This window comes from Eumetopias jubatus, unplaced genomic scaffold (assembly GCF_037043125.1).
Source record: "Eumetopias jubatus isolate StellerSeaLion01/CBP00866 unplaced genomic scaffold, mEumJub1_p1.0 scaffold_1, whole genome shotgun sequence".
NCBI classification, from domain to species: Eukaryota; Metazoa; Chordata; class Mammalia; order Carnivora; family Otariidae; genus Eumetopias; species Eumetopias jubatus.
The window spans coordinates 9950756-10094934 of NW_028274807.1; the positions used below are offsets into that span (position 1 = coordinate 9950756).

The following is a 144179-nucleotide window of genomic DNA, read 5'->3' on the forward strand; positions in this document are numbered from 1 at the left end:
TGCCCTTGTTACCAGGACTTTGTCGTCTTTGGGGAGACTATCTGAGAGAAACCCTAGCTAGGAAAACCAAAAGCAAATACTGTCCCTCCCCTCCCATACTTCACAACCTAGGATACAAAGAACAATCTTGAATGACTTCACCAGTTCTCTGTGGGTGCAGAACACATTCCAGAGGCCCGTGTTTGCTCTGTTTTTTGGCATGGAGGGACAAAACGAGAAAGAATGTGACCTTCAGGCCAGAGGCATAGTAGACTGACTCTTCTCTTTTAATCCTTTCTTCAAAAAAGAGTTTTACTGAAATAATTGAGCCACAAAAAAGTTAAGAATCTACAACCACCAGGTGCCCACCACCTTTTTAACCAGGCAATCGGTATCTAGGCCATGTACGTCTCCTCCCACATTCCATGGCTTTTCTTCCCCATTCCCCGAAATTCATAGTCCTGAATTTAAAGGATACGCTCTCTAAAGTGATAAACTGTTGTTCTTCTATTTTCTCTTTAAATTATACCATGCATTTAGTTTGAAAAAGATATTAAAAAAACAGATACTCCTTTAAATATAAAAACTGTCAACAATTACACATGTCAATATAAGTTCATTGCTATAAATGCTAACTATATATATATATGTATTTAAATGTTTTACTTATTTGTTCATGAGAGTCAGAAAGAGAGAGAGAGGCAGAGGCAGAGGGAGAAGCAGGCTCCCCACCGAGCAGGGAGCCCGATGTGGGACTCGATCCCAGGACCCTGGGATCATGACCTGAGCCGAAGGCAGACGCTTAACCCTCTGAGCCACCCAGGTGCCCCAATACTAACTATATTTTCAAAATAGAGGTAGTGAGAACTATGTCAGTGCTTTACACTTCTAGCAGCTTATTGAGACACAATTCACGTATTGTACACTTCACTCATCTCAGATATCCAACTCAGTGGATTTTAGTAGATGGGCCAAGTTGTGGGACCAGCACTGCTTCAAGATCAGCACACTGTCATCAGCCCAGGGAGATCCTGTGACTTAGCTATCAGCCCTCCGTTCCCCCATCCCCCCTGCCCCGAGCACCCACCAATCTACACTCCCCCCTTCATTTCCTCTTCTGGACATCCCATGTATGGAGAAGCATATAATGAGTGGTCTTTTGTGACTGGCTTTTTAATTTTGAATAATGCTCTCCAGGTTCATCCATGTTGTAGCACCAACATCGTTTCTTTTAATAGCGTCCATTTAACAGATTCGTTTTCCACGGCTCCTTTCCATGACCATATTGCCAGGACATTAGTCACTCCTTCTGAGCCAATAAAAACACCAACAAGGAGAAAACCCGCATGCAGTTCAGCCCACTGAGGTGACTTGTTTTTACCTACCTAGAGCACAGTGACAGTCTACCAAACCCGATGCAGTCTGTTTACCTTCAAAAGACCCTCAGTTAAGCGATCAGCTCTTTGTTGTTCAGTAGACACCTATTCATAGAGCACTGCCCAAGTAACCACAAGATCTTCAGATGGTCCCAAAGGGACCAATGAGGAAAAGTGGCTCTCTACTCATGACTACACTGAATGTCTCCTATCACTCTGTTTAGCGTGTTCCTGTAAAAAGCACGTTCTTTTCTTTATGGAGCATCTGGGCACTGCTCAGTCCCATTAGATCATTTCTCTGACATCCTCTGAGACATGATGAGTAAAACAAGGTTCAAGACTGTATCGTGTCCTTCATTTGCAGAGGCAGTCTTCATCGCCACTCATAGCAGACTAGTAATTGTCTCCCAAATGGGAAAAATACCAGCAATTTTGGTATGCATCATCCTCAGGCATGCCATTCTACATGACTGTCTATGTTGTATTTTAGGCAGAGTGGGTGAATGTGTCTAGCGTAATAAGCCTTGTAGCCCTTAAAAAAGTGCAGCCCAGAACTTCAGCAGAAGTTTATGTGAGGCCATCACAGAAGAGGAGCTGGTGGGGCTCATGAACAAGTTCGTGGAAGACACAAAGAAAGGCGTGCACAGGAAGGAGGCTGGTCTGATACAGCCTATGGAGTGACAAAAATCGGTGTCACGGTCCTGTCCAGAATCCATGCGAGGAACCTGAGTGAGCAGAGGAAAGGAGACAAAATACTCCTGAATGCCTGCTGCCCTGGTTGGGTGAGAACAGATCTGAAAGAGCCTAAAGCCATCAAAAGCCCAGAAGGAGCAGAGACCCCTGTCTACTTGGCCCTTTTGCCCTCTGATGCTGAGGAGCCTCATGGGGAGTTTGTTATGGAGAAGAAAGTTGAACAATGGGGACCGCTCTATCAGTTACCTTCATGGCTCCCATCTCAAATCCCACCATGACTGACCAAAAAAACTGTTACACTGTCAACAATATCCTTATCAGACAAACAAACAAACAAACAAAAACTAAAAACAAAAGAACCACTATCCTTACTGCATATTCACATTGAAATGGCCACTAATTCTGTGAAGTTTGTGATTTCTTCTGTGATATAAGAGGAGAAAAAGTGGAATTGATGAAAATAATGAATGGACATCACAGAAGAAATAAACAATTCTAAGTAAATGTCCATGTGTGCAGATTGTTTTATGGCAACCAGCCCAAAAATCACCCTTTAGTACACTAAGTACTAACAACAAACCCTAAGGTAGATCAACAAAAGGGACATTTAACTCAGGGCTTGGTAAACATTAGTGAAAGAGGCAAATAGTAAGTATTTTTGCCTTTGCAAGGCCAATGGTCTCTGTAGGACCTACTCAAATCTGCTGTTGTAGCTTGAAGGTCACCACAGATGATATATTAACCCATGAATGGGGCTGGTTTTCCCCGGCCAGCCTCTGTGCTTTATCAGCCTCTACTATGACATGGGCAACCCATGAAGGATAGACACCCTCTGTGGTCTCGTTAAATATCAAACTCACTGGGGGAAAAACAATTGTGAGTATGAAATGGGAGTGGGTGCTTAAGATACATCCATAAGACAAGCTGAGACAAGGGGAAAAGTGAATGTGGATTGGTATCAATGGATATGAAAGAATGATTGTCAAATCTCCTCAAGGTGAATGTGTTATTGAAGTAGGGATAAAGGGTCACCCAGTTTGTAACATGAACACGGTTCAGAAAAATATCAACAGAAGGTGAACACAAAACGATAGTAAAATATTCGTCATTGTTGAGGCTAGTTTGGTGGATTCATGGGTGTCCACAATACTATTCTTCCCACTGTCCTCTTTGAAAGCTCTCAACACAAACATCTAGAAACTAAAAGGTCCTGGCTCTGCTACCTTACTGGGTGACCTTGAGCAAAATCCTGCATGTTGCTGTATGTCAGTCTCCACAAGTGTACCATGGAGGAAACGACATAGGATTGCTGTGAAGAGTAAGTGAACTGATACAGGTGGACAAGCTAAAAACAATGGCTGCGCAAAGTGTCCTCCATCATGAGTCCCTGTAGTGGGGCCTGACACATCCATAGCCCTGAGGGGAAGTTCTTACTGCCCTGCACCAAGCCTGGCTCCCCGTGGGCTCAGTGAATGCCCACCACCTCCCTCCCCTCACAGAAGCATCCATGTGGTACAGACTCCTCTCCTCTCATGATTATTTCTCACTCTTCACCAGGGGTTTTCAGGCTAAAAGAAATGAAAACTGAAGGCCCATGCAAGCAAGGGGAAGTTTTTTATTTTGAATGTGAGGTTTCCTTTGGGGTACCTGGCTGGCTCAAATGTTTGAGCGTGGGACTCTTCATCTCAGGGTTGTAAGTTTAAGCCCCAAGTGGAATGCAGAGATTCCTGAAAAACTCTTTTAAAAAATAAACTAAAATAAAAAATAAATATCCGGTTTCCTTTAAATTTTCCCTTCAAGAAGCCTGTTAATTTCCTTCTTGTTAGCTTGTATTTCTAAACTGACCCATGTCTAGGTCAAGACCATAGAATCTCGACTGCTAGTTTGGAAATGTAACCTGGTATCACAAAGACCCCCTTTTTTTGATACTTTAAAAATAATCCAAACTATCTATACGACTCATTAACTATGAGGTTGGACTAAAAGCAGGCATTGTAACAAGCATATGCATGTGTACCCATTAAATAAAACATTCCAATCACTGGCCTGGCTCATACTAATTTACACAAACATCCACTTGCACTGGGAGCCCCCTGGATCACACAGACGAAGGAGCCCTGCCCACAGCCAAGTCTCAGCACAGGAATGATTTCTCCCTCTTGATTTTCCCTTAAGAAAGCAAAGGGATCTGTAGCCTGAGAAGCAGTCTCCCTGGACATATAATTTCACTGTGTTTTAGAAGAAAGCAACCATTCTCATTCTGCAGAGGAAGGGCACATTCCCAAGACAATTACTCAGCTCTCTTTTTTTTCTCCCTCTAAGGTTTTTCCCAAAATAGTTCACTTGAATGCTATGAATCTCTAGCACTCTAGTAACCCATACCCACGACCTTTGTTTCGGAGAGCACATCTGTATTCCCCAAACCATTGCTTGGCTCAGAGTTGAGATCCTAAGAGGGAAAAGTTCTGGTTGGGTCGGGGTGCAGCCCCAGGAGGGATGGATCTGGTATAGGCTCGTTAGGAAAACTTCTTACATTTGGTCTCTCCTTTGATGGAGGGATTGAGGCAGGGCCTTGGGCCCAAGGAGGCACAGCCCTGATTCCTAGAACACAGTTCTATTGGCATCTCTGACTGTGGCCTGGCCTCTGCACCACAAGCCCTTGGTGTGGCCCACGACACGATTCTCTCACCAGACAGGGCCTTGCATGACCTGCATGGAGCCATGTCCTCAGCCACCTGCCTGGCACTGGTGACCAGGGACAAGGGCATTGGCTTGGCTGTCCCGAGGGACCTGTGCCAGCAAATCCCCAGGGATGTGGTGCTTATGTCCCAAGACAAGGTGCCGGGCCGGTGGTCATGCAGCAGCTCCTGGTCGGGGGCCTGAGTCCCCACTTCTACCTGCTGGACATCGACACCCTGTAGAGCATCTATGCCCTGTACGACTTCCTGCACAAGGAGTACGGGGCCCTGGCCATGCTGGTCAACAACTCAGGCATCGCCTTCAACAGTAAAAACATGGGAGCATGTAGGGCAGGAAACCTCCCTTAGGGGACCTCCCAGGGTGGGTTGGGGGTGGTGATTGAACCACTACTGTGGGACCCACAGCTCCAACGGGATCTAAAACGGCCTCCCTAGGGAAGGAGGTCAGATTGGAGGTACAGGAGAGCAGAAGCCTCTGGGGGTGCAAGCCTTTCCAGCCAGAGCCTCTTGGCATTGCCATGGATCAGACTTTCAGGTAAATCACTAGATTTTTGCAAGTTTCTCTCTGATTGGATGTGACCATTTGGTGAATGTTTAACCTATTTTGCAATACACAACAAACTGCAAAGAGAGATACACAAATATCTCATTGTGCATCCTTCCCATTGCCTCCAAATTACAAAGCTACACAGCATCAACGCACCCCATAAGTAACATTGGGTTCACGATGAATCATGGAACAGTACATCAAAAACTGATGATGTACGGTATGGTGACTAACATAACATAGTTAAAAACACACACACACACTGGGTTCACTGATCCAGAAATTATAGAGAAGTCACCAGATTACACAGGCAAAAAAATACATATACATGTATATATATTACTGTCACTTCATGGGATCTTCTCAGATGGCTACTACTTTTTTAAAAAAAATTTATTTATTTATTTATTTGACAGAGAGAGAGACACAGCCAGAGAGGGAACACAAGCAGGGGGAGTGGGAGAGGGAGAAGCAGGCTTCCCGCGGAGCAGGGAGCCCGATGCGGGGCTCAATCCCAGGACCCTGGGATCATGACCCGAGCCGAAGGCAGATGCTTAATGACTGAGTGATCCAGGTGCGCCTGGCTACCACTTTTTAATCTATTCTCCTCCTCCCCTAACAGCTGTTGATCCCACACCGTTTCATATTCAAGGAGAAATGACCATGAAAACAAACTTCTCTGGTCCCCGAGATGCGTGCACAGAACTCTTGCCTCTAATGAAACCCCAAGGTGAGCCTGAGCAGGGGCCCAAGCTGTGGTGGTTCTGCCCTGATCTGGCCCCTTGCCTCTCTGACCTCATCTACAGACCCCTGGCCCCTCTCCTCCCGGACAGACAGCCCTCTGCCTCAGGACTCCCACACACTCGTCCTGCAGTCAGCAGTGCCCTCTGCCCCGCCGGTCCTTCACGACTGCCTCGGTCTTATCCTTCAGGTCTCTCCTCAGAGAGGCCTTTTACTCGCTCCATGCCACTCACAGGTGCAGGACCCTGAGGATTCCTTCCTGGACCCTTCTCCCTCTCCCTCCCCCTCTCTCCCAGGAATTTTATTCAGACTAGTAGACTCCTCACTATTCAAACTTAGTCCCGCCCTAAAATCGGGTGACCTGCCTAGAACATTCCCAGAGCTCTAAATACACATAGATATTTTTGCTGCCTCTCCTTTTCCTGATGACCTCCCATGTCTCCCCAAATCCCACCCCTCCACACTCCCACCCTCATCCCCATCCAAACATCTAAGACATTTCCAGGTGACTCATGTACTTTCCCCAAATCATCCTGACCACAGACCCCAATCCACCCACCAGGATGCTGGAGGTCACCATGCTCAGCTCCTGATTATCACTGACCAGGTCCTAGGGTTGTCCTACAAATTGAGTCCCCAGCCCTCTCCTCCATCGCAGCTCTACGACAGACACTTGCCTGTCATTTCTGAATCACTGCAACCTTCCTAAGCGATCCTGCTTCTCTGGCCTCTTCTTTCTCTGTGCTCTCTGAGTACTCATTTACTCCCGAAAGTCCTTCGGGAGCAAAGTGACTTCTAAGGGAGTTGCAATGGCACACCGGCAAGATATTTACCATCTTCATTCTTTAAATAAGAACCATCAGGAAACCATGAAAAATCTGCTTTGCTTAGAGGAGTTTCCTATAAATTGTCATGGGGAGTCAAACGTAACCCGTCAGTAGCTAGTAGTCTTGAGAGGATTCATCAGGCTCCAAATGTAGTCCTCATTGCAAAATCTGATGCCTTAAGTATCTAACCCAGGTCTGGGTAAACGGCAGTTTTTTTTCATTGGAAAACGTATGTCCCCTGATGGCCAAGAGTTTTAACAGGTGGAAGCTGTCCTGTGAACCCTGGACATTACGGTCCAGGTGGATTGCCATCCTTCCCAAGTGAAGGCAAGAAGTTATTGGCTATCCTTATCAACTGGAATACTAAAAAAAAAAAAAAAAAAAATGCACTGCTTAGGGTAATTACAGGGGGAAAAATGTGCTTTCCGTGGGAATGGATGTCAGTAGCATTCCAGGTTTGGGAACAACAGGGTGCTGAGGGATAACGATGTTATCTGTTGCTCGGAGATCCTGGACAAACCTCCATCCTCAGCTGTTGGGGTCCTTTCCCAAGTGATCCTGCTTCTCCGGTCTTTTCTTTCTCTGTACTCTCTGAGTACAGAGGTGAAAACAGGTGTGTTACAGTGACTAGCGCACGGGATGATGAGGACCTGAGTCTTGTAATCCATTATGGGATTGATGCCTTGACGGTCTCCTTTATTCATAGGGTATTAAGTAATTTTGGGGAGAGGTTTTGAGGGATCTATTTGAATCTTGATGGGAGGTACACTGTGGAGTCTGCCAGTATCAGTTGACGATTTTTCCCATGGAAAGACAATGGCAGCTGATCTAATAGGAATGAATGATCAGCACCCTCAGACCCGGTTATGTTGCCATCAGAGACACAGCATAGGAAAGGTGCCCAAGGGCCACTTATTTCCCCTTGTTGGCCGTGTTGGTTCTTATTGTCAAATTCTATAATTTCTTCCTGCTTTGAGGAGTAAGTCTGGTATGATACGTACCTGAGAAATCTCAGCCCAGTAAACGGATAGGGGCAGGGGAACAAGAAGAGAAGGGTGTGTATCTGTCAAAGGGGCTAGACACAAGGGAAGAAGTTCAGAGACAGGAACCTGTTGAGGCTTATTAGAGACCCCTCTATTTGAACTGTTTTCGTACTCTGAGGCAGGGGCTGCTTTATAGCAGGGAGGTTAAGCACCGAGAGTGTAGGTCCTGTGTCAGTAAGGATAGAGAGAGGTTTATTCCCAATCTGGGGAGTGCTTTGCCCTAGTTGATTAAGAGGGAGGATTGGGAAGAGCCCCTGTAGTTCCTCGGAACCCCATCATTGGAGATCAGGGGGACATGGGAGAGGGTGGCTAGTGGGCTGAAGGTGCCTGAAGCACGTGCCTGAAGAGTGTAACAATCTCTTTCCCAGTGTCCTGGTACCTTGCAGTAATAGCAGAAACTAGTCTTTCAGTTTTGTTTAGGGGCCTTCATTTGCCGGAGTTGAACGTTAAAAATTTCAGCAATCCCTCCTCTACGTGACTTATCTAGGGTGCCAGCAAGCTGCTTTGCCAGGTTACTTAAATCTGGAGTGGCCATAGTTCCCTGGTCCATCCTGGTCCTTTTAGCTAAGAGGGAAAGGTCCGAGATCAGCCCAGAAATAAACACAGAGTTAAATGCTACCCAGGTGGATGCAACGCGACAGGACCGGACTCCCTGTCCTGTCTAAGAAAGTTCTACTACTTCCTTTTTTTTTTTTAAGATTTTATTTATTTATTTGAGAGAGAGAGAGAGAAAGAGAGAGACAGACAGAGAGTGCACAAGCAGGGGCAGAGGCCGAGGGAGAAGCAGGCTCCCTGCTGAGCAGGGAGCTTGATGTGGGACTCGATCCCAGGACCCCGGGATCATGACCTGAGCCGAAGGCAGACGCTTAACCGACTGAACCACCCAGGCGCCCCGCCCCAAAGGTTCTACTGCTTCTAAAGGAAGACCATGAACAGACACTTCTCTAAAGAAGACATACAAATGGCTAACAGACACATGAAAAAATGTTCATCATCACTAGCCATCAGGGAAATTCAAATCAAAACCACATTGAGATACCACCTTACACCAGTTAGAATGGCAAAAACTGACAAGGCGAGAAACAACAAATGTTGGAGAGGTTGTGGAGAAAGGGGAACCCTCTTACACTGTTGGTGGGAATGCAAGCTGGTGTAGCCACTATGGAAAACAGTGTGGAGGTGCCGCAAAAGGTTAAAAAGTAGAGCTACCCTATGAGCCAGCAATTGCACTTCTGGGTATTTACTAACATAACATAATAAAATAAAATTAAAAAAACAACAACAACAACTCTCCATGAGGCCTCTCAGCATCCAAGGGCAAAAGGGTCAACTGGATGGGGGTCTCTGCTCCTTCTGGGCTTTTGATGCCTTTTGGTCCACCCATGTCTGTTCTCACCCACCCAAGGCAGCAGGCATTCAGGAGGATCTTGTCTCCTTTCCTCTGCTCAGTTTCCTGGTCTGGACAGGACTGAGAAACTGATTTTTATCACTCCATAACTGGTATCAGGCCAGCCCTCTCCTGTGCACGCCTTTCTTTGTGTCTTCCACATACTTGTAAATGAGCCCTACTAGCTCCTCCTCTGTGATAGTCTTGCTTATAATCTCCTGGTGCAGTTCTGGGCTGCACTTTTTTAAGGGCTACAAAGCTCATTATGTTAGACACAGCTCCTTATGATAGACACATTCACCACTATGCCTAAAATACAACATAGAGAGTCATGTAGAATGGCATGCATGAGGATGATGAATACCAAAATTGCTAGTATTTTGTTCATTTGGGAGACAATTACCAGTTTGCTATGAGTATTAATGAAGACTGCCTCTGTAAGTGAAGGACACGGTACAGTTTTAAAACTTGTTTTACCCATAATGTCTCAGAGTATGTCAGAAAACGATCTAATGGGACTGGGAAGTGTCCAGATGTTCCATAAAGAGAAGAAAGTGCCATATACAGGAACATGCTAAGCAGAATATAAGGAGACACTCTGTGTAATCATGAGTAGAGAGCCACTTTTCCTCATAGGTCCCCTTTGGGATCACCTGAAGATCTTGTGGTCACTAGGTCAGTATGCCATGAACAAGTGTCTGTTAACCAGTAAACAGCTGAGCAGTTTATTGATGGCATTTGAACGAGAACAGACTGCATGGGGTTAGGCTGACACTCTGCTGTAGCAGGTGTAAACAAATCACCTCGATGCGCTGAGTTGCATGCTTTTTTCTCTAGGTTTGGGATTTCATCATCTCAGGAGCAGTGACAAACTGCCTGGCAATATGGTCATGGAAAGGGGGAGTGGAAAAGTGACATGTTAATGAGATGCTATAAAAAGGAATGAAGTCCAGGGGCACCTGGGTGGCTCAGTCGGTTAAGCGTCTGCCTTTGGCTCAGGTCATGATCTCAGGGTCCTGGGGTGGACCCCTTGGGCTCCCTGCTCATCAGGGAGTCTGCTTCTCCCTCTCCCTCTGTCTCTTCCCCCTGCTCATGCTCTCTCTCTGTCTTTCTCTCAAATAAATAAATAAAATCTTTAAAAAAAAAAAAAAGGAATGAAGTCCATGCTACAACATGGATGGACCTTGATAACATTATCTGAAATAAAGAGACCAGTATAAGAGACCATTTATTTTATGATTCTATATATATATGGAATGTCCAGAAAAGGAAATGTAGTGAAAGTAGATTGGTGGTTGCTTGGGGCAGAGAGAATGGGGGAACAGAGGGCTGATAACTAAGGGCACAGGATCTCTCTGGGCTGATGACTGTGCTAATCTTGAAGCGGTGATGGTTCCATAACTCTGCCCATTACTAAAGTCCACTGCGTTCTATACCTGAAATGGGTGAAGTGTATGATATGTGAATTGTATCTCAATAAAGCTGTTAAAAGTGTAAAGCATTGACACATTTCTCACTAACGCTTTTTTGAAAATATAGTTAGTATTTATAACAATGAACTTGTAGTGACGTGTAAATAGTTTACTATTTTTATATTACAATGAATACTTTAAACTTTATGAAAATGTAATACTGCAATTAGATTCAAGAAAATTACAAAACTCTCTTTTCTAACTGTAAATATCCAGGAAAGGCTGTCCTCATCACTGAACTCTGAGCTCCCTCCCACCAAGGATGGCAGTGCCACAAAAAATCAATAAAAAGATAATGCATGGCTGACTCTCATTGGTGATCTTTAGAGATAATTAAAAGGAATTATGGAAACTGTCTTATTAATGTAGGGGTCTTCGAAGTTGAACACCTTTTAGAAACAGGTCAGTTGTTCCAGTTCTTCATTTCGTCTATAACAATGAAAGGATAAAAATAAAAGGAACCTACCTCTGAAATGTTTTAGTAAGCACTTCTGAGAGATTTATGACTTAGCACTACTAGAATTTATTTTATTTTCAAAAATATTATCTGCCTATGTAATACTAAAAATAATACATGTTCATGACTGAAAATTGCAAAACACAGAAGTATATGAAATAAAATAAGATAGGGCAGAGAGACCCATACTGGGTAACTGGTATACCAGAAAGGCAGCTGCCTTTACTCACAGGGGCTTGGGACCATTTTCTTATGTACCTGTAGTGAAGACAGTAGATGGAGAAACTCTACTAACTTTCTGTAGACTGTTAGTAATGAAGTGATGACCTCTTTTCTATTCTGAATTGTCTATCTCAGGAAGTCTAGAATCAGCTGTGGAAATATTGACCTGTTTATATGAGGGAAGCCTGATAGGGAGTAAAAGGTTTTTGTAGGTAAATTCCTAGATGTGGATGCTGCAACCAGCCCCTTTTCTCCAAGCCTGTCCTACCCACTGACCACATCCCCAAGGGGGCAGAGCGGCCACCTGCGGCTTCTCTGTATAACTGAGTGAGACTGTAGACCCTTCGGGACTGATAGCTCAGGACAGGAAACACAGGTGCAGGAAGCATGAACAACTTGTAGAGCTTCCATATCAAAAGACTCTGATCCAAACATTTTGGTTCAAGTGTAGTCATGGCTTTCAAGGGTTATTTCAGAGACTCTGAACTGTAATGTACATGACCTATGTGTTAAGAAGTATATGGGCCATCCTGATGTCCTTGTGCTAAGTGTTTGTGAGTACATGGAAGTGTGTGAGATGTGTGTGAATGTGAGTATGTTGTGTGAGACAGAGACACAGAGACCGTGCTCGTGCATAGTCCTTTAGGTTTCTCAGAGAGGCCCCAGGGGCTCTGTGGTGGGAAGACACTGGCCCCAATCAAGCTGAGTTTTTTTTTTTTTTTTTATTGTTTGTACCTCTAGGCTTCCTGGGTAAGAAATCACATGAGGAACAGGATCCTCAGCATAAAATATTTGAGGACCTTGAGTAGTGGGAAGAACCATTAGTTTGGATGCCACACGACCTCAGTCTCAGGCTGAACATGTGACCTTGAGATCTGTTTTTCCTTCATGTTCTTAGTGGGGACAGTAGATAAATTGCCTAGAACATCAAATCTAGTAACATCCCTACACTGCACCTTTCTAGAACCACAATATGTCAGGGTGTGTGTGAGTGAGCTACCTTTATTCCCCCCACACGCCCCCTAGCTTCCTCTAGTGATTTTTCTAGACTATAGGCAGTTGACAAGCAGTACCGTCTCAAATCAAGGTTGTTAACACCTTCTTCAAGGTTTACATGGTATGTGTGGCCTTAACAAGACTGTATTTCCTCCTAGTACTTTTACACTACTATCTGATGGACAAGAGTGTTCAGACTTCACAGGTACGCCTGATTCCTCAGGATGGTCAGTCCGTAATATATTTTGGAAATAAAGGTATATTATAATTTAAAGAGAGTAAAGAAGAATAACAGCTTATCAGCATTAAAGAGAATATTCTTCAAGTTCAGGAATAGGAATTTGGGGGAATAGGAGGGAGAAGACATGAAATGTGGGAAGAGATTTAAATGGCTCTGATATTGATTGAAGCGTTAAGATTGGTGGTGGGTACCTGGTCACTATAGATTCTTATATTTTCTGTGGCTCAATTATTTCAGGAATACTGTTTTTAGAGAAAGCATTAAAAAAGAAGAATTCCCCATCTGTTATTCCTCAGTATCTGTAATGTCACCCTATTCTTTTGTATTCTCCTTCCAAAGCAAAAAACAAAGTGAACATTGGCCTTTTCAATGTGTTCTGCGTCCACAGAGATCTGGTGAAGTCATTCAAGATTGTTTTTTTGTTTTGTGTTGTTTTTATTCTTTTTAAAATTCAAACAAGTTAGCATATACTGCATTATTAGTTTCAGAGGTAGAATTTAGTGATTCATCATTGCATACAACTCCCAGTGCTCATCTGGTGCCCTCCCTAATGCCCATCACCCAATTGTCCCTTCCTCCTATCCACCTCCCCTCCAGCAATCCTCAGTTTGCTTCCTAGAGTTCAGCTCTCTTATGGTTTGCCTCCCTTTCTATTTTCATCTTATTTTATTTTTCCTTCCCTTCCCCTATGTTCATCTGCTTTGTTTCTTAAATTCCACACATGAGTGAAATCATATGGTATTTGTCTTTCTCTGACTAACTTATTTCATTTAGCAGAGTACCCTCTAGTTCCATCCATGTCATTGCAAATGACAAGATTTCATTCTTTTTGATGCCTGAGTAATATTCCAGTGTGTGTGTGTGTGTGTGTGTGTGTGTACCACATCTTTTTTTTTTAATTTTATTTTGTTACGTTAGTCACCATACAATACATCATTAGTTTTTGATGTAGTGATCCACGCTTCATTGTTTTCGTATAACAGTCAATGCTCCATGCAGTACATGCCCTCCTTAATACCCATCACCAGGCTATCCCATCCCCCACCCCCTCCCCTCTAACACCCTCAGTTTGTTTCTTGGAGTCCATAGTCTCTCATGCTTCATCTCTCCCTCTGGATCTCCCCCTTCATTTTTCCCTTCCTTCTCCTAATGTCCTCCGTGCTATTCCTTATCTTCCACAAATAAGTGAAACCATATGGTAATTGACTTTCTCTGCTTGACTTAGTTCACTTAGCATAATCTCCTCCACTCCCATCCATGTTGACGTAAAAGTTGGGTATTCATCCTTTCCGATGGCTGAGTCATATTCCATTGTATATATGGACCACATCTTCTTTATCCATTCGTCTGTTGAAGGGCATCTCTGCTCTTTCCACGGTTTGGCTATTGCGGACACTGCTGCTATGAACATTGGGGTGCATATGGCCCTTCTTTTCACTACATCTTATATCTCATCTTCTTTATCCATTCATATGTCCATAGACATCTGGCCTTTGCATCATAGGTTCTGATATATGAGAAAGGAGGGACAGTATTTTCTTTTGGTTATCCTAGCTAGAATTTCTCTCAGATAGTCTCCCCAAAGAGGCTAATGACCTGGTAACATGGCCACAGTGGCTGCCATCCCCCCAACTAATGGAAGAAATCTCCTATTTCAGAAGGCAAGAAAACCCTGCTTTCACACTGAGAATATAGCTTGCATTTCCATGTCCATGAAGTCCAGTTTCCACGAGGCAAGATGAATTGTTTGATTAAAGCCTGCCTTAGCAAATGCAGGAGAGCACTCACTCCTCATTCTGGTCCAAGGTCAACACACAGCAAGCACCAACACTGTTCAGTAAGTGAGAAAAAAACTCGGCCAGAAGTCATTTTTGACTTCTAAGGGGAATACCTGTAGGATGTATGGTGGTGGCACAAGGAACTCCATCCCATTCTCAAGTGTTGGGATGAGTAAAGGAGTCAGGTGACATTTGGAAAAGCTGTCCTTCGTCTGAAGCACTAGTGAACTCAGTATTAGGAGTAGTAGAACTACTAGTTCTTAGAGAGGACAGGGAAAGGGGGCAGAGCTGAGAGTAAGTTGTTCCTGCAAGTATGCAATTCCAATCCACAAATCTTAATCCTCTGTGAATGGCAAACATCACTATATGGAGTTGGAAGGCAGGCTGGAAGGAAGCTCTCACACCCTACTACTCCTACTCAGTTGCAGACTCAACATGAAGAGAGGGACTTGATCATACAATGAGCTGACCTTTACATGGATACAACTGTACTCTTCCAGCCGGAATAAAATATGCTTTCTTTACTTCCTGGAGCAACAGCCTAGCCCAGGAAAAGCCACTACACTTCCAACTCCCACTTTACTCCAATGGACTTTTAGTTTAAAGCAGCTCTCCCAACTTACCTCTTTTCTCCTTAAAAAAGTATACCTTTCCTTTTTCCCTATGGTTTTGTTGCAGCCTGTTTTTCCTGGATTGCAATTCTCTTTATTCCCAAATAATAAGTAAAGTAGCTGGCATTTTTTACAAATTTTTAATATATTTTTACAATTAAAATTATTCGGTGATATGTACAAGGATCCAGGGAAGACAAGGACTCTCGGGCTGGTGGACAAGCAGGTGTGAGATCCATGGAGGTGTTTGGGTTCACTGCTTTCTAAGGGACCCTGGGGTTTGAAGGTAAGCTTTTCTCCTGGATTTCTAGCTCCATGCTTTGTGTCTGTGTTCTCTAGGCTCTATTTGGGATCTGTTTCAGGTATTTATTTATTTGTTTCTTAATCTCTGAGAGTATTCATTTGGCTTGTGGTGTGATTCCTTCTGAGAATTAGATTGTTTGTAATGGAACTGTTTTTGGCCTGTGGTCCTATTGCCCTTTGGGATTAGACTGTTCCTGTGGGAATGGCGCCAGTTTGAACTATGTTGGCTCTCGGTCCCATTCTCCTTTGGGATTGGACTCTTTCTGTTGGAAAGGTGCCAGTTGGAATTGCATAGGCCTTTGATCCAGTTTCTTTTTGGGATTGGGCTGTTCTGGTTGGAACTGTGCCAGTTGGAAATGCACTAGCCTTGGGTCCAAGTTCTTTTCGGTACTGGACTGTTCCACTTGTAACTGGCTGGCTTCTGGTCTGATTCCTTCTGGAACTAGGTTGTTTTGTGAAACCTCTAAAAATGAGGTCCTTGTCCTCAAAATGCTGTCAGGGCGCCCCTCCCATTGGGACTGTGGCTGGTTTTATGTTTAAAATCTATGGTCCTTCTGCGTGTACATTGTTAACTAAATGGACTGACTTAACCAAAAGTAATTTAGAACTTGTTAACGTTAAAATGGAACAGCCAGTTATTTTACCAGTAACAGATGGGTATATTCGGGGATAAAAGAGAAGTGTAAGCCAGATTGGAAAAAACAAGCTGCAACAAAACCTTAGGCAAGTCCAGGGAATGAAGGAGAGGCATGCTTTCTAAAGGAGAAAAGGGGTACGTTGGGAAGGCTTTTTTTAAATTTAAATTTAAATTTTTTTATTACGTTACGTTAGTCACCATACAGTACATCATTAGTTTTTGATGTAGTGTTCCATGATTCATTGTTTGTGTATAACACCCAGTGCTCCATGCAATACGTGCCCTCCTTAATCCCCATCACTGGGCTAACCCCCCACTCTCCTCCCCTCTAAAACCCTCAGTTTGTTTCCCAGAGTCCATAGTCTCGCATGGTTCATCAACCCCTCTGGATTCCCCCCATTTCATTTTTCCCTTCCTTCTCCTCATGTCCTCCATGTTATTCCTTATATTCCACAAATAAGTGAAACCGTATGATAGTTGACTTTCTCTGCTTGACTTATTTCACTCAGCATAATCTCCTGCAGTTCCATCCATGTTGATGCAAAAGCTGGGTATTCATCCTTTCTGACGGCTGAGTAATATTCCATTGTATATATGGACCGCATCTTCTTTATCCATTCGTCTGTTGAAGGGCATCTCGGCTCTTTCCACAGTTTGGCTATTGTGGACATTGCTGCTATGAACATTGGGATGCATGTGGCCCTTCTTTTCACTACATCTGTATCTTTGGGGTAGATGCCCAGTAGTGCAACTGCTGGGTCGTAGGGAAGGCTTTGATAAACTAAAAGTCCCTTGGTGTAAATTGGGAGTTGGAAACGCAGTGACTTTTCATTGGCTGAGTGTTGCCCCAGGGGATAAGGAAAGTGTCTCATTTTCTGGCTGGAATAGTAGAGTAGTATCCATGTGCAAGGCCAAGTCTGTCTAAGGTCAAGTTCGGCTCTTCTTGTTGAGTCTGCAATTGAGTAGCTGTGGTAGGGCATGAGAGCTCTCCCTGTGGACACCTCCCAACTCCATTTAGTGAGGCTTCTTGTTACTAAATTTCAGAAACTTTAGTAACCATAATGGGGGACTTTTACTATACCCAAACATGTTTTATTCAAAATTCGGTTATAAAGCCGCGTCTCCTTAAAAGGAAAGGAAAAAAACTCCAACAACCCCGAATGCAATGCCTATTTTAGCTGGTAACTTGAGGCTTCCAGATGTTTTCAGGATTCTAAGTTTGCCTCTTTGAAAAGTACTATTTCTAAATCATCTGAAGCAAAGAATTGAAAGAAGTCAAAATGGCTTCTGAGGCCTCTCTCTCCCTCCCCTCCTTCTGTATCTACAGAGGGGAGGTGGTCATCTTGGCTTGCCAGGCCTAGGCACCACCTTCTTCTGTCTCTCTGCACCCTATTACTCCCCTCCACCCTCTCATTCTGATCCTTTCCTGAACCTCCCTTTTTGTCTGAAGCTTCATTGGCTCCCTCCTCTCCTGAACCTATTCAAACCTGCCCCTTTCAAGCATCTAAATAGACCCCACATTTCTTATGTTCGGTGGACTAAGGCTGAATTGCGAGCCATAATAAGAGAGTTTGCTAAAGCCACTGAGGATCCCCATGGGTTTGCTGAAGAATTTAACATAATTATTCAAACTTACCAACCAGGTTTCTCAGATTTATATCTGTTGGTGCACATGCTTGTTGGTGAAGGTCAGGCCAAACATTGGATGAAGCTAGCCCAGTGGGAACATCCTGAACAGGATTTAGAGAACAGATCCTTAACTTCTGGCAAGGCACTAGCAAATTTGCTGGAAATCTCCACTGAGCAATTTCAGTGGCTTTTCTTAAGCCTGTGGACTGGAACAAAATTCAGTCCTGTCCACAAGAGTCTGATGAATCTGTTCATGGTAACTACTCCAAATTGTCTTTAAAGAAAATTCTGGTCTTCCTTTATTTTTATTATTATTATTTTTAAATTTAATTTAATTTTATTAGGTTATGTTAGTCACCATACAATACATCATTAATTGTTGATGTAGTGATCCACGCTTCATTGTTTTCATATAACACCCAGTGCTCCATGCAGTATGTGGCCTCCTTAATACCCATCACCAGGCTAACCCATCCCCTCACCCCCTCCCCTCTAAAGCCCTCAGTTTGTTTCTCGGAGTCCATAGTCTCTCATGGCTCGGCTCCCCCTCCGATCCCCCCGCCTTCATTTTTCCCTTCCTTCTCCTAATGTCCTCCGTGCTATCCCTTATGTTCCACAAATAAATGAAACCATAGGATAATTGGCTTTCTCTGCTTGACTTATTTCACTTGGCATCATCTCCTCCAGTCCCATCCATGTTGATGTAAAAGTTGGGTATTCATCCTTTCCGATGGCTGAGTCATATTCCATTGTATATATGGACCACATCTTCTTTATCCATTCGTCTGTTGAAGGGCATCTCGGCTCTTTCCACAGTTTGGCTATTGTGGACATTGCTGCTATGAACATTGGGGTGCATATGGTCCTTCTTTTCACTACATCTATGTCTTTGGGGTAAATGCCCAGTAGTGCAATTGCTGGGTCATAGGGTAGCTCTACTTTTTAACTTTTTGCGGCACCTCCACACTGTTTTCCATAGTGGCTACACCAGCTTGCATTCCCACCAACAGTGTAAGAGGGTTCCCCTTTCTCCACAACCTCTCCAACATTTGTTGTTTCTCGCCTTGTCAGTTTTTGCCATTCTAACTGGTGTAAGGTGGTATCTCAATGTGGTTTTGATTTGAATTTCCCTGATGGCTAGTGATGATGAACATTTTTTCATGTGTCTGTTAGCCATTTGTATGTCTTCTTTGGAGAAGTGTCTGTTCATGGTCTTCCTTTAGAAGCAGTAGAACCTTCGGGGCGCCTGGGTGGTTCAGTCGGTTAAGCGTCTGCCTTCGGCTCAGGTCATGATCCCGGGGTCCTGGGATCGAGTCCCACATCAAGCTCCCTGCTCAGCAGGGAGCCTGCTTCTCCCTCGGCCTCTGCCCCTGCTTGTGCACTCTCTGTCTGTCTCTCTCTTTCTCTCTCTCTCTCTCAAATAAATAATAAAATCTTAAAAAAAAAAAAAAGGAAGTAGTAGAACTTTCTTAGACAGGACAGGGAGTCCGGTCCTGTCGCGTTGCATCCACCTGGGTAGCATTTAACTCTGTGTTTATTTCTGGGCTGATCTCGGACCTTTCCCTCTTAGTTAAAAGGACCAGGATGGACCAGGGAACTATGGCCACTCCAGATTTAAGTAACCTGGCAAAGCAGCTTGCTGGCACCCTAGATAAGTCACGTAGAGGAGGGATTGCTGAAATTTTTAACGTTCAACTCCGGCAAATGAAGGCCCCTAAACAAAACTGAAAGACTAGTTTCTGCTATTACTGCAAGGTACCAGGACACTGGGAAAGAGATTGTTACACTCTCCAGGCACGTGCTTCAGGCACCTTCAGCCCACTAGCCACCCTCTCCCATGTCCCCCTGATCTCCAGTGATGGGGTTCCGAGGAACTACAGGGGCTCTTCCCAATCCTCCCTCTTAATCAACTAGGGCAAAGCACTCCCCAGATTGGGAATGAACCTCTCTCTATCCTTACTGACACAGGACCTACACTCTCGGTGCTTAACCTCCCTGCTATAAAGCAGCCCCTGCCTCAGAGTACGAAAACAGTTCAAATAGAGGGGTCTCTAATAAGCCTCAACAGGTTCCTGTCTCTGAACTTCTTCCCTTGTGTCTAGCCCCTTTGACAGATACACACCCTTTTCTTCTTGTTCCCCTGCCCCTATCCGTTTACTGGGCTGAGATTTCTCAGGTACGTATCATACCAGACTTACTCCTCAAAGCAGGAAGAAATTATAGAATTTGACAATAAGAACCAAAACGGCCAACAAGGGGAAATAAGTGGCCCTTGGGCACCTTTCCTATGCTGTGTCTCTGATGGCAACATAACCGGGTCTGAGGGTGCTGATCATTCATTCCTATTAGATCAGCTGCCATTGTCTTTCCATGGGAAAAATCGTCAACTGATATTGGCAGACTCCACAGTGTACCTCCCATCAAGATTCAAATAGATCCCTCAAAACCTCTCCCCAAAATTACTTAATACCCTATGAATAAAGGAGACCGTCAAGGCATCAATCCCATAATGGATTACAAGACTCAGGTCCTCATCATCCCGTGCGCTAGTCACTGTAACACACCTGTTTTCACCTCTGTACTCAGAGAGTACAGAGAAAGAAAAGACCGGAGAAGCAGGATCACTTGGGAAAGGACCCCAACAGCTGAGGATGGAGGTTTGTCCAGGATCTCCGAGCAACAGATAACATCGTTATCCCTCAGCACCCTGTTGTTCCCAAACCTGGAATGCTACTGACATCCATTCCCACGGAAAGCACATTTTTCCCCCTGTAATTACCCTAAGCAGTGCATTTTTTTTTTTTTTTTTTTTAGTATTCCAGTTGATAAGGATAGCCAATAACTTCTTGCCTTCACTTGGGAAGGATGGCAATCCACCTGGACCGTAATGTCCAGGGTTCACAGGACACCTTCCACCTGTTAAAACTCTTGGCCATCAGGGGACATACGTTTTCCAATGAAAAAAAAACTGCCGTTTACCCAGACCTGGGTTAGATACTTAAGGCATCAGATTTTGCAATGAGGACTACATTTGGAGCCTGATGAATCCTCTCAAGACTACTAGCTACTGACGGGTTACGTTTGACTCCCCATGACAATTTATAGGAAACTCCTCTAAGCAAAGCAGATTTTTCATGGTTTCCTGATGGTTCTTATTTAAAGAATGAAGATGGTAAATATCTTGCCGGTGTGCCATTGCAACTCCCTTAGAAGTCACTTTGCTCCCGAAGGACTTTCGGGAGTAAATGAGTACTCAGAGAGCACAGAGAAAGAAAAGGCCGGAGAAGCAGGATCACTTAGGAAGGTTGCAGTGATTCAGAAATGACAGGCAAGTGTCTGTTGTAGATCTGCGATGGAGGAGAGGGCTGGGGACTCAATTTGTAGGACAACCCTAGGACCTGGTCAGTGATAATCAGGAGCTGAGCATGGTGACCTCCAGCATCCTGGTGGGTGGATTGGGGTCTGTGGTCAGGATGATTTGGGGAAAGTACATGAGTCACCTGGAAATGTCTTAGATGTTTGGATGGGGATGAGGGTGGGAGTGTGGAGGGGTGGGATTTGGGGAGACATGGGAGGTCATCAGGAAAAGGAGAGGCAGCAAAAATATCTATGTGTATTTAGAGCTCTGGGAATGTTCTAGGCAGGTCACCCGATTTTAGGGCGGGACTAAGTTTGAATAGTGAGGAGTCTACTAGTCTGAATAAAATTCCTGGGAGAGAGGGGGAGGGAGAGGGAGAAGGGTCCAGGAAGGAATCCTCAGGGTCCTGCACCTGTGAGTGGCATGGAGCGAGTAAAAGGCCTCTCTGAGGAGAGACCTGAAGGATAAGACCGAGGCAGTCGTGAAGGACCGGCGGGGCAGAGGGCACTGCTGACTGCAGGACGAGTGTGTGGGAGTCCTGAGGCAGAGGGCTGTCTGTCCGGGAGGAGAGGGGCCAGGGGTCTGTAGATGAGGTCAGAGAGGCAAGGGGCCAGATCAGGGCAGAACCACCACAGCTTGGGCCCCTGCTCAGGCTCACCTTGGGGTTTCATTAGAGGCAACAGTTCTGTGCATGCATCTCGGGGACCAGAGAAGTTTGTTTTCATGGTCATTTCTCCTTGAATATGAAACGGTGTGGGATCAACAGCTTCCCGGGGAGAAAGAGAGTAGCGTTAATAGTAGTCTTGTGGGAAAATTCCACAGAATGATGTATGTTAAAAAAGTGCATGTGAAGTCTGGTGAATTTTGTGTAAAACTGGCATCTAGTTTACAGTCTTGTGACACTGACAATTTTCTCATTTGATAATGCTGTAGTGCTATAAGATGGCGCCACTGGGGAAGGCTGGGTGAAGGGCTGGTGGCCACATTGGCTTTCTTGTTAACCAATTTGTGCAGTTTTCTTGTTTATTTCAAAATGCAGTAAAAATAACCCAGTTGCCTTAAAATCCAATGAGAGAAACTCAGTGACAATCTGGAAAAAAATCCCCGGGAATCGGAGGAAGCACAAAGGTCCCTCTGGCTGATAAGCACTGCCATTTCTGCTGGACTCTGCCTGAGCCCCACCCCTGGCCTTCCATCCCTCCTCCTGCCCTAAAGAGCCAGTTGGATGCCCCAGGCCTGAGGAGCCGGACCGCATGGATTCCCCAACAGACGGAGCCCGCCCGGGCTGGAGGGGCTCAGGAGGTCCGCCTCCCCTTCTAGCTGCCATCCCCTTAGGCTTGAAGGCGATGCCCGCGTCGTTGACCAGCACGTCCAGGCCCCGGTACTCCTTGCGCAGGAAGTCGCGCAGGGCGCCGAGGCTCTGCAGGTCGTCGATGTCCAGCAGGTGGAAGCGGGGACTCAGGCCCTCGGTCTGGAGCTGCTGCAGGGCCGCGCGGCCCCGCGCCTCGTCCCGCGCCGTGAGCACCACGTCCCCGGAGAACTGCCGGCACAGGTCGCGCGCGATGGCGAAGCCGATGCCCTTGTTGGCCCCGGTCACCAGCGCCACGCGGGTGGCTGAGGACATGGCTGTGTGCGGGACGCCCTACTTATATCCAAGCCCTGTGGTGTACAGGTGGGAGGAGGGTTTTGAAGCCCTTTCTCAAACTTAAAAAAACTCGTCAGGGTCCGTCTTATTTTCCCCACTTTAAAGTGAGGAAATGGATCCTCAGAAATTTCGTAAATTAGTTCAGTGTTAGGAAATGATTTTTCTTCCTCTTATTTCCTATTTACAACAGAGGAATAGGGGACTATAAAATCAAATCTCATTTGTGTACTGTCCCGCATGGGAGCCACAGCCACTAGGGTTAGTTAAACATAAATTTAATAGAAATAATACAATTTAAAATTCAGTCTTTAGTTGCATTAGTTATATTTCAAGCACTCAGTAGTCACATGTGTTAGTGGACACTGTATTGGACAGTGCAGATCTATAGTATTTCTGTCACAATAGAAAGTTACAAGCAATGCTTTAGATAGATTCCAATTATGTTGCAATTTAAGGTGGGTTTCCAAGCAGTTGCAAAAAACAAAACTAACACTCTGGGAAAGACCTTTGCTTTCTTTGACCTAAATTTTTATTGAGATAATTGCAGATTCACATGTAGTAGTTAAAAAAAAAAACCCAAAACCCCAGAGATTCCTTATACTTTACTCAGTTTTCCTCTATGGTAATATTTTGCAACACTATAGTACAATATCATAATGAGGATATTGACATCAAAACAATCCACCAATCATATTCAGATTTCCTCAGTTTTACTAGTACTTATTATTGTTTATATTTGGATTTATACAATTTTACCACATATAGGTTTGTCTGTGCACCACTACAGTCATCAGCACAAGGACCCCCAGTGTTGCTTTTTTATAGCCAAACATATCTCTTTTGCCCCCCACCCCCCATTCCCACTGCCTCGGAACCAGTAATCTGTTCCTCATTTTAAAAATTGTTTTAAAAATGTTACATAGATGGAGTTGTGCAGTGCAACCTTTGGGGACTTTTTTTCCACTCAAGATATAACTAAGATCTTTGTTTTGCATTTTCCTCTTTTATCCAAGTGTATACTTGGTCTGTCATTTGCTGGCCTCTCTCCACACCACTCGCTACTTTCTTCTATAGCTGGGTGAGCTAATGTTATTACATTCACTGAGAGCCATTCACGGATAGCATATGGTGTGCAGGAAATTTTGGGCATGGTGAGGGCCTGCTGTTTCAAAAGGCAAATTCCAAAAGGGCCATGAATTATATTTTCTGCCTGATTTGTTTATCCTTTCAGTACTGATCCCAACACAAGACTTGACAGGTCAATGAGGCAGGACACTCAAGAAAATACAATACATAAAATATCACAGGGAAATAAGAATTTAGCATATGATGAAAGTGGTGTTAACAATTATGGGGGTAAGAAGGAATTATTCCAAAAATGGTACTGAGGAAAGGGAGTGATAATTGCATAATGTCATCAGTTAATATCTAAAAAGAGAAAAAAGTGCTTTCTCACTTTTAAATTTACAGCTTTATAAATGTAACCATAAAACAAGTATAAGAAACTATAACTAAAATTTGTGGGAAAAGGACTTTGTAAGCATAAGAACAGCGAAGAATCACAAAGGAAAGGATAGATTGGAGTATGGGAAATGTTTTGAAACTTTTTTTGAAAAGCATGCTAATTTAAAGCCAGTGAATTAAGCTCTATTTGCATGATTTTTAATTTTTTTTCTCCTGTCAAATTTGGATCTTGACCCTGGCTGTGTGTTTGTGAAGCCCCTACGACTTTCCATACATAGCACCTTGTCTGACCTCTGAACAACTTGAGAAATGAAACAAAAGAGTAAAGATGGAGGCCCCAGATCTCTGCTAGTACTAGCTAGCTTGGAAGATATTGCTTAGCTGTGAGTCAACTCTGAGATCATCCTGGCTGCTAGATGGAGAAAGAATGTTTATCACATCTTTTACCTTGTGGAATAAACTCACATCTTTACTATGCACTGGTTCAAAGCAGTTATTTTATTTGCCTGAGAGGACCCAGTTCTATGGTGTCTATTAACATAAAAGATGTAGGGAAAACAGCACTGTTAAATGACAAGTTATTAAGCTCTCAGGGTCTTTTCTTGCCCATGATTATTTACACTCATAGAGCTCCACTTGGCGCTGGCTTTTCTTCTTACACATTTTGCTTGTTTAGGATGTTCAATAAGCCTTCTTAAAAGGGTGGAGCATGGATTTTGATTCCCAGAATCAAATTGTGGCTGAGATGCTTAGTAGATAGGCAACTCCAAGCAATTTACTTAATTTTGCCAAAGATAAACAACACTGGACACTGTTTAATGTGTTAAGGAGAGATTTTAATCAGCAATATACTACTGAAATAGGGAAGTGGGTCCAGCATGAACTGAACTCAAACTTGGATTTGTACAGAGGTGGCTGATAGTTTTAAAGGGAGAATGAGGGAGTGGGGAGGGGGAATGGAGGGGCTTGAGTAGAGTCGGGGAAATGAGAAATTATAAAGAGTGGGTCAGTGTAAATGTCATTAGGCCAGCTGTGTGGGCTACACAGAGACTGGGAGACAGAGGCCCTATCTTTTCTGATGATTATATTTCAAAGGAATGGCTTTCAAATCCTTGAGAAAGACACTACTGAGTTGTAGGAGGTAGATATATACCTCAATTGGACAGAGGAAGGACTCACAAATTATAAACCCTTTTTAGTAAATGCTCTAACAAAAGGTGGTGAAGGGCTTATTATCAGTTGTTGGCTAAAACAAATAGTAAATTCTTTTTGGCAGCCTTGAGTGTGTTACAGAGGGCGAGGGTCATCTTAGGGTTGCAGCTTTGAGCTATCAGAAACTATGTTAGTGTTCGCTTTTTAAAAAATATAATTTTAATGTGTATGTGTGGGAAGGGAGATGAAATCAGTGTATTGAGTATGTAGATTTTATAGGCCAAGACTGAGGTCTAGTTCAGAGGAAGGCTCAGAAGAGCCTGGCTAGAGTTTGCTCAAGAAGAGACTCTGCCAATTCCCATCTAGAAAATGGGAGTATGCATTATTTTCCTCCCTCATAAAGGAAAATACTTCTCTCTTCAGATCCCTTTCTTCCTGTCTTGAATTCATTTGTGTGAGAACGTGATGCTTGGAGGTGCAGCAACTCTGTCTTGACACTACGAAGAACAAACTAACAGGTGAATAGCTAACTCCCTAAGAATGGCATTGTGGAAAATTAGACAGAGCCTTGATCCTTGATGACAGCCTTGAATCATAGGTCCAAATCTGGAACGAACTATTTCCAGTCCCCCCTTTTCTTTCTTTCCTTATTTTTTTAGAGAGAGAGTGTGCTAGAGTGGTGGGGGTGGGCAGAGGGAGAGGGAGAGAGAGAATCTTAAGCAGGCTCCATGCCCAGTGCAGAGCCCAATGTGGGGCTCAGTCTCATGACCCTGATGTCATGACCTGAGCTGAAATTAAGAGTCAGATGCTTAACTGACTGAGCCACCCAGCGGGCCCCTATACCCCCTTTACTTTTCAATAAACTTAATTTTAGAATATATTTACTAAAAAGTTGCAAATATGGTAGAGAATTCCCTATTATTAACATCTTACTATTATTTGTCACAAGTAAAACAGCAACATGGAATAGTAGTATTCACTAAGCTCCGTGCTTTATATGGATTTTACTAGCTTTCCCCCTAATAGCTTTCTTCTATTCCAGGACGCCCTCCAGAATATCACATTTCATGTAACTGTCATGTCTCCTTAGTTTTTTTTTCTTTTTTTGGTTTATGAGAGATTTTGAGTTTGCTTGTTTTTCATGAACTTTGACAGATTACACGATCGGCTGTTTTTGGGTTTGTCTTATATTCTTCTCTATAAGAATTGGGGTTATGGGTTTTGGGGAGGAATACAATAGAGGTGAAGTACCCTTCTTACATCTGGGGAGCACGCTACTAACATGATTTATCACTATTAATCCTCATCACCTGACCAAGGCGGTATTTGCCAGGTTTCTGCACTGGAGTTAATTTTCTTCCCTCTCCATACTGTACTCTTGGGAAGCAAGTCACTAAGCCTAATGGGGCGTGGGTGGGCAGAAACTGAGCTCCATATCCAGGAAGGATTTGGAATTCTATAACGCCAGGACTTCGGAAGCTAGGCTCAAGCATGTGAGGTGGGGCGAGGCCAGGCCCTGGCCAACCAAGGGACGGGTAGGGAGGGGCGGGGAAGGGTGGGGAGGGGCGGGGAGGGGCGGGGAGGGGCGGGGCGGAGGGAAAGGTTGCCAGGTAGGGCCAGATGCGGGCCCCGGGGCGTGGCGAGGGTCGAAGGACCGAGGGAGGAGGAGGGGAGCTGGCAGCCTTAGGGCCCGGACTGTGCCGGCTCTGCGCCCTAGGAGATCCCTCCCCTCTTCTAGGGAGTCAAAGACTGCAAAGGCGGACGCTACGGAGCGCAGCTTCCCCGCCCGAGTGCCGCGGGGTTTATTTACCCCTGACCCCGGCTGGGTGGGGCGGCCGCGCCGCTTCCGGGAAACTAGGCGCAGGCGCAGGCGCAGGCGCACCCCGGGAGGCGGCGGCCACAGCACACGGAGCCCTCTGCCCGGCGACTGAGGACTTGGGTTGGTGAAGACTCGAGGCGGGCGTGCCTGCGCTCGGCCTCTCCCACTGCTGCTTAGGCCCGCTCCTTAACTCGCGTTCATCTGGGGTGCTCTTCTTTCTGGGTTTCCTCGCGCGCTGGGCCCGCCGCCGCGCCGAGGTGAGCCGGAAGGACTTGCAGGGTGACGGAAGCTGGGGAACGCGGGGTGCCTGGGTCCCGGCGCGGGTAGTGCTGGAGCTTTCCGTATGTTTTCACTTTCTGGTGTGAAAAAACAGCTCGCAGACGCCCACCAGGCCTGGCGTTGCGCTGCGCGCCGCAGTAACCCCCTTCCCCCGTCGTCTGGAGATCCTTCAGCGGATGTCGCCCCAGAAGCCGTGGTTGAGGCGCGCTGGGGGATGCGCAGGAGCCTGCGGCCGAGTTGGTCCCTCCAGGGCCCCAGGCTCAGCCTCAAGTGCGAGTCCGAGGCCGGGGGGGGTTAGCCGTGCTGTCACCGGGCGTCCGGGTGCTGGCGGCGCTCTGGGCCCCGGAGGGGACGAACTGCGGTTGGCTCTGGGACCCGGCTCGCAGGCTTTGTGTGGATCAGGGAGCCTTCCACTGCTGCAGTGGGATGTTAATAGTGCCTGGACTTGTTGTTACTCGTTTCTGTCGGTATTTATTAGTAGTAGATTTTAAAACCAGTTGTATGGTTAACATGTACATATATGCACATAAGTAATACTCATGTCATTTATGTGCTCATACATATATAAATCACAGAATAGGAGGATACAAAAGTAATAGTAAAAGCCCCCTCCTCAGGCACGTTTTTGAATAGTCTTCCTTAAATTCTCTTGTTTTATTGACATACAGAATGTGTCAGAAGCAAATCCAAAAGGGATCATTAAATGTTCTGCAACTTTATTTTTCATTTAATATATCTTGAACATTCGGACACCTTAGCACATACCTTCTTCCTATTAATGGCTGCATAATACTCCATTGTATCACTCTGGTGTGTTTAATGGACTTCATTTTTTATGCTTCCAAAGAAGTAGCATGTAGAAACTACAATAGTAATTTTGGATTTTATGGTCATTTTTTTGCCTGCTTTCTTGGCTCTCATTTCCTCACTAATCTGTTGCAACCCCCCATTTACTTATATTGATTTCAGTATCCTGGTTCTAAGAACAAATCATTATTTCCTTCATATTAAAAGAGGATCTTTTTTTTCTCTAAGACTTCCTAGCTGATGAGAGCTTCATGGCTACCGTTTTTTCAAAGTATGTTAGGTTGGTGCTTAGTAAATGTTGATTAGAATTGAGATATGTAAGTCACCAAAGCACACAGTTGTGCAATCGGTTATGAGGATTTCGATGATTAATCAGCATTTAGTAGGACCTCAAAATAAAACTATTTTAGAAGGACCGGTATAATGAGCATTGCCTTACTGCACAAGGAGTCATGATTTAGCTCACAGTATAAATGTTTTATGTACAAAAACACTTTAGAGAAATGGTTTACCAAATAATGTTTGTGTATTTAAATCCTTGTAGGTTTGAAGAACAGTGATTATCATACAATTGGAAAGAAAGGCAAAGAAAATGCTTTTTGTTCTAGATTGGGCAACTGAACACAAACTGCAATTTTAGGATGAAGAAGGGAAGAGGAAGAACAAGCCGGATCAGAAGACGGAAACTCTTCAGAAGTTCTGTATCAAGAGGAGGTACAGTTTTCATCTTTCGTTGCCAGGGATGAAAAGAAGGAATCCTTTGTTGAGTGGTGTTAACAGATACACATAGGTTTTCTCAAAGGCGGATGGGCAGTGTCCAGAGAGAATATTTCCTTTTTTTTTTTTTTAACTTTCTGTCAAGGTGCTCAAGGAGTATGAGTGTGCTTTATTAATAATACTGATCAGTACTTACTGTAAGCTCTTACATCAAATTTTTTCCCATCCAGGGAAAATTAATTCTGCCATTCAAGACTCATTTCTATTAGGATGCATGTTGAATAACTTATTTGGTAGTAGATAAAAGAGAAAAGAGATAAAAGAGAAACTAATTTTGCTTATCTTCCACTATTTAACAATGCCATTTGAACATAATTTTGAAAGAACATATTCCATTTCAAGTTGTCTGGTTTAGGAAAATTGTTAAGAAAGTAATGCATGTTTTGGAAGATGATAGACCTTCTAATTAATTATCCAGATGCATTTATTTCAACCTGTATCTCATTTGTAATCTCATCTAACTCCAGGTACATTAGGTTTCCTAACACCTCTTTCTTAAAGAATACTCTTTTTAATAGTGTCATTATGTTCTTTTAAACCCTTGTGGGACTGTGAATATATTTCCCATTGCTTCAACTGTGTCTTCTCTAGGGATGACTCCCAGGTTTGTTTCTAGTCCTGACCCTCCTCCTGACCTCCAGCTTCCTGTAGAATATCAGTGTTTGGATAGAGATTCATCGTTTCACGTTCAGTGTAACAGAGTCTGAACAAGACATTGTATGTGGAAGTGCTTGGCCAACTGGAAAGTACGTAAATGCAGTTGTTATTTTTGATAAAAATTAATAAAACACCTCCGAGTTGACCCCAAGCCTGTCAGAAAAATTATTAAAACTCCTAGTTGACCCCAAGCCTGTCCGCACCATCTGGAGCAGTCTTTTTACTATTTCCTTCTTTGCTCTCTGTGGCCAATATCCTACTAAATGTCGTCTAGTTTTTCTTAGGTTAGCTTCCCCCTCTGTTTACTCTTGGAAGATGATTTCAGCGACTCTTCACTGGTTTACCTATACCTTGTTTTTCCTCCCTGCTTGTTATTTCATTTGTTGCCGAGTCTAACTTTCCTAAGGAACTACTCATATGTTGCCTTTTTCATGGATTTTGATTCCCTTTGGCATGATATCTGTGGGCTCCATCCTGCCACTCCTGTACCAGAAGTATGTTCTCTCCATGCTGCTCCCTGGGCACACCCCACACATGTCTACCTCTGCCATTCCTCATAATTCCTTCAGTCTAGAACACCTGTTTTCCTTCTCCCTGCTTATTCAGTTTTTCTCCAGCCTTTAAGACTGAGCTGAGATCTTATATTTTTGGTAATGTCATTTTCAGTTTTCACTAACATCACCCTTTGTTATGATGCTTATTGGGTGTTATTCTTAAGGAGCTATGGTTTTTTAGTTTCTTATGGAAGTCTTATTTCCCAACTAACTTGTCAACTTTTGAAGTTGAAGAACATGTTGAACATTCCCCACTGTGGTTAACATAGTGCTGTGTGTATAGGAGTTGCTCATTAAACGCTCATTGATTAAATGCTGTTACTGTAAAATCTATTCTCTGGTTTATGGTGGTATATTTTGGAAGGCTTATATCCTGGATCTTGGTTTTTTTTAAATCATGTTTTTAAAAAAGTTTTATTGAGGTATAATTGACATACAATGAATGTCAATATTAAAGTGAGATTTTGACATATGTATTCATATACGAAACTATCACCACAATCAAGATAATGAACATATCCACCCATCTCAAGAAGTTTCCTTGTTTGCCCTTGTAATCCTTTCCTTTTGCCCCTCTTTAACTGTACCTCCCCCCCCCATCCAGGCCACCACTGATCTCCTTTGCGTCCCTGTTGATTTATTTGCATTTTATAGTTTTATATGATCACATAGTATATGATATTATAATAACATATAGTATTTGGCTTTTTTTACTTAGCATAGTTATTTTGAGATAATTGTGTGTATCAATAGTTCATTATTTTTTAATTGCTGAATATATTCCGTGATTTGTTTATCCTGTTGATGGACATTTGGGTTGTTTTCATTTTTGTTTTGACTGTTAGAAATAAAGCTGTTATGAACATTTGTGTACAAGTCTTTGCATGGACACGTGATTTCTTTTTTCTTGGGTAACCACCTAGGAGTAGAAAGAGTGGATCATATGGTGGGTATAGGTTTAGCTTTTAAAGAAACTGCCAAACTGTTTAGAGTGGTTCTATAATTTCACATTTCTTTCAGCAGTTTATGAGAATTCCATTTGCTCCACATTTTTGCCAATACTTCTTATTGTCTTGTCTTTTTGATTATAGCAATCCTAAATACTATCTTATTGTGGTTTTGATTTGTATTTTCCTAATGACTGGTGTGCTTATTTTCCATTTATAGAAGCATTCTTTGGTTGACTGTGTAGATCTTTTGCCCATGTTTTTTATTAGCTGGTTTTCTTTTTCTTTTTCTTCTTTTTAAAATTTTGTATTGTGGTTATAGTGAGGCATTACTTTTTAAATTTTTTTTTAAGATTTTATTTTTTTAAAGATTTTATGTATTTATTTGTCAGAGAGGGAGCACAAGCAGGGGGAGTGGCAGACAGAGGGAGAAGCAGACTCCCCACTGAGCAAGGAGCCAGATGCAGGACTCGATCCCAGGACCCTGAGATCATGACCTGAGCTGAAAGCAGACGCTTAACCGACTGAGCCACCCAGGCGTCCCGACATTACTTTCCATTACATCTTCTTGCTGGCTCTTGTTTGTACTTGTGGTGGCTGTTGATTACTACACACTGGTTTTTTACTGCACTATTTTAGTATAAATTCCCTTCTATATATTTTTTTGCACCTTTATTCTTTTATTATTTTTTGAGCTGAAAGTGCTAATTTTTATTTATTTATGACATTCAATTTTTAAAATTTCAGTATAATTAACATACAGTGTTATATTAGTTTCAGGTGTACAATATAGTATACATTACTCAGTGCTCATCAGAGCTCATCAGTACGTATAAATGTACTCTTCGTCACCTTCACATCTTTCACCCATCCCCCCACCCACTTCACCTCTGGCAACCATTGTTTGTTCTCTGAATTTGAGAGTTTGTTTTTTAATTTATCTCTTTTTTCTTCATTTGTTTCTTAAATTACATATATGAGTGAAATCATAGGGTATTTATCGTTCTCTGACGGACTTATTTCACTTAACATTATACCTTCTGGATCCATCCATGTTGTTGTAAATGGCAAGATTTCATTCTTTTTTTGGCTGAGTAAAAATCCATCACCTCTTGATGAACACTTGAGTAGCATTCATATCTTTGTTATTCTAAATAACGCTGCAGTAAACATAGGGGTGTACATACCTTTTGGAATTAGTATTTTTGTATTCTTTGGGTAAACACCCAGTAGTAGAATTACTGGATCATAGGCTAGTTCTATTTTTAATTTTTTTAAGAAACTTCATACCCATGTTCCACAGTGGCTGCACTGGTTTGCATTCCCACCAACAGTGCACAAGGATTTCTTTTTCTCCATGTCCTCACCAACACTTGTTGTTTCTTGTTTTTGATTCTGACAGGTGCGAGGTGACATCTCATTGTGGTTTTGATTTGCATTTCCCTGGTGATGAGTGATGTTGAGCATCTTTTCATGTGTCTATTGGCCATCTGTGTGCTTTCCTTGGAAAAATGTCTTTTTTATTTTTCTTGACTATTTTTCTTGACTACTGAGAGTTCTTTAGATATTGTGGATACAAGTCTTTTATCAGATAGGTGTTTTGCAAATATTTAATCATTCTGTGGCTTTTCTTTTCATGCCCTTAATAGTGTCTTTCTTTTGAAGAACAGAACTTTAAAATTTTGGTAAAATCTTGTTTATCAATTTGTTGTTTTAAGGATCTTCCTTTTGGTGTTGTACCTAAGAAATTTGCATAACCCAAGGTCGCGAAGATTTTCTACTATGTTTTCTTCTAGCAGTTTTATAGTTTTAGATTTTATATTTAAGTCTGAATAATTTTGAATTAACTTTATATATTGTACAAGATAGGACTACATTCTTTTTTTTTTTTTTTCGTTTAGGTAGGTCCAATTGTTCCAGCAACATTTATTGAAAAAACTATCCTTTTTCCATTGAATTGCTTTTGCACCTTTGTAAAAAATCAACTATTCATATATGTCTGGGTCTGTTTTTGGACTTTCTATTCTGTTTCATTGATTTCTTTGTTAGTCTTGATGACAGTGTTATATAATCTTGGTTACTGTAGCTTTATAATAAGTTTTGAAATCAGTATTTCAAGGTGGTTTTGACTATTGTAGGTCCTTTGTATTTCCATATGGATTTTAGAATCATTTTGTCATTTTTTTTTTGCAAAAAATCCTGCTTGAATTTTGATTTGGATCATATTGAATCTATAGATCCCTTTGGGGAGAATCTGCCAACCCATAAAGAAGGTATATTTCTCCATTTATTCAGGTTATTGACTTGAGATCTTTTAAAAATTTTTTTGTTTTAATTGTGGTAAAACACACATAACATAAAATTTACCATTGTAACCATTTTTAAGTGTAGTCCAGTAGTGTTAAGTACATTCACATTGATGTCCAACGAATCTCCAGAACTCTTTTCATCTTGCAGAACTGGGATTCTATATCCATTAAATAGTAACTCCTCATTCCCCTCTTTTCCCTAGCTCCTAGCTGGTACCATTCTATCTTCTGTTTCAGTGAATTTGACTGTTCTAGATTTATACATGGAATGATACAGTATTTGTCTTTTTGTGAGTGGCTTATTTCACTTAGCATGATGCCTTCAAGATTCATCTGTGTTGTAGCATGTGTCAGAATTTCCTTCCTATTTAAGACTGAATAATATTCCATTGTATATATGCCACACTTTCTTTATCCATCTATCGGTTGATATTTAGTTTTTTTCCTACCTCTTGGCCATTTTTGAGTAATGCTGCTATGAACATGGGCAAGTATCTCTTCAAGATCCTGCTTTCTATTCTGGATATATATCCAGAATTGGAATTGCTGGGTCAATTCTATTTTTAATTTTTTGAGGAATCACCATGCTGTTTTCCACAGCAGCTATACCATTTTACAGTCCCATCAACACTGCTCAAAGAGTTCCACTTTTTCCACATCTTTGCCAGCACTTTTTATTTTGTTTTGTTTTGTTTTGTTTTTGATAGTAGCCATCCTGATATCATCCTGGGGTGATACACACTGTAGTTTTTGAATTGTATTTCTCTAGTGATTAATAATGTTGAACTTTCTAAAATACAATTATCAACCGTTTTTATACCGTCATTGGAGAAATGTCTCTTCAAGTCCTTTGCCTGTTTTTTATTTTTTTTATTTTATTTATTTTTTCTTTGCCTGTTTTTTTTATTGGGCCTTCTTTTTTCATATAAGCCTTTACAGCTGTAAATTTCCCTTCTTCACAGTTCTGGAGGCTTGAAGTCCAAAATCAAGGTGTCAGCAGGATTGGTTTCTTCCCAGGGCTGTGAGGGAAGCATCTGTCCCAGATCTCTCTCTTTGGCTTAGTAGATGGCTATCTTCCCCCTGTGTTTCTTCTATCATCTTCCCTCTACACATGCCTATGTCCAAATTTTTCCTTTTTATAATGACACTAGTCATTATGGTATTGGAATAGGGGCCACCCTAATGACTACATTTTAACTTGATTACTTCTATAGAGTCCCTATCTCTGAATAAGGTCATATTCTTAGTTACTGGGGGTTAGGACTTCAATATAGAATTTTGGGGGTACACAATTCAACCCATAATTGATGCCTTTTATTTATTTTTCTTTCATTTATATTGGCTAGAACCACTAGTACAATGTTGGCTGGAAGTGTCTTGTTCCTTGTCTTGTTCCTGATCTTGGGAAAGCACTCAGTTTTTCATCATTATGTCAGCTGTAGGTTTTTTTGTTAGATAGTCATTATCAGGTTGAGGAAATTCTCTTCTATCCTTGCTTGTTCTCATTATTTATCAGGAATGAATATTAGATTTTATCAAATGCTTTTCCTGCATCTTTGAGATCATATGGTTTTTCTCTTTAGTTTACATTATTTAGGTATTATTTATTCTCTTAATGATATGACCACCTGTTTGAGACAGTTACTTTTTATTTATTCATTATTTATTTTTTTTGAGATAGCGTGAGTGGGTTCGGGGGAGGGGCAGAGAGAGAGAGGGAGAGAGAGAATCTTAAGCAGACTTCATGCCCAGCGTGGAGCCTGATGTGGGACTCGATCTCACGACCCTGAGATCATGACCTGAGCTGAAATTAAGAGATGCCTAACTGAGCCACCTATGTGCCCTTGAGACAGTTATTTTTTATAAATGGTGCTCTGATTATATAGTGATTTTAATCACCATTTTTTCTTTCTTCTCTTGATTAGTGAGTGAGAGCTATAAGCCTGAATTTATAGAGCTTAAGAAGTGGCTGAAAGACAGGAAGTTTGAAGATACAAACTTAATACCTGCTTGTTTTCCAGGTAAGCTCTGGCATCAAGTCAGCTCTCAGGACTTGGCTCCCATGAGACATGTGGGCCCAGGTGATGGGAAAGCAGGGGTAGTTCTTGAAGGTGGGCTGTATTCTCTGGGAGCACATTGTGTGTCAGACTTCCTACTTTGTAGCTACAGTATTTATGCTTTGTTCTCAAAATAAATTGAAGCAGCTTTTGGAGAGAAATTCCAAAATGGTAAAATACTATTAAAAATTAAAAAAGGGAAGTGAGAATAGAAAAATAAGGCGAAGGCAGGGATAAGGATAATACATGGAAACCATGATTCTAAAATCTTGTTGTATACCTGTCAGAGATCAGCCACAAATTTGACTTATCATTTAAACAGCCAGCCGATTTAGATGGTCAGTTACCTGAACCTTTGTATTCTGTAAACAAAACTAAGTTGTTTACTCAGCAGAAGCGCAGGTATTCCTGGAACTCAGACCCGAGGGGAATGTCTTCACTGGGTCTTCATAGGGAAGGCATTTATGTAATGCGACCGGTGTCCTTATCATCATACTCCTAGGGGTTTCAAGGGGTATTTCAAACCATGCAGGCTGATGGGATTATCCCATAGCTCAGGTGGGTCAGGAGTTTTCTAAGGGAAGGAGGTGCTTATTCTCTGGTGGTGTGGCGGGCGGAGAGGTGTCCTTAGGGAGGCCTCAGCAGATACTGCTCCCTCAGCCGGTTTGTGGCTATGCTCCCCAGGTGTTAGAAGAGGAGCTCTCTGTGTGGCCCTAGCTTCAACAGTCACCTGAGCAGAGGTAGATTAACAAATTTTCTGGAATTGAGCTTGTCATGCAGTTTGGGTTAGCATTTTCTTCTAGAACATTCTCTCACTGAAGTTGGCAGCTTACTCTGGGTGTGTGCATGCATTCAGCACCACCCAGGTCTGTCCAGAAGTGGGCTTGAGGTCACCATGGGGAGGACCAAGATGCTCTTCAAAAGGATTCCAGGTCTGCTGTAGTATAGAGACAGTTGTGCAATCAGGGCCTTGAAGTTCTACATCACAGGGCAGGCGCAGATCTTTTACAGAAAATTAAATCATATGCTTCTGAGTGCTCCTTTTGGACACTGAAATGATTAAATACCCATTAGGTAATTTAACTTTGAGCAAATTAACTTCCTTATACAAAATCAAGGTAAATGATTTACCACATGTGGCCCTGGTTGAATGAGGTGATGTGTGTAAAGTTGTTCCCTATGCATCATGATGACATTGGGCTAAAATCCTTGCTTTGAGCCATTACCTGTTAAGGCTGCTCCTATTTAAGATGGTAAACTATTTTTGTCACCCTCTAACAGAATGTTTAACTTTCTGTTTATGTGTGTCAAGAAGCACAGAAACAGGAAAAGCCACACTCCTAGATTTTACTGGATGGAGTTCTTCACAAGATGGTCTAGAGAAAATAGTGTCAGGAGTGGACTTGTGCCTTTGGCTGATCTATGCTGCAGGTGTCACTTTGCCTTAAGGATAGGATTAAAATTATCAAGCAGGGATTGGGATATGTTTAAGTGGAATGCCTGAAAAGAAATAATCTGTCTATAATGTGGAGCAGTGAAGAGTTAGCCATTTTTAATGGAACAGCTCTTTCTGGGCCTCCAGATTCATGGTCACAGAGAAGTTAAAGCAAAATGGTTTGGTAGTGATCATAGCTCACTGCTTACAGTTCTGGGGGGAAGGAACCTTCTGTCTTAGTCAGTTTTGGCAGCTATAACAAATTACCACAGACTGGGTGACTTGACCAATTTCTTCCTCACAGGTGGGGGCTGGGAAGGCCAGGTTCATGGTGTGGGCAGATTCAGGGTCTGGTGAGGACTGATTCCAGGTTTGCAAATTGCCATCTTATAGCTGGGTCCTCACAGAGGGTTGGGAGCTGGACAAGATTTCTGGTCTCTTAGTGCTGCAGTAGGCACTGAATCCCATTGATGAGGGCTCTATCCTTATGACCTAATCACTTACCAAACATCCTCACCTCCTAATGCCATTACTTTGTGGATTGGGATTTCAACATATCTTCCCTAAATGCTTTATATACCTTTAGCTCTTATTCTGATAGGAGGGAACTTTTTTTTTTTAAAGATTTTATTTATTTGTCAGAGAGAGAGCACAAGCAGGGGGAGTGGGAGAGGGAGAAGCAGGCTCCCCGCTGAGGAGCTAGCCCGATGCAGGGCTTGATCCCAGGACCCTGAGATCATGACCCGAACGGAAGGCAGACACCTAACTACTGAGCCACCCAGGTGCCCCCCAGGTGGATTTATGATAGCAGAAATTTTCAGGTGCAGGAAAGTCTGTAATAAGCTTTCCTTTTATAAGATCCTAATGGCCACTTCCTGCTTTGCCTTAGTAAATGCAGGTTACTGTGATGTTGTGTTCTGATACTGAACATTATGTTGTAGAAATACAGGTAAAGTGTCTTCCAGATTTATTCCATATGCCACGTTCTGCTCATATATGTATTTGAAGAGAAATTTCCACTTAATTAGCACATGAGTCTTTTAAAGGATGACCCCATAGGAAAAAAAAAATCCTTCCATTAGTAGTTGGTTCCAGGAAGGGTTCTGGCCCACAGGGATGATTAACTCTGCTATGGGAACTCTGCTATGGAAGAAATTAAGTAAGTTTTTGAAACCAAAACCATGTGTCCGAACAGACAGTATGCTTCTGGGTGGGTAGATGAGTTAGGACTCATCAAATCAGACTTGCCAGACACCTGATCCAGGATCAAGGCAGGAGTTCCCTCCATGAACTAGGAACTGCCTGTAATCCTGCAGGGCTTGACCTTTGCTGAATTATATTCCCTCCTAGTTGAGAGAAAAAGAAGAAGATCAAGAACTATGAATTTGAAAAGATGAATATTCTGTAGCCCATATAATAATTATAGGTCACAGGATACCTAGGCCTGCTGGAAAAGCTGCTGACTGTTACAGGGAAGGAGCCTTGGGCTTAGAAGGGTAAATTTCTGGGCAGTAGAGATGTTGACAGTGCAGCTCGTGAAGTTACTTGCTGTGACTGCTCTGGCAGAGGCCTTGGCTCACGGGCAAGGGCTAGTCCTGGATCTCCCCTGTTGAGCCCACCCAGTCAAGGAGAGTCTAATGGCTTTCCTGGCCAGGGAGGGGAGGGTATAGTCTTTAGGCTTTGTGGGAGCTGAGTGGGTTTATTGGTCAGCCAATCAGAGGTCTCAAGATCATCACTGGGAAAGCTGGCTCTGGTAGTGGGTAAAAGTGGCTTGAGGGTCCAGCCTCTCAGGTTGGGTGGGCATTGGGAGTCGGCCCCCAGCACAGCTGCCAGGCCCCAGGGGACCAGGTCCAGCTTGAAGGGTCCTGTAAGACACCCAGTAGCAGATTTGTATAAAGTCGATGATCTTTAGGTCTTGACTCTTTGCCCTTCAAGGGTTATAAACCCAAAAGGAGGTCAGGACATTTTCTAGAACAGCTTCTTGATCCTCTCTTTCCCCTGAGAGTCAAAGAATGAGAGAGATACCTGGCTTCAGCTTTGTGTAATTTTGAGGTTCAATTGCATTTTTTTAAAAAGATTTATTCGGGGGCGCCTGGGTGGCTCAGTCGTTAAGCGTCTGCCTTCGGCTTAGGTCATATTCCCAGGGTCCTGGGATCAAGCCCCGCATTGCGCTCCCTGCTCTGTGGGGAGCCTGCTTCTCCCTCTCCCCCTGCTTGTGTTCCCTCTCTCACTGTGTCTCTCTCTGTCGAATAAATAAAATCTTTAAAAAAAAAAAAGATTTATTTGAGAGAGAGCGAGCCCCAGCAGGCCAGGGGTGGGGGGAGTGTAGAGGGAGAGGATCTTTAAGCAGACTCCCCGCTGAGCACAGAGCCTGACGTGGGACTCAGTCCCACGACTCATGAAATCATGACCTGAGCTGAAACCAAGAGTCGGATGCTTAACTGACTGAGCTACGCAGGCACCTCAGTTCAGTTGCATCTTTTATTCAAAATGATATCCTTAAGATCTTGAAGATACCATAGGTTTTTTTTGTTTTTTTCTTTTTTTGGATATTGTAGGATTTATCCTTTTTTTCTTCTTTGTGTCTTAGGTACAGGAAGAGGGCTGATGAGTAAAACATCCCTGCGGGTGAGAATTTCTCTTATCCTTGAAACGTAATGTAGATTTTGCTGCTTTGTTTTTTGTGGTTCAAATCAAGTAAATTAAAAATATTTCAGATACACAGCCATTTTTTACCTAATGATAGGTTTGAATATAATTGTGTCAGTTAGCTTTAAGTTTGCTGCATAGAGGAGACAAACCCAAAGTAACAGCAGAAGTTTATTTTGCTCTCAAGTAAACAAGCCTAGATGGGCAGACCTGGGCTGGTGTGGTGATCCCATGGCCGTTCGAGGCCCAGACTCCTCCCAGCATTCTGTCCACATCCTAGAGGAAGCCCCACACCCTCAGGTCCAGGGAATAGCTCCTGGAGCTTGAGCAGCAAGATGGAACGAGGGGGTGAGGAAGGGCAGGTCTCTTTTATTTTAAGAAAATTCCAGGCCTGTCACATCTACCAGTGACCGGGTACCCAGCCGCAGCTGGCTGTGAGGGAGGTGAGACATGTCCTTTCCCTGGCATAGTGACCTCTCCATAGGATTGCATTAACGGCAGGAGGAGAGAAGGCCTGTTGGGTTGGCAGCTAGCCATCTCTGCCACAGCAAATTGTATAAAGCAGACCATATTTTAAGTGTGCCAGGGGAGGGAGCGGTTCTCATCTGAGAGCATGTGCTGGGTATGCTAAGTACAAGCCTGAGTAAGCAGCGGGCAGAGCCTCGGAGCCTGTCTCAGGATTGCCTTCACCTGGTGGTGGGAACCCCCCTTGGTTTGTTTTCTCACCTGGAAAACGAGGAGGTAAATGACATAGATGATCTCCAAGGTCCATTTTAGTTCTTTCTATGCTATTTAGAGGATATCTAATGCACAATTTTCTGTGAAGCTAGAAATTAATTCCTTAATTTATTTTTACTTCCTTAATTTTAAAATCCAGCTACGTAAATACACATTTAGCCTAAAGAATGGTACTTTTTAATGTTGTAATTCTCTTATGCCACTTTTATTTTTTTATTTAAAACTTTTTAATTGTAAAATATATATGACAAAATTTATCATCTCAGCCATTTTTAAGTGTACAGTTCAAAAATACTAAGTACAGTGACATCGTACAATATTTTTATTTTTTGAGGGAACATATAATTGTGTTCTGACTATTTTGGGAGGGGAAATATACTTCTCATGTGTATGGCAGTAAATGTAGGTAGTCTTTGTTTAGATTATGAAATGATAATTGCTTCACATCTGCTTTCAAATATGACCTTTGGTTAAACTTTGAAAACTGGGACATATTTTACGCATAGTGAAATGCACAGATTTTAAGCGTCCAGTTTGGTAAGTGTTGAAGATGAAGAGATTTACTCTAGTCAGGATACAGAACATTTTATTAAGTGGCTTTTTTAAAATCAGAAAATTGTGGGATGTTGGAGCAGGAAGGGACTGTAGTGATTGTCTAACTTAATCATGATTTACAGATGAGGAAACCAGAAATTGAACCCAGAAAATTTTTGGCTGAGATTTTTTAACCAACTTAGATGCCAGTTATAATGAAAGCCAGGATCTTAATTAACATCAGGCTTCTTAATGCTTTATTTGTTTCTGGTGTCTGTGACTTGACATCTTAATTTTTCTTCTATGTTTCTATCTCAGTGGGAGGAACTGAAAACTATACTTTTGTAAAATGAGACCCTTGTGCTGGCTGGGCTGCCTTTTCTTAGTCTAGTTGGCACAGGTTATATGGAGGGTAGGCCTTTGCTGGGAATAGTCGCTGGACACATGGATTTCACCAGATAAGAGTTGTTTTGAGTGGTTTCTGCCTGCTTCCCATAGCACTATTTCCTGGTATAAGAAAGTGAAGGAGTGATATGATTTGTCAAGAGTGTTTCCACATTCTTTTCTGGTGAAGGGTTGACTGCTAGTGGATGTTAGTCACATAATTAGCCTTTAATTCATGTTGGCGTTGTAGTACCTGCTGTTGGAGCAGACTTGCCTGCAGCTGCCAACTCAGGGACTTGGGAGCCACACTGTTGGTGGGCTCTTTGGCATCTATGTTTGGGGTATCCTGGGTTCTTAGTGGACGATTGTAGACTCGGGTACGCAGGTCCTTCTCAAAGCATGGGTGTTCTAAACTTTACTTTCTTTCTGGTAAGGAGGGACAGATGATTATTTCGTTGCCTGAGAGTTGCCTGCTCACCACGGACACAGTGATTAGAAGCTACTTAGGGGCGTACATTGCTAAGTAAGTGAACTGCTCGTCGGGTGCAGGTGCTTGTCTTGTAAAGTCTACAGCATTGGCAGATAATGTCCTCTAAGGCATAGTTTGTTAGGACCAGCCCCTTTGTATACCTTATACATATTTGAAATGATTCAGAAGGTTTACTCTGTGCTTGAGTTTGTTCTTAATTCATTTTAAGTTGCATTTTTAAGGGTTTTAATAGGCTGCCTGGGATGTGGGTTTGAATCCTGATCTATCACTTACTAGAAAATGAAGATAAAGTGGGAGAATAGATGTCAATCATTCTGAGTGCCTTGACTCCTCCTAGCCTGTTCTCCATCATAGTAGGTCTCCACAGATGTTACTCTTATTTTCACCCTTATTATATTTGCTTGAATTCTTCAACTACGAAGAGTTCTTGACATTATGAAAGCGTAGTTTTGTTTAGCATAGAAGAGAGAAGGCCAAAATAGGAGAGAACTGTTTTCTGGCTTTTGTTATAGTGGTCCTTTGTTCTGGGGGACTTTCTGAGGACAGAGTGAGTGGGATCCTTAGCAGAAGGGGTTTCTAAATTATGAGGGTTGTAAGGTTGTATTGTTTCTTAACTCAGAGTCTAAGTTCTGGACTTTAACCTCCTTGGCATGTTTTTATGAGGGCAAATGTATCTTTTTATTGGCCTTAGTAGAAGCAGGGATATTCTTCGTATTAACATTTTCTATATCATTCTGAAATTTTGAGCAGGTTATTTGGCAATATAGGAATCTGGACTTTGAGGGATTAATGAAAACTTTTCTAAATATATTCATGCAACATTAGATCTTTTTATTGATCATAAAAATACTGCAGTGTAGCTTTTTCGCAACGGGTTTGCCGCCAGAACACAGGTGTCGTGAAAACCACCGCTCAACCTAAACCAAAATGGGAAAGGAAAAGACTCACATCAACATCGTCGTCATTGGACACGTAGATTCGGGCAAGTCTACCACTACTGGTCATCTGGTCTACAAATGTGGTGGGATCGACAAAAGAACTATCGAAAAATTTGAGAAGGAGGCTGCTGAGATGGGAAAGGGCTCCTTCAAGTATGCCTGGGTCTTGGATAAACTGAAAGCTGAACGTGAACGTGGTATCACCATTGATATCTCCTTGTGGAAATTCGAGACCAGCAAGTATTACGTGACCATCACTGATGCCCCAGGACACAGAGACTTTATCAAAAACATGATTACAGGCACATCTCAGGCTGACTGTGCTGTCCTGATTGCTGCTGCTGGTGTTGGTGAATTTGAAGCCGGTATCTCCAAGAATGGGCAGACGCGTGAGCATGCCCTTCTGGCTTACACACTGGGTGTAAAACAACTGATTGTTGGTGTTAACAAGATGGATTCCACTGAGCCACCCTATAGCCAGAAGAGATACGAGGAAATCGTTAAGGAAGTCAGCACCTACATTAAGAAAATTGGCTACAACCCCGACACAGTAGCATTTGTGCCAATTTCTGGTTGGAACGGTGACAACATGCTGGAGCCAAGTGCTAACATGCCTTGGTTCAAGGGATGGAAAGTCACCCGTAAAGATGGGAATGCTGGTGACACCACACTGCCTGAAGCTCTGGATTGCATCCTGCCACCAACTCGTCCAACTGACAAGCCCTTGCGTCTGCCTCTCCAGGACGTCTACAAAATTGGTGGTATTGGTACTGTCCCTGTGGGCCGAGTTGAGACTGGTGTTCTTAAACCTGGGATGGTGGTCACCTTTGCTCCAGTCAATGTTACAACTGAAGTAAAGTCTGTTGAAATGCACCATGAAGCTTTGAGTGAGGCTCTTCCTGGGGACAGTGTGGACTTTAATGTGAAGCACATATCTGTCAAAGATGTTCGTCGTGGCAATGTGGCTGGTGACAGCAAAAATGACCCACCAATGGAAGCAGCTGGCTTCACGGCTCAGGTGATTATCCGGAACCATCCAGGCCAAATCAGTGCTGGATATGCACCTGTGCTGGATTGTCACACAGCTCACATTGCTTGCAAATTTGCTGAGCTGAAGGAGAAGATAGATCGCCGATCTGGAAAAAAGCTGGAAGATGGTCTCAAGTTCTTGAAATCTGGTGATGGTGCCATTGTTGATATGGTTCCTGGCAAGCCTATGTGTGTTGAGAGCCTCTCTGACTATCCTCCTCTGGGCCGTTTTGCTGTTCGTGACATGAGACAGACGGTTGCTGTGGGTGTCATCAAAGCAGTGGACAAGAAGGCAGCTGGAGCTGGCAAAGTCACCAAGTCTGCCCAGAAAGCTCAGAAGGCTAAATGAATATTATCCCCAATACCTGCTACCCCAGTCTTAATCCATGGTGGCAGAACGGTCTCAGAACTGTTTGTATCAATTGGCCATTTAAGTTTAATAGTAAAAGACTGGTTTTAATGATAACAATGCATCGTAAAACCTTCAGAAGGAAAGGAGAATGTTTTGTGGACCATGTTTTTTGTGTGTGTGTGTGTGGCAGTTTTAAGTTATTAGTTTTTAAAATCAGTACTTTTTAATGAAAACAACTTGACCAAAAATCTGTCACAGAATTTTGAGACCCATTAAAACAAAAGTTTAATGAGAAAAAAAACAATACTGCAGTGTATAGTTTGTAATAGAGTGGGTAAATTTAGGAATTAAAACTTTAGAACTGTAGCAAATATATAATGAGCTGATTCAGTTTTCTGTCTCGGTTACTGTTATACAGTAGAACTTTTTGCAGGAATAGAAATGTTTCACTCTGCTTTTCCAGTATGGTAGCTGTTAGTCACATATGCCTATTGAGCACTTGAAATGTGGCCTACATGACTGAGGAATTGAATTTTAAATATTATTTAATTTTGAATAACTAAAACTGAAATAACTACATGTACCCAGTGGTTACTGTATTGGGTGGGGCAGGTCTAGGTTCTTTCCGCCAGTTTCCCCCACCTCAAGTTTGATACCCTTATCCAAGTGAAATAAGTGAACTTGGAGCAGAAGCTTTAAAACTGGAGAACCAAGTTGGAAGCAAAGAGGTTGTTTATAAAAAGGACTCTCTTGCAAGCAAAGCTGGTACTTGGGTTAGTGAGACAGTCCTTGTCACTCTTTCAGTGTGACTTGTTTAGGGCATTTACATTGGGATGCACTCTGGAGAGGAAAATCTCGAGGAAGCAAAACCCTCTCTTGGGTGCATGGAGTAAACTCGGGAGTGCACTGACAGTTTGGCCACAGTCCCTCTGGGAGTGGAACAAACCACTAGGATATCTGTATCTCTAGCTTATTCCATATTTTAAATAAAAGTAATTCTTTTAATCCGGTTTGTATTTTTTAAAAGGTGGCAGCCTCCTCCATCTCCTCTGCTGGCTCTTTGCACCTTTTTAGTTTCAGAAAAGCATGCTGGGGACCAGTCTCTCTGGAAGCCTTACCTGGAGATTTTACCGAAGGCCTACACCTGCCCTGTATGTTTGGAGCCAGAAGTGGTGAATCTGTTTCCCAAACCTTTGAAGGCAAAGGCTGAAGAGCAGAGAGCCCACGTGCAGGGGTTCTTTTCTTCCTCCAGAGACTTTTTCTCTTCCCTACAGCCTCTGTTTTCTGAGGCTGTTGAGAGCATCTTTAGCTACAGTGCCCTCCTGTGGGCTTGGTGCACGGTCAACACCAGAGCTGTGTACGTGGAACACAGGCAGAGGCAATGCTTGTCCACAGAGCCGAACACCTACGCGCTCGCCCCGTACTTGGATCTGCTCAATCATAGCCCAGATGTCCAGGTGAGAAGTCGACAAGGGTACACATGTTCTGTTCTGATGGGAAGGACTCTGACATGTAGAACCTGACTTTGAAACCATAGAATGAGGTGTTGCTGGCTTCAGGTAAACCTACCTGCCACCAGGTATTTTCCTGTCTTTTCTCCCAGTCCCCCCTTCCCTTTCTGGCATCCCCTGCCTGTGTTTTCCCACTCTGCTTTCCAGGCCAGTAGAGCTCAGTGCTATGTCTCCTGAATGGCCTTGACCAGCAGCATTCCCTCCATCCCCCAGCTTTCGTGCAGAGTCCTCTTTCCTCCTTCAGTATGGGGACTGAAGTCCAGATTGCTTTCCTGTCCATTTCCCTTTGATACCTGGTGCCCTCGTTGTCAGTGTTATTTTTGCTGTGATCCCTGGTTGACTTGCTCTCTCCCTCTCTGAGTTGTGCAAGGATGGGGACCGTGCCTTGTCCCTATAACCCAGCGCAGGGCCAGGCATGTAGTAGGCACTTGATAAACCCTTACTGAATGGATGAATATTTGTGGGGAAAAGGAGTCTGGGAAATATTAAAGAATCCCTCTTTGGGAGATAGTCCTAGATCTCGTCTCCAGCCCTTTTCCCCTTGGGCACGTAAAGGAGACGATTATATGTGTAGGCATGCTGGGGTAGGTGCCTGGCTTTGAGGGCAAAGGTGTTCCTATGTCGGCTCACCTGTAACCTGTTCAGGGTCCAATTAGAGGTGCTGGGTCCTTGCTCGTGTGGTTCTCTTCATACTGCACCCTACCTGGAGAAGATCGGTGGCACCTGGCTAGCCCACGTGCTGGTGTGAGGCAAGCGTAGGGAGACCCGTACTGTGCTTTCTCAGGCGGAGGCAGTCTCTGCCTGTCTGCTTGTTACTGTTGTAGAAGATGCATTTCTGACAGTATTCAGCAAAGGAGATGGAGGTTAGATGGCCATTTCTGTGACTGATGGTGATGAAGAAATGTTGGGAGCATGCCTGTAATAGGGTGCTGGGCACAGGGACCGAGTCAGTCCTCACTTTGGTGACTTTATCTTTATTGGGCTGTTAGTGCAGTTGTGCTCCAAGCCAGTGATTTGACAGCCATCGTAGGGGCCCCACAAACTACAGCCTGTAGGCATGTGGCCCAGGGCTCTGGCAGAGCCTAAAATACTTGCTCACCAGCCCTTTATGGAAAAAAGATTGCTGACCCTTGGTCTAAAGCGTATTGCAGCTGACTTTTGCTGTGTAACTCAAGGCCATGGCCCTAATCTGTTGATGCTGCAAGCTGGGAATTTGAGCCCTGTTCCTTATCCTTGTCCTCGTTGGGGTTTACTGTGTAGTGTGGTGGCCTCAGCGCTTGTACCCACTCCTTAGTATGAAGAGCAGGTGGGTCATCTTGGACCTTTCCTCTGTTACCTGTTAACAGAACTGTCACAAAATCCATATGATGGTGTCAACCAATATCCTGCTGCTCAAAGGTTATGTATTGTGAGACCTGAAATTCATGTGCTGCTTTGACATCTTTGGGCATTACAGGACCCCAGGGGCCTGACTGTGAGTTCCTCTGCTCTCCCTGGATATGCCCCCCACCCAGAGGGAAAGGCCCCATCAGCTGGACTAGCCGCACCCCGCCTGGCCCTCAGCCTGAGGGTTTCCCCTCCCTGCCTGCTTCTTCACATGAGCACTCACATCTCCCTGCGGGAGCCAGGGGGTCACCTCCTGTTACTCCCAAGCCTGCTTCCCGTGGCCCCTGCTGGTCACACAGCTCGCAAGTGTAGCCCCTGCATGCTTGGGGTGTCCTTTCCCTCTAGGCTGTATATGTGACTAGTGAACTGCTCTCCGGCATACCTTTCCATTTTCAGGAGTTGTGCGTTTGGCCATCCTGAGAGCCCTTGGGCAGGACCCCGTCCCTCACTGAGCAGGGACATGGAGGCACACAAGAGCCCCATGTGCAGGGCTGGCATTTTCCCACCTGTGGTTAAATTAACATTGTGATGAGTGTTTGAAAGCTGCATCTGACTGTAATACAATAAACTTTAATATTTTAATATTTTCTGTTTTACGTTTGGCTTTAAAAAAAATAACAATTTTCCTTCCTAGGTAAAAGCAGCATTTAATGAGGAAACTCGCTGTTACGAAATTAGAATGGCTTCAAGCTGCAGGAAACATGAACAGGTGTTCATCTGCTATGGCCCTCACGATAACCAGCGGCTGCTCCTGGAATACGGATTCATTTCCATCCAGAATCCTCACGCTTGTGTTTATGTCTCAGAAGGTCGGAATCAATTTTGTTCTTACTAAGAAGATACAGTTCTTTTTGTTATCCCTATTTGGGGATATGGTTTTTTTAAGTTTTAGAAAAAATGGCAAAACCTTAAAATGTGTATCATTTATTTTCCCCTAGGTAGGGGAAGACATTCACTGACCATGTATTTTGAATGTTGAAGTGAAAAACAAGGCTCTGGTCAGTACTGAGGAAAGGAAGAACTGAGAAAAGTTTTGTTGCATTAGGTCAGACAGAATGGGAGAAAAGGAAGACCCACTAAGGAAATGAATATAATATTAAAAAGATGGGAAGAAATGGAAAATTTTGAACTGAGACATTGTCACTGTCACTAAACACAGGATAGATTAGAGAAAAAAATTAAAAAATGTTAATTTAAGCACCTACTGTGTGAGGCGCTGTGCTAATGACAGGGATAAATATAGTCCTTGTTTTGGGGGTTTAATACCATGATGAAATATTGATTTATGTTTTTCTGTGGCCTACTAATTAGCCATCATCGGTATTACTATTTAAAAAAATAATTTAGCTATTAAATTTATGCTGTGGAAATTCCAAATATTAATAACAGTGCATAGAAAAATGTTTCTTTCCCCCTTCTGAAGCAGCAGAGAAGGTTTTGTAGTCTATGAAGAAATATGGCCAGAGATTTACTGAGTATATAATTTGGGGTAGTTTTAATATACATTGTAGTGGAAATAGAAACTTGTTCAAGGTGAAACTACTCCATCCTATAGGCAGAATAATAACGTTATTTCTGAAAATAGAAATTAAAAAACAGAAACTGGGCCTGGCCAGGTCTCTTAGAAAACTAGCTTTGAGATTATCCTCCTGTTATCAGAATAATATTGATGACCATGAAATACTGATTTGCAACCAGTTTGAGCAAAATCTACATTTTAGTTATTTTTACACTTAAAAAACCAAAGCATAGAAATATAAAAAAGAAATTTTAAAAATAGAAAAATCAGTCATTACCCTGCTACCCCAAAAAGCTTTGTTAATTTTTACATGTTCACTTTGAATTGCTTATGATTGTAATCACTAATACCCAGTTTTGAATTCTGGCTTTTGAAAACTTACTGTTAGAAACAATTCCTCATGTTTGTACAGCTCCTATACTTTTGGTGGGTGTAACTTCCCGCATCCTGCCACTGTCTTAATTACCAGGTTTTGTGGATTAATTTGCTTAGTGGGGACATGTGTTGAGGTTGTGGATGTTTTCTCCCCTGCCCTGGAATTCTGTAGCTTTTCAGGGGCTAAATAAAGATCTCATTGAATTGGACTCACTGGAGCTTTTTGGTGTGAATTAGGTAAAACTGTTTACACATGTCTTGATTGTTGGTGGAAGGGACAGTAATTTTAGAGGGTTCACACTTTGATGACACCCTAAATTTCTTTCCTTTTCTTTTTTTTTGTAGATATACTTGTTAAATATCTTCCATCAACAGATAAACAGATGAACAAGAAGATTTCCATTTTGAAGGATCATGATTTTATAGAGTAAGTGATTTCTCTGTCTCTTAAAATTATTCCTTCAGGAAACTTTGATGAGAAAATTGAGGTAGTGTTTGTGTAGGTACGAGCTACCTCCTGACTTGTACCAGTTGACAGGTAGGTATTTATTGAGCATTTACTATGTGTAGTAAATTGTGCTTGATGTGGGGCACGCAAGGAGTGTAAGATACTTTTCAATAAACTTATTTGGGGACATAAGATACAAACTTGAAGTATTATTGTACTAAAAGCCCTATTTATATTGATTGGTAGCCCAGTGTTTGGGATGGCACTGGGCTCCTGCAGGCCAGGCTGGCCCTCCGTTACCCAGCAACATGGTGCACGCGCTTAGGGCTCAGGGCTGGGGGTGGTGGCAAGGTGATTCCACACCAAGTGGAGGCTCTCTCTTTCAGAATGTCTTCTGTAAATAAAATTAAGTTTTACGTGATCCGGCAGCAGTGTGAAGGCAATCTGGCTGTGGGGGCTAACATTTGTTTGATGCCCAGGGGAACTCTGATTCTTCATCTTTCATCTCACTAGGACCTGTGGCACCGGCCCTCTTCCTCTGGCTTCCTCAACCAGATTCAGCTCCTTACCGAAATTAATTGGAAAGTAGTTTTTTACCCTTTTGTTTTTTTTAAAGACTTATTTATTTATTTGAGCGAGAGAGAGCACGAGTAGGGGAGAGGGAGAAGCAGATTTCCTGCTGATCAGGGAGCCTGTCTCAGGACTTGATCCCAGGACCCTGGGATCGTGACTTGAGCCGAAGGCAGATGCTTAACCGACTGAGACACCAGGGTGCCCCTTTTACATTTTTTTTTTTTAAACAGAATTTTTTTTTTTTTTTTTTACTCTGGCTTTATTTTTAAGTATTTGCAGACTTACTTTTCTCTTTTGCCTTTGTGACCAAGATACAAGTTACATAATGTTTAGCCCCTTCAGAAAATGTTTGGCTCTTCAGTCATTTGCCATGGTGTCCTGAAGTACTGAAATGACAGGTGTGTTGTTATTTGTTTTTATGCTTTAGAAATTTGACATTTGGATGGGATGGACCATCTTGGAGATTACTCACAGCTCTTAAGTTGTTATGTCTGGAAGCCGAAGAATTGTAAGTTTCATATGTGTTGGTCATGAGCTGTAGTTACAACCTGGACATAACCTTGGAGCTTCTCTTTGTTTACATTCAAATACCCAGCCTGGGAGGAGAAAGGAATGCCATTGTACGCCGGGAGGCTTATTCTTTATGGAACTTGACCATGCCCTGAGCATTTTACTTCTAAGTTTTCACCATTTCTGGAATTCTGGTCTTAGAGTCATAATCGGAGTACATGGCCCTGAGAACATTTTATTCTCAGGTATTTTTTCCCTGGTGACCTGCAGCTAGTTGTTTAGAGTAAATTTTTTTTCTTTTGCCATGTCAAACACCAAGATCTGTTTTATTAATACATTTGAAGAAAATATATTTTTTTTAATTTTATTATGTTAGTCACCATACAGTACATCATTAGTTTTTGATGTGGTGATCCACGATCCATTGTTTTCGTACAACCTCCATGCAGTACGTGCCCTCCTTAATACCCATCACCAGGCTAACCCATCCCCCCACCCCCTCCCCTCTAAAACCCTCAGTTAGTCTCTCAGAGTCCATGGTGTCTCATGGTTCATCTCTCCCTCTGATTCCCCCCCCTTCATGTTTCCCTTCCTTCTCCTAATGTCCTCCATGCTGTTCCTTATGTTCCACAAATAAGTGAAACCATATGATAATTGACTTTCTCTGCCTGACTTATTTCTTGGCACAATCTCCTCCAGTCCCATCCATGTTGATGTAAAAGCTGGGTATTCATCCTTTCTGATGGCTGAGTAATATTCCATTGTATATATATGGACCACATCTTCTTTATCCATTCATCTGTTGAAGGGCATCTCGGCTCTTTCCACAGTTTGGCTATTGCAGACATTGCTGCTATGAACACTGGGGTGCATATGGCCCTTGTTTTCACTACATCTGTGTCTTTGGGGTAAATACCCAGTAGTGCAATTGCTGGGTCATAGGATAGCTCTATTTTTAAATTTTTGAGGAACCTCCACACTGTTTTCCAAAGTGGCTGTACCAACTTGCATTCCCACCAACAGTGTAAGAGGGTTCCCCTTTCTCCACAACCTCTCCAACATTTGTCGTTTCTTTCCCTGTCCATTTTTGCCATTCTAACTGGTGTAAGGTGGTATCTCAATGTGGTTTTGATTTGAATTTCCCTGATGGCTAATGATGATGAACATTTTTTCATGTGTCAGCCATTTGTATGTCTTCTTCAGAGAAGTGTCTTTTCATATCTTTTGCCCACTTTTTGACTTGATTATTTGTTTTTTGGGTGTTGAGTTTGAGAAGTTCTTTATAGATCTTGGATACCAGCCCTTTATCTGTAGTGTCATTTGCAAATATCTTCTCCCATTCCGTGGGTTGCCTCTTTGTTTTGTTGACTGTTTCCTTTGCTGTGCAGAAGCTTTTTATCTTGATGAAGTCCCAAAAGTTCATTTTTGCTTTTGTTTCCCTAGCTTTTGGGAGATGTGTCTTGAAAGAAGTTGCTGTGGCCGATGTCAAAGAGGTTATTGCCTATGTTCTCTTCTAGGATTTTGATGGATTCCTGTCTCACATTGAGGTCTTTCATCCACTTTGAGTTTATCTTTGTGAATGGTGTTAGAGAATGGTCGAGTTTCATTCTTCTGCATGTGGCTGTCCAATTTTCCTAGCACCATTTATTGAAGAGACCGTCTTTTCGATTGCATGTTTTTTCCCGCTTTGTCAAAGATTATTTGACCATAGAGTTGAGGGTCCATATCTGGGTTCTCTATTCTGTTCCATTGGTCTATATGTCTGTTTTTGCGCCAGTACCGTGCTGTCTTGGTGATCACGGCTTTGTAATACAGCTTGAAATCGGGCAACGTGATGCCCCCAGCTTTGTTTTTCTTTTTCAACATTTCCTTGGTGATTCGGGGTCTTTTCTGATTCCATACAAATTTTAGGATTGTTTGTTCCAGCACTTTGAAAAATGTCATTGGAATTTTGATCGGGATGGCATTGAAGGTATAGATTGCTCTGGGTAGCATCGACATTTTAACAATGTTTATTCTTCTGATCCATGAGCATGGAATATTTTTCCATCTTTTTGTGTCGTCTTCAATTTCTTTCATGAGTGTTCTGTAGTTCCTAGAGTATAGATCCTTTACCTCTTTGGTTAGGTTTATTCGAGGTATCTTACGGTTTTTGGTGCTATTGTAAATGGAATCGTTTCTCTAATTTCTCTTTCTACAGTTGCGTTGTTGGTGTATAAGAAAGCAACTGATTTCTGTGCATTGATTTTGTATCCTGCCACATTACTGAATTGCTGTATGAGTTGTAGTAATTTGGGGGTGGGGTCTTTTGGGTTTTCCACATAAAGTATGTCATCTGTGAAAAGAGAGAGTTTGACTTCTTCTTTGCCAATTTGAATACCTTTTATTTCTTTTTGTTGTCTGATTGCTGTTGCTAGGACTCCTAGTACTACGTTGAACAATAGTGGCGAGAGTGGGCATCCTTGATGTGTTCCTGATCTTAAGGGAAAGGCTCTCAGCTTTTCCCCATTGAGGATGATATTCGCTGTGCATTTTTCATAGATGGATTTTATGAACTTGAGGAATATTCCCTCTATCCCTATACTCTGAAGAGTTTTAATCAGGAAAGGATGCTGTATTTTGTCAAATGCTTTTTCTGCATCAATTGAGAGGACCATATGGTTCTTCTCCCTCCTCTTCTTAATGTGTTCTGTCACACTGATTGATTTGCGAATGTTGAACCACCCTTGCATCCCGGGGATAAATCCCACTTGGTCATGGTGGATGATCCTTTTAATGTATTGTTGGATCCTATTAGCTAGGATTTTGGAATCCATATTCATCAGGGATATCAGTCTGAAATTCTCCATTTTGATGGGATCTTTACCTGGTTTGGGGATTAAGGTAATGCTGGCCTCATAGAATCAGTTTGGAAGTTTTCCTTCTGTTTCTGTTTTTTGAAACAGCTTCAGTAGAATAGGTATTATTTCTTCTTTGAATGTTTGGTAGAATTCCCCAGGGAATCCATCAGGCCCTGAACTCTTGTTTTTTGGGAGGTTTTTGATCACTGCTTCAATCTCGTTACTGGTTATGGCCCTATTCAGGTTGTCAATTTCTTCCTGTTTCAGTCTTGGCAGTTTATAGGTTTCCAGGAAGGCCTCCATTTCATCCGGATTGCTCAGTTTATTGGCATATAGTTGATAATAATTTTAATAATTGCTTCTATTTCCTTGGTGTTAATCATGATCTCTCCCCTTTCATTCATAATTTTATTAATTTGTGTAATATCCTTTTGGATATATTTGGATATATATTCTTTTGGATAAGTCTGGCCAGTGGTTTATCGATCTTATTAATTCTTTCAAAGAACCAACTTCTAGTTTCGTTGATTTGATCTACTGTGTTTCTGGTTTCTAATTCATTGATCTCTGCTCTGATTTCAATTATTTCTCTTCTAATGCATGGCTTAGGCATCTTTTGTTGCTTTTTCTCTAGTTCTTTAAGGTGTAGAGTTAGTTGGTGAATTCAGGATTTTTCTATTTTTTTTGAGTGAGACTTGGATGGCTATGTATTTCCCCCTTAGGACCGCCTTTGCAGTATCCCATAGGTTTTGGACTGATGTGTTTTCATTCTCATTGATTTCCATGAATTGTTTAAGTTCTTTGATTTCCTAGTTGACCCAAACATTCATGAGCAGAGTGGTCTTTAGCTTCCAAGTGTTTGAATTTCTGCCAAATTTTTTCTTGTGATTGAGTTCCAGTTTTAAAGCACTGTGGTCTGAGAATATGCAGGGAATAATCTCAATCTTTTGGTATCGGTTGAGACCTGATGTGTGACCCAGTATGGTGTATTCTGGAGAAAGTTCCATGTACTCCCGAGAAGAATGAGTATTCTGTTGTTTTAGGGTGGAATGTTCTGTAAATATCTATGAGGTCCATCTGGTCCAGTGTATCATTCAAAGCTCTTGTTTGCTTGTTGATTTACTGCTTAGATGATCTGTCCATTGCGGAGAGTGGAGTATTGAGGTCTCCTACAATCAACGTATTGTTATCAATATGACTCTTTATTTTGGTTAACAGTTGGTTTATGTAGATGGCTGCTCCCATGTTGAGGGCATAGATATTTACAATTGTTAGATCTTCTTGTTGGATAGACCTGTTAAGAATGATACAGTGTCCTTCTGTGTCTCTAATTACAGACTTTAGTTTAAAATCTAATTTGTCTGTTACAAGAATTGCTACCCCAGCTTTCTTTTGAGGTCCGCTGGCATGGAAGACAGATCTCCATCCCTTCACTTTCAGTCTGGATGTATTTTTAGGTTCAAAATGAGTCTCTTGTCGGCAGCATATGGATGGGTCCTGTGTTTTTATCCAATTTGCAACCCTGTGCCATTTTATGGGAGCATTTAGGCCATTCACGTTGAGAGTGATTATTGAAAGATATGAATTGTCATCATGTTGCCTGTGAGGACGTTGTTTTTATAGATTGTCCCTGTAAATTTCTGTTGTATGTGACTCTTGGGGTCTTTCTTCTTTTATAGAACCCCCCTTAATATTTCTTGCAGGGCCGGCTAGTGGTCACATACTCTTTCAGTTTCTGCCGGTCATGGAAGCTCTGCATCTCTCCATCCATTCTAAATGACAGCCTTGCCAGATAAAGTATTCTTGGCTTCATGTTCTTCTCATTCAGTACCCTGAATATGTCTTGCCAGGTCTCTGTGGATAGGTCTGATGTTATTCTGACGTTCCTCCCTTTGTACGTGAGGAATCTCTTCCTCCTAACTGCCCTTAAGATAGTTTCCTTGGTTCTAAGATTTGCAAGTTTTACTATTACATGCCAGGGTGTTGGCCTGTTTTCCTTGATCTTGGGAGGGGTCCTCTCTGCTTCTAGGACGCGAATGTTTGTTTCCTTCCCCAGATTAGGGAAGTTCTCAGCTACGATTTGCTCAAATACATCTTCTAGTCCTCTCTCTCTCTCCACTCCCTCTGGGATTCCAATTATTCTGACATTGGAACACTTCATGGCGTCACTTATTTCTCTGATTCTATTTTCATGGATTCTGAGTTGTTTTTCCCTGGCCGCCTCTTTTCCCTTTTTATCTATTATATTGTCTTCCAGGTCGCTTATTCGTTCTTCTGCCTCAGTTACCCTAGGTGTTAGATTATCTAGATTGGATTGGATCTCATTGATAGCATTTTTAAGTTCTGCCAATTCAGCTTTCATTTCTGCCCTTAGAGACTCTATGTTGCCATTAATTGTGATTTCTCCATTCTAGCTATCATCTTCACAATTGCTAGCTTGAATTCCATCTCCGACATCTTGGTTATATCTGCATCCATTTGTAAGTCTGCAGCGTAAGTCATAATCTCTGAGTCTTTTCTATTTTGGGGGTTCCTTCTCCTAGTCATTCTGTTGATGGGTGTTTAAGGGAATGTATAGAGTCCAAATTATTGACCAGAACCCAAGGAAGATGCACCTGTTTTCTAGGGACCTTAGGGTTGCTGGCCTCTTGTTTTCCCAGCCTGTCTTCTGGGGGCGGGACCTGCCGTGCTGTTACTCAGGCAACCCTGTTTGGGCGGAGTTGCCCTGCCCCCCTGTGGGGGATGGGCTCAGTGGGAATCCGTTTTGGGGGCTTTTGTTCTCAGGTGGCTTTCCCTGGCAGCTTTCCGCGTCTCTTCCGCAAGTCAGAGCAGAAGAGACAGTTTCCAACCCTCTGCCTCAGAGCAGAGAGATCGCAGTCTGTTCTTCAGTGAGCTCTCCAGGACACACCATCTCCGTTTCTGTCCCTGCTTCTATAAACTGCAGCGTCCTGGGTTGTGCACCTCTCCGCAGTGCCCCCAGTCCTGCCTCCAGGTCGGAGCACATCTCTGCCTTTTGTGCTTCTAAAACCGCCAGCTGCTACCGGTCTGCGAGTCTGTGCCCCGTCCCCAGCAAGGGAGGCTGTCACTCACCGGCGGTGTAGGATCCCCATGGCCAGGCTCCCTCCCGCTGCTGTTTATCCTTCGATATCTGCCCATGGAATCAAGGCTCCCCGCTTTGTACCTGGAACCAACCGCCTGCGATATTCTGTTTGTAGAGATCCAGATCTTCCTACATCTCAGGCTGGTGTTGTGGGTGCTCAGAGTGGTCTGGTAGATATCCAGCTCAATTCTGGGGACCAGTTGAAATAGGGTCCTCTACTCCTCCGCCATCTTTCCTTTTCTTTTTTTTTAAAAAGATTTTATTTATTTATTAGAGCTCGTGCACCTGCGCGAGTAGGGGAAGGACAGAAGGAGAGGGAGAGAGAGAATCTCAAGCAGACTCTGTGCTGCCCTGGAGTGCAGATCCAGCCCCCTGCTAAAGGAGAGGCCTGAATATTTCCATGGGGAGGTAGGTAGAGGGGAATCCCTGGTGGAGATAATGCGTCTTGGTTAGGCTCCTTAATTTTACCTTGAGGCTGCCGGTCCCTCTCCCAGCATGGAAAGGACTGTCCGCTGCCCATTGCAGGGACCTCCTTCAGCCTGGGTCCACTGCTTAGCAAAGGATCAGATGAGAGAAACCTTATGAAGAGAGGACTTGGTGAAGATGGTGACCCCATCCTTGAGTGGTTGGGAGGACTAAAGGAGATAATGCATACAGATAGCCCTTGCACGGTGCTGCAAAGTAGTTGGTGCTCATTCAGTAACTCCTGTTGGGATATTGCTGACTTCTTTTTCTATAGGGACTCAGGGAAAAAAAATTACTCCATCTAAACACCAGAAATAATCGTGTTTATTCTCAGCAGATGGTGTGTTTTTATCTTATAGCCACTGTGGATCCTGTATCTGATACATTTCCTTCTCTTTATTGTTTGCTAGAAAACTCAGTGGCAAATTTGTGGCCCGTCCAAATATGCAGGATTTTAAGGCATGCAGTTTATCTTGGTTTATCTCATCCTTCCTCCTTTTACCTTTCCTTTGTCTTGTTTTCACTGTCCGTGCATCTTACTGTTTATTTCGTCTTGCGTGTGCCCACGTAAGCGTCTTTAAGTCCTTCGTGGAAAAAGGTATGAGAAGTCACCCCGAGGCCTCTTTTCTTCCCTTTGTGTTAATGCTAACGGTCTGCCACAGTGCGGCACAACAGGCCCGTGGTGGCGATTCTGCCGGATGTTGTTTGCATGCTGTTTCTACCTCCTTAGCTTTGTCACCTAGGGTGAGTTCTTTACCGTTCCCGATTCTGTTTGTGGTTAACATGGGAATACTAAATGCTTTCTTTGCTAGATAGTTGTGAAGATTAAATTAGATAATTGTTTTCCATGAAACACTATGCCTGACATAGAGTGATTTCCTTCCTTCCTTCCTTTTCTTTCCTGAGAACTTAGCCATTCCTGAGGTTTCCATTGTTGTCTCTAAAGGTGAAGACTTTTAAGACTTTACTCCGTGTGTGGCTTGTCAGCTGTTCTGAATTTCTGAGTGACTTCTGTATACTTCCACTCTGATGTGGCAGTTGTCACCTTACCTTTCCCTTCCTAAGCCATTGCACTTCGGATTCTTGGCATCTAGAATCTTTTCCTCCACCTTCTTCCTCTCTGCTTGGTGCTTCTTGGGAGTGTGTGGATTTGGCTCAGCCGCCTTCTGACTCAGCGCCTTGCTGTGGCTCCCTCTTGCTTACCCTGAAATGTTTCTGCTCCTCTGCCTGCAGAAAGTTGGCTCCACTTCTCCCCTGAGCCCCATTTCCTGCATATTTTCATAGTGTAAAATGGGAATGACCTGCATGCAGAGAAGGACTTCACTGTAGATTCCTCCTTCTGTCTCCAGAGCATTTTACCTTATGAAACGTGTTCTGTTCAGTTTGCCGTAGTTTAGGAAAGACTGTCACTTCTGAAGAGAAGGAAAGTTTACTGTCTTTGCTCCTTAGCCCTGAGTCCTTTTGGCTGGGAGTCACATGTTCTGTCTTCTGCTCTGTAACCATGACTGGTGGACATGACTCCACTTACTTAATTAGCCAGACACAGGATTACAGTGATAATCGCATTCAGTCCCTCCCTGCAAAGAGTGTCAGTTCCCTTGATTCTTATTCTCAGTTGTTCCTCCTCCTTCTGTACCTTGTCTCCTTCAGTGTGGGAGCTGTGTGTGGTGGGAGGTGTTAGGGAATCTGCTAATGGAGTGAGTTTATTATGCTTCTGGAAAAATGGAAGAGTTTGTTGTGTTGAAGTGTAAAAAGTCGCTTTTACTTTTTTGAGAGCCTGCTGACATTATCTTACTGAACAATTTGGTTCTAGTACATGCTGGAAAAAAATACTTCTTGGGGAAATCATTTCAGATGCAAATGAGAAGAGAAGTTTGGTCATAGCCCAGAAAATATGCCAGTATTTCATAGAGGAGACCAATGCTATGCTGCGAAAGGTATGTTTCTAGATTATTGCATTCTTTTGTTAAAGTATTTTGATGAAGAAGTTACTTGTTTGTACATGGTACACCTTATTAGGGCATTGTTTGATGCCTTAAATAGATGAATGTTGATGTAATTTCTGAGTTTTTTTTTTTTTGCTGTTAACGTTGTGCTTATATCTTCAGTAGGTAAAATTATTGGATGAATTTTCAAGTACTCTTTTTTAAATATTTCTATTCAGTAAATGTTTTAATTATGGGAAATCAGCTCATTTTTTAAAAAAGATTTTATTTATTTGAGATGGAGAGAGAGAGACAATGAGCAGGGGGAGGGGTAGAGGGAGAAGCAGACTCCCTGCTGAGCAGGGAGCCCAACACAATGTGGGGCCCCAGGGATCATGACCTGAACCGAAGGCAGGCAGATGTTTAACCAACTGAGCCACCCACGTGCCCCGAGAAATCAGCTCATTTTAATGAAAACATTGCTGGGATTGAAAAATAATTTTAATGAACCTTCAAGACATTATGCTAAGTGAAATAAACCAGAATACAAAAAGACAAATATTGTGTGATTCCACTGTCCAGCATAGGCAAACTCATAGAGACAGAAAGTAGAGTAGAGGTTACCAGGGGCTGGGGGTCGGGGGAATGGGTAGTTTTGTGTAATGGGTGCAGAGTTTCTGTTAGAGACCATGAAGGAATCCTGAGGACGCATAGTGGTGACGGTTACATAACACTCTGAGTGTATTTAATGCCATTTAACTGTACACGGAAAAGTGGTCACAGTGGTAAATTTTATGTTATATGTATTTTACTACAGTAAAAAAAAATTAATTTTAAAATATCTTCCAGGTTTCTCATATGAAAGATGAAGAAGTGGCTTTGATAAACCAACTAACTTTGGTAGAAACATTATGGACAGAAGAGCTAAAGATTCTGCAGGCCTCTGCTGAGATTCTAAACCGTTTGCAAACACCTTTTAGGTAACTTCACCTAATGCATTCAGTCGCCTCCTGTGGTGGGTGTGACTTCTTAAACAGTTTTAAATGAAGGTTTATTTTGTACAGAATCATTTACAGTCACCGAATGGTTTCTATTAAACAATTGTATACTGAATCGTACTCCTTTTGCTTTCTTTGCTTGTGGGATGGAGTGGTGGTTGCTCTCAGACATTGAAGGGTATCTGTGGTGGGCAGGGCGGGCTCTGCGGATTCTGTAAGTGAAGATGGATGTGCCATCCTCACAGCGCCTCTGATATTCTCAAAACAGACCACAGTCCTGCAGGAAGAAGTAGGAGGAAGGCACTGCACGGTAAGGAGAGGGGGCTGTGAGGGGCTCCGTGTGTGGCCTTTGGCTCGCTGTCCTACTTCCCCTCTGACTCAGCACCTGTAAAGGGGTAAGCAGTCGTATGTTTATTATGTTCCGATACCATTGGGTTTAGCTGGTGGTGGGAGGCTTTGGGTGGGGAGTATGGGGGATTGTGGGGCTGGCCTGGATCTCAGCTGGGCTTCACCTGCAGCTGCACTGAGCTGTAGCAGACCACATCACATTTTTTAGTTCTGATTTGCAATCTGGAAAGGAGATTGGTGGGCCGGAATGGGGGTGGACACTCTGTGCATCAGCCCTGAGTCCCCACCCAGCGGAAGGGCCGAGGCGCTGAGACGCATGTCGGGCAGAGGCCCCAGGTGATGCTGCTTCTTCCCCTTCTTGGCCTCACTTCCGAGGGACCAGGGAGTTGGGAGTAGGAGGGGCAGTCGGGGTGCTGTCAGCCTGTAATTTTTACGGAATGGAAGTTCAGTCATTAAATACAGGAGAGAGTGGGGCCTGCCTTAGCAGACTACCCTCTGTTTGCAGTTTTCCAGAATGTGTTTGAATCTCTTAGCAGACATGTTCCTTAGCCATTCTCTTTCTGGTGGGTGTTTAACTCTTTTATTCTGCTTTTCTGTCATTTTAATGGGAGTTTGGGAGGAATGGGAGATGAATTTTTGGGCTCGGTTGGCCATTTTGAATTCAGAGTCTTTACTTTTTTTTTTTTAAATAAAAACATTTTAGGCTATTGACTTCCCTCTAAGAATGGTTTTTTATATAAAGTGTGTACTAGTTAGTACTTTTTAGATCTTGGCTCAGGATTTACACTTTTCATAGCATTCTCATGCCTGTCAGTGAACAGTCAGGACCACTGTGAGGAAGTCAGCAGGTGTTCTATATCACAGAAGCAAATATGTACCTATTATAAAAACTGGACTATGAACCATAAAACAAATAATGTTTATTAAATATTAGCATTGCTGGATGGGAGGCACTGTGCTCAGGCCTTGGTGTGCAGTGTTTTTATTTAAGCCTCATAGTTATCCTGTGTTATAAATTAAAAGGGGAAGAAATTGCCTAAGATGCTATGCCTAGTGTGTGTTAGAGTGAAAATGCCCGCTCCCCCTGCCCTCAGAGGGACCAGGCTCCACAGCTTGGGTGTGTTTGTGTCCTGTACGTACCGTGCTGTCCTGACGTGGGGATGGAGTTCATGGGAATGTTGCCTTCATTTCAGTCAGGGAGCCTGGCACAGCTGATCCTCAGTGGGGGTGTCTGCTTGATTCTGGGGTTCAGTGTAAGTAAACTGCCCCAAAGCCATGGTTATATGTGAACTTCCATCCTTGCTCTTTTCTTCTTCATCATTTTCCGAACCAGGTGGGAAGAAGGGTTGTTTCCTCTTCAGCCCTCGCTAGTCCTTGGCCTCAGGGGATCCTTGGATGAATCTTGCAGGGGGAGGAGTCTTGGAGGGACCACCAGGCTGGACTGGAGCCGGACTGGGGCCACACAGTGCAGGGGCTATCCCAGTCAGACATTGGTGCCCAGAGTCCGGTGTTCCCTCTCCGGTTTGCATTCTTCCCCAGTGCTGGAATTCCTGCCCCTGTGGAATACGCCCCAAACAAACAAATGGGGCCCGCTCACTTCGGAAGGCAGTCAGAGGATCTGGACATCTTTCCCTGTTCATACGTATAGTTGATGTTGACTTTATTTTTAAATAGCTGCAGTGTGTTTCAGGATATGCTATACCAGGGGTCTGCAAACTTTCAAGGGTCAGATAGTAATTACTTTAAGCTTTCTGAGCCATACAGTCTTTGTCCCAACTGTATGGTATAACGTATAGACGGTATGCAAACAGGTTGCATGGCTGTGTTCCAGTAAGACTATTTACAAGACAGGTCATGGGCCATGGTTTGCTGACCCCTGTGCTATACCATACTTATTTTTTCTGTCCCCACTTGTGGGCATTTAGGACCTAATTATCCTAATACATATATAAAATATATATATATTACATGACTCCTACTTGAAGGTGCCTTATACCTTCCGGAAATAAAGCCCCCCCTTAACATGAAAAACTTCACAGACTTGTGTGGTAATAGTTGTGCTTTAGTTGTCCAGTGCTTAGGAAAAAAATAGACAGTGACAAAAGTCATTACACATTTACAAACAAGAAGTGTTTCATCACCCACACCGGATCTATGTGTATTTGAAAAACATCAGAGTAAGACTTTTCCGTTTGTAGACGATGCTTGCGAGAAATCTGTGGCTCTCGTAAGGCAGTCTGGCCCTCAGGGTAACCCACTGTTGACAGTGACGGCATGACCTTCTTTGGCTTATCCTTGAGAATCATGAGGGCCAGCAAAACCGTCTCTACCAAAACAGGAGGGGCAGCCTGTGCTGATCTTTTCCCAGGAGCACCGTTTTCCCCCTTCTTCAGTGTCCCACCCCCTCTTCCCCCAGCACCATTTCCATCTTCCTCCTTTTCTGTTTTCTCCTCACTAGTGCTGTGGGCATGGCTGAGGTTCCTAACACACCAGCCCCTTGCTGCTATCTGGTTACAGAGTTTGAGGGTGGGAAGCCTCCCACAGCGGGGGCTGACTTGGCCTGAGGGGACAGGCACCAAGAGGTTCAGGGCTATTTGAAGCCTACCTCAAGTCTGAACGTGGAGACTGGTAATGACCTAGGAAGTCAGAGCTGTTAATTCTATGAAAGTGGCTTTTAACCGGAGCACCTGGACACCACCCTGAGAGGAGCCATCGAAGTCCAGAAATAGGGAATTTATTTTAGCTCCTCAGTTGGCAGACAGCCACCATGTTCTGTGTGACAGATTAATATTGGGCAATAGGTTTGTCCAGAGGAGTAAAGTATCACGAAACCCAAATCAGTTTGTCAGCTGACATTTGCAGCAATGCCGTGTGCTCTCTCTCATGCTGTTCTGTTCCACCTTTCGGAGGGCATCTTTCTGTCTTTATCCTTATGTTGTAACCTTTCCTAGTGGGGATATTTCCTTGTCTTATTCCCTTCTATTCTATAGCCAAATTATTCCACAGTTTTAACAGGCTGTGAGTAAATTTTTAAAAACTCACAAAAATATAGTAGAATTTAATAAAAATGCAAGGTTACCACTGCACCCCCATGAGGACAGCTGTAATCAAAAACAAAGTGTTGAGGATGTGGAGAAATTGGAATGCTCTTAACGCTGCTGAGGGGGAAATCCAACGGTGCAGCTGCTTGGAACAGTAGTCTGGCAGTTCCTCCAAAGGTTTAGTCCAGAGTTTATGACCCAGCAATTAGCCTCCTAGGTATGTACCCGAGACTTGAGAACATGTCCACACAAAAACTTGAACGTGAATGTTCATAGCAGTTTGTATAGCAGTTGTTCATAACAGCCCCAACCCAAAGGTTCATCTGTGGATGAATGGATACATAAAATGAGATTTTTCCATAAAATGGAATATCATTCAGGCTCAGAAAGGAACAAAATACTCATACATGCTATAACATGGATGAACCTTAAAAACATGCCAAATGAAAGAACCCGGTCACAAAAGACCACATATAATTGTATTTATATGAAATGTGCAGAATTGGGAAATCTAGAGCAATGGGAAGTAGATTAGTGGTTGCCGCAGGGCGGGCTGGGACACTGTCAGGACTGGGGGGCAAGGGCTAGAGTGTAGGGTTTCTCTCTGGGGTGATGGAAGTGCTCTCGAGTTGTGATGGCCACGTGCTCTGCACGAATACTGAGGCCCATCAGATTGTACACTCTAAATGGATCAGTGGTATAGCCTGTGAGTTAAAGGTCAGTAAACCTATTTTTTAAACAAGTAAGGTTAGTGCCTAATTAGTGAGGATTCTACCCCTCTTCTCACTTGGAGCTAACACTTTTTCCAGGAAGGTCCAGAGGCTGTCAGTCTGACAATGTCAGCAAATGCCCTTGCATTGTGTTTATCACCTTGTTAATCCTGATCCATGATCTGATGAGGTAATATCTTCCTGATTTTGTAAAGGTAAAGTTATTGCTGAGGTCACATAGCTGCTGAGGGGTAGAGCTAGGATTCAAACCTCAGTCAATCTTGAGATACTGTGCTTGTAATGTTCATACAGCAAAGACTGTGCTTGTGAAAGGTGCACACAGGCTTAGGGAGGCACCTGATCTCACCTGATCAGAACTCTGTAAAATTAAAGTGTAGCTGGATTGGTCATCCTTGGAAGAACATTTGGAGGGCTGAGATGCTACAGTCTTGCCAGTTTAAATCTGCTCTCTCCTGGCACTTACTTTTGATAAGCAAAGGGACTCCTTAATACACAGACTAGCAGACTCATGGCCCAGGGAACCCATCTTCAAAAATGACAGCCCAGTCCCTGAGAGAGGGTGTTAACTAGCCACATTTTATAGAAGAGCAAATGGGTGCAGAGAAGGGAAGTAATGGGGCCAAAGGTATTCAGCAGATGAACACAGAGTCCCATGGGGTGGGGTGGAGCTACCTTCAGTCACAGGTAGTTGAAGCTCTTATTAAGAGCATGCTTGTCAGGATGTGAGCTCCTGACTGTGGCATCAAACGCTGCTAGGTTCTATGAGCCCATCCCAAACCCATGGGATCAGGATCTCTGGGGCTAGGGCCAGGAATATGTATTTTCACTGAGCCCCCAGGTGATTTCAGCGCCCATTGTTTGTGAACCACTGATCTAGAGATTTTTTTTTTAAAGATTTTATTTAGTTTTTGACAGCGAGAGAGGGAACACAAGCAAGGGGGAGTGGGAGAGGGAGAAGCAGGCTTCCCACCGAGCAGGGAGCCCGATGCGGGGCTCGATTCCAGCACCCTGGGATCATGACCTGAGCCGACGGCAGATGCTTAACGACTGAGCCACCCAGGCGCCCCGATCTAGAGATTCTGATGGAGGAGTGCCCCCTGAGGCGCTGGTCCCTGGGTTTTGGTTGTCTCATGACTTTTTTTTTTTTTAAAGATTTTATTTATTTATTTGAGAGAGAGAATGAGATAAAGCGCGAGAGGGGGGAGGGTCAGAGGGAGAAGCAGACTCCCTGCTGAGCAGGGAGCCTGATGCGGGACTTGATCCCAGGACTCCAGGATCATGACCTGAGCCGAAGGCAGTTGCTTAACCAACTGAGCCACCCAGGCGTCCGGTTGTCTCATGACTCTTGATGTGAAGTGTTAGACTCCAGATTGTGTGACTCTGAGGCCAGGCCTCTAAATACAGGTCCTGTATTCAGACATGTGAAAGAGGGCCTTGAGATGATCCACTCATTTTGTGGTTGAAGCCCTGAGAGATTGAGGAACTTGCTTCGGACCCTGGATTTGGCACATCAGAACCCACATTTTCTTTCTGATTCTAGCAGACATCACACTGGCCTGCATTCTCCTTCTGTAGTGTAAGGTCTAGACATTCTCCCAAATGGACTCCCCAAACTGTATTCTTCTAGGGAAGAATCAGAGTTGGAGCGAGGCAGTTGGAGGAGAAAGGGAATTTAGCCCCAGCCCGGGAAGGGGTGGAGAAGGCACTTACAGGAGCCGAGCCTCTCCTTGCGCTGGCCTTAATGTTCTCATCCGATTTTCCCATCTTATTCCACAGTAGCTCTGTGGGGCAAGTATTCCATGTTTTACCAGAGGTGAAGAAACTGAGGGACAGAGGGGTCACGGGATTCGAACCCAGGAGTCTCTGAATTCAAGCCTATCACTTGCCAGTTATACCTATTTCGGCTTCCGAAGATGGGCAGTGCATCCCCCTAAGGGGATGGACCCCCTTACAGTGGTGGTTTTGTCTCGTTTTCATATTCTAATAGGCCACTTCCTCGACCTCATTGTGCAGACAGGTAACAGGGAACGAGCAGCACCCAGGTGCGAGGAGAAAGAGGGCCTGCCCAGGGGTCCCTGGGGGCCAAGCCCTCTCCCTATGGTTTTCAGTTTTACAACCCCCTCCCTGTCCCTGTGACACCCACATCCCATAAAGGGCAGCAGGGTGAGAAGGGGTGAGTGATCCCGAAAGGCAGCCTTCTCCCATTTCAGAGGAATTTGTCCCGAGGGTGGCAGACTCCCCTTTTGATCTCAAAGGTCCCTGTCTGGTGACGCAGCTCTGGCGATGGACATTTAAAAGCCTTCTGCTGGTGCCTAGAGTCAGAAGATAAGGCAAAAACCAGGACTGGGCAGGGTCTGCCTAGCAATTATTAGGACAGTAACAAATTCCAATTCTAACTTTGACCTTGTCACACAGGGAGACTTCAAAACGTTTATAATAAAAGGGCGTTCAGGATGTTGCTCATGATGGGAATCAAGCGTAAGGGGGTGTTTGTTGCAGGCAGCATATATCTCTGCTTCTCAGGTCCTCCAAAGCCTCAGTAAGGTGGCAGCAGCTGTGCCAAGCCTTAGCTGTTCATGGGAACCACATGTGAAGCATTTTTAAAAACTTTGTTGTGGAATAATTAACAAATATATTTGTTTAGACTTAAAATGTACACATGATGATTTGATATATGTACACATTATAGAATGATTACCGAGATCAAGATAATCTACACATCCATCAGCTCACATAGTTAACATAGTTAACTTTTATTTTCTTTCTGTGGTGGGAATGCGTACGATTTGCTCACAGTGACTTTCAGGTAGACAATACCGTAGCATTAACTAGTCACCATGCTGGACATCAGTCCCTCTGAACTTATTCTTACAACTGAAAAATTGTACCCTTTGATCAATGCTGCTCCATTTTCCCATCCTTCTAGCCGCTGGCAACCACTATTCTGTTCTCCGTTTGTAGGAAACTGGATTTTCTCCTCCCGTTAATATTCCGGGTAGGTGATAGAATACAGTATTTGCTTTCTCAGTCTGGCTTATTTCTCTTAGCAAAATAAGGCCTTCCAGACTGATCCATGTAGTTGCATGTGGCAGGATTTCCTTTTTTATGGCTGAGTAATATTCCATGGTATATATGTACCACATTTTCTTTACCCATTCATCTGATGAAGGACACTTTACGTTGTTTACATTGTTCCTGTATCTTGGCTATTTTGAATAATGCTCTAATGAATGTGGGTGTGCAGGTTATCTCTTTGAGATACTGACTTCAATTCCTTTGGATATATACCCAGAAGTGGGATTGCTGGATCATATGGTAATTCAATTTTAAATTTTTTGAGGAACAGTTAATACCTCTTTCCATAATGGCCATACCAGTATACATTACCACCAACAGTGTCTAAGTGTCCTTTTTCTCCACATCCTCACCAACATTGATATCTCTTGTCTTCTTGATAATAGGCATCTTACTAGATGTTATCTCATTGTGGTTTTGATTTGCATTTTCCTGATGATTAGTAATGTTAAGCATCTTTTCATATATCTTTTGTATGTCTTTTTTTGAAAACTGTCTATTCAGGTCCTATGCCCATTTTTAAATTGTATCATTTGCTTTTCTTGCTATTGAATTGTGTGAGTTCTTTGTATATTTTGGATATTAACCCCTTATCATATATATAGTTTGCAAATATTTTCACCCATCCTATAGGCTGCCTTTTCAATTCATTGTTTCCTTGCTATGCAGAAGCTCTTTAGTTTGATGCAGTCCCACTTGTTTATTTTGGCTTTTGTTACCTGTACTTTTGATGTCTTATCCAATAAATCAGTGTTAAGGCCCCTGTCAAGGATTTTTCCCCTATGTTTTCCTCTAGGAGTGTTATGGTTTCAGGTCTTACATTTAAATCTTTGATCTGTTTTGAGTTAATTTTTGTGAGTGGTGTAAGATAGGGTTCAGTTTTAGTCTTTTGCATGTGAATATCCACTTTCCCCAGCACCATTTATTGAAGAGACTCCATTGTGTGTTCTTAGTGGCCTTGTCAAAATTTAGTTGACCATGTCTGTGTGGGTTTATGTCTGAGCTCTCTATTCTCTTCCATGTGATCGTTTTTATGCCAGTACCATACTGTTCTGATTACTATAGCTTTGTAATTTAGCATGAAATCAGGAAGTGCCATGCCTCTAACTTTGTTCTTTTTTTTTTTTTTTCAGGATCACGTTAGCTATTTGGGGTCTTTTGTGGTTCCATACATTTTTCTATTTCTGTGAAAGATGCCATTAGGATTTTGATAGGGATTGCATTGAATCCGTAGATCACTTTGGGCAGTATGAACATCATCACAATATTAATTCTTTTAATCCATGAACCTGGAATATCTTTACATTTATTTGTGTCTTCTTTAATCTTTTTCATCAGTGTCATAGTTTTCAGTGTACAGATCCTTCATCTCGTTGGTTAAATTTATTCCTATGTATTTTATTTATTTTTTTAAAAGATTTTATTTATTTATTTGAGAGAGAGAGAGAGAGAGCACATGAGAGTGGGGAGGGTCAGAGGGAGAAGCAGACTCCCTGCCGAGCAGGGAGCCCGATGTGGGACCCGATCCCGGGACTCCAGGATCATGACCTGAGCCGAAGGCAGTCCCTTAACCAACTGAGCCACCCAGGCGCCCCTATTCCTATGTATTTTATTGTTTTTGATGCTGTTTAAAGTGGGATTGCTTTCTTAATTTGTCTTTCAGATAGTTTGTTATTAATGTATGGAAATGCAACTGATTTCTGTATGTTGATTTTGTATTTTGCTTCTGAACACCTACGAACCCAACAGGAGACCAAAGAAAAGAAGAGCATCAACTCTCTGAACAGAAAAGCGACCAATTTCTGGAAGAGTCATATTCTATCCCTTCACTGTAGTTAACTTATTTTTGGTATATATATATAAGTTGTTCTCTCTTTAAAATTTTGGGATACAGTTTCTTCTAAGAGACCAAAATATACCCTAAATCTCTAGTGTATGGCTTTGTTCTAGTCTCCTGCCTGATCACATTCTCTCCCTTTTTTTTTCTTTTTTTTTTAAATTTCTCTTCTTTCTTTTTTCAACCAACTTCTTATCAATTCCTTTTATAAAATCTTTTATAATTTTCATCTTTACAGTCATATTCTATCCCTTCATCATATTTACCCTTATTTTTGTACATATTTGTTTTTCTTTCTTTAAAAATTTTTGGAGGTAGTTTCTTCTAACAGACCAAAATATGCCCCAAATCTAGTGTGTGGCACTGATCTATTTGATCATATTTGATCATATTCTTTTTTCTCCCCCCTCCCCCCCGGTTTCGGGTCTCTTCTGATTTGTTTAGTGTATATTTTTCTGGGGTCATTTCTATCCTGTTAGCATTTTATTCTCTCATTCATTTATTCTCCTCTGGACAAAATGACAAGATGGAAAAACTCACCTCAAAAAAAAAGAACAAGAGGCAGTACCAACTGCCAGGGACCTAATCAATATGGACATTAGTAAGATGTTGGAACTAGAGTTCAGAATGACGATTATAAAGATACTAGCTGGGCTTGAAAAAAACATGGAAGATACTAGAGAAACCCTTACTGGAGAAATAAAAGAACTAAAATCTAACCAAGTTGAAATCAAAAAGGCTATTAATGAGGTGCAATAAAAAATGGAGGCTCTAACTGCTAGGATAAATGAGGCAGAAGAGAGAATTAGTGATGTAGAAGACCAAATGATGGAAAATAAAGAAGCTGAGAAAAAGAGAGATAAACAACTACTGGATCACAAGGGCAGAATTTGAGAGATAAGTGATACCATAAGATGAAACAATATTAGAATAATCGGGATCCCAGAAGAAGAAAGAGAGAGGGGCAGAAGGTATATTGGAGAAAACTATAGCAGAGAACTTCCCTAATTTGGGGAAGGAAACAGGCATCAAGATCCAGGAGACACAGAAAACCCCCCTCAAAATCAATAAAAATAGGTCAACACCCCAACATCTAATAGTAACACTTACAAGTCTCAGAGCTAAAGAGAAAATTCTGAAAGCAGCTCGGGACAAGAGGTCTGTAACCTACAATGGTAGAAACATTAGATTGGCAACAGACCTATCCACAGAGACCTGGCAGGCCAGAAAGGACTGGCATGATATATTCAGAGCACTAAATGAGAAAAATATGCAGCCAAGAATATTATATCCAGCTAGGCTGTTGTTGAAAATGGAGAGACAAAAAGCTTCCAGGACAAATAAAAACTAAAAGAATTTGCAAACACGAAACCAGCCCTACAAGAAATATTGAAAGGGGTCCTCTAAGCGAAGAGGGAGCCTAAAAGTAACATAGATCAGAAAGGAACAAAGACAATATACAGTAACAGTCACCTTACAGGCAATACAATGGCACTAAATTATATCTTTCAATAGTTACCCTGAATGTAAATGGGCTAAATGCCCCAATCAAAAGACAGGGTATCAGATTGGATAAAAAAACAAGACCCATCGATATGCTGTCTGCAAGAGACTCATTTTAGACCAAAAGACACCCCCAGATTGAAAGTGAGGGAGTGAAAATCATTTACCATGCTAATGGACACCAAAAGAAAGCTGGGGTGGCAATCCTTATATCAGACAAATTAGATTTTAAACCAAAGACTATAGTAAGAGATGAGGAAGGACCCTATATCGTACTTAATGGGTCTATCCAACAAGAATATGTAACAATTTCAAATATCTATACCCCTAACATGGGAACAGCCAATTATATAAGCCAATTAATAACAAAATCAAAGAAACACATTGAAAACAATCAATAGTAGTAGGGGACTTTAACACCCCCCTGACTGAAATGGACAGATCATCTAAGCAAAAGATCAACAGGGAAATAAAGACTTTCAATGACACACTGCACCAAATGGACTTCACAGGTATATTCAGAACATTCCATCCCAAAGCAACAGATTACACATTCTTTTCTAGTGCCCATGGAACATTCTCCAGAATAGATCACATCCTAGGTCACAAATCAGGTCTCAACCAGTACCAAAAGATTGGGATTATTCCCTGCATATTTTCAGACCACAATGCTTTGAAACCAGAACTCAAACACAAGAGGAAAGTCAGAAAGAACTCAAATACATGGAGGCTAAAGAGCATCCTACTAAAGAATGAATGGGTCAACCAGGAAATTAAAGAAGAATTAAAAAATTCGTGGAAACAAAAATGAAAACACAACTGTTCAGAATCTTTGGGATGCAGCAAAGGCGGTCCTAAGAGGAAAGTATATAACAATATAAGCCTTTCTCAAGAAACAAGAAAGATCTCAAATACACAACCTAACCCTACACCTAAAGGAGCTGGAGAAAGAACAGCAAATAAAGCCTAAACCCAGCAGGAGAAGAGAAATAGTAAAGATCAGAGCAGAAATCAATGAAGTAGAAACCAAAAGAACAGTAGAACAGATCAACGAAACTAGGAGCTTGTTCTTTGAAAGAATTAATAAGATTGATAAACCCCTGGCCAGACTTATCAAAAAGAAAAGAGAAATGACCCAAATAAATAAAATCATGAATGAAAGAGGAGAGATCACAACCAACACCAAAGAAATATAAACAATTATAAGAACATATTATGAGCAACTCTATGCCAGCAAATTAGATACCTGGAAGAAATGGATGCATTCCTAGAGATGTATCAACTACCAAAATTGAACTGGGAAGAAATAGAAAACCTGAACAGACCCATAACCACTAAGGAAATTGAAGTACTAATAAAAAATCTCCCAACAAACAAGAGCCCTGGGCCAGATGGCTTCTCAGGGTTATTCTACCAAACATTCAAAGAAGAACTAATACCTATTCTGAAACTGTTCCAAAAAATAGAAATGGAAGGAAAACTTCCAAACTCATTTTATGAGGCCAGCATTACCTTGATCCCAAAACCAGACAAAGACCCCATCAAAAAGGAGAACTACAGACCAATATCCCTGATGAACATGGGTGCAAAAATTCTCACCAAAATACTAGCCAGTAGGATCCAACAATACATTAAAAGGATTATTCCCCATGAATTTATCCTGGGTTGCAAGGGTGGTTCAACATCCGCAAATAAATCAATGTGATACAATACATTAATAAAAGAAAGAACAAGAACCATATGATCCTCTCAATAGATGCAGAAAAAGCATTTGACAAAGTACAGCATCCTTTCTTGATCAAAACTGTTCAGAGTATAGGGATAGAAGGTACATACCTCAATATCATAAAAACCATCTATGAAAAACCCACAGCGAATATCATTCTCAATGGGGAAAAACTGAGAGCTTTCCCCTTAAGGTCAGGAACACAGCAGGGATGTCCACTGTGACCACTGCTATTCAACTATTCAACATAGCATTAGAAGTCCTAGCCACAGCAATCAGACAACAAAAAGAAATAAAAGGCATCCAAATTGGCAAAGAAGAAGTCAAACTCTCACTGTTTGCAGATGATATGATACTTTATGTGGAAAACCCAAAAGACTCCACCCCAAAACTGCTAGAACTCATACAGGAATTCAGCAAAGTGGCAGGATATAAAATCAATGCACAGAAATCAGTGGCATTCCTATACACCAACAACAAAACAGAAGAAAGAGAAATTAAGGAGTCGATCCCGTTTACAATTGCACCCAAAACCATAAGATACCTAGGAATAAATCTAACCAAGGAGGCAAAGAATCTGTACTTAGAAAACTATAAAATACTCATGAAAGTAATTGAGGAAGACACAAAGAAATGGAAAAACGTTCCATGCTTATGGATTGGGAGAACGAATATTGTGAAGATGTCAATGCTACCTAGAGCAATCTACACATTTAATGTGATCCCTATCAAAATACCATCCACTTTTTTCAAAGAAATGGAACAAATAATCCTAAAATTTGTATGGAACCAGAAAAGACCCCGAGTAGCCAGAGGAATGTTGAAAAAGAAAAGCAAAGCTGGTGGCATCACAATTCTGGACTTCAAGCTCTATTACAAAGCTGTCATCATCAAGACAGTATGGTACTGGCACAAAAACAGACACATAGATCAATGGAACAGAATAGAGAGCCCAGAAGTGGACCCTCAACTCTATGGTCAACTCATCTTCGACATAGGGAAGAATGTCCAATGGGAAAAAGACAGTCTCTTCAACAAATGATGTTGGGAAAATTGGACAGCCACATGCAGAAGAATGAAACTGGACCACTTCCTTACACCACACACAAAAATAGACTCCAAATGTTTGAAAGACCTAAATGTGAGACAGGAGTCCATCAAAATCCTAGAGGAGAACACAGGTAGCAACCTCTTCGACCTTGGTTGCAGCAACTTCTTCCTAGACAAATTGCCAGAGGCAAGGGAAGCAAGGGCAAAAATGAACTATTGGGACTTCATCAAGATAAAAAGCTTTTGCACAGCAAAGGAAACAGTCAACAAAACGAAAAGACAATCGACAAAATGGGAGAAGATATTTGCAAATGATGTATCAGATAAAGGGCTAGTATCCAAAATCTGTAAAGAACTTATCAAACTGAACACCCAAAGAACAAATAATCCAATCAAGAAATGGGCCGAAGACAGGAACAGACATTTTCCAAAGAAGACATCCAAATGGCCAACAGACACATGAAAAAGTGCTCAGCATTGCTCGGCATCAGGGAAATCCAAATCAAAACCTCAATGAGATAACACCTCATACCAGTCAGAATGGCTAATGGCTAAAATTAACAAGTCAGGAAATGAGAGATGTTGGTGAGGATGCAGAGAAAGGGGAACCCTCCTACACTGTTGGTGGGAATGTAAGCTGGTGCAGCCACTCTGGAAAACAGTATGGAGGTTCCTCAAAAAGATGAAAATAGAGCTACCATGTGACCCAGCAATTGCACTACTGGGTATTTACCCCAAAGATACAAATATAGTGATCTGAAGTGGCACCTGCACCCCAATGTTTATAGCAGCAATGTGCACAATAGTAAACTATGGAAAGAGCCAAGATGTCCATCAACAGATGAATGGATAAAGAAGTTGTGGTGTGTATATACACACACACACACACACATACACAATGGAATATTATGCAGCCATCAAGAAAAATGAAATCTTGCCATTTGCAATGACGTGGATGGAACTAGAGGGTATTATGCTAAGTGAAATAAGTCAATCAGAGAAAGATATGTATCATATGATCTCAGTGATATGAGGAATTCTTAATCTTGGGAAACAAACTGAGGGCTGCTGGAGTGGTGGGGGGTGGGAGGGATGGGGAGGCTGGGTGATAGACATGGGGGAGGGTATGTGCTATGGCGAGCACTGTGAATTGTGTAAGACTGATGAATCACAGACCTGTACCTCTGAAACAAATAATATATGTAAAAGAAAAAAAAAGAGAGTAGGAAGGGAAAAATGAAGGGGGGGAAGTCGGAGGGGGAGATGAACCATGAGAGACTGTGGACTCTGAGCAACAGACTGAGGGTTCTAGAGGGGAGGGGGTGGGAGGATGGGTTAGCCTGGTGATGGGTATTAAAGAGGGCACGTATTTAATGGAGCACTGGGTGTTATACGCAAACAATGAATCATGGAACACTACATCAAAAACTAATGATGTAATGTATGGTGATTAACATAACATAATTAAAATAAAAAAAAGTCTTGTCATCTGCAAACAGGTAATTTACATCTTCCTCTCTGATTTGGATGCTTTTATTTATTTTTCTTGCCTAATTGCTGTGGCTGGGACTTGCAGTACTATGTTGAATGGAAATGGTGAGAGTGGGCATCCCTGTCTTATTCCTGATCTTAGAGGAAAGACTTTTAACTTTTCACCATTGTATATGATGTAGCTGTGGGCTTGTCATATTTGACTTCTATTATGCTGAGGAACATTTCTTCTATACCTAATTTGTTGAGAGTTATTATTATGAAAGGATGTTGAATTTTGTCTGATGCTTTTCTGCATCTATTAAAATGATCATATGATTGTTATCCTTTATTTTGTTAATGTGGTGTATCACATTTATTGATTTGCTTATGTTCAACCATCCTTGCATCCCATGGATGAATCCCTCTTGATCATGGTGTGTGATCATTTTAATGTGTTCTTGAATTTTGTTTGCTAGTATTTTGTTGAGAATTTTTGCATTTGGGTTCATCACGGATATTGGCCTGCACTTTGAATATGTTATCTCCTCTTCTGGCCTGCAAGGTTTCTGTTGAGAAATCTGTTGATAACCTTATTGGGATTTCTTTGTATGTGATTAATCCTTTTTCTCTTGCTGTTTTCAAAATTCTCTGCAATTCTCTTTTTGTCTTTGATTTTGAATCTTGGTGATGATCTCTTTGGGTTGTATCTGGGGTCCTTTGAGCTTCATGTACCTGGATGGCCATACTTTTTCCAGATTTAGGAAGTGTTCATCCATTCTTTAAGTAAGTTTTCTGTCTCTCTGTCTCTTCTTTTGGGACACCCATAGTGCAGATATTGTTTCATTGAATGTGTCCCATAAATCACACAGGGTTTCTTCATTCTTTTTCGTTCTAATTTCTTTTTTCTCCTTTGGCTGGATAATTTCAACTTGACCTGTCTTCAAGTTTCCAGATTCTTTTTTTTTTTTTGCCTGATTGAGCCTAATGTTGAAGCTTTCTATTGTACTTTTAGTTTCATTCATTTTATTCTTTCAGCTCAGAGTCTTGGTTAGGTTCTTTTCATGTGATTTATGTCTCTGTTGAACTTCTCATTTTGCTCATGTATTGTTTACCTGAGTTCATTAAATTGTCTGTGTTCTCTTGAATCTCACTGAGCTTCCTTAAAATTCCTTAAAGTGATTATTTTAAATTCTTTTTCAGGTAACTCACAGATCTGCATCTCTTGGGATTGGTTACTGGAAAATCATGTTTCGTTGGTGGTGCCATGTTTGCTTTGTCATGTTTCTGATGGCTTTGTGTTGATGTTTGCACATTTGAGGGTGCATTCACCTCTTCCAGCCATTTGAACTGGCTTTGGCAGGGAAAGACTTCCATCTAAAGGCGGCTGCAAGGCTGCCAACTGGGTGGGATGCAGCGTCTTTCGTTCTTGGAAGGCAAGCAGTGTAGTCTCCATGTGATTGCATCAGCTGAGGTCTGTGTAGGCACAGACTTGTGGGTGTCTTCTGTGGCCAAGACTGTGGGTGGCACGGTGACTAAGGCTGTTGGGATATTCAGAGGTGAAGGTTGCTAGGATCTTCTGTTCTATTTTTGCCTGTGGGAGGAAGTTCTAGCAAAAGGGGATCCCTCTTGGGGATCACTCAGAGCAATAGGAGAGCTGGAGTCCTGGGATCGGGCACTCAGAGCATGTGGTACTACCACAGTGTCTGGGTCCGGGGGCACAGGTGCACTTGCTGTGGGTATATGTAGAACCTTGTTAAACCAGGGTCTGGGTCTCTGGTCTTGTAGCCCTTCTGGCCAGGTAGATGATGCAGCAGTGGCACAGGCCCTGGGACAGCAAGGAATAGTTGTGGCTTGGGCCCAGGGTGCAGGGGGCAGTAGCAGTAGAGCCTGTGGATGGTGGCGGGTCACAGTCCCAACTTTGGCCTCAGGGGCAGTTTCAGGATAGCAGAAGCACATCTCTAGTGATGGCCTGTTAAAGCCCCATGTTAGGATCCAGGGAGCAGGACTCAGGGCAGGAGCAGTCGAGGGCAGGGCTCAGGGCAGTGGCAGCTCCCATCTTGTATATGGTGAGGCACTGTGAAATCTTGATCCTAAAGAGCTGGGCACAGCAGTGACAGGGCTCCTGAGGGCAGATCTTATTGTGGTGACAGCTCAAGCCACGAGGAGGGGACTCAGTGGTGGGAAGTCCGGGCAGCGGGAGCAGCTGGGATCAGCCCTGGTGTAGAACGTGGGAGGCCACGGCAGTAAAGGCTGCAAACATCCAGAGTGGCGTGGCTTGCTGGGGTTCTCCTGCATCCCCTTTACCCCAGCTTCCCTTGAGTGGATCCCCCATGCATCAGGCTGCTCTTGAGAATGGGGAAGTGTGGGTAAAACACTTCCTGTCCTTTTCTGTGTGACCGTGCTTGGGTTTTAAGCTCTGCAGGGTTTTTGCTGCTTTTTTTTTTTTTTAATTGTAGCCTAGAGCTTTCTCTGAGTTATTTTCATTGGTTTATAGTTGTTTATGAACTCTTTTTCTTGTTTTTTGGGGGGTGATGAGCACTGGGACCCCCTAACCCTCCATCTTGCTGATGTCACTTCCCTTGCTGATGTCACTTCCCTTGCACAAGGCAGAGCTTTATAAACTACTGAGCCCGGGTCCCACCCATAGGCTCTGATTTAATTGGTCTGGGGTGTGCCAAGATATTGGGAGCCCTAAAGCTCCCAGGTGACTGATGTATGTCACAGTTCCCTTTCTGAGCCTCTGCACTATAGGAAAAGCTGCATTAACTAGCCCCAGCGGGAGCTGTCTGGTTTTCCAGTAGCTACAATGACACTAGTTTGGGAGGCAGGGTACAGAGTGCCCATTGCTGTGCTACCATACACGGTTATGCTGCTTCAATTAGTCTGCAGTCAATCCATATTGAGTACACATTAATCCCAAACTCAGATACTTTAACATTTAGTTCAGTGAGTACATTTAAGTATGGGTGGCCAGACCACAACAGATGCTCAGTGCATTTTAGTTCTTTTCATGCAACTCTTTTAAAAACAAGTCATACCTGTAAGTGTCCCAAGTGTTTGGCTGGATGCCTGAAATATACAAAGTGGGATCTCTGAATCTTTGTGGGACTTTGCCATGAGCTGAGACACTTCTATTTTCGTACACTAGATGGCACAAGAAGACCGCCGGGCTGAGGCTGCTGACCCAGGTCATTGAGGCTCCTCAAAATGAGCAGCAGAGGAAACCAGAGAGGGAGACAAACCTTAAGAGACTCTTAATCTCAGGAAACAAACTGAGGGTTGCTGGAGTGGTGGGGGGTGGGAGGGATGGGGTGGCTGGGTGATAGACACTGGGGAGGGTATGTGCTATGGTGAGCACTGTGAATTGTGTAAGACTGATGAATCATGGACCTGTACCCTTGAAACAAATAATACATTATATGTTAATAAAAATAAATAAATGACAGAAAACCACCACCACCAAAAAAAAAAAAAAAGAAATATTTGAGTGGTTGTTTGCAATAAGATTGGTTAGCTACTACTCCAAAAAAAAAAAAAATGAGGCAGCAGAGTATCATTTTTTTCATATGTCAGTAGGATCCAGACAAGGCAAAACAACTCTTTGTGTTGCTACTGGGATAAAATGCAGAGATTCATATTCTCTGGGGGGTGTTGGATCTCCTTAGGTGAGAAACACAGGCAGCTAAATAGTTCAAGGTGACAGCTGCCCAACAAGGGGCCAGGTGTGTTGAGCTCAGAGGAAGGGGTTGGGGTGGGGGAGGGGTTTTGAAAAGAGGCAGAAACCGCCTGGGCTCTGCCTACAGACAAGCCATAAGTAAATGTTGATATTTAGCACTTTCTTTTGAGAAAGAAACAATGTCTCGCTGCAGATAGCAGGTTTCCATTTCCAACATCACTGATAGCATGTCCCGACACGCAGGCAGACAGAGGAAGGGTAGCTTTTAAAGGAGTTTGAATTGACCGCCCCCACAGAGAAACGGGTCTAGTCCTGTGACTTCTCTTCTGCGAGAGGCTTCTGGAATTAGAAAATGGTGCATTTTGTGGAGACAGCTGGCAAGGAGCCATTCCTTCTGACTGATGGGAGGGCTGGTGCCTCCGTCGTTAGAAGTATGTGCGTTTGATCTGAAAACTGAGCTTCAAGGTAGAGTGAAAACGCCAGGGTGTTCTTTGATTTCCCTGTCCACAGGCGGCTGACGGCCTCCAGATCCCAAACTGTGGGTGATGTGAAGTGGCCTAGCACGGCGTCACACAGTGCCTAGGCCTGTGGTCCTATTTGAAATGATTTCTTTGGTCGGCTGGGCTCTCTCTGTGCCTCCGTGATCTGTCTTTAGATCAAGACTAACTCACCTGCAGATGGGGGAGCTCCTGTCACATGTGTTTCCTTTTGATTTCTCTGCTCCTTCGACACCTCTTGCTATTGATACACATTCTGGGTTTGCCTTGAGTGGATGCTTGTTTTCTCTTCGACATTTTATCTAAGTGTGCCCTTACTGCAGTATTGGATTTTTTCCCCCTTAATTGAAAGAGTAGAGGAAACTGCAGGTGACTGTTTATGTGATTGGAGTTGCCGTACTGGTGGTGGCTGCCTGTTTGGGAAACAGATCTTGCTGAAGAGTCTTCAGGTTGGGATAACGAGCTTGTTCTGATTGTTGTGGGTCAATATTCAGAGCCGGTAGCCACAGCATAGCCTAGGTTGGGAGCCATGGCTCATATGGACACAAACATCAGGAGAAATTGTGTGAAAGATGAAATATTCAGTTTCTTTATTCAGAAGACAGTGTCTCCGATTCCCAGTAGGACCAAACACTGGCAGTGGGCAACCGTTAGAACGGTTTTCTTTTGTGGCTGGCTAGTGGCAGGAGTCTATAGGGGAGGCCCCTGCCACCAGAAACTGTCCCTCAGCAAGCTGAGTGGTGTCAGCATCTTTTACTGGGGTCACATAGAACCCGGCTCCTCAGAGGCTGAAATGCAGACCAACAGTATCAGCACTCCTGGGAGTTTGTTAGAAATGCAGAGTCTCAGGCCACCCCGGACTTACTGAATCAGAGTCTGTGCCCTCAACAAGGCGTGTGTTCCTGTGAAAGGAAGGAAAGCTGTGTCTCAGGAGCGTGTCTAGCTCTGGGGATTGTGTTTGGTAGAGTCTTACCAGTCCCCGGGGGCCAGCCAGTCTGACCATCAGCAATCAGCATAGCTCAGCCGGGGGGTGCTGCTCCTTGGCAAAAGGCGCCATTGGAGCCAGCTCATTCCAGAGAGTGGGGCGGGGCTGTGGGCTCTGCGGAGAGGCCAGGTTATCAGAGCAGTTAGCATGGTTTTGCCCCTTTCACTTTGGGCCATGGCTGTCCCCCGTCTGCTCCGCAGTACCAGGAGAGGTGGCCCCACAGAAGCAGCCAGCCCCTCACCCACACTCCGTGCCGGGGACCTGCTGGGCGGTCGGCTGTGGGACCCCAGTCTCCCTAACACACATTTCTGAGGTTCACCTTTACCAGGAAAAACTAGATGCCCACACATTGGTGTTGTTATGAAGTCACTGAGGCACTGCAGATACATTAGCACGGGTGGGCCTTGACTGGAAGAGTCCAGGGACTTTTAGACCGGCCAGTGTTTCCTTAGTGTTTCCAGGGACTGCCGAGCTACTAGAGGCCAGCACAGTACCAGATGCCCTGTTCTCTGTCCGATAGATGAAGAAGGCCCAGCTCAGTGGGTCACTCGGTAAAGTCCCTTCCTTGCCCAAGAGGGCAGACTGGGCTGAACACAGCCCTGGGCTGCTGGATGCCGCGTGGGCTTTATACCTATACAGCGTCTTTCGGGTCATTTCTGTGGACCGCTCTCCGACTTCCTGTAACACTGCGATTAAAAGTAGGGAGGAGTTTGCATGGAATCTCAGGGAATGAGGCGGTGGGGATGGGGGCAGCCTTCTTATTCGCTTCCCTTAGGCTGTCCGTGGGTTTCTGGGGGTGGGGGGTGGGGGCAGACAACTGCACTCTGAATCCCGGCTGTGCCTTTCCTTTCTTGTGGCTTTGGTTACCCGCAGCGGGTTCTGCCATGCTCCTAGCTCGCCGATTGAGCCAGGCACAACTGCTGGCCGCCACCGGCGTCCCGGCCCCGCTGATTTGACAGCACTGTTCCCGCGCATCAGCTCATATTTATGCTGAACGATGGGCAACAGTGCCTGGTGTCCCTTCTTTTGTTTATATACATTTATTTTCTTTGCGGCGGGGGGGGGGGGGGGGGGCGGGGCGGGGAAGAGCTGCCTCCCTTTTAAGGGACATGCAAACTGAGTTTTGTCTTCCCTTCCTCCTACTGTCAAACAAAAGTCACCTTAGAACTCAGAATCACCTGGGGTCCGTCCCTGGCAGGAAGCAAGGCCTTTCCTCGTGAATGTATAACTTACAGTAAGCTCTCAGCAGACCAAAAAAAATGCCTTTTATCATGTTCTGGGTTTTCCCTCCCACTGTTTTATTTCACTTACAACATCACTCAGGCCCAAATGGTATTTGTCAGGAGTAATTGGCAAACGCTGGAGGCTGTGTTCAAGGCTGCTTGAATGGAAAATCTCAAAGCAGTCGCCCATGTTGAAAGAAAATATTACATTTGATCTTTTTTTTTATGATTTCTGCAGACATGATGCGTGTCTGCATTCTTTAGCCTCATAACCCCTTTATATTTGAAAGAAAAAAAAATCCCTGCAGGAAGTAGCATTTCACAGTTAATTTACAGTATGCCCGAGAAGTAACCACAACACATGGGAAGTCATTTTAAAAACACCTCCATGATTTATTTTTATTAGCCTTCTAATAAACCTGCGCTGGTTTGCAGGTTGTTATATGTTGAATTATGACTTCGAGCCTCGCGTTTCATGTCTGTTTCTACGAGGCTGTTTATTCTTCTGGACGAACATATGCCTAAGGATGCTGGCAGCCATCCACAAACGTGTAATGCCCTCTCCACTTGGTCTTGTTTATAAGCGGCAAGCTTTCAGATAGAGCACATTAGAATCATCGGATCAAACTGAGGTCGCAAGCAGAGGTGATGTGACAGCAATGCGGTGAACTGGGACTGGGTGCCCTGAACCGCTGGGCTGCTCGCTCTGCCAGACGGTCCCTCTGTGTTTTCTCTCCTAGGCACGCAGCACAGTTAGGTGACAGCTTGGAGGCTTTTTCAAGTCACCCAACCTAATAGAAATCCACCTTCCTCCATGTGTTCCAGATGTGGATACAAATGTCCTAAGAAGGAAGCAACACAGGATCTCAGAGCTCATGGTGAGTCTTTACCACCTTGTAGCTACTACACTGGGGTCGTTCTGGAGGAAGAACGTACACAAAGAGTCCTCTCAGTGTCATAGAAACTCTAGATCACGGGTCAGCAAACTACAGCCGTTCCCTATTTGTGTAAATAAAGCTTTTTTTTTCCTAAATGCAAACTTTACAAAATTATGGTAAAATATGCATAAAATAAAATTTGCCAGCGTAACTGTTTTTAAGCATACAGTTTATCAGCATTGAGTATGATGTTGTGTAAGCATCACCACGGTCTATTTCCAAAACTTCAACACCCCAAACAGAAACTCAGTGTCCATTGATCAGTAACTCCCCCTTCCATTTCCTACCTCCCCCTGAGATGGTAGCCTCTCATCTACTTTCTGTCCCTATAGTTTGCCTATTCTAGATATTTCATAGAGGTGGAATTGCATACTATGTGTCCTTTTTGTCTGGTTTATTTAACTTAGCATCATGTTTTGGAGGGTCATCCATGATGTGGCATGTATTAGGAGGGATTCATTGCTCCTTCTGGCTTTGTTGAGGTTTAACTGAGAATTAAGCCTTGTACGTATTTAAGGTGTACGACTTGATGATTTGACGTATTTTTACATTATGAAATAATCACCACAATCAAGCTAATTAACATATCCATCACCTCACGTAGTTACCATATAATTTTTTTTTCTTTGTGGCGAAGACACTTAAGATCTACCCTCTTAGCAAATTTCGGGTATACAAAATAGTACTATTAATTATAGTCACAGCATTGTATATTAGGTCTCCAGAACTTACTCATCTTGCATTGCTGCTTTCTTTTCTTTATGATAAAAACATAAACATAACATAAATGTTACATAAAATTTGTTATCTTAACCATTTTTAAATGTATAGTTCAGTAGTGTTAACTATATTCACATTGTTGTACGACAGATCTCTAGAACTTTTTCATCTTGCAAAGCTGAAACTCTATACCCATTGAATAATACCTCCTCTTTTCCCTCTCCCCTCTGCCCCTGGGGACTACCGTTCTACTTTTTATTTCTAAGAGTTTGACTCCTTTAGATACCTCCCAGGGCAGGAATCATAGAATATTTGCCCTTGTGAGATTTATTTCACTTAGCATCACGTCCATAAGGGTTATCCATTTTGCAGCATGTGATAGGATTTCCTTTTTTATGGCTGAATCATATCCCCCTGTATGTATATAACATATTTTATTATTTATTCATCAGTTGGTGGACATTTGGGATGTTTCCACCTTTTGGCTATTGTGAATAATGCTGCTATGAACATGGATGTACAAATATCTGTTTGAGTCTTAGCTTTCAGTTTCTTTGGGTGTATACCCAGAAGTGTGTAAATAAACTTTTATTGTAACATAGCCATGTCTGTTTGTTTACCAGTTGTCTAAGGCTGTTTCCCCTTACAACAGGAGCGTTGAGCAGTTGTGACAGAGACCATATGGCTCACAAACCTGGAAATATTTACTAGCTGGCCCTTTCCAGAAAAAATTTGCTGACTCCTGCTCTAGATCTAATAGAATATGTACTTTCTACATTTGGTGGCTCTGTTGGAGAGTTACTTCTCTTGGTGACTGGCTTTGAATCAGGCCTAGTTATTTACCTGGTGTTTGGTATACACAGAACAGTCACAGACAGCATGCTCCAATCATAGACAGACTCTTTTGGCCCTAATACATCTGCTCACCTCCCAGGGGCTTGACTGACAATGATGAAGTACAAGATCTGTACTGAGGCAACATTTTTTTTTTCCTGCCACAATACATATGTATTAGTTTCCTAGGGCTGCTATAACAGATAACCACAAACCTGGTGGCTTAAAACAATAGCATTTTAGGGGCAGCAGGGGGGCCCAGTCGGTTGAGCATCTGACTCTTGGTTTCAGCTCAGGTCATGATCTCAGGGTCGTAAGATCGAGTCCCATGTCAGGCTCATGCTCAGTGTGGAGTCTGCTGGAGATTCTCTCTCTCCATCCCCTGCTGCCCCCCCTCCCTGCTCTCTCTCTCCCTCTAAAAGAAATATATTAGTTTCAGGTGCATGACATATTGATTTGGAAATTCTGTCCTTTGCTCAGTGCTCACCTCAGTAAATGCAGTCACCCTTTTATTCTTGTCTTGATCCTGCTATTAGGGGGAAAACTTTTGGTCTTTCACCTTAAGTATAATGTTAGCTATGGGTTTTTGCAGATGTCCTTTATCAGGTTGAGAAAGTTCCCTTCTATTCGTACTTTATTGAATTTTTTTTTTAATCATAGAAGGGTATTAGAGTTTGCCAAATGCATTTTCTGTGTCTGATCATGTGGTTTTTGTCCTTTATTTTCTTTATAAAGTGTATTACACTGATTGATTTTCATATCAACCAACCTTGCATTCCTGGAACAAATCCCATTCGGTCATGGAACATGATCCTTTTTATACGTTGCTGGATTGGGTTTCTTAATATGTTGTTGATTTTTATATCTATATTCATAAAGGATATTGGTCTGTGGTTTTCTTGTAATACTTTGGTTTTGGTATCAGGGCAATCAGGTAATCTCACTTCATGAAATAAGTTTGGAAGTATTTCCTCTTCTTTTCTTTGGAAGAATTTGTTAAGTATTGGTGTTTTTTTACTGTATTTTGTAGTATAACGTAGGTCTTCTCATGTTCCATTCTGTAATGTAAAAAGAGACAAGTGAGGAGGAATAGTACCTTTGTGCTTCTAGATGTTGTCATCTCTGTGTGATGCCTGGACCTACGGCAGCCTCTTCGGGACTATGAGGGGAGTCATCCCAAGTCAGTACCCTGAAGATGACAGAGTAGAAAGAAGGAAAGAAGAAAAAGGGAAAGTTCTTTGTGAGCAGCTGAGTAATCAACCCTGGAGTCTTCCTCTCTCTCTCTCTCTTTCTCTCTCTCTTTCTCTCTCTCTCCCTCCCTCTTCCCCCTCTTCCCCATCCTGGATCTCTTGCTATGTGAAGTAACTCATGTCTTTATTATTGTTTAAGCTCCTTTTTGTTAGGTTTTCAGTTATGTGCAGCTGAAAATATCTGAGAGTGATTATTGCATCCTATGCAATAGGAGTATTCCTTGTTTTCTTTATTGTCTCCCTCTTTCTATGTCATCGGGCTAAGAGAACACAAATTGTGCCTGTAGAAAAAGTAGCATCAAAGGGACCAGACGGTCACTGGCTTTTGTGTAAAGCAGACCAAGTACAGCCTCAAGGTTACATGGAATATAACTTTGCTGGGATCCTTTAGGCTGCCCTGAACATTAAAAAATCCTTAAATCCTTAAGGGGTTTACCATTTTTGTCCCTTGCATGAAAGTGGGTAAAATAAAGGACAGATTGGATTTGGAGAGACATACAGTGGAGCCTGAATTGTTACTCACAGAATGACCATGTATATTCATCAGGGTTCCCCAGAGAAACCGGGCCAATAGAATTGGTCCCACATTTCTGCCCCCTGGCACACACCCTATGTAATTCCCCTTCCTTAAGTGTGGATGGGACTGCAAACACAATGATTAGGGTATGTTATGTGACATAAGTGAAGGGGTTTTTCAGATAAAGTTTCCAAATCAGTTGACTTTGAGCTAATCAAAAGAGAGGTTATCTTAAGTGGGCCTGACCTAATCAGGTGGGCCCTTAAAGGGGACTGAGTGCCTTCTGAGAGATAGATTTGAAGTATGAGGGGGCCTCCACGGGGGGTGGGGTTCATGGCAAGGGCTTGAGAGCATCCTCTAGTAGGTAGAGTGGTCCCCAGCTGACAACTAGCAAGAAAATGGGGACCTCAGTCATACATCCCCAAGGAAATCAGTTCTGTCTACAACTTGAAGCTGCTTGGAAGTGGATTTTTCCCTCATTGAGCCTCCGAATGACTATGTACCTGGCAAACAAGTTGATTTCAGCCTCGTGAGACTGTCTTAGTCTGCTTGGGCTGCTGTAACAAAAATACCATAGACTGAGCGGCTTAACCAACTGACGTTTATTTCTCATTGTCTGAGATCTTGGAAGTCCAAGATCAGCATGCTGGCAGATTGTGTGTCTGGTGAGGGCCCTCTTCCTGGTATGCAGATGGCTGGTTTTGCAGTTGTCTTCACAAGGCAGAGAGAGCGAGCGAGCTCCAGTCTCTTCATTTTCTTATTTCTTCTCATCATGGGGGCTCACCCTCATGACTTCATCAAAGGCTAATTAATTCCCAAAGTTTCCAGCACATTGATGATTAGGGCTTCAACATATGAGTTTGGAGTGATATAAACATTTAGTGCAAACTGAGAGCAAAGAACCCAGTTAAAATATGCTGGAGTCCTAGCCTACAGAAACTGTGAAATTAATAAAATGGTGTTGCCTGAAGCCACTAAGTTTGTGGTAATTTGTTAGGCAGCAATAAAAAATTAATATAGGTAACATTTCAAATATCATTCCTTTATATTGGAAAAAATAAGTTAATGGTTAACATAGAATAAATTGTGAAAAGTAATGTTTGACAAATCAGAAAATTACATAGATCAATTCCCCAGGAAATTGCCTTTTCTTTTTTTTCTATTAAATTTTGTCACTTCTGATGGGACCCATAGACAAGGAGCAGGTTTGGGGAGAGTGTAGGGAATACTTTTCTATCTTCCCCCAAAGAGTTGGCTAGGTGTGTTCAGCTGTTGGGAGGCCGGTGCCCCTGAGGGGCCCTCGTCCTGGCCCTGGGATGGCCTTGGCCCTGGGAGGCCATAATCAACCCTACCTTGTACACACTCTGGGGTTCCTTGTGTGCAGAGGAAATCTATTCCAGGCAAGTGCGTCCAAGTTAAGAAGAACCATGGCATTGGGAAAGATGGCTTCAAATACACAGGGCCAGTATCTGGTTGAGTATTGTTTCTCTATGGCATGAGGTGTAGTCATTTCTTGAAACCTTCTTACTCAGTAAAAATTGTTCAGGCAAATCTAGTTTGCTTGGTAGCTGTCCTTGTCCTGTTCTCAGCTTGGGCATCAGTCATAGTTCTTAGGTATAGCACTAAGATCATGTCTGACTCCATGTTATTAAACTGACAACAAAGTGATTTCTTAAAGATAAATGATGATCAAAACTACTGACCTTTTATTAATCTTACTTAAGTTCTTGGGATTATTTCTTAATGTTACAAGTTAATACAGAACAATTTTCTTTTCTCTCTTTGGCTTTGATGGGATCACTGGTAGTCGTGTGCATTTCTAGCTTTCTAGAAGTACCTTTTCTCTTGTTTTGGATTGGCAACGAAAATGTGAATTAGATGGAGTTTTTTTTTTTTTTAGCAAATTTAAAAAAATGTCCAGTCATTTGTACAAATGGTTTAAAAGCCTTGAGATTTTAGGAACGTGTATTTGCAATTATTCTCCTTTAATAATTAATCACTAATATGTTTTAATAACTGAGAACATTGTTTTGATCATTAAGAATTTACAATGTAAAGATTATTTCAAGGTCAAATTTCAAATGTTAATTATTGTAACCTAATGCATGTAAATCTCTACTGAATTCAGTTTAAAAATAAAAAGTAAATCATTAATTCGAGCTAGCATACTTACTGGAAATTGTCTTTTATTATTCTCTGCTGTGGGTCAAGGTCATTCTTTAATCAAACCTCAGTTTGATCCAGAGTCGTGGGAAGAAAAATCAGTCTTCTCCTGTCTTTCTTTCCCTAAAAGTACAGCTCTCACAGGGAGGCTCTTCCAACTTCCCTTTCTCTTAACTCTCATCTGTAATTATTGCTGCTGCTGTTTTGCTTTTTTTTTTAATTTTTAAATTTTTTTAGTTTTGAGCGCAGATTGTGTCACCGGCCACAAGACACTAAGAAGTCATGTGGCTTTGCCAGCTGGTAGGGTATTTTTGCTTGATGCTTTGATATGAAAGCTTTATATGGTATCTTCCTTTTGCTTGAATGGGCATTCTGATTACTGAGGACCTCTGCTTAACTGTCTAATGATCAGGGGCTGTAGGGTATGGGTTACCAGCATGGGTTGTAGATGGAGCCTCATCTGGGTTTGGGTCCTGATACACACTATTCATTAGTTCTGGGACCATGGAAAGTTTTTATCATCCATCCCGTGCCTCTCCCTCTTCATCTGTGGATGGGGACAAGCAGAATACTGATTTCCAGGGACTGTTTTGAGGATGAAATGTACCTTAGCACATAACCAAGGCTGGCAATTGTGCAGGGCCATCAATTTAACTCATACTACAGAGAAAAATGTAATGCCTTCATTGTGGCTGCATGATCCAATTTCCCCCTGAGCCCACCCCACAGGTTACTGGGTAAAATCTGGCTTTTAGTCCCATCCGGTTTAAATTTTATCTTATCCAATTTGATTTAAAAGCCTCAATTGAATTTAAATAGCTTCTTTAGGCAATTGCCTGAAGAGAAACATGGTCTAGTAGCCTCCCTGTTTCCTTCCCTAAAATGGCACTGGGTGGGAGGAAGGGTTTTATGTTTACAGTTCTACCCTCCCCATGCTGGTTTTTCTGTCTCTAACTAATGAACTTGCAGCATGTCCCAGGCACTGCCTTTGGGACACATCTATCTCTCCCCTACTGGCTTTTGCTACTTGCAGACCTCTGAGCCCAATTCTCTATCTGGCCCCAGGCCAGGAATCCATGTGGCCCATCCTCTAGAATGACCATGCTTTTTGGTGCTGCCAAATTTTGCAGGATGTGTCTGGTCCCTGAATTGGAATGTGGGACGGCCTGTGAGCTGGTTCCTTTATATCTGCCATATGTAGTATGGATATCCTCACTTGAAAAATAGTCCATCTGTTGGCTTGTAGTTACGGACTGCATGTTTCTGTCTTCCCCCACCCCCCATTCATATGTTGAAACCTTAACCTCCAGTGTGATGTTTTTGGGGCCTTTAAGAAGTGGTTAGGTTTAGACGAGGTCATTGAGAGTATAGACCCCGTAATGGGATCAGTGCTCTTATAAGAAGAGAAGGAGCCCAGAGCTCCTGGTCTCCCTTTGCCATGTGAGGACACATACCAAGAAGAGGGATGTCTACACAGCAGGAAGAGAGCTCTGACCAGAACCTCACTATGCTGGCACCCTGATATCAGACCTCCCAGCCTCCTGAACTATAAAAGAGAAATGTTCGTTGTCTAAGCCACCCCAATCTATGGTATTTTTTTTTTAAGATTTTATTTATTTATTTGACAGAGAGAGAGACAGAGAGAGAGGGAACACAAGCAGGGGGAGTGGGAGAGGGAGAAGCAGGCTTCCCACTGAACAGAGAGCCTGATGTGGGGCTCAATCCCAGGACCCTGGGATCATGACCCGAGCCGAAGGCAGGTGCTTAATGACTGAGCCACCCAGGTGCCCCTATGGTATTTTTTTATAGCTGCCAGAGTGGAGGAAGGCGATTGTCTTGCTCTCCTGCCTCTGGGCTCCCTTCTCCTCACCACAGTTCACCCAGGGCCCAAATAGAGCAGGTTCTGTCCAGGCCCCCAGTATAAAGACCCCATGGCTTAGTCCTCCAAGCCTGGCTGTTGATATACTATTGGGGGGATAAGGAAAGCTGGACGCCCTTTCTCAGGACAACAGCCCAGACTGAAGGGCCATCTCCTGCTGCAAAGTCATCATTTTGCCCGAAGGTGAACATTATGTAAGTCTGTCCCTTTGCATGTCTTCTATAATCCTCATTCTCCCCCTAAACAGAGGGATGTCTCAAAGGTCAGAGCAAAGAGAAAGGCAAAAGAGAAAAAAGAAAAGCACATTAATGCTTTCCAAACTGCCACCCTTGTAATACTGATCCTGGACTGAAGTTTCTTGCCGGCTGAGACTGGGTCTGCATGCTTGCCAGTGTCTACCCAGGACCAAGCACAACTTTTGGTCAAAACCCAATAAATAAATAAATAAATAAATATTGTTGAATGAATGATGATAATGATGAATATCTTTAGAGTTCCCTATGAACAAATGTGGATGGATTTCTCAGACAGCTTGTCAGCAATTAACAGCAGAAGTCTCATAGACATTTTACCATGAAGAAATAATGGATCCCTTGCTAATCGTGAAGAGAGTAACTCTTTGAAGCTGAGAGAAAAGGAGTTTTTCCTTTTTCTCCATGAAGAGCAGACTTATAGGAATGATAAACTCTTGTCAAAGAAAAAATTGCAATGGACAAAGTTAAACAGTCAAGGATGACCTTATTCAAGACTGTTACATGATGGGGGAGAGACTAGAATGGAATATGAACTCAACTCTACTGAAACAAAGGGCAGGAGGGCTTCTAAAGGCTGGAATGGGCTAGTGGAGGATGTTAGCGGGAGGTTGATCGATGTGATGTGTAGAGCACATTGGGTTATTTCCTGAGTTCCCAAATGTTTCTCTGTGATTAGGCCACCAAATGAGGCTCCTGCCTTCCCACAGAGACTGGGAGGTAAGGGTGCTATCTCCCTTGATGATTACATTTTAAAGCAATGGCTCCCGGGTCCTCGAGAAAGACATCCCTGAACTGTGAAACTGGCAAGACGCTTTAAAAAAAATTTACATATATCTCAAAGTGGCAGAGAAAGAATATACAATTACAAGTTTTCTAGACAAAATGCTCGAGGGAAAGGGAGGTCGGGGCCTAGGGTTGGGAATAAACTTGTCTAAAGTTTAATCAAGCTGAGGAAAATGTTAAGGCCATGTTGGTCACTCTGAACCAAGGGAACAGATGGTTTCCCCTTGGGAATTTAATGTGAATGTAATGTTTTATATTGTTCACTCTAAATATTCCTTCCTGAAGTAAAATACGATTTACCGTAGAATAGTAACAGGACAATGTAGCTACCATTCCTATGCTATTTTTGGGTTCATAATTTGGGAACAGTAATCGGAGAAGAAATTAGGCAGAGTAGGTCCTGTCTGTGGAAGTTCTTCAGAGCTTGAGTGCCACTGACAGAAAAAACTTGGCCATGGTTCTTCCCACTTTAGAGTAAGTGTTAGCAGTGTTTTCCCAGTTCTGATGCCATTACCAGCCATATATGTACTGAATCAGACACTTTAAGATAAAATATGTCATATACATACAGATTTCTTTACTACAAAGAAAAGTCTGTTCTATGGGCTACTTGTTCTTGTGTACCCCCCACAATTCTGTATTTCCCCCCTACCATCCTGCTTTGCTAATAATTATTAGTAAGTCTTCATCGCTGTAACTCTCCAGCATTAGTGAAGTTAAATAGAAAATGTTCATGGGAGGTCAGACACACTGGACACAGACACGGGCATCTAAAGTAGCATGGATTTGGGGCTGAAAAGAAAAGAACCCAAATGCTGGAAACAAGGAGAAAATGATAAAGAACATAAAGATAAATGGGAAATTTTAGCTAACAGTATTGGTTAGGCCAAGAAGGCACCAGCACATTTTCACTTAGATGATGTCAGGTGTGGGGCAGCTGATAGAAAGGTCATAAGCTGCCAGAAAAGGTTGGACACTCTGAGGTTCGGAAATATCTATCTGTAGGTCTTGGTTACATCTGTTTGAAGATGCCATTTTAATATACGCCAGGGCTGTTTCCAGGACCTTACCCGTCCTTTAAATGCTCCCATGTTATAAACTGCTCCTTGGCCACGCTGTGCTGTGTGTACAACATATAATCTGTCAGGGCTCAGAGAATTGTAGAGCCATGCATCTTTTTTTAAAAACATTTTTTATTGTTATGTTAATCACCATACATTACATTATTAGTTTTTTTTAAAGATTTTATTTATTTATTTGACAGAAAGAGACACAGCGAGAGAGGGAACACAAGCAGGGGGAGTGGGAGAGGGAGAAGCAGCCTTCTGTGGAACAGGGAGCCCTATGTGGGGCTCAATCCCAGGACCCTGATATCATGACCTGAGCCAAAGGCAGATGCTTAATGACTGAGCCACCCAGGCACCCCACATCATTAGTTTGTGATGTAGTGTTCCATGATTCATTGTTTGTGTATAACACCCAGTGCTCCACGCAGAATGTGCCCTCTTTAATACCCATCACCAGGCTAACCCATCCTCCCACCCCCCTCCCCTCTAGAACCCTCAGTTTGTTTTTCAGCATCCATCATCTCTCATGGTTCGTCTCCCCCTCTAATTTCCCCCCCTTCATTCTTCCCCTCCTGCTATCTTCTTCTTCTTTTTTTAACATATGTTGCATTATTTGTTTCAGAGGTACACATCCATGATTCATCAGTCTTGTACAATTCACAGTGCTCACCATAGCACATACCTTCCCCAATGTCTATCACCCAGCCACCCCAACCCTCCCACCCCCCACCACTCCAGCAACCCTCAGTTTGTTTCCTGAGATTAAGAATTCCTCATATCAGTGAGGTCATATGATACATGTCTTTCTCTGATTGGTTTATTTCACTCAGCATAACACCCTCCAGTTCCATCCACGTCATTGCAAATGGCAAGATCTCATTCCTTTTGATGTAGAGCCGTGCATCTTTTTTTTAATAATTTTTTATTGTTATGTTAATCACCATACATTACATCATTAGTTTTTGATGTATTGTTCCATGATTCATTGTTCGTGTATAACACCCAGTGCTCCATGCAGAATGTGCCCTCTTTAATACTATTCACCAGGCTAACCCATCCCCCCACTCCCTCCCCTCTAGAACCCTCAGTTTGTTTTTCAGAGTCCATCGTCTCTCATGGTTCGTCTCCCCCTCTGACTTACTCCCCTTCATTCTTCCCCTCCTGCTATCTTCTTCTTTTTTTTTCCCCTTAACATATGTTGCATTATTTGTTTCAGAAGTACAGATCTGTGATTCAACAGTCTTGCACAATTCACAGCGCTCACCATAGCACATACCCTCCCCAATGTCTATTACCCAGCCACCCCATCCCTCCCACCCCCCACCAGTCCAGCAACCCTCAGTTTGTTTCCTGATATGAAGAATTCCTCATATCGGTGAGGTCATATGATACATGTCTTTCTCTGATTGACTTATTTCACTCAGCATAACACCCTCCAGTTCCATCCATGTCATTGCAAATGGCAAGATCTCATTCCTTTTGATGGCTGCATAATATTCCATTGTGTATATATACCACATCTTCTTTATCCATTCATCTGTCGATGGACATCTTGAGAGCCGTGCCTCTTGATGAAGGAGAAGAACACGTACCAGGGGCCGGTAGTAAATTAGTGCCAGAAACTCAACTCCCCCATTGGCTGCTCATATGTGATGATTTGCATAGATTTTATACATTTTGGATTAAGTGCCTTCTGGGTTGTGCTCACTGTTTATTGAAATAGTAATGGCTATTAAATTTAACAGTAGCAGTTTCTCAGATCCTAAGGATATTGAGTGAAAAGCCCTCCTCTCTTATTCATTAAATGCTATATCCACAATATTTTTCCCCTATCAGAAGCTAGAAATAAGTGGTTTCCAAGATATATATTTTGACATACTTTATTCATTTGGATCTGAAATGAATGTCTAAGTGTTTCTGGTTGAGTAGAAGCCCCTTTTAATTATATTAAAAGGTAGAAATTAGCAGCAGGACCAATCCCTTCCCATAAATACAGTGCTTTTATTCTATAGATAGTTGATTTATTTCAGGAGGATGGTTTAACTCATAGTATTTGTACACTGATGGTGTTATGAGTCGAGTTAAAATAGAGTAATAGCTTAAACTTCTCCACTGTTCTATAGGGTTTTTATATTTCCTTCTGCTAATGTGTCTGGTATATACTCTGTTAAGGCCTGCATTGTGTTCCTCCAAATTCTTATGTTGAAGCTCTAACCTTCAATATGACTGTATTTGCAGACAGGCCCTTTGAGGAGATAATTAGGGTTAAATGAGAGTGATAGTTAATTTTATGTCAACTTTACTGGGCTAAAGGATGCCCAGATAGGTGGTAAAACATTATTTCTATGTTTGAAAGTGTTTCTGGAAGAGATTAGCATTTGAATTGGTGAACTGTCTAAAGCAGATGGCCCTCTCCAGTGTGGGTGGTCATCATCCAATCTGTTGAGGGCCCCAATAGAACAAAAGGGCAGATGAGGGTGAATTTACCCTCTGCTAGAGCTGAGACATCCATCTCCAGCCCTCGGACATTGACAGACCTGGTCCTTGGGCTTTTGGACTCAATTTGGGACTTAGATCATCAGCCCCTGTTTCTCAGGCCTTTAAACTTGAACTGTATTCCACCACTGGCTTTCCTGGTTCTCCAGCTTGCAGACAGCAAACTCTGGGACTTCCTGGCCTCCACAACCACATGAATCAATTCCTATACTAAGTCTTCTTCTCTGGAGAACCCTAACTAATACAATGAAGTCCTGAACCTGGGGCCCTCCTTCAAGAGTACTCCTTTCCTTATAAGAAGAGGTAAAGACACCAGGGATGTGTGCACACAGATGAAAGGCCACGTGAGAACATGGTGAGAGATCCACATGCAAGCCAAGGAGAGAGCTCTCAGGAGAAACCAAACCTGCTGACACCTTGATCTTGGACTTCCAGCCTCCAGAATGATGAGAAATAAATGTTTGCTATTGATGCTCCCCCATCTGTGGTATTTTGTTATGGCAGTCCTGGCAGACTACTAAATCCTCTAAGGAAGTAAGTATTGGACCAGTTTGAAATCCAAGGACTCAGGAAATGCTCCAAAAGATCAAAGCCATACCATGCAAGTACTTAATCTCTGTCCCATTGAAAACATCTTTCCCCTTTGGTAATTTGCATCTGAATAATAATAAAAAATGCTGGAAATGGAATTACCAAAGTGACTGTGTGTAAAAGCTGAGAAAAATAAGGAAGTTTTTCTTCCTTAGGTGGGTGAATGAACCCTGGTACCATCTGCCACATAGGCTTTCCTGGGGCCCCTCCAGTTAATGATGAGTTACACTGATTTGGTACAGCAAGTGTTACACAAATGACTGACAAAGAGATTCCTAGCATATGTGAGGAAAATATGAAAAAGCACACGAAGATGTCTTTTTTTTGTTTGTTTTAAAAAGGAATGCCTGGGTGGCTCAGTCATTTAAGTGTCCAACTCTTGATTTTGGCTCAGATCATGATCTCAGGGTCGTGAGATGGAGCCCTTCATCGGGCTCCATGCTGGGCGTGTAACCTGCTTAAGATTCTTTCCCTTTGCCCACTGCCCCTCCCCCAACCTAAAAAAATAAAAAGAGGAAACACAAATGATAAATTATTATGGAGATGCCTTGTTAAGTAAATAAAGGGTCCTATTAGTACAGAAAGAGATGAGCATATCTGCAGTTATTGTGACAGAAGCAGTCAGGATGCAGTTATCCATGTGACATGAGCACGTTTTACAGAAACTGGAAGTCGAGCGTGCTAAGCCACCTTGCTGATCCACTCTTCATGCTTCAGGAGCTCTCACTAATTAGCCTCATGACACTGCTGTGAGGTAAGTGAACTTCTCTGCCCTCATTTTCCTTACTGGACCACTTTCCGCTGGACGGAGCTGAGCAAATTGACCCGTGTTGAGCTCCCATTATGGCTACTCCACAGCTGTGGCATCCTGCTAGCTTTTTTCCCCCTGGAGTGTCTATCGGATACTGCAAATCCGAAAGTTGGTCCATTTACCTGTGGCTCTGGGCAGATCTGGTCCTATTTCCAAAACAGTATCGTCACTTGATATTTAAGAAGTGACCGGAATTCTTATTTTTACTTGCAATTTCAAGGTTTTTTGTTTTTTTTTTTCCTTTCCCCAAATCTCCTTGGGCTATAAAATTAATCTTAGTCAAAACATGCTTTTAAGAGAAGGGGACTCAAAGTAGGACAACGACTTGTTCTTTTTGAAATTGCATATAATTTAACATAGTATAACCTTTGAAGGGGAAATGTGATCTGTTCAGAGCATCACAGTGGTATTTAAGGAGGCTCTATGTCTGAAAGCCCCATCTCAGAGAAAGCAGGTATTTGGTTTCAAATGATCAAAACAGCCCTGTACTCTTCTTGGAGTTATTTTGACATCTAAATAATAGTTCTGGCGTTTCTTTCAGAGTGTAAATCAATAACATTGACTTAGTGCATTCTTTCCTCTTATTTTCTTTTCTTACTCTTTTATAACCTTAGATCAAGTATTAATAATTATTTTAAGCCTTTGCTTAGGTTTGGTACTTTGCCACTTAGTGATGCAGGAGGTACTTCCCCATCCTCCCCCTTTACCAGTTGCCTAGTTTTTCCAGAATATTCTCTTTCTGAGATGAAGACAACATCTTCAAAAGCAGATAAGTAACCACATACCTTTGACATGTTTCTTTTTCCTCTTTTCTAGTACACACAGTATTGGAGCACATACATCTTTCTGCTATTCTTCTTTTTTTAAGATTTATTTATTTTAGAGAGAGAGACAGAGAGAGAGCACAAGCAGGGGGAGGGGCAGAAGAAGAGGGAAAGAGAATCCCAGACTCCCTGCTGAGCACAGAGCCTGACATGGGGCTTGATCTCACGACCTGAGATTATGACCTGAGATGAAACCAAGAGTCGGATGCTTAACTGACTGAGCCACCCAGGCGCCCCTCTCTCCTAGTCTTCTCACACTCTGCTATTATTAATTGCCCTGGTTTCTCACCAGTGTTTCTGAATGCTTGTCTGCCAGTGGCCTACCTTAGAATCACTGGTGCTTGTTGAAGCTGCCATTCTTGGGCTTCACCCCACACCTAAAAACCCCGAATCTCTGGGGATGAGGACCTAGAAGGTGCAGTTTTTTTCTTTAAAAATTAAAAAAAAAATTAAAAAAAAATTTTAGTAGACTCCACACCCAATGTGGGGCTTGAACTCACAACTCCGAGATCAAGAGTCCCACACTCCCCAGACCGAGCCAGCCAGGCACCTCTAGAAAGTGTAGTTTTAACAAGCACCCAGGGATGCTTTCAGCATTAATACCCAAGGAGCATGACCTTACACCTTGCTGGTTTTCCAACTGTATTCTCTCCATTCCAGTTAGACTCCCATTAGTCATTGAATTCTTATACACTAACTTCTATTTATGGCTGTTATTATAGTTTCAAAATGCACCAGCTCCAAAATCCTCATGATTTGACTTTAAAACTCTGCAGAATATGGGAGACAGTATGGTGTGGGAGGGGGCTGAGGGGGCGGGTGAGGAGCAGAGAGACGTGGAAGGGGTTAGAGAGGTTTTGAGGTCTTTCAAACCTGGGTTTGATTTCCAATTCTGCTGTGGAACTAGCTAAATGACCTTGGTTGATTTGACCTTGTGAAACTCAGATTTCCTAGCTCTTGGGGAATGGTAATTTGTCAGGCAGGGCTGTTAAGTAGGACAAAATGAAACCACAGATGTAGGGCTGGGAGGTATGACTGTGTGGTAGCTTTTGTTGATCTTTAGTTTATTCCTTTTATCTTCTGCATTCTTATTCTTCTGTCTTTGGTTGTCTTAGCTCCTTATCATTGTCCTTATTATCTCCTTGGATATGATGGTTACCTTCTTAAATTCTCTTTCGCATCTTCTGTTTAAGATACTGCTTTCTAAAATGATTTCAGCTTATTCAAACCTTTTATTCTTTTTTTCTTTTTACACTTTTTTTTTCTTTTAAGTAGGCTCCATGCCCAGTGTGGAGCCCAGCATGGGGCTTGAATCCCTGACCCTGAAATCAAGACCTGAGCTGAAACCAAGAGTCAGACACTTAACCAACTGAGCTACCTGGCACCCCCAAACCTTTTATTTTTGAGGTAACAGTCTAGAAGTTTCTCAGGCTGAGAGTCTGTGGTAGATACCTGCTCTTTGGCCCTCTCAGCACCCCTCCCTCCAATATCAGCACTTCTCTTCACCTGTAGGGTCCTGCCATTCCTCCCCCATTACGGATGGTTAGGGGAGGCTGGCTGGTGGGATAGGCAACTGACTTGGGCATGCCACTTGTGGCACCATGTGCTTCCCACCGTGGGATTGGTCTCAGGAGTTGTCATGTGACACAAGCAGGGCCAATCAGTGTGATTTTCTGTAGTCTTCTGTGTGGGACTTACAGGGAAGGCTTGCTTTGCTTTTGGAGCCCCAAGTCTCCTGGAGGTTTGAGATTCCTTTAGGCTGCTGACACTTGGTTGAGGGTGGGGAGTAGGAGTGGGGGAAGAAGGCAGTGTCTGTTGCTCCTGAGGCTTGCTCCCACTCTTGCTTGTAGGGAAACACCTTTCTAATCTCTTTTGGAGGGGGACCCTCTGTGGAGATGCTGGGTGCTGGCTCCTCAGGACTTACAACTTTTTTAATTGTCTGTATTCCATACCTCTTCTCTTTTCCAAGTCATGTACACAGTCAATGTGGTCGAGTTTGGGGAAGCATCTAGGCAGAGGCATTTGTCATACCTGGAATTGCCATTCCCCCCATCCCTTAGGTTCTGTTGGTGAGATTGACCCATCAGATCCAACCCTTTTCTCTAATACAGTAGACTCTTTCCCAGGGACCCCCACAATCTCCCTATCCCTACCTTATATTGATTCCCCTTACTTGGCCCTATTCTACCTGCCCCTAGGCTTAACAGATATCCAAGTAATTTCTGGGAGGCTTCTGGCCCTCATGATGCTTGGTGGATGACATGTGTGTGTTGCTGGGCCATCTATCTCTACAGGCCTCATTCATACCCTAGCCAGGACTTTTGTTATACATATCCTTAGAACCATGCAGAAGTGTGTACATATATCATTGAAGTATGGGAATAATTAATAATACAGGAGTCGGTCGTGGATGCAAGTTCAAAAATACAATTCTATTTAATTGGTGAAAACTTCAGTGGGGTGTGGTGGAAATAGGAGGAGGTGGGAGTCAGGGTATATATATAATATTTTTGCCTCTGCCTTTGGGTAGATGTGAAGTTCGGACTGGTCAGGAAGACCCTTCTTCCCACAATTTTCTCATTGACAAAACAAAGGATTTGGTTTACATAAACCTCCCAACTCTATGGATGACTCTGTGACAAAGGTTTTGTTTTTTTTTAAAGATTTTATTTATTAGAGAGAGAAAGTGGGAGAGAGCGAGTGAGGATGGGGGAGGGGCAGAGGGAGAAACAGACTCCCTGCTGAGCAGAGAGCCCAATGTGGGGCTCCATCCCAGGACCCTAGGATCATGACCTGAGGTGAAAGCAGGCACTTAACCGACTGAGCCACCCAGGTGCCCCCGTGACACAGGTTTTAAATGGAAATTTAGTGTCACATGGCAGTGGACTTTGAGCTGTGAGCCCAGGGCCCATAGTGTTGAAGGGCAGGGGTCTGTGGTCTAGAGGGGTTGACTCAGAGGATAGGAGAAAGTCAAGTAGATGAATCTCTGAATCTCCATCCTCCTGCTATAAGAAGACCAGCTCTGATCTCATCAATCTTATATATTGAAGACCTATATGTAATTTTATTCATTAAAATGGCACTGCTGCTAAAAAATGCTAGAACCTGGAACCCCCCTCCTGTCCCATTTATTCAAGCAAGTAACACCATTTTTATCTTGGTCTAGCTTGGTATAACCAGACTTACCTTTCACTACTCCCCAAATGAATTCTACATCAATCAGGCAGATAATCTCACAGTCTTTTAAATATGTCATGCCCATTCCTGTTTACATGGGAAGTTTACATGTTAACAATGATCTAGCCTTGGAAAATAGGAAATTGCCAAGTGCAAGAATATTTTAGTTTCTCAAGTTACTAAAATTAGTCTCACTTAACAATATAGTGTGTAGTTGGGCTAATGAGACAAGTGAGGCCACACTGCTGGCTGGAGGGCCATAGGAGTAAAGTAGTTGATAGCTTTGAATCTTTGATGTTTCTGATGTAACACCTCTGGGGACAGGGGCAGCAAGTCATGAGATTCACTTCTAATGAGATGAGCAGGAGAAAGGCATCAGCCTGTCCTGAGCTGTGGCCATAGGGCTGCTGTGGGGTGCAGACAGGAGACAGGAGATCTTGAAAGCCTGGGACATAAGACATGAAAAGCCAATGGGATAAACAAAGGTTCAGCTTGTCACCTACTTCCTTGGCCATTCTGGCCCACATGATGGGTTCCATTTTAAATGACTTGATCTTTATTTTATTCTGGGAACTCCAGGGAGAAAAAAAACTTATCTGATAAAAAGATGCAAATGGAAATAAATGCCTTTTTTCAATACAAGGGAAAAGTATTCCTTCAGAAATGAATTTTTAGTATGGAAAACTTGGGCAAATACTATTAAAAATTAAAGTACAGTGTTAATGTTTGCCAAAAAACTGAGCTGACCTATAAGCTTTCTTTTTTTTTTAAGTTTTTCACAGCAAAAATATAAAGATGATAATTTGGCTTTTATTATTGTTTTGCTTCAGTACTTTTCAAAGAAAAGCAATATTTAGTATCTCTGAGAATACAGGTAAGGAGATAATTGGTAACAAAATCAACTTAACAGAATATCTCTAAAATAAAGACTATTAGAGAAACACTACATAAACTATAAAAAATGACTATACTTCCTTTACAAAGAAAGCATATATATTCAGAAACTTAAGCATAAAAATCATCTCAGCTTTTAAAGTATATCGGAAAGACTTTATCTGTTAACACTTTTTTTTTTTAAGATTTTATTTATTTGACAGAGAGAGACAGTGAGAGAAAGAACATAAGCAGGGGAAGTGGGAGAGGGAGAAGAAGGCTTCCTGCCGAGCAAGGAGCCTGATGTGGGGCTCGATCCCGGGACCCTGGGATCATGACCTGAGCCAAAGGCAGATGCTTAACGACTGAGCCACCCAGGCGCCCCTCTGCTAACACTTTTATCTCCTTATAAAATATTTGCTTTCTTTGAGCAATGTAGCAGTGAAGAAGCGTGTCATGTAAACTCTGTCCATAATGTCTGGAAACATAGGTGAATGAATATACTTGTTGTCAAAGACATCTTTAATCTGTTAAAAATAAAAATAATATTAGCTATATTCAGATTTTATGGACATCCTGTATTATATTTTTGAGTATTGGAATATATCTATGAGATGGCCTGTTAGTTTCTTTTTTTTTCCTTTAAATTTTTTATTGTTATGTTAATCACCATACATTACATCATTAGTTTGTGATGTAGTGTTCCATGATTCATTGTTTGTGCATAACACTCAGTGCTCCATGCAGAATGTGCCCTCTTTAATACCCATCACCAGGCTAACCCATCTCCCCACCCCCCTTCCCTCTAGAACCCTCAGTTTGTTTTTCAGAGTCCATCATCTCTCATGGTTCGTCTCCCCCTCCGATTTGCTCCCCTTCATTCTTCCCCTCCTGCTATCTTCTTTTTTTTTCTTAACATATATTGCATTATTTGTTTCAGAGGTACAGATCTGTGATTCAACAGTCTTGCACAATTCTGGCCTGTTAGTTTCTTAAACTCACATTTCTTTTTTCCTTTACATCCTTGGTATCACTGCCCAGAGAACCCTCTCTCTGAGACTTCCTCTTTCTGAGAACTGTCTGCTTCTTACTCTCTCATACCTCAGTAGCTGCTGCTGATGTGTTTACTCTAGATGATTCCACCCTCCCTCCATGACTGGACCATTGAGAGATAAGCTGGGCCAATCAGTTCTGGGCACATGGAATTGAGTCTCTGAAATTCTGAGTACCAAGGGACGTGTGAAATCCAAGAGTCATGAAGTGGCCATATTTGTTCTTTAGAGCTGAGGGGTGGCCCTTTTCCACCCTGTGAGAAGAGAAGCAGAGAATAAAGTTCTAAAGAGAGTGAACAAGTATGTATCTTGGACAAAGAGAAGCAGAAATGTGAGGCAGGAAGAAATGGTGGAAGTCCTTCATGAGCCCTCATTATCCTCAGACTCCATGAAGTATTCTGGAATCCATCTGACAAATTTCCTTTTCTAATTAAGGTAGCACAGATTGGTTTCTGTTACTGTTATGCAAAGAGCCTTGACTAAAACAATCTCTACTGCCCCAGAGCTAGCATTCAAGTTTGGTATGGTCTTGGAGCAAAGCCTTCTGCTAAGAAAATTCCTGGAAGAAAAAAACAAAAACAAAAACCTAATTTATGATGAGCATTTATGGAAAGAAGAGGGCCAGTAAATATACATGTTCTAAAAGTGGGAAGTAGGATGTTTTCCTGTTCCATTTTAGAAAGATTGAAACTTGTTCCACTAGAAATCAGAAGAATAGATCACCAAAATGAGCATGAGGCCACCAACCAGCCTTTTGTTGAAAGGGTTGCTCTCAGCTTATTTATGACAGTTACAAAAATAATTAACCATGGTGCATATACAATTACTACCTCTTATGGAAGTAATAAGCATAGACCAATGCATAGACTGCATTGGTCTATGCAGTCCTAGAATCTCATATCAAGTCATCCATGTGTTCATTGTGTTTGAGTATACCTTTAGGAAGCATCAAGAAGGAACACAGTGGATACTTAGGTTTCTGATTTTTTTTGTGTGTGTGTGAAAAGAACCCTATTATTTCTTTTTAAACTCCCTTTCCTTCTTCCTTTCTTAGTGTTTAGTCCTGTTCTAATAGAACATTTTGCTATGATGGAAGTATTCCATTATCTGTGCTGTTCAATATGGTAGCCGCTAACCACATGTGGCGACTGAGCCCTTGAAATGTGTGGTTAGCTTGATTGAAGAGCTGAATTTTAAATTTTATTTCATTTTAATTAGTTGAAAATTAAATTTAAATATCTACATGTCACTAGTGATACTGAATTAGTGCAGATTTAGTCTGTCAATCCTTTCTAAAGTTTTTGCTTCTGCATCTAAGACATCATTTGTGATTTTATAGTGGTTTGAATTACCCATCTGATTTCCCAAACTCTCACATTTCCCATTTCAAAATGATCAGGGGCTGAAAGAGGCAGACTGTATCCTTTCAATCAAATTTGATTTTGTTTTTTGGATGGGTTCCTCTCCCCCAATTCTAGTTTATTCTAGATGGGAGTTCTGTGGTTGGGTGTGGGTGAATTGTGGCTTTCTACTATATTGTTGGCATTCACAAAACAGGCTGGATGCTGAGGGCAGTCAAATGCAAGCTGGGAGGAAAGGTATTTGCTTATCTTTCAGCTTCTTTGAAGACCAAACCACAGCCATGTTGGGAGAAAGTAGCTTGGTGAGATAGAACCAACGCACTCTAGGGAGATTTCATCTTGGCTCACCACAAAACCTCAATGTTGATACACCTTTCTATTCTTTATGAACCTTAATGATAGACTTTCCTGGGTCTCAGTTGCTGTGAAGAGGTTGCTTGAACTGAGGACTAGTATATTTATTACATGTAATTATTTCCGTAGTTGCTGTAGTGTTTTAAATAAACTGAGAGCGACCCTTTCTACAAGTGGTGGGTCAACAGCTTTGTGTTCCTTGTAGGTTACCTCTTGGTTCTTGGTAGGATGGGTTCCAGTGCTCCTGTATCAAGTTCAAGCATGCTGGATCCAGAGTGGGGGTCTTTTGAGATACAACTGAATACACTGATTCAAATGACAAAAACTGCAGACTGGTTGCAGAGAAGGGCCCATCTAACAGAGACAGACAAGAGTGTCTTTTCTGCTGTGTCTCATCAGGTTTCTTTATCAGCAACTTAATTGCTACCTGATTTCCTTCCTTAGTGCCCTGCTGAGAAGCAGTCCTGGTCTCAGCAGCTGGGTCATTTTGTTTTGTGTCCAGATGTTGTCCAACTCTATGGCTGTAGCTATTCACAGGGTCTGTAAAGTCAGTCAATATGCATATGTTATCAGCAGAAAAATATTTTCCCCCCAACCTTCCTGAAAAGGTATGGGAAAGCATTTCTCTTCTCACTTTGACCATCTGATTCTCGAAATGCCAGAGATTGGAGGTGTAGGGTGGGTTACATACTGGTGCAGTGAGTGGTGAATCCACCTCTCTAGAGGGCTGGAGCTCAGAAGCAGGAGAGCAAGCAGGTTGAAATTTGCAACAACTTCCTGCTATTATCCCAGCAGGTATCCCATTGTCAAGAGAATCCAGAAAGACTGGACTGCCCTTCCTGACTAATGAGCATCTGTGTGATCCTCATTACTCTTGTTCTTGCATCTCACATGGCCACAGCTTTGAGGAACGCTGGGTAAGGTCCGTGAACCGGGCAGGTGCGCCCAGAGTCCTCTGCCTGTGAATTCCACCTCAGCCCAACCTCTTATGGTGAGCCAGGAGCAAGCAGCCACTGGACTGGACTCCAGGTTTTCCCTGAAGCTCCCTCTGCTAAGCAGCATCTTTACCCTGGCTGATTCATCAAGGTGAAGATGAGCACTCAAGGGGGCGCCCATTCTCTCCCTTCACCTCCCATTGACTTTAAACATCCCTTCACTTACTCATTCAATAGTTACTGATCCGGCACCAACTATAGACCGGCAGTCTTCACTGGGGATACAGCCGTGAATGAGACTTGCACAGCCTGTTTCCTCCTAATCCACAGAACAGCTTCCAGACACATTTCCTTCCTTAAAAGCTCTCTCTAGGCTTTCTGTACCATCTATGCCCCAGGGACATCAGGAAAATCATGATGTTTCAAATGTGTTTTTCTACTTAAGTCCTCCTTTTGGATGCAAAGTGAACGTAATGTGACAAAAATAGGACCCGGATATTGGGATATGTAAGGATTTGGCGTGAGGGCTGGGATGTGTAAGGATTGGGTATATGAGGGCTGGGGTGTGTTAGGGTTGGGGTGTGTGGGGTTTGGCATGTGTGAGGGCTGGGGTGTGTGAGGATAAGGTTTTGTGATCTCTTGGGCCTTGTGGTGGGGACCAGGTATTGTGTGTGGAGGGCACTGAACAGGAAGGGGGGCTTTAGAAGCCACTGAGACTGACCCCTGACCCAAGCTTCAGATGTGACATCACAGTACTATAATAGACCCTCCTCTGGCAAGTGCAGAGTCATTCACAGCCGACAGGGGTGTCACAGCCGAAGCAACCTGTGTCCACTAACGGCTGACTGGGTAGACACGATGTGATATATCTATGCAATGGAACATTACTGAGCCCTAAAAGGAAGGAAATCCTGAGGCATGCTACAACATGAATGAACCCTAAAGACATTGCGCTCAGTGAAACAAGCCCGACCCCAAAGGATGAACACTGTCTGATTGCACTGATATGCTGTCCCTATAGTAGTCTAGCCCATAGAGAGAAGGTAGAGTGGTGGGTGCTGTGGGCTACAGGAGGGTGATGGGGTTAGTGTTTTACAGGGACAACTTTCAGTTTGGGAAGATGGAAGAGTCTGGAGATGGATGGTGGTGATGTTTGCACAACAATGGGAACGTACCGAATGCCATTGGATTGTACGCTTAAAAATGGTTAAGACCGTAAATGTTTTGTTATGTGTGTTTTAGTACAATTTAAAAAAATTGAAAGGACAACAAAATGGGCCTAACCTGGTACAACTTTTACTAGTGGAAGGAGAAACCTGGAATTAACCTCCTGAAGAGTAAGCTGGGGCAAGAAAGAGGGAGGCTAAGTTATCTCACAGAGCATCGAGTTAGAGCAAATGTCTGGTGTATTGAAATGGAAGAAATATCATCCCAAATCTCATCTAAGTGGGTTGTGTACTGGGTGGCCCCAGTCCCTGAGCTCAAGCTTGTGTATGTGTTTTGCGTTCCTTGAACAAGATGGACATTCGTTTCTCTCTCCCAGAGCCGTGAGGAGCAGTGAAGTGCTGGAAGCTTTGGTAAGGTCTCCCCGGGACCTGGCTGGTGGGGTGGACCTCCGTTCTCTCCAGCCTCGTGGTTTATCTCGGATGCTAACACTTGTGGAACACACTCTCTGCTCTGCTTAGCATCCCCCCAGGGGGAGATGCCCCCAAATCCTCTAATGGGAGGAGAAACCCAGTCACATGGGTGCAGCACTGGGGTAGGGGGAGCATCAACCCTCTTCAGCACAACTGAACGGAGCCAAGTGCCCACCTCCCAAATGGCCTGTAGAGACAGCACATGGCTCCAGGCAGTGCAGCAGGAAGAAGCAAAGGGTTTCCTCCTGAGAGAGCCCCAAATGCAGCTGTAGGTTGAGCTTCACCACAAACTTAGTTCTCCCAGGGTCACGGCACTAAGCTTTTGGCGGGGGTTGGATTGGCACACCAGCCAGGCCAAGCCCTTTTGTTCCCAGCGGCGACAGGAAAGGGCACACTGGGAGGGCAGAGTGCTGGGCAGCACCGAGTGCGGGGCCTTCCGCTGCACTGTTCCCTCCCCTCCTTGCTCTCTGCCCCCAAGGCCACCTGTGGAAATCAGGTCTTCACATTGCGGGAACTCTGAAGCCTGCAGGAGAGCCGCTGCTCGGGCAGCCCCACACCGTGGGGCTCCGCTTGCCCTTCCTGGTGGCCAAGTCAGAAGCAGCCTTGGGTTGGAGTTGTGGACCTGACCTCTTGCTGCCACAGTGGGCCTGGCCTTTGAGATCCAGTGTCTCCGTGTGCGTCTGGGGTCATATTCCAGAGTCACTTCAAGGTGAGCTGCTCGCCTTCAAAGTCCTTTGATACTTTGGCTTAAGCTGCTCTCCCGTTTGAGGCACAGATTCAAGTAACAGCTGGAGCCCTTTGTTTATAGCTCTCTCATCTCACATTTCTGGGTGGATTTCTTTTTGGAGATAATGTTCTAAGGATCACCTTTGAAATGAGAATTCATCAGCTGAGGGACTGTTCTCTTTGAATTGTCAGAATAAGAATAAAAGAAACTCCCTGAAGTGCAGTTTCCTAGGCCCACCACAAAGATGGGCATTAACCCCAGCATCCCCAGGACTATTCTTTTTGATTTTTATTTTTTATTTAAATATTTTTTGATTTCAGTATCGACACACAAGGTTGCATTAGTTTCAAGTGTACAGCATAGCGATTTGATAAGTCTATGGTTATGCTGTGCTCACTCCAAGTGTAGTTTCCATCTGTCACCATGCAGCGTGGTTACAGTATCATTGCCCATATTTCCTGTGCTGTGCCTTTCATCCCCGTGACTTATTCATTCTATAACTGGAAGCCTATACCTCCAACTCCCCTGCACCCATTTCACCCATTCCCCCATTACCCTTCCCTCTGGCAACCATTAGTGTGTTTTCAGTATTTATAGTCTGATTCTGCTGTTTGTTTATTTATTTGTTTTAGATTCCACATATGAGTGAAATCATATAGTATTTGTCTTTCTCAATCTGACTTATTTCATTTAGCATAATACCCTGTAGGACCATCTGTGTTGTCACAAATGGCAAGATCCCATCCTTTTTTGTGGCTGTATAATATTGTATTATGTATATGTGTGTGTGTATATATATATACCACACCTTCCTTTTCCATCTGTTGATTGATGGATATGTAGATTGCTTCTATATTTTGGCTCTTGTAAATAATGCTGCAGTAAACACAGGGGAGCATATATCATTTTGAATTTGTGTTTTTGCTTTCTTTGGGTAAATACCTGGTAGTGGATTATTGGCTCATATGATATTTCCATATTTAATATTTTGAAGAACCTCCATACTCTTTCCCACAGCCGCTGCACCAATTTACATTCATACCCACAGTGTATGAGGGTTCCTTTCCCTCCATATCCTGACCAACACTTGTTATTTCTTGTCTTTTTGATTTTAGCCATTCTGACGTGTGAAGTGGTATCTCATTGTGGTTTTGATTTGCATTTCCCTGATGATGAGTGATGTTGAACATCTCTTTATGTGTCTCTCAGCCATCTGTATGTCTTTGTTGGAAAAATGTCTATTCAGTTTCTCTGCCCATTTTTTCCCCCTTTAAATTTTTATTGTTATGTTAATCACCATACATTACATCATTAGTTTGTGATGTAGTGTTCCATGATTCATTGTTTGTGCATAACACCCAGTGCTCCATGCAGAACGTGCCCTCTTTAATACCCATCACCAGGCTAACCCATCCCCCACCCCCTCCCCTCTAGAACCCTCAGTTTGTTTCTCAGAGTCCATCATCTCTCATGGTTTCTCTCCCCCTCTGATTCCGCCCCCCTTCATTTTTCCCTTCCTACTATCTTCTTTTTTTTTTCTTAACATATATTGCATTATTTGTTTCAGAAGTACAGATCTGTGATTCAACAGTCTTACACAATTCACAGTGCTCACAAACCCTCAGTTTGTTTTTCAGAGTCCATCATCTCTCATGGTTCGTCTCCCGCTCCGATTTTCCCCCCTTCATTCTTCCCCTCCTGCTATCTTCTTCTTCTTTTTTTTTTCTTAACATATGTTGCATTATTTGTTTCAGAGGTACAGATCTGTGATTCATCAGTCTTGCACAATTCACAGTGCTCACCGTAGCACATACCCTCCCCAATGTCTATCACCCAGCCACCCCATCCCTCCCACCCCCCACCACTCCAGCAACCCTCAGTTTGTTTCCTGAGATTAAGAATTCCTCGTATCAGTGAGGTCATAGGATACATGTCTTTCTCTGATTGACTTATTTCGCTCAGCATAACACCCTCGAGTTCTATCCACATCGTTGCAAATGGCAAGATCTCATTCCTTTTGATTCTCTGCCCATTTTTTAATCAGATTGTGTTTTTGGGGTTGAGTTGCATAAACTACTTATATATTTTGAATATTAACCCCTTATTGGATATATCATTTGCAAATATCGTTTCTCATTCAGTAGGTTGCCTTTTTTGTTGTTGTTGGGTTTCCTTTGTTGTGCAACAAAATCAATACCCAGAAATTGGTAGCTTTTCTATACACTAATAATGAAGTAGCAGAAAGAGAAATTAAAAAGACAATTCCACTTATAATTACCTCAAAAAGAATAAAATACCTAGGAATAAACTTAACCAAGGAGGTGAAAGTCCTATACTCTGAAAACTATAAAACACTGATGAAAGAAATTGAAGATGACACAAATAAATGGAAAAATATTCCATGCTCATGGATTGGGAGAACCAATACTGTTAAAATGTCCACACTATCCAATGCAATCTACAGATTTGATACAGTCCCTATCAAAATGCCAACACCATTTTTCACAGAACGTAGAGGAAATAATACTAAAATTTTATGTACCACAAAAAAACCCCCAAATAGCCAAAATGATCTTGAGAATGAACAACAAAGCTGGAGGTATCACAGTCCCAGATATCAGGATATACTACAAAGCTGTAGTAATCAAAACAGTATGGTACTGGCACAATAATAGACACATAGATCAATGGACTCGAACAGAGCGCCTAGAAATAGACCCATGTTTATATGGTCAATCAATCTTTGGCAAAGGAGGGAAGAATACACAAGGAGGAAAATGTAGTCTCTTCAATAAATGATGCTGGAAAAACTGGACAGCAAAATGCAAAAGAATGAAACTGGACCACTTTCTTACACTATACACAAAAGTAAAACTCAGAATGGATTAAAGACCTACATGTGAGACCTGAAACCACAGAAATCTTAGAAGATCACACAGGTGGTATTTTGTCCAACATTGGCCGTGGCAACATTTTTCTAGACATGTCTTCTATGGCAAGGGAAACAAGAGCAAAAATGAACTGTTGGGACTATGCTTTATTTCATTTTCCTCAAAGAATAACACAGCAGTTGTCACCTGCTTCTTCTGTGTCTCTACTGAGCCGCCCACCGTCCCCCTATACTGTTGGCTCTGCCACTTCCTGCTGACTATGTCTCTGAGAGTCTTAGCTTCATCATCTGTAAAGTGGGTATGATAGTTCAGGGTTGCTGACACTTTGAGTGTCCATATGTGAAAGTACTTTATTGATTTATAAATGCTATACAAAGGGACATTACTTTTCTGCTAAGAAGTCTGTGAGTGAATGGGCCATTTGGCCCTCTCTGGACTCACTGCCTGGGTGTGGGGAAATAAGTCTTGATCATGCTGCCATTTTAAAACATTTTAAACTAAGACCATTTCTCTCTCCTCCTAATGGCTCTCTCTTCCCCACCACTTTTGTCCAGGAGGTCATGAAGATTACTTTTCATTCCTTTTCCTCTTTCCTGAGCCCGGCCTCTCTGTTTAGAGAGGCTCTCAGAGTTGTTTCCCCTTGAATTTCTGCTTTTTACCATTGTGTTTACAACAAGAGTCAACTGCGGGTAATGCTTGGAGCCAGTGAAAGTATTAGAAAGACGCATAGCTCTTGTCTTCTGACCCACAGAGACTGAGGTCAGTGTTAAGGCAGGACTTTTTTTTTTCCCCTGGAGGAGGTCATCAACCAGGAGGATGAAGGACCACAGAGAGTGGGCTGAGCTTGGGGCTGGCGTGGGCAGCTGGTAAACTCACTTCCTGAGAACGCTCTGCAATCCTGATTCGGCTCTGTCCCTACACTACTGAATCTCTGTTTACATCCAGCCGGGGCTGGGTTGTGTTCCCAGGCCTACAGGGAAGTTAATATCTGTTCTATGGTTTGTTTAAAAGTTTGAATCTGATTGTGAGATTCAAGCCAGTAGTGGCTTTTGGGGAGGAGAGGCGAAAGTTATCCAAATACTGTGACATGGGCAACATTTCTGTTGATTTTAATGAACTTTGTACAGTTTTCTGAGGCTCTTGGCAGCTTGGTGCTGGCCTGATTCTTTGTGTAATATGAGGCTGCCACAGATTTGGCCACATAGTACTTAGGAGTTTGGTTCATCGACTGTGAACCTGGACATGCATGTTCTGGATTTTATTGCCAACCAACCGTCTTGAGGGAATGATTGGCTCACCAATGTAACATTTCTCCCCGATCCTTGGTATTCCAACTAGTTCTTATTGAAAATTACCATGTGACAACTCTTGGTGGTGTCCCTGTGGAGAAGACAGAGGGACATCGTATGAAAATTGCCTTCGTACTTGGCATTTTGGCTGGCTATCTCAGGAGGGTTGCTGTTGTACAAAGCTCTGTCAAGGGTGGAAGGGAAAAAAGGAGGAGCTTCTCGCTCTTCTACAGGATGTCAGATTGTTAGAAGCAGAGCCGGTGAAAGAGAAGACACTGGGGAAATCCAGCAAGCCAAGAGCATTGTATGGTGTGTGGACATGAGGGGAAATGGAAGTCCCACTGTTTAGGTGAAATTAAAGGCTTCGAACAATCATAGATTCACAGCAAGTTGCAAAAAGGTATATATATACAGGGAAGTCCCATATACCTGTCACCCCTGTATCATCTTGCATAACTGTGGCATGGTGACAAAACTAGGAAATGAAGCATAGTGCTTTTGAAACAGGGGACACATTGAAATAAATCATAGCACTATTGTAAAGATAGTGTTGACAAGTTTTTTGAGCCCCTACTATGTGCCAGTCCAGGGACAGGGCAGCTGGAGTGTAAAACAAATCAGTCTTGGGAACTCCCCTGAGGGAGTTACAGAATAACCAGGGAGACTGACATTAAATTGGAAATTATGCTGATAATTCATTAATCACAATTATGATAAGTGCTATGAAACAAAAATATAGCCAAAAGAAAAAAAAAAAGGAAATTTCATGAAAGAAACCTTAACAATTTCCTTGATGTTTAGAAATCTTATTTTAAGACTTGCCTATGATTCTGGAGTAGCTACAGCTTTAAAGTTTGCTCCTATGTACATGTATAATTGTGTCCTTTTCTGGGCTTATTTTTGTCAAATTTCCTCCCCCCCTTTTTTTTTCCTGGTCTGTGGAAGCCAAGTATGTCCTGGAGTGAATGGGCACTGACAATTGTGCCCACAAATGGCATTTTATGAGGGTGTTTTTAATGGCAGTCAGCAATTTGGCTGCGGAATGGGAATCAGAACTCAGAGGCCTGCTTGTCGGTCTCATCAGTGAGTAGGAGTGAGAGCACCAAAACGGACGTCTGCCAATGGGGAGAATTCTGGAATGTTGGCCGGGTTTGACAAGACCCCGGAACATCCTGATTGTAAAGCCTGCTGCCTCTGGCTTCTGAGGGCACTTTGGCAAGCCACACAGAGAGTTCAAATGTACAAGGTTCATTCATGTGGTTCACAGCTATGAATTACTTTGGGATCGTTATGGTTTAAGTGAGGAGAGGGACAATTAGATTTATGTTCTCTGTTAAATCCAAGAAGTGGTATCTGGGCAACTCAAGCTGAACGCACACAAGAGAGTGACCCTCCCCACCTACTTGGTAAACTTGGTACAGGTGGGAGAAATAATACCTGGATAAATACCACTGGTCACTTAGGACATTTTCTTTATATCAACATTTGCTGTAGGAGGTTCTCATGTCTCCTGGCTCTTGCCAAGCAAACAGTGTGCTTTAGACAAGAAGTGGGAAACAAAGGTTTGCCAGAAATGGTCAGGAGTAATGGGCCTTAGCAGTGGTGTTTGCAATGGAGTTTCTCCTCTGATGTCAACTCTGGCTTTTGTTAGATGCAGTCCTGAATTAGGATACCAGGAGGCACGTGATATATAGAAGTGCTGACTTTCCATCTGTTCAAGTGGAGTGTCTTTTGTAAGTTTTCATTACTCATTCTGTGTTCTGCATCACCGAGCCTTTCAAAATGCACTCTTGATACAGAAGCAAGATTTCCACTTCAATCTCTATATTTGGCCACCTGAAAATTCCAGTAATTGGCCTCCATCACTGAATAAGTGGGGAAGGGGAAGGCCCCATGAAAACCACTGCCCCAACCCACCTGCCCCCCCGCCCCCCCATCTATGGGGAAATCACAGGATCTGTTGATGGTCCTCCTGTTGTTAATCTTTTTGTTGAATTTCATTTTAATTATAATTTTTAAGAATGATTTCTCCCCTCAGAATGCTGGAGTCGAGTTTGGGAGAATTTGTTATGGTTAAGGAATGCTGGTGGGTGGATGGGTTTGCTCTTGGTCCTGGAAGCCTCAGGTATCGGTCCTTGCAGGCAGATGCTGCTCCAGTTCCTGGGGCAGGGCTGAATCACCGTGTATCCTCCAGGGCCTGGCATTGTGCACCACACATATTAGCCCTTGGTGCATGCTGCCTGCTTCGCTGTTGAAAACTTGTAGCCAGATGGTGCGGGGCTTAAGAGCTGGGCTTTGAAGAAGATATATGATTTTGAATCCTGCTCCTGCCACTTATTCTCTGAGTCTTTGGGTAAACCACTCTACCTCTCTGAGACCCAGTTTCCTCATGTATGAAATGGGGATAATAAGACCCACCACAGAGAGCTGTGAAAATGAAATGAGATGGTGCCTCACACTTGGTATAGAGCCTGTGGATTGCCTGTTCCCTCATTAGAGTGTAAGCCCCGTGGGGGTAAGGACATATCTGTTCCCTACTATATCCCCATGCCTGGCACATAGTAGGTGCTCAATAAAATATTTGTTAGATTAATGAACATGTGTTATAGATTTTCCTGTGATATTACTATGAAGAGAAAGAAGTTTAAAGATTTGAGGAATGGTGATATGAGACAGTTATATTGGAAACAAAATAAACTAATTGGAGAAATATTTTTTTATCACCATGAGTTATCCATGTGTATCTTAGTATTGGGCATTAATTTCACTTTAGAAAAATGATTTATTTATTTTTTTAGAGAACGAGAGAGTGTGGGGGAGGGGCAGAGGGAGAGAATCTTCAGTCTCCCCACTGAGTGGGGAGTCCAAGTGGGGGTGCTCAGTCTCACGATCCATGAGATCATGACCTGAGCCAAAACCAAGAGTCAGACCCTTAACCAATTGAGCCATGAGGCACCCCCATTAATTTCACTTTTAAGTAAATTTATTATTTTAGTTGAGAAGTCATCATTTATTTTTCTAGATGATGTTTTTCAGGATTCCTGAGATAAACTTACTTACATAATTTTATATCTTTGGCAAATATACATACATATTTTAAAGATTTATTTATTTATTTTAGAGAGAGAAAGTGCAGTGGGAAGGGGCAGAGGGAAAGAGAGAAACTCAAGCACACTCCCCACTGAGCGTGGAGCCTGCCGTGGAGCTCGATCTCACAACCCTGAGATCATGACCTGAGCCGAAATCAAGAGGTGGATGCTTAACCAGCTGAACCACCCAGGCGCTCCTGTATGTATGTATGTATGTATGTATGTATGTATATATATTATATATATATATATTTAAAGATTATGTAGAGACAGAGAGAGAGAGCAGGAGGGGCAGAGGGAGAGGGAGACTCTCAAGCAGACTCTGTGCTGGGTGTGGAGCCTGATGAGGGGCTCAATCCCATGACCCTAAGATTACAACCCAAGGGAAAACCAAGAGTCAGATGCTTAACTGACTGAGCCACCCAGGCGCCCCCCCATATATATTTTTAATAGAATTATGGTTTTTGGTTCCCCATGGAATATGGCAAAGATTTCCTCTCTCTTCCATTCCTTCTCTTTCCCCTTCCTTTCTTGCTATCTTTCTCTGCCTCCAAGATGAAATACTATAATGCATCAAAATATTTCTGAGCATTAAGGATGTAGGGAATACATCCTTATGGACCAAATCCACTGGAATGGGCCAAATCTACGTAAGGATGTAGGGTGTTTGAGTATGTTAGCTTCTCAGGGAAAGTTTTAAATAAAGTTGAAACAGTGTTTTTCTTTAGGAATTACTCAGCTTTGTAATTCCATAGGTAATTAGTAATTTTTCTGTTCTCCAAACTGCCAAAATCTGATATTGACCAGTAGTCAGTTTGGAGCATCACTGTGTGTCTGACTCAGTTGGGAATGAGGTGGGCACTCATTCAGAGCACTTATTGCAAAGTACAGGGTGGCTCGAAGTGTTTTAGGGACAGTTCTTTAACCCACCGCCAGATGGAGAAGGTACTCCACTGAAGTTCTGTTTCATGTTTGCCTTGTTGAAACAAGTTTGGCACTTTTCTCCTTTCTGGACTGGACAGTTAGCATTTTTTTGGATGCAGAAAAGAGAGCAACACATGAGGGCCTATATTTTAACACTTTATGTAGGAATTAAAGTACATGTTATTATAGACTTTGGCTCTTATGTGCCCACTTAAAATATCTAAAGGGTTATGTATTTTTAACCTTTACGAGACTGGTATTGACATATGAGTTTGATTTTTTTTTTCTTGCAATAGACTTTGATTTCCCATTTCATGACTTCCAACCACCAGGCTGACATCCCCTTTCTCTGTGGGGTCATAACACAGGTGAATAATTAAGAGCAAGAGTGTTGGAGATTCATAGCTCTGTGTTCATGTCTAAACTATTCCACTTGGGTGAGCCACTTACCCAATCCATCCCTCAGTTTCCTATAATGTGAAATGCTTATTTCACAGAATTGCTGGAGGGTATAAATGGGTTGATCTAGCTGATGGCCCCTCTATAGCACCTATGCCATGGGTGCTTACAACCGTTGTGTTTACTGTTAGCTGTGAAAAGGCAGTTAAGAACAATATTTTCCCCTCAGTTTTACTGAGATATAATAGACTATGAAATATTTTATGTCTCTCCTGAATGCGTTAGAATTTCAGACTATGCTAAATTATCATTTAATTATGGCCCCTTTGCTTGCTCTTCCAATTGTCACCTGTACCCTTGGGATAGGCTACTCCAGTGGTTCTTGGGGGTAGTGATATTGCCTCCCCAGGGAACAGTTGGCAATGTCTGGAGATAGTGTTGGTTGCCACAGTTGGAGAGTGGGTGTTAAGTGGCATCAACTGGGTAGGACCTAGGGATGTTGCCAAACATCTTACAATGCACAGGACATTCCCCACAACAAATAATGATCTAGCCCCAAATGTCAATAGTACCAAGGTTGAGAAACACTGGGCTATAAAGGTTCTCAGAAGAATAAAAGTTTCTTGTCTTTGGTCTAGTCAGTTCAACTTGATTAAATTCCAAACATATACTAATCAGGACCTGTGCTAGATTCTGGAACAACTAAGGATGAAAAGACACAGACTCAGTCCAGGATGTGTGAAGGGTCTGGGGTTGTGCTCTATTTACAAGCTAGTACATTAGCCTGTTACTGTTTCATGGATGTCAGCAGAAGACACAAGGTTCCTGGGTCAAAGACAAAGGACTTGTTAATCATGGCATAGCAAATGGAATGAGCATTATGTTGACACAGGTTCCCTTTATCTCCTAAATCCTACAGGGCAACATGAGGGTACCTAGGTGGATATTAAGCATGCAGTGGGCTTGCAGCACAGCAGAGGAACACAGAACTCAGGGATTCCAATGCTCTTAATAGTAAGTGGTAAACAAATCTCTTCTTTGGGGGGAAGACAGTATCTTATCTCTCAAGGGTATAAAGAATAATATACAAGGCACAGAGGATATGGAGCAAGGTATTTCAGATTGGTAGTGTTTGAGAAGGCTTCATGGAGGAGGAGATATCTGAACTGGGTTTTGAAGGGTGAATAGGACATTAGCCCACAGACAAGGGGAAAAAAGTTTTTTCTTACTGACAATAAATTAACTTCTGTACATCTCAGGACAGGTTATGTGAGGACAGGGGACACTCTAGAAAAATCCTGGCTAAGTTTGATTAACTAGTGAGCACATGTGGACTATTGCCAATTATGTTACAATATTATAAACTTAACATCTAACATTAATTTGCTGTGAGAAGGTGAACTACATTTTTATTATATGATTTTTTTTCATGCTGCAGCTGTGGGCTTATACTGACCCATAGGAACAAGTCTCTCTACTACCAGTAGACCCTCCTCAACACAGGAGAGTATGTTAGGCCAAGGTTGATGGACTAGAAAGCAAGGCCTGCTGGATCACCCACAGAAGGCACTGCAGAGGTGATAAGAGCAAGGAATGATGAGTCTAATGGGTAAGCATGAGCCATTTGGGTAAGGACCGGAACAGTGTCTTGTTGCTAATGGTAGTATAATCTGGGTACACTGGCTGTATTCAAAGCATCAAAGGCTGGGCAGGCAGGGTGTAAAATGGTGCCTAACTGTGGGGAATCCTGTGTTATACTATCCTGGAATAGAATACTATACCACAATGAAAATGGTGGGACTGGTCTCCATGCACGAACATGGATAAATCCCAGTCTTTTAATCAGAAAACCAGAAACCATTCTACATATTTTCAGCAGGAAGAGTTGAATACAGGAAATCCAGTTCTACAAAATTATTGGAAGGGATAGGGAAGGAGCAAAACCCAAGGGTGGGGGTGCTCCCTGCAGATCAAGAAGTCACAGGCAGCCACTATTGCTACTGCAGAGCCCATGTAATTCTGCCACCATCATTGCCTGAGGATGAGGAAATCTGCCTTTGTCCTCCCATCCACCTCTCATTGGTAACAGAATAGAAACCCTGTTTGCAAGGGATTCTGGGAGTTGTTCTCAGGCCTCCACATCCTGTGACAGAGCTGAGAGCAAAGAAGGGGGTGGGATGATGCTGGGGGTCCAGAGACAAGAGTAACATGATACGTGATAAAACAGCTCCCTGAAGATTACATATAGCATGATCCCATTTTCATACAATGGTGTGTTAGAGCTGGCTTGAACTGGCTTATGAGACCCAATAATTAAATTTTCAGCAACTTTGTAAGCCAATTGTTAAACACAGCCAATATTAAACATTAAATTATATAAATTTACAATAAAACAAATTATACTAAAGACAATGGTAATAAATATGCTAAACTCATCACCTAGTTATCTTACTGAATTTTACTCTTATCTATGCTTTTGAGGTTATTTATATCTATTCTAGCAGTATGGTGAAAATCCTATATACTGGTGTTCTACTACAATCTATTTCAAACTCTGTTTGGTGGCATCACCTTGGTAGCTTGAAATAGGCCACCAGGAGAGAGCTTATAACTTACATGAAAGAGACTAGCTAATGCTACAAACTAGGGCTTGATCGTTCTGTATCAACATACACATCTGGGCATAACAAAATGGTGGACAAAATGTTAATAATGTTGAACAGATTAAACTTAAAAGTTGCTTATGTCTGTGGCTGTTACATCATGAATAGCACAAGAATTGAGGAAATAGTCTTCCAATATTTGAAAACTACTGTCTGATTCAACAAAGAAATTGCTCACATGATTGATGAGAAAGTTACTCTCTACCATATACTTTTTTCATTTTGCTTTCTTCTTACTTGTTAAAGTAAACAAAAATATCAACCAACATATGTCTTGGAACTACATTGGTTTCTCTTATTGCAACCATTGGTTGGCTGCAGTTATGAAGGTGTGGCAAAAGTCAACAACAAAAAAAACTCTGTGAATCAACTAACTGTGATTTACAAAGGATGTTATGGGATTTTATGTATTTGATCATTATTTGTAAATTGTGTGCTATATGTCCTTTGTATAAAAAAATGTATAACAAACTTATATAGGGAAACGCACATGTGCCCACATACAGACACACACATACATTTAATTTTTGGAGAGGTGGTTTTTAAATATTTACCATCACACCTCCGCATATATGACATAGTGAGGGGATGATGAGCAGCATTCCAGATAGCAGTTACCTTTGGGGGAGGATCTAAACATGGCTATATACCTAGGCCCCTTCTGCTTGGTCTTTCTCCCCTCATTTGCCATCTACCCTGTCATCCAAGTTCAAAGTTGGGGCATCACTGAGGAATCCTCCCAATTCACATCTCATCACCAGCTGTTGTTGACTCATCCTCCTGAATGTGTCATGGTGTTCATGATTCCGCGTGCTTGGAACCCAATGAGAAACACCTCTTGCCATTGGTTCCTCACCTCTGACATGCAGGGAGTGGCCTGTGGTGGAGGATGTGTTTGCCAGAAATCATAGAGGACAGAGAGGGGGCCAAGAGAGTTCTGTTTCACCTGGGTTCTTCAGCAAAGTGGCTGTGGGCATTTATCAATCTAGGGGAAGCCAAGCTCTGCAAAACAAAACAAAACAAAACAAAACAATTGATGGAGGTATGTAATCAATATAGAGGGAACTTGGGGCAGTTCATGAGAAGACACTGAGTTAGGTCCCTGAAAAAAAGAAAGTGACATCCCAGGGTAGGCCCTGCAGAAATAACACAGGAGAGGATAAGCAGAGTCCAGGAGGAGAGATGCTGTCTGGAGTGCTGGGGCTGCTGTAGGGGTGGAGCAAGTGGAAACTGGCACTCAGGGCTTTGCTCTGGCCCCACGGTGGAGAGGGGCCACCTGCCTGTGTCTGGAGGTGGGACCTAGGCCCCAGGAACTACACCACCTCCCCACAACACAACTGCTTCTCAATGGAAGCTCCTGGAGGAGAAAGTCAGAAAAGAGGGTGGAGTGTGGAGAGCAGCTGGGGAAGTGGGCTCTGTGAAGTTGGGGACCGCAGTTCCCCTGATGAGAGCAGGTACTTGTTCCTGAGGCCGCCCTCGTCAACTGTGTGCATAGGACAGTCATCACCCATACTCCAGGCAGACACCCTCTCTGCTTAGATGTGCTTTCCTATACCAATAACACAGCCTCCCCCTGCTTCCCTCTCTTTTGCCCTATGTCCCTCCAGCACACTGCCCTTGCTTAGGCTTCAAAGGAGAGAGAGGAGGAGGAGCATGTTGTTGTACCAAGAGTGCCCTGGTAAGGTACCCCACTGACATCAGCATCTTGCTGATTACAGTTCTTAGATGTGGACATACCTAACGCCCAAGTTGACTCCGAGGCGAATGAACATACATCTAATTTAGTTTTCGGTTCACAGGCAGGGTCTAATAGTTCTGCTGTTTTCACCAAGTCTTGCATTTGGAAAGCCTGGTCAGTGTTCAATGTGGAGACCCAGACCAGGTGGAGCCCACTTTACTCATGTGGTCCAGTCCTGTAGCCTGAGCTGGGCACAACCTGGGAGCCACATACTCTTTCAGGATGTATGTAGCTCAGCTTCCATCTGAGTGTTTTCTAGGTCTTATACAGACAGATTGCAAAGAAATGAAAGCGTGTTTGTGTCTGGTAATTTGGAAATTCACAACATAAAGACACTAACTACCCAGTCAAGGCAACCACAAAGTCTGAGGCTACAAAAGGGCTTGACTCCACTTAATGAGGGAACATAAATTGAAGATGTGGCTTCATACTTCTTCCAACAAAGCAAGAAGCTGGGCGGTCCTGTGCCCAAAGAGAACCTTCTGAGTTCACTGTGCGGACCCTGGAGGATGATTATGCCCAGGATCAGACCTCAGGGGGCCTCAGGAATTAAAGACCCTCTTCCTTTTTGTCCCTTCCATCAGCTGCCATGTCCTCTGGGGCATTCGCTGGAAATACAGGTCCCAGTTCCAGCCCCAAGAAACCTCTCTGCTTAGCAAAAGCTCCTGGCCAGCCCTGGTTTCCTGAGAAAAGGAGGAGGCTGCTATGCTTTGTACACATGCATCCACCTCTCCCCACTAGAACATTCCTTAACGGGAGATCGCCACCTGGTTTTTCAACAGTCTGCAGTCTCACAGAAGTCATTCATTCATTCATTCTTCTCACCCCATCTCATCCTGCCTCAATTCTGGAGGTGGGGGGGCACGCACCCTGTTAGCTGTGGGGAACTCTCCTTTGGAGCAGAGGAGAGCATGCTTTCTTGGATGCCAGCTTCTGTCTTTCCTGTGTTTAAGACTGCCCACTTCCCTGGCATCCCTCAGACATGGACATGGAAGGCCTTATCCCTGTGCAGAGACAGGGACAGCAAGAAGGGGCAGGGCAGGAAGGGGAGGCTGCAGAGCGATGAGGTCTACCAGGAAGCCTGTCAGTGTGGCCCACAGCCAGGACTCCAGCTGTCCTATTATTTCCTGCTTGTGCTGGCACTGTTCGGGCTTTGTCTGGTTCTAGTCCTGGAAGGGAAACACTGGCTGATGCTCCAGTCCATTAATCATTTTCAGGCTTTGTGACTAACCACAGAGCTGGATGGAACGTTCTCTTAAGACATGGAAGCACTCTACGGTTAGATCAAAAGGAGCCCCTCTTCGTAATTTGGCAGCTATGTTGAGAGGCTGCTTGGCCTTGGCTGTGGGTGTGGTCGCTCTCATCACATTGCACTGAAATTCTCTGCACTGTTTGCCCAGCTGGTGTCTGTTTAGAGAGCTATTTAGATTATTCTAAAGAAAGGAAAGCTTTCCATTCTCAGAGAAACCACAGTGATTAAGTACATATAAGAGAAAAGCATTATGATGACTAATCAGAACAAAATCAATGATTCCCTTTGTGCATTATACATGATGACGTTTATAGTCCACTGCTTTTACCAAGAGTGTGGGTGTGACTTTGGGGTCAGGAAGGAGCTGGGAAGAGCTACCCTGATGCCATTGAGCAGGGGACCTGCTGGTGGGGAGAAGGACTGGAAACATTAATGATGTGATTAGGTGCCCATTCAATATCTGACCCAGGAAATTCTTAACCTTGAAATAGGAGGGAGGCAAGAATTTCTGGATACCTTTGATGCAGTCATTTGAGGCCACCCAACCTAACCTCTCTGTCCTGTGGGACACTTTCCACAAAACCTGACTTGAAGCCTGAAGAATGTCATGTTCCCCCTAAATTTCTACCCAGCCAAGAAAGTGGAAAGACACCTTTGTGTGAATATTATCAGTGACAGGATGCTCACCACCTCATGAAACTGTTCCAGTTTTTGAATGGCTTTAATCGTTTGAAAGGTCTCCCTCACATTTGGTTGAAAATTGTGTCTCTGTCACTTTTCTCTATCAGTCTTGGCACAGCTTTGGGGACTATATGGTAAAATCTAGCTGGCTTCACAATGGTTCTTGCAGCATTTAAAGATGACACGGTGTTTGTGCTGTCTGATTGTCTCTTGTCTGAATATCCTCACTGATTCAAAGAACACTGTTCACGACTCTGCCACTTCCTGCAGGTGTCCCCCGGTTCTGACTGAGGAGGGGGGCATATGTTGTTCATATTTGGATAGCTGTTGACCCCTTTGCTCATGACACTATACTTCTATTAATTCATCCATCCTAAGATCTTGTTCGTTTTTTTTTGGCAGCTGTGTCACACTATTGGCTCATGTTTACCTTAAAGTCTGAAGAGCAGTCGACTTCCTATTCATTTAAATTTCCATGTACCAGAGGCTTTGGAAAGAACCAGAAGCAAAAACGTTGACCTAGTCACTACTGACTTGTTTGGCTTTTATTAGGGCCTTTGAATGTGACATTTGATACTAGAGTCTTAGGCAAGTGGATATGTTATGTTGATAGGCAACTTTGCATATTTTTTGTACTTAATGTGATAGGATCACATCAAGTTCATGTATTCCTTTGGGAATGGTGGCTGGAGCTTTGTTAGACTGTGTGTACAGACCATGGTGACATGAGCTGTTCAACAGGCTGAGGGTGTTAATGTCAGTAAGGAGCCAGCCTTGCCCCAGTTAGAAGTTTGAGAGCATTTGTGGGCAATCTTTTACAGGGCCCTGGGATAATCTTCTGACCTCCTGTAAATAGCCTTTGTGTGTCTGGTGCCTGGGTTAAAGTTGGGGTAAGCAAAGTGGCACCAGACACAGTCCCAGCCTTCAGAATCCAGGACAGCCTTTGGGGTAACTATTCCTGTGCTTTATCCAGAGCAGGCCTTCCAAAACTGTTTGTTGGGTGGACACATTAATTCAAAAGTATATTTGTTTTGTTTTCCTGAACCAATAGACAGATAGTACCTAAGAGGTTATCTACTTTGAGTAGACAGAGCTTGTCCAAAAATCTGTCTTGTTGGGACAGTTGGCAATCTGGTGATTAGCATGGACTGGAGAGGGTGCCTGACTGAGCCATGGGAGTCCTGGCCATTGGGAAACAGGAGCAGTTTCTGTCTTCGCCTCCCATGCTGAGTCGTTAGCCTAAATCCCAGGAGCCTAGGCAACTTGCTCCTTCTGTGGATTTCCTTAGGGCTTTTGCCTAATATTAAACACTAGGCATTTACAAATTTTATTTATAACCTGTTAACTTTCCCCCATGAGTACATCTTGCCTCCCTGCCTAGTTTGTCTGATCATTGGTATCCCCCACAAACTTCAGAATGGCATTTTGCCCATCAAAAGGCCTAGATAAATAAATGTGGACATTCAACTGTGAAGATCTGAGAGGAGCCGGCTTCTCCCTCAGAAGAAAGGGCAAGAGAAAAAAATCAGACTTTTAGGAAATTCATGCTCTGGGCCAGGCACTGTGCTGGGAACTTTATATTTGTTATTTTCCATAATCTCCATAAGACTTTCGAGTATTAGTATCCTCATTTTGCAGAACAGAAAACTACATCTCGGAGAAGTTAAGGAGCCTATCAAAGTTCATATGAAGAAGAAGAAGAGATCAGGTAGGATTTGAACTCAGGATTCTCTGTTGGCAGGAGCAGCAATGCTGTGGAGCCTGTCTGCTTTCTGTGACGGCTCAGAGGGGCTGGAAGCAAAGACATGGTGTGTGGCCATTAAGTTGACATATAGCCACCTTTGAATTATCAACCAGAACCATCTTACTGCTGAAGAGAGATAGGAAAAGGCCAGGGCTGAAAGAACAAAGAAGCAAATAAATAAGAAAAGAAGGTGTTTGTGGGGGGTACTGGGTGGCTCAGTCAGTTAAGCGCCTGCCTTTGGCTCAGGTCATGATTCCAGAGTCCAGGGATCAAGCCCCACATTGGGCTCCCTGCTTGGCAGGGAGTCTGCTTCTCCCTCTGCCCCTCCACCTCGCTTGTGCTCTCTCTCTCTCACTCTCTCAAATAAATAAGTAAAGTCTTAAAAGAAGGTGGGAGTATGAAGAAGGAGGGAGGAAAATTGCAGATTAAAATTCCCTGTGCAGGAACAACCTCACATCTATTCAGTAGAGCAAAGTGTTCATCATTGAAGTAATTTGTAAACCCATGAGAAGGCATACCAATGGCATGAGTTTATCTTAGCCCTTTTCTCCCCAAAGGAAGAAGGAGTATTCTTCGCTATGGAAGACAAGGACTTTTAATAGTGTTGGGGAGCTTTGAAAAGGGGGATTGTGTTTGGAAACTATTAGTCACTAGGTTAGCACTAGGCTGTACTGTAGCAATAAATAAGTCTCGAGGTCTCAATGGCTTACACATAGAGATTTTTTTCTTGCTTATGATTATTCCAGTGTGAGTTGGGCAGGCCTTCAGGGCAGCTTCCCCCCATGAAAGGACTTAGTGATACAGGTCGATTCCACCTTGGGAAGCCACCATTTCAGCACGGGGCTTCCTGGTCAAGCACCAGTGTTTAAATGCTTCAGTATGGAACGTCACAGATCACTTCCACTCACACCCCATTGGCCAGAACTAGTCCTATGGCACTACCCAACATGATGTGCCCCACTTGGCTGGAAAGTGTGGGGGGACGCTTAGGTATGTATGGATTATTCAATGTCTCTGACACATTTCCCTTATTTTCTTCTGCTCAAAACCCACTTGAAGGCAGTTTATTGATCTTAAGAAAAAAAACATAGATTCCTGAATATATTATGTTCAGCCCCTTGCCTCGTCCACCATGTTCCAGTCACATTAGACATTTTTCAGGTCTTTTAGTTCAACATGCCTTCTCTGACCTACTCTCTTGATCTTCTGCCTCCCTGATAAACTCTCCTCCTTCTGTTTTTCTCTGGATAACTCCTATGATTATTTATGTTGAGGCTTAGATAGTGCCTCCTGTAGAAACCTTTCCTGAAGCTCTAAGTTGGGGTTAGAGCTTCTTTGAGCATCCATATCATCCTTTATTTCCCCCATCACATTACACTGTGGAAATTCATTATTTATTAGTCTATAATCTATCAGATCATGGGTTCTCTGATGCTTGGGACCATTGTAAGAACCCCTAGCTACCACAGCCAGCACAAAGAAGATGCCTGCTTGGTGGACTCTGGTTGGTGGAGGGAAAGGATTCTTCTAAGGCAGAATGTATATGATGATACTATTGCAAATTTGATTCTAATGTTAATCTGGAAAAGCAAATGTGCTAAAGAGCCAGGAATTTTTGAAAAAGAGTAATAGGGGAGATTTGTACTTTCCTTGATGTGAAAATGAATTTAATTCATAGTAATTAAAAGAGTGAGATGTGGGGCACCTGGGTGGTGCAGTCGGTTAAGCGTCTGACTCTTGATTTCGGCTCAGGTCATTATCTCTTGGGTTGTGGGATCGAGCCCCATGTCGGACTCCATGCTCAGCAGGGAGTCTGCTTGAGATTTTCTCTCCCTTTCCATCTGCCCCTCTTGCTGCTCATGCTCTCTGTCAAATAAATAAATAAATAAATAAATAAATAAATAAATCTTAAAAAAAAAAGAGTGAGATGCCTGTCCAGCATTCAGCCAAGAGATTAGCAGAATAAAATAAAGAGTTGATATTGCACACTTGAGTCCAAATTCTGTAGGCAAGCCAGGCCAGCTGGAAACTCAGCCAGGGTTTTTATTTGCAGAATCAAGGCATAATTGCTTCTTCTTTTGAAAACCTCAGTCTTGGCTCTCAAAGCCTTCAACTGTATATGGAAAACTGGTATATGCTAAAGGAGTCATTTTAAATCAGTGACAAGAGGATGAATTAGTGAATAAATTATATTTTACAACTGGCTATTATTCGGTAAAATTGAAAAACAATCAAATGAAGATTTAAGAAGTTAAAATTTTTTTAAAAGTTATATTCCTTGCTTGTACTGCATACAAAAGTAAATTTGAAATGATTATAGATCTGAACATAAGAAAAATCTTTAAACTACTAGTAAAAACATAGGAAATATTTTCATTATTTGAATGGGCAAGGCTTTTTAAATAATGACATATGACCTGGGAGTCATACTGTTTTAGAATGATACATTTGCTAGCATTGAAAGAAAAACTCTCTTATATAGCAAAAAACAATAAAATCCCAATGAAAAAAATATCAAGGTGGGGAAAATATTCACTATATATAGTTACAAAAAATTAACATAAGAAGTGCCTAAGTGCCTACAAAATCAGTAAGAAGCAATGAACAATCCAGTTTAAAATAGCAAAGGATATGAAAAAGCAATTCACAGGAGAAAAAGTATAAATAGATTATAAATAGAAGAGGTGCTTAATCTCATGGATAATAAAATTAATACAAATTAGAGTGACTGAAAAACATTTCCTCCAGATTAGAAGCATTAAGAGAATTAACAATAGTCATTATTGATGGTGGTATAATATTTTAGAGAAAAATTTGACAATATCTACTAGAAGAAAGAAGTGCCTATGTTGTGACCTTATAATTCTACCGCTTCATCTACCAGGGATTGGTTAAGTGACTTCTAGAATGTTATTCAGTGTTTAAAGGAGTGAGGTATATTTACTGTGTATTCTGACATAAAAAAATCTGTAATAGAAATTTAGATTTAAAAAGTGACTTATAGGGACACCCGAGTGGCTCAGCCCGTTAAGCATCTGATTCTTGATATTGGCTCAGGTCATGATCTTGGGATTGTAAGATCGAGCCCCATGTCAGGCTCTATGCTGGGTGTGGAGCTTGCTAAAGATTCTATCTCTCCTTCTCCCTCTTCCCCTGCCCCACTAAAAAATAAAAAAGAAGTGACTTACAGAATAGTTTGCAATATATGATCTCATTTTGTTAAAAACATGCATGTATGTTTCATGTATGCATGGGAAAGCAGCCTGGAAAAATGCAGAGCAAGCTGTTAGTGGAGGTAATAGCTAAAGAGTATGATTTGGAGAACTTCATTTCTTATTTTCCACATTTTAGTATTATTATTTTTTAAATAAGGTTGATACTTGTTTATGTTACTTTAAAACAGAGATGAAAAAGACACTGCTTCCTTGATCTTACCAAAGTTCTGACTAGTTAGATGGGATCTTAGATACAGGCAAATGCATGGGGTGTCATGTCATTCATTCATTCCTTCATTCATTCATCATGTATTTTGGTGGATACCTTTGCTGTGTGAGGTTCTTTTTTTCTACATGGCTCTCTCTCATCTATGTAATATCCTTTCTCATTTTACTCCAAAAAATGAATAGTTTGGAAAACAGTTAAGAACCTAGAGCAAAGTATGCTTGTGAGGGACCGTTTTGCACGTCTGGCAGTGGGGACCACGATGGCTGACAACCAAGCATTGATCAGTTGTTTCTTGGATGTCTAAGAAAGCCCCTTTCTAATCCAGTCTAAAAGACTCACGTTGGAAGAGAGGATATTTTTATTGGAAAAAAAAAGTCCCCTCCATATTCATATTGTGGGTTGATAATGTGTTGGCTATTTCTACTTCAGAGCTGTCAATCTTGTTGCTCTGTAAGCTCTTGGCAGCACTCAAGTCACGTACTCCAAAGATAGTTGGATACAATTAAAATGAAGGGTTACTCTTTGAACTTTGTCCTGTCATGGCATTCAAATGCCATGTGAATGTTGGTTTACTGAATGCAAAACCAGAATGTTATGATAAGTGCCCATTATCTTGGGTTGTAATAGGAGACTTTGTAGGCATGGTAAATGTGCCGTTGAACACATTTTTGCTTTTGCTCTTATTTTTGGCCTGTGCTGAATTGTATTGCCTTCTGTTATTCACTTAATACCAAGGTGAAGCATGTTTTGGCTACTAAGTCCTAAATTCAGATATATGAAATACAAGGATTTTCTGAAAGGGTTTTGGATAGACTTAAACATATAAAACAGATAAAATAAATTATGATTATTCATATCACAAGATGACAACAATAAAAATATTCAATGCAGTATCTTTAAAGACTAATTTTCATCATTCAGATAAAATATGGTGTAGTCAAATTTTATGCCACTTTAAGAGCAGAATCTATAATGAAGTCAGGCATAGTATATTTTACAATCAAAATATCCCAAGTCTCTCAAATTCAATTTGGCTCCTGGTAAGTACACATGGGAAGCACTCTTATTCTTTCCTCTCTCTCTATCCTTTTGTCTTGCATTTTACTCAGTTGTAGTCTCAGACAAGTGGACTCCTGCTCCTAGTGTACAAGCAGAGCTGCTCTGCAGTCAGAGGTGTCCATCAGCTGGAGGGCAGGTGAGGTTGTAAGAAGTTGAAGGAGTTTTGGCTTTAAAGTATAAATGAAGTGCAGAATTTATGCAATTTGTCCAGCTAATTCAAGCAAAACTCCAGAGGATAGAATAGCAGCAGTGGGCTGTAAGAAGGTACCCAATGGGATAGAATTTATAATTTAAAACAATTCTGGTTCCATTTATTGAAGAGACTGTCTTTTTTCCATTGAAAGAGCCAAGATGCCCTTCAACAGATGAATAGATAAAGAAGGTGTGGTCCATATATACAATGGAATATTACTCAGCCATCAGAAAGGATGAATACCCAACTTTTACATCCACATGGATGGGACTGGAGGAGATTATGCTAAGTGAAATAAGTCAAGCAGAGAAAGTCAATTACCATATGGTTTCACTTATTTGTGGAACATAAGGAACAGCGTGGAGGACATTAGGAGAAGGAAGGGAAAAATGAAGGGGGGGAAATCGGAGGGAGAGAGGAACCATGAGAGACTATGGACTCTGAGAAACAAACTGAGGGTTCTGGGCGGGGGAGGGGGGATTGGTTAGCCCGGTGACGGGTATTAAGGAGGGCATGTACTGCATGGAGCACTGGGTGTTGTACGAAAACAATGGATCGTGGATCACCACATCAAAAACTAATGATGTATTGTATGGTGACTAACATAACATAATAAAATTAAACAAACAAACAAACAAAAAAACCACAAAAAACAATTCTGGTTTTCTAAATTCACCTTACTAGGGGCACCTGGGTGGCTCAGTCGTTAAGCATCTGCCTTCGGCTCAGGTCATGATCCCAGGGTCCTGGGATGGAGCCCTGCATCAGGCTCCCTGCTCCATGGGAAGCCTGCTTCTCCCTCTCCCACTCCTCCTGCTTGTGTTCCCTCTCTCACTGTCTTTCTCTCTCTCTCAAATAAATAAAATCTTTTAAAAAAATAAATTCATCTTATTGGTTAAATAGGTAGAATTCCCTGAAAATTGTGGTTATTTTCTTAGGTTCAGTGACTGCACAAACACAGTATCATTATCTTACTTGCTATACAGTTTTCTTTCTTTAAAAAGGGAACAACAACAACAACAAAAAACTAAGGATGTGAATTCGAGAAAGATGAGAAAAGATTTCACATGATTTTGCAAATCATTGTATCTTGTGCCTGTGCTCATCTTTTTCTTTACATCCAACTCATCGGCTTATTTATATCCAAATGCAAGGCTAGTGTTTTTAGGGCTTGTGCCAGACCCAGCTTATGGACCCACCCAGATCCACCCACTGCACTCTGCACATCTGCCTAGCCTGGCTTGGACTGCTCCTGCTGCTGCCATCACCACTGCTTCAGGGCAAGCCGCTCTCCAAGCAGCCCTGACTGGCAAGAAGAGGCTGATGCACTTGAAGAGGCTGAGGGCTATGTCTTGAAAGTGTAGAGAAATGAAAACCCCATGGGGCTAACTTTGCCCAGTGGGAGGCTGCTGATAGGAAGAGGCTGATCTCAGCAACTGTTCTGAGATGTCATAGTCCCTACAACCTTCCTGAAGACATCCCAACCAGGCTGTTAGGAAGCTTTGGCCAAGTTGATGCCCTCCCCCTCTGCATTTAGGCTCCCTCTCCCCTGCCTTGTTGCTCCCCTCATCCCAACCCTGCTATTCTAGGACCACACTTTGCAGTGAAGTGTTAGCACATAAGTGTATGCTCCAGGATCTCTTGTCTAGAGAACTTGGCCCAAAAGATTTGGAACTTGTATTGACCCCATGAAGCAGACCCTCTGGTGGGCTTTGGCTGTGGTAAGCACATGGCAACAACATCTGGCATCCGGTAGCATCACAGCTACCAAAGCTTTTATCTGTAGTTAATGAGGATAAGGAGGAGGTGGAGGTAAAGTGTGGAGATATCAACTCACTGTGAGACTTGATCCATTTTGGGGCAATGAAAATTATAAGGATCATGATGTGGGATAATCACTTTGGAAGGCACTGGAAACTTTGCAAAAAGAAAGGAATGGATGGAAGGCAGCTTATTGCTATCTTGCAGCTCTCTCTGAGAGCCAGGGTATTCCTGTGGTAGCTTTAAGGGGGTTCTCATCTTCTAAAGCAGCAAGACAGAAGGTTCTAAAAGTCAGGATCTGATAAGAAGGTTGGAGGAAATGCAAAAGACTAATTGTATAGTCTTAAAGTCCCTTCAGTGTCAAAGAAAATTCCCTGATGGAGAAAGAGGAGACCCTGAGAATGTGGTTGGTGACATTTGCCTGTTGAGCCTGAGAATATTGGATCCCAGTGGCCTGAAGCTTCCTGGCTGGCAGAGGCTGCAGAGATCAGCCTCCCATTCCCAGGGGATTATGCTGTGACCTCACAGAGAAGATGCTCCACAGCTAAGCATTGTTTTCCTTGAGATCTCTTCCCATCATTCCTCCTCCTCTCCTGACTAATAACCAGAGTCAGGTCTGAGCACATCTTTGGTGAGGACATGTACTCCCTGCTCCAGGAGAAATCAGTGTGTCAGAAGACTTATAGGAATTGGCAAATGTGTCAGCAAAGACATGTAGAAGTGGATCTCGAGGGTATTAGGTTGTCACGGTCACTGGAGCTGGTCTTAGTAGTCTGTTGCAGTGACTCCTTGACAGTAGGTAGGATGGCCTACAATTGATAAGACAGAGATGCTGGGTTACGTTTGGCATAATTTGAAGGAAAGGGTCAGGCTCAAGGAGTTAGGAATGTTAAAATGGATTTACTATGTAAAACCTGAGTACACTCCACTTAACTATGTTTCTTGAAAGAGACTGGAGGACACTTCCTTCTGAAGGCAATAGGAACACCTAAATTAGGGGCTCACTGACATCGGTGAGAAGTTGGTGTCTGTCTTCTGCAGGCTGGGGCTAATGATGATAAACACTGCCGTGGAACTGGGCTTCTTAATGTCAATGGGGGTAATGAGATTCCAGAGCAGCTTTTAACCACTAGAGGTAAAGGTGGCCATAATTATCGTAATTGGAAGCACTGCAGAGTAGCACTTAGGGTGCCTTAACCTTCAGAGATTTATAGCAATATCTAATAAATAATGTTCCTCAGCAGGAGACAGATGGACAGCTGACTAGGGTGTTGTTAAATTTGAATAATAATAATAGTAATAATAAAGCTGGAGAACACAAGGTCACTGAAATGGGAAATTATGGCCTCTCACTCAGTTTCCAAATGTAAGTCTGTTTTTGCGTCTAGACTCCATAGATTCTAGGGAGGCTGGGGCCTCCTTGAAGGACACTACTGCTGTTTCCCCACAAGTCTACATGAAAATTTACTATTCTAATCCTCCCCTTCAAGGGATCTGTAGATATTTCCCCAAGTCACTAGTGCCAGAGAATGGGGACTAGCCAGAGTTTTCAAGGACTGCTATATATAAGGCCTGAGCTGACACTGATAATAGGGAATTTGAAATGCCACATATTGGTTCTACAGTTAGAGTAGCAGGTTTAGGAGACCAGGTGACAAATGAAGTTTTACCCCAAGTCCATTTTGCAATGGGCCCATTGGGTCCGCAAGACTATCTTGTGGTTATTTCTCAGGTCCCACCATGGGATAGATAATATTTAGTAGTTGGCAGAACTCCCCAGTAGGTCTCCTGACTTGTAGAGTAAGGGACATCATGGGAGGAAAGGCCAAGTAAGACCATCTGACAGTGTTCTTCCCTCATTATCCAAGAGAGTAAATCAGAAATAATATCGCATCCCAGGAGAAACTATAGATATTATTGTCACCATCAAAGACATAAAGGTTGCAAGGTAGTTGTCCTATAATATCACCATTAAACTTGCCCATTGTGTAATTATCAGATGACTTATGGCAGAGGTAATCAGCCCACCACAAACTGATACAGGTGGTAATCTCTTGTGAAGCTGTTATACTGGACATGCTGTATTTGCTGGTGAAGATAGACACGTGTTCTCAAACTTGGTCTGTGACTATTGATCTGGCAAATGCTTCCTTCTCAATCCCCATCAACAGGGAAAATCTATAGTGGTTGCCTTTATATGACAAGAATAGCTGTATATATTTAGTGTCGACATGTCTGCAGGGACCCTGTCATCTTGACATTGCACGAACATCACTCTGGTCCACCTACTAATGACATCATGCTACCTGGGCTTGCTGATTAGGAAGTGGAAAGTATCATAAGTGCCCTAAAACATTGGTTCTTATTTTATTTTATTTTATTATGTAATGTTATTCACATACATTACATCATTAGTTTTTGATGTAGTGTTCCATGATTCATTGTTTGCGTATAACACCCAGTGCTCCATTCAGTATGTGCCCTCTTTAATACCCATCACCAGGCTAACCCATCCCCCCAGCCCCTCCCCTCTAGAACTCTCAGTTTGTTTCTCAGAGTTCATAGTCTCTCATGGTCCATCTCCTCCTCTGATTTCCCCCCCTTATTTTTCCCTTCCTGCTATCTTCTTCTTCTTTTTATTTTGGCATTTAATATATATATATATTTTGATGTAGTGTTCCATGATTCATTGTTTGCATATAACACCCAATGCTCCATTCAGTACGTGCCCTCTTTAAAACCCATCACCAGGCTAACCCATCCCCCCACCCCCTCCCCTCTAGAACCCTCAGTTTGTTTCTCAGAGTCCATAGTCTCTCATGGTTCATCTCCCCCTCCGATTTCCCCTCTTTCGTTTTACCCTTCCTACTATCTTTTTCTTTTTTTAAACATATAATGTATTATTTGTTTCAGAGGTACAGGTCTTTGATTCGACAGTCTTACATAATTCACAGCGCTCACTGTAGCACATACCCTCCCCAGTGTCTATCACTCAGCCACTCCATCCCTCCCACCCCCCACCACTCCATTGGTTCTTAGGGGATTTTAACCCTCAGGGGACATTTGAGAATGTCTACAGACATTTTTGGTTGTCACAAGTGGAGGATTGTGATCAACCGGTATTTAGTGGGTAGACTCCAAGGATGCTTCTGCACATTCTAAAATACTTCGGAGACCTCCCCATCCTCCCAATTCTCCAACAAAAAATTATCACATGGCCCCAAATTTCTGTAGTGCCAAGGCTGAGAAACACTGCCCTAGTAAGATACCTGTGTACCAGAAGTAGGAGATGAGCCTTGTGAAAATTCAGGGGTCTGTCACATCAATGAGGTTTCCAATAATTTAGTAGTCTAGGGGCCTACCAGACATCCTTTTTTTTTTTAAGTTAAAGGGTAAATGTTACATATTAGGCACTCAAAATTACTCGCTGAATGGAAGTGAAACAAAAGGCAGAGAGGGAACCAGAGTTCCCTGTGTAAAGAGAAGGGTGCTTGAAAGAGATAGCTTCCCAGAGGAAGGCAGGAGTTTGCTATGGCAAGGGGCCAGGAGAGGGGTGCAGGTGGAGCAGGGAGAGGCTGTGGTTGATATGTTTTACATGCTTGTATGTAGATTCCTGCCCACAGAAGGTGGGGGACAAACAGCTCTAATCAAGGGAGCAACAAGGTGTGGTTTATATTCTAGAAAGATCACTTCAGGGCTGGTTCAAGAGGTTGTCCTGGACTTTCTCTGGTTCAGCCATGAGACCAGAATCAGGTAGACCAGGCTGGTCTCTTTTTGGAACTGTCCAGTTGAGAAACTATGAACACTTGTACTGGGACAGAATAGAAATTGAATAAAAGAAGAAAGACGTTCCAGAAAGATTTGGGAGGAAAACCTTTCAGGACTTGGTGATTGAATTGGGAATGTTGGGTGGAGGGAGGGGGAGGAGTACAAGGAAACTCAAGTGTTTAAGTCTTTGGATAAGTGTGGAATACAGGAGTGTAAGCCGGTTTTGAGTAGTAGATCATGAGTTTTCTTTGGGTATTTGCAATTTAAAGATGTGTGGCATACAAGAGGAGGTGTTCAGTTGGCAAGTGGGAAATGAGGGAATTCTCAGCTGAGGGTGGATGCTTGGAAATTGCTTGAAGCCACAACACAGGTTGAGAAAGGCTTTCTAACCCGCGTTAACATTGCTGATAAATGATAGAGTGAAGATTCACACGTGGGCATGTTTGGTTCTAAGGCCTAACCCACCATTTCCTAACTTACTTTTTATCAAAATTTTAGATTTCCAAGGTGAGACTTTACTTTAAAACACATATGCATGGCAATTTATCAAAATTATCAGGACATTCCCACTTAGACCCAGCTATCCCACTTTCTGCAGGAATTGACCTTACAGTCAGACCAGGACAAGTATAAAATAACAGGTGCACAGTGTTATTCACTGGGGTCTTGTTTCAAAGAGTGAAAGACTAGAGGGGAAATGGCTAAACAAACTATAGTGTATCCATATAAAGCCCTACTGTGGAGTCGTATAAAACAGGAAGGAAGCGCTCAGTGAATTGATTCAGAGAGATCTTTGGAATACGTTGCTAAGTTAAGCAACAGCAACAGCACAAAACCAAGGTGCTAGACAGTGTGCATGGTTTGCTCTCTTTTGTGTAATAAAGAGTGAAAATAAGTGTATATATTTGTGTTCACTTGTATTTGTGTAAAGAAACACAAAGGATATAAGATACTAATCAAAGTAGGGTGACTTACAAGGACGGTGAAGAATGGAATAGAAGGATTCAGAGTAGGAATGAATCTTCTCAGTGGGTATTTTTTAAAAAAGATTTTATTTATTTATTTGAGACAGAGAGAGAGGGGGAAAGAGGGGGAGAGAGATGGAGAATGAGCAGAGGGAGGGGCAGAGGGAGAGGGAGAAGCAGACTCCCTGCTGAGCAGGGACCCCCCCCCCCCCGACTCAGACTCAGGGCTTGATCCCAAGACCCTGGGATCATGATCTGAGCTGAAGGCAGATGCTTCATTAACTGAGCTACCCAGTCACCCCTCTCAGTGGGTATTTTTTAGATTTGAAGCATGTGAATGTATTACCTGTTCAAAATAATTAAAACCTTGAAAATGTAGTATACTTACCCTTTAGCATCTATCTTGATTTAAAACTTATTTCTGTCCCAGAAAGATGTATTTAGTTTATGGATTTACAATATTCCTGTACTTAGGAATCCATCCATCCATCCATCCATCCATCCATCCATCCATCCATCCACCCATCCATCCATCCATCCATCGTTCATCTATGTGTCATTCAACATTCATCTGTGTGTCAGGTGTTGGGCTAGCTGTGAGGGAAATAATTGAGATAAGAGACATAGTTTTTGCTCTCACTCTAGGTATTAAGACAGAGATTAGACAGATTACCCCATAAGTACACTAAAACAGCAACCATGCTACAAAAAAATGTGAGAAAAGGATGTTAAGTTATCCTGGGATGGGGTAGTTGAGGACATGTCAGGGAAGGTTTTCCTGAGGAAGTGGCTTCTGAACTTTAGGAAATGTAGGAGGTAAGGGGTGGACAGAGGGAGCAAAGGCAGAAGAAATACTATTTGGAAAGTCCCTGCAGCAAGAAAGAGTCCATTATTTGAAGAACTCAAAGAAGGCAGTGCTGCTGCTGTGTCGGGGGCTGAGGACATGGGTGGACATGTTAGAGAGGGAAGGGGTGCAGACATGTAGGATCTTGGGGGGCATATTGAGGATGAGGGTCTTTGTAATTAAAGCAGAACTGGAAGCCACTGTAGAGGTTGAGACTACAGTGGAGAAACATGATCCCATTTATGTCTTGAGAAGATCAGTGGCTGCTCTTTGGAGAATGATGGAGTTGAATTGGACAGCTGGAGTGCTATGGCTGGAGAGTAGGCAAAAAGAGACCTTCATTTGGACCAGGGTGGAAGTTAGGGTTAAGTAGCTAGATTCAAGAGAAAGTGAAGCCAGGTGGTCTTGATAATGGGTTGTATAAGGGTGAAGGAGAAAAGTTGTCCAAATGGGTAGGTTTCTGGTGATTGTGACTAAACAGATGGGCTGCCATTTCCTGAAAGAAAACATTAGGGCAGGGTGTTCACTGGGGGACACATTGAACATGGGGATTCTTGGACTTCCTAGTAGGTGACTAATGATCTGGAAAGGCAGTACATAGATTATGTCACAATTACATTTTTAGAGGACTACAGACTTGGTTAACAATACCAGTAAAATGTTGCTCACTTAGGAGTCTGACGTTCTTTATTTTTCCACATACGACATTAGTTTTTGACAAAGTATTTCTCCACACATCTCTTTCTAAAAAACACATACCATGTATTTTTGGGACATGGTTTTATTAGATCCTTTCTCTGCCTATTCTTGAAGAGGAAGATTGTTGCTTCCCCCTGATGAGCCCATTGCAGTCTGCTTTCTCAGTTGGTATTTTGAACAGTCAATAACGAAGTTGTCTTTTTTCTTCTGGTGCCCCCTGTGGGGGTTTAGCTGTTAATCTTCCCTTGTGTTTCATTTTCCATTTGTTTTTTTAAAGAGATGCCCTATCATTGTTGTTCTCATCACTGGTTCTGTATTTACAGGGACCTCTTTTCTTTATTTTCTTTCAGCCTTCAACAGAATGATTTTGGTAACCTGAGACTACCTTGGGGAATACAGCCATTGTCCATTCAGTCCTGTTGTGTGGCAACACTGCTGCTGATGTTTTCACAGGCCCTGAGTGTGGTGGTACTGGGGGTTTTGTCTTCCCAATTTTTAAAATATAACACTGATGCTGTTTCTGGTACCATAGAAGGAGCAGTGGGATCATTGGGACTTTCCCAAGGGAAACACTTTTCTGTATAAAAAGGAGAAGATGAGAAATTCCTTTATGTTCCAGAAACTGGTATACAATTGATTAGTTAAAAAAATACTGTTTGTTCTTGCATAACTTATCTGACCATAGAACCACATTCAGCAAGAGGCACTGTGACCTCCTTGGGGAAATGGAGCAAACTGAACACCTGCCAAATTCTGTGGCCTGAAGGCAACTCTAGTGACTGACATCTGACAGATCTACTAGGACAGCTTGTTTTGAAAATGTATTTGCTTTAGCAAAGCAAGGCCCATTTTTCAGCTAATCTTTTCAATGTCTCTGAATGGGGTGGTGGACGATCAAACTCTCATGTTATTGGTAGAGACATAAAGAAAGATGACAGAGGTTCATCAAGGGAGCAATGTCAAGAAGATGAAGAACGCAACTTTAGTGAGGCTCAGGCAGAGTTTCTAATTGTTGGCCTTCGGGTGTATCTTGTAGGCACTATGGCAGCCATGGGTATGGCCTCAGGTCTCCAATGGTAAGGCTGGAAATTAACCTACAGCCCCAGCTGTTGTGCTCTGAAATCCATCGCTGGATGGCACTGAGGCCATCCTTCTCATGACTGAGCAAGGCGGGATAGAGAGGCAGGTCCATTTCTGGGAGCGATGGGATACCTCTGCCTGTGGCTCCAGCCCTCCCCAGTAGCATTGCCCAACCTTCTGTAGAACTGCTCTACAGTTCAGAAGGCATCCCCTTGAACTTCCTTCCTCCCCTCGGGTCAGACCTGCATAATGATCCAGCATCTCCTGTAGCCTCCTGTGGCTCATTCCCATGTCCTCTCATAAGGCAGCTGTCTTAATAAATGACTTATATATGTCATCCGCTCTTGGTTTTTGCTTTTCGGAAGACCCAGACTAACACAGGCCCCCACTTAAAAAAAATCCTCCTTAGAAGAGAGACATGCAACTCTCACTTGCCCACATTTCCTACTGTCTTGTATCCCACCTGATTCACACATAGATGTTATGTGTCTGGCCCCTGGAGGTGTTTGATTTTACTTCCCAGGTCTTATATCTCATTTATCTATCTATCTATCTATCTATCTATCTATCTATCTATCTATCTATCTATCTATCATCTATCTATCTATCTATCTATCTATCTATCTATCTATCTATCATCTATCATCTCTCTATTATCTATCTAATTATGTTAAATTAGCCAATATATAGTACATCATTAGTTTTTGATGTAGTGTTCAGCAATTCATTAGTTTCATATAACACCCAGTGCTCATCATCTCACGTGCCCTCCTTAATGCCCATCACTTGGTTACCCCATCCCCCCACCCCCTCCCCTCTAAAACCCTCAGTTTGTTTCCCAGAGTCCAGAGTCTCTCATAGTTTGTCTCCCTCTCTGAATTCTTCCTGTTCTATTTTCCCTCCCTTCCCCTATTGTCCTCTGCACTATTCCTTATATTCCACATATGAGTGAAACCATATGATAATTGTCTTTCTCTGCTTCACTTATTTCACTTAGCATAATCCCCTCCAGTTCCATCCATGTCGATGCAAACGATGGGTATTCATCCTTTCTGATCGCTGAGTAATATTCCATTTTATATATGAACCATATCTTTATCCATTCATCTGTTAAAGGACATCTTGGCTCCTTCCACAGTTTGGCTATTGTAGACATTGCTGCTATGAACATTGGGGTGCATGTGCCCCTTCTTTTCACTACATCTGTATCTTTGGGCTTATATCCTCTTATATAGAATAGTGGAGTTAAAGAAATAGGAGAGGTCTGGCCAATTAGGAAAATATTACACCTTTGGGATTATGGGGTTAAACTATTTGATTTCTTGAAAGTTACCAAACTTGGATGTCATGACAACTTAATTTATGAATGTCTCATCTAACTTTTATTTTCAGCAGCTCATTTAAATTTTCTCTATTTTAACTTAACTGATGGGTTCATAGGGTTTTCTTAAAATTAGAAAGTTATTGAATTAAAGATACACTTTGCTTCTCATTAATTTGCATAATTGTTGAATGGCCAAATTCTCTCCAGTATTTGAGAAGCCTTGGGTTATGTTTACTAGTCCCCACTCTTCCCCTGGGGAAGAGGTGGATTAAACAGTTCTCCTTTAGTACCTGGTGCACTTGCAGTAGATATTGTCCAATGATTTCAGTAAATAACTTTTTGAAGAGTTCCCAAACAATAAAATAGCTTCCAAGCTGCTATTATTAACATTTCCAATAATTACTTTTTAAAAATATTTTGTTTTTTTAAATTACCATATAATGTATTATTTGTTTCAGGGGTATAGGTCTTTGATTCATCAGTCTTACACAATTCACAGTGCTCACCATAGCACATACCCTCCCCAATGTCCATCACCCAGCTACCCCATCCCTCCCACCCCCCTCCACTCCAGCAACCCTCAGTTTGTTTCCTGAGATTAAGAGTCTCTTATGGTTTGTCTCCCTCTCTGGTTTCATCTTGTTTCATTTTGCCCTCCCTTCCCCTATGATCCTCTGTCTTGTTTCTCAAATTCTTCATATCAGTGAGATCATATGATAATTGTCTTTCTCTGATTGACTTATTTTGCTTAGCACAATACCCTCTAGTTCCATCCATGTTGTTGTGAATGGCAAGATTTCATTTTTTTGATAGCTGCATAATATTCCATTGTATATATATCACATCTTCTTTATCCATTCATCTGTTGATGGACATCTTGGTTCTTTCCATAGTTTGGCTATTGTGGATATTGCTGCAATAAACATTGGGGTGCACGTACCCTTTCGGATCACTACATTTGTATCTTTGCAGTAAATACCCAGTAGTGCAATTGCTGGGTCGTAGGTAGCTCTATTTTCAACTTTTTGAGGAACCTCATATTGTTTTCCAGAGTGGCTACACAAGCTTGCATTCCCACCAACAGTGTAGGAGGGTTCTCCTTTCCCCACATCCTCTCCAACATCTGTTGTTTCCTGACTTGTTAATTTTAGCCATTCTGACTGGTGTGAGGGGGCATCCCATTGAGGTTTTGATTTGTATTTCCCTGATGCTGAGTATTACTTTTATAAAATAATTTCCTCTACTTTTTCTTTCCTTTCAAAAGTAACTCATTGCCTCAATTGCTGTTCTTATTTTCTGTTTTTATGGAATCTGAGCTTTTTGGTGGTGGTGATTGTTAGCCAAAGATATGACCATATTTCTTTCAAGTTGGGAGAACATATAGTAAGATAGAATGCATTTTTGCCACCATAGAAAGTTTTTGTTGCCTTCCAGAAATAACATGGATAAAGTTGGGGCCAACTACATAATTGTTGGGGTCCTGTGCCCTGCTTGTTGAAAAAGGTAGACAAAAAAACCTGTTAAAGGCGCTAAAATATGAAGATTTTCCCTTCATTTCATGAATCTTCTCTGCTCACTTGTACTCTTCATTGTCCCATTGGACTTCACTTACAAAATACAAGTTCAAAGGTGAAATTGTTAAGAATTTCAAGACATTGACAGCAGATCATTAAACCAAACATGGGAGCCCTTCTGAGGGCACTCTTGTGAAGCTGGCCCTGGGAACAACTGACCAGTGACTCAATAAGCAAGCTGGAAACCAGAGGGAACATTTCCTCTCTTCTCTCTAGAGTCTATCAGGTGGAGGTGTGCACAGAGATCAGGGTTGTTGCTGGAGTCAGGGCTCCAAAGTGGAATGGAAGGCACAAGGCTTTGTGTCTGGTGTGCAAGGACCTGAGCAAGGTTTCTTCTATTTTTGTCCTTGGTTCACCTGCACAGTGGCTTCATCATACTGTCTTCCTTAGTGGAGAGAAGGGTGATGATTACTTGTTCATGGTGGGCAATTTTATTTTGAAATGATGTACATGTTCATGAAATGAAATACAATGATGTAAAATGTTTAAAATGTAACATTTTACATCATTGTATTTACTGAGTGACTGCTCTATGCTGGTTTCTGGTTAGGTGTCATTACTATTATTCCTGTCCTCATGGTGCTTCCATTCTCATAGAGGGAAACATTCAATAAGCTAAATAAAAACCAGACATAATGTAAAGACTGTCAAGTATAGAAGCGCTATGAAGGAAAGTTGAACAGAGAAAGCGGTTGGGTGTGGTGGGGCAGGGGCTCTACAGTTATCAACAAGGTGGTTAGGGAAGTTCTCACCCAGAAGGTGGCATTTGAATGAAGACCTGCAGGAGAGAAAGGAGGCAGCTGAGCTGCCCTCAGGGAAGAGTGTCTGGGAGGGTCATAGTCAGGGCAAGGAATCTGCAGTGGGAGCAGAAAATGTCATCCTTTATTGACCTTGCACGAACTTTTGGTGCAGTTTTAGCTTGTGCAGATCCACATGAAAGTATCCTTTCCCCCTTTTAGGTAGAAAAATAGCTTTCTTGTCAATTCAGTTACAAATAAATGAAAAAGAGGTTCCTATGCCTTGACTGGGTGTGGACACATCTCCCTCAGAAGAGGCACAGCTGGACTCTGATGTGGACTAACTTCTACAGAGAGACCTTTCTTATTAAAGGACATCTCTTATTAATGGCTGAGTTCAAAGCAAACTTTAAAAAATCCAATAGATTTCTCATTTATTACATTTTGTTTTGTGAAAGATTTTCTGTCAGTGATTTCAGAATGAAGGTGCCAATAGTAAAATAATTGGTTTATAAATGGAAAGTTAATCAGGCATTCCCCTTTATACCATCCCCTCCAAGGTCAGGAATATGACTGAAATGCAAAGAAAACACATTTGTACAGTAGGTAGATGATAGGTCTATGTGAAGGGTCGTCAGCCTTGAGACTCCCACCCAGAGGCAAGTGTTGAAGCAAATAGCTTTGTGAGCTTCAGAGGAACAGGACACAGTCGTACCTGGGAACAGAAGAATGGTATCTGCAGTTACATTAATTGGGATAGCAATTACGAAAGCCTCAAGTTTCAGAGCCCACACTAATCCCCAGGAATACTTTTCCCCTGGTGGATATAATATTGCTGTTTTCCAGGTGCATTCCTCAGATGAATTACATTTCTCAGGCTCACGTTGTATAGGTCACTATCAGGAGCAGGATTTGGGGGTTGCCAGAAGGTTCTTTGGTTTTGTCCAGGCAACTCGCTGCCTTCCTGGAGTGTCAGTGAACTTGGTAGAAGGGAGGGTCAAAGCCGATTTAACTTTTGTCTGGAAGCATAAGCTCTGTGTCCTGGTTTCAGTGAAACACAAGGCAGGAATACAGAGGCCTGCTTCCTGGAACTATTCCTGTTTACATGATGATAATGTATTTCTTTAAGATGTTGACTCAAACATAGCTGCATCCTGGGTCTGCTGTGTTGAATGGCTGCTTTGGAATTTCATGGCCTTCTGTTGAACATAGACTATGTTTTCCTGGAAAACAGAATATGAAAATAGTTGGCAATTCTTCCATAAGCTGAGCTGAATTCCAAGAAGAGCATGTAGGTAATCCTACCTGATTCACCTTCAGAGCTTTACTTTGAATTTCTGTTGGTGGCAACAAAGCCGTCATGAAAAACAGCATGCTTCACCTTTGTAAATGAAGCCTTCCATTAAGAAAGGCAGACAGGTTTAAAAGAGTTGTTGTTTAAGGTTTTTGTCTGATCCTTACCTGAATGAGAAACCCTTCAACGTAACAAAAATATCTACTGTCAAGCCATTGTTGGTTTATATGACATATTCCAAAATCCTTGTTGGTTTATATGACATATTCCAAAATCCAAAATTTAGATGGCATTTGATAGGGTCAGTGTGACAGAGGTATATTCCATAAGTAAGTTCATCTCAACCTGTGATATTTCTGTATTCCCATTGGGGTTGACTCTTGAAGCCTTTAGATAAGTAAGAATTGGCACATGTGAGACACTGCAGGTTTTACAAGCTTAACATGTCATTTCTCTCTTTCTCTACCCTCTTTACGGGAAATGCTAAGTTATTAAGTTCATTGCTATTTCCTGAAATGGTATTGTTATTTCCTGCCTGAAGAGCTATAAGGGTGGGTCTCTAGGACACTGTGCCTAAGAGTTAATGATTCTACTGCTGATGTTTCCCGGAATATTTCATTCTTTCTTTTCTGTTAGGCAAAGATCCAGGGGGGTTAGGTCTGAAAAGCAACACAAAACACGCACCACTCCCTCCTTGGACCCTTTCTGCGAGTAAGTCATTTTTTTTTTCCCTCTAGAAACCACTGCCACTTTTGGACAATGTCTCATGGATGTCTGGTGACACAGGGGATGGGGAGGGGACTGGACAGGAATGTACTGGAGCTCTTTGCCATTGCATTCCTGCTTCCTTGGCCAGAATTGATTAGGGAGTAGGCAGAGAGCATTTAGGCTGAGTTTGATTATAGAAAATAAGGGAAGCCAGGCAGGACACTCATTATAGACCCATATGCTTCATATTTAAAGAAAAATGTATTTTTAGGTTAAATTAACTTCAGAAGCATAAACCAGGATGATTTCCGTTAGAGCACTGTTGAGTTCCCTGTCCCTAGCTCTGGTTCCACAAACCTGCCCTTATGCTCATCCTTTCACATTGAGTCCTTCCCTGTTTTGGAGCCTGTGGGCTGGAAATGAGCACATCTGCAGTCTGAGAATATCAACAGTTGCCAGAAGCTCACAGAGAACAGCATCTGGAAGCTTTTTATCTCTCAGCTGAAATGTCTTCCTGAGGACACACGCATAGTGTCATTGGGACACTTATGATCTTAATTTTAAAACCTTTTCCTATCACAGAAAATAGTTCAAATCATTTACTACCCATTTCTCCAAGGAGCCAGATCCTTTGGAAATCATGCAAAAACACCAACAGCAATAACAAAACCAGCAACACAAAATAGGTTAGAAAGACTGTGAAGATCTATTTCTATTGGCTTCTTTGGACAGTAGCCAGGAGAGAGCTTTGGCGTGATCTCAGTTCAGGGGCATATGGCATAGCATATTAAAGGAGAAGAGGGTGCCTTTCAAAGATGAGTGTGTGTCGTCTGTGCTTCCCAGGCAGTAGTTATCCAGCCAAAAGTCACTCTTGTGCTTGCAGTGGGCATTCCTCACTCTGAGACAGTTTGTTAGGGCTCAGCATGGTCTCGACGTTCTTCTCTACCTCTTCTTCTGCCACCCTGACTGGCTCTACACTTGTCTTTTAGAAGACTGACTCAAAGGTCCACCGTGGTCAGTATGGAAACAGAGTGGAAGGATCTGGAATGACTCCTGGCTAACTGAGGAGCTCTAGTCTTCTCTGCTTCTCTGTCCTTGCATGACCAGGCATAGGAGAGGGTCATCTGCAGAATGGCCAGTAGGCATTCTCTCTAGAAGCCTCCCTGGATGGCTTACCAAAGGGAATATATGGTACTTGGGTTTGGCTTCAGGCAACAGACTCAGGAAGAGTATTGGGTCAACGCAGTTCTGCTGGCTGTTCTCCCTGCCTCCTCCACCCTCACAATCAGAGAGAAGTGTGGTCAGCCAGGATTCAGAACTGGGGGTGTTCGTGATAAGGTTTCAGTTACAGTGATGTGTGCTCTCTGTTGTAGTTTGAATGGTGCCGCCCTGCCCCAAAACATAGGTCCACCTGGAACCTGTGACTGTGACCTTATTTGGTCTTTGCAGGTGCAATTAAGTTAACAATCTCAAGATAAAATTATCCTAGATTAGGGTGGACCCTAAATCCAAAGACAAATTCCAAATTTTAAGTGTCTTTATAAGAAAAAAGGAGGGGAGCAGACAGACAAAAGATGGCTCTGTAAAGATGAGACAGAGATTGGAGTTAAGAAATTTCAAGTCAAGGAACGCCAGTCCCACAGGGCTGGGCAGCTTCTGTGGCTCACCAGTCTCCTTTATAAGGAACACGTTTTGTCTTTAGATGTTAATCTAGTCAGGAGGGTCTTGCTGGTCTGGGAGCTATTCTTTCTCTTGAACCTCTTGTGTCCTCATTATCTGATGGTTTTACAGATCAATTCACAGAGTGGCCTCCTTATTCCCCAAAAGTTCTTGGGGACAGTGATGAAAGGGGAAGATCCACTTCCACAGAAAGTATACTCTGCAAGGGCAGAGAATATCAAAGTATATTTTTTTGTTTCTGTGTGTGTACATTTTCTTGTGAGACCTTGCCAGCTCTGACCGGTTCCATGTCTATTTTCTGAGGCCAGG

At 42.6% G+C, this 144179-nt stretch overlaps 1 protein-coding gene and 2 pseudogenes across 5 annotated transcripts; 2 read left to right on the top strand and 1 right to left on the bottom strand.

Annotated features, from left to right (window-relative positions):
* The first annotated feature begins 4740 nt into the window (after positions 1-4740).
* Positions 4741-8570, top strand: LOC114217984 (carbonyl reductase [NADPH] 1-like; annotated as a pseudogene).
* A 602-nt stretch (positions 8571-9172) lies between these two features.
* On the bottom strand, positions 9173-22620 carry LOC114217197 (carbonyl reductase [NADPH] 1-like; annotated as a pseudogene).
* A 4478-nt stretch (positions 22621-27098) lies between these two features.
* Positions 27099-59777, top strand: SETD4 (SET domain containing 4). 5 transcript variants are annotated; one of them, XM_088023926.1, is made up of 12 exons: positions 27104-27333; positions 28707-28876; positions 29531-29685; positions 35332-35427; positions 39489-39526; positions 41638-41726; positions 45040-45469; positions 47544-47718; positions 49149-49230; positions 50252-50332; positions 58553-58676; positions 59514-59777. In XM_088023926.1, coding segments are annotated over exons 3-12 (1251 nt in total). In that variant the 5' UTR covers positions 27104-27333; positions 28707-28876; positions 29531-29684; the 3' UTR covers positions 59649-59777. The 5 variants fall into 5 exon arrangements, 4 of the variants coding, with proteins under 4 accessions (XP_087880054.1, XP_087880052.1, XP_027972072.1 ...); XR_003611275.2 differs by lacking the exon at positions 29531-29685 and having other exon boundaries at positions 27099-27333; positions 58594-58676; positions 59514-59529; XM_028116271.2 differs by lacking the exon at positions 29531-29685 and having other exon boundaries at positions 27105-27333.
* The last annotated feature ends 84402 nt before the right edge of the window (positions 59778-144179 follow it).

Coding starts and splice junctions, on each gene's coding strand:
- SETD4 (XM_028116271.2), top strand. CDS start 28,804: ATGAAGAAGGGAAGAGGAAGAACAAGCCGGATCAGAAGACGGAAACTC. Junction 35,428..39,488: donor AATACCTGCTTGTTTTCCAG/GTAAGCTCTGGC, acceptor TTTGTGTCTTAG/GTACAGGAAGAGGGCTGATG. Junction 47,719..49,148: donor TTGTGTTTATGTCTCAGAAG/GTCGGAATCAAT, acceptor TTTTTTTTGTAG/ATATACTTGTTAAATATCTT.